Source organism: Hippopotamus amphibius, chromosome 6, assembly GCF_030028045.1.
Source record: "Hippopotamus amphibius kiboko isolate mHipAmp2 chromosome 6, mHipAmp2.hap2, whole genome shotgun sequence".
Classification (NCBI taxonomy): Eukaryota; Metazoa; Chordata; class Mammalia; order Artiodactyla; family Hippopotamidae; genus Hippopotamus; species Hippopotamus amphibius.
This window is the reverse complement of record NC_080191.1, coordinates 38,953,206-39,072,832: the sequence shown is the minus strand read 5'-3', so window position 1 is coordinate 39,072,832 and position 119,627 is coordinate 38,953,206. Positions and strand designations below refer to the sequence as shown.

At 37.3% G+C, this 119,627-nt stretch overlaps 1 protein-coding gene and 1 non-coding gene across 2 annotated transcripts; both read left to right on the top strand.

Moving 5' to 3' along the window:
- Positions 1 to 21,956: 21,956 nt before the first annotated feature.
- Positions 21,957 to 22,120, top strand: LOC130856212 (U1 spliceosomal RNA). Its single transcript, XR_009054504.1, has one exon. It is a non-coding gene; the product is annotated as a U1 spliceosomal RNA (small nuclear RNA).
- A 6,645-nt stretch (positions 22,121 to 28,765) lies between these two features.
- MOXD1 (monooxygenase DBH like 1) lies at positions 28,766 to 110,369 on the top strand. The gene is made up of 12 exons (XM_057737653.1): positions 28,766 to 29,079; positions 52,624 to 52,770; positions 54,406 to 54,573; positions 54,862 to 54,945; positions 88,678 to 88,857; positions 89,142 to 89,244; positions 91,105 to 91,271; positions 92,368 to 92,559; positions 94,066 to 94,125; positions 97,942 to 98,084; positions 108,207 to 108,375; positions 108,879 to 110,369. The coding sequence occupies exons 1-12, from the start codon at positions 28,816 to 28,818 to the stop codon at positions 109,044 to 109,046; spliced, it is 1,845 nt and encodes a 614-aa protein (XP_057593636.1). The 5' UTR covers positions 28,766 to 28,815; the 3' UTR covers positions 109,047 to 110,369.
- Positions 110,370 to 119,627: the final 9,258 nt, after the last annotated feature.

The window sequence follows — 119,627 nt, the reverse complement described above, 5'->3', positions numbered from 1 at the left end:
CCATGGCAGCGTGGCCAAAAAAAATAGATGGGAAATAAAGCAGTGAAACTGTCATTACTTGAAGATGACATGACCATTTACGTAGAAAGTTAGATGGAATCTACAAAAAAGCTACTAGAACTACTGAGTTTTGCAAAGTTGGAGGATACAGAATCAATAAACAAAATCAATTGTATATATATATATTAGCAATGAAGATTCTGCAAATAAAACTAAGAAAATAATTTCATTCACATTAGCATCAAAAAGAGTAAATACTTAGGAATAAATTTAACAAAAGATATACAGAAGATAGTTTTACTCTGAAAACTATAAAATATTGCTGAGAGAAGTGAAAGATATCCAAATAAATGGAGATATATTTTGTGTTTATTGATTGAAAGGTCAATATTGCAAGATGGCAATTATCTCCAAATGTATCTATAAATTCAATGCAATCTCTGTCAAAATAACAGTTGAAATTTTTGTAGAAATTGACAAGCTGATCCTAAAATTTATGTGAAAATGCAAAAGTCATGGAGTAGCCAAAACATTTTGAAAAAGAAAAATAACATTGGTGGACTTCTACCTGATTTCAAAGCTTACTATGAAGGCACAGTAATCAAGACAATGTGAATGTGATATTGGCACAAGAATGGACATATAGATCAGTGGAAGAGACTTGAGAGTCCTGATATAAATTATTACATTTTTGGTCAATTGACAATTAATTTAAACTTCATCAAAATTAAAAACATTTCTGTCTTCTGCATCTGTCCCCACAGGGTCAGCCCTTGCTAAGTCACAGTCTGAATGGGAACCAGACAACAACTTGTGTTGGACAGACTAGTGCAAGGTGGATGGGCCTTCTTTAGGAACAAGAACACAAAATTATGAATACAAAAATAAGCTATGAAAGTGAGTATTTAGAATGAGAAAACAAATCACAAAAAATTACTATTTTTTAAAAAGCAAATAGCACAAACATCACAAAATCTTTCAAAGTTAGGTGATGATGCTGGTGTTGATTATGACAATAATCTGCCTAACACTTCATTAACAATTTTTTTCCTACATTTTTGGGCTGCACACACTTTGATTATCTCTTCATATGAAATTTTTTTTTTTTACTTTTTCTAGAAAGACTAGAAATATAATTCAATCTTTCGTCTCTCATGATTGATGGGAACTGAGTGATCAGAAAGCTTTCTTGCAATTTCTGCATTCGCTACTGTTAATGCCACATCTGAGTTTCTGTCTCAGGCAGTGGTTGAAAAATTATAAGAAAACTCCAGCCTGTTGATATCACTGGGTATGGACCCTGATAACCCCTTGCCACAGCAGATGGTCCAATTTGGTTATGTTTTTGCTATTCCCTCTTCCCAGTGGACAATACCTGAGATGATGGACAGAAACTATTCCTGAATCCTGGGTCATAGTTGCCCATAAGCAGGGAGACATCTCCTTGGGGTCAGAGATAGGGTCCAGAGGCCTGAGGTTATATCTGGAGTCCCAGGATGACAGGGTAGTATTCCTGGCAGCCTGCTAGTACCACTGCAGTCCCAGTACTACCATCAGAGGGTACCACCACGTGGTTACCAGGCTGAGCAGTGCTTCCTGCTTCGTGTTCATGGCTAGGGCCACTCCTTCTTCTCTAGTCATCCAGAGAACACAGCAAGCCTTAGAACGGGTACAGTGAGAGGCCCTAAAGATTAAGATTTATGAACAATGTGGTAAATCTGTAAATCTACATCTGACCACAGCTGACATCTTTCTGGAGGGTATGTTTGTACATTGCCAAGCAGATCCTCAAAGCTTCTCTGTCACAGAATGTTAGGAGGCAATTAGCCACATGCTTTCATTAGCAGAACAGCCCTACCAAAGACTGTAAAATTAGTTCAGAGTTTGAGTTTAGTCAAGTGCAGATATACCAATGGACAGACAGAGTACAGTTAGAGCGATGGTGAGTGTGGAAGACAGATAGCAGGAAGGCACAAGAGGAGCCTTTGGGGGAAAATATCCAGTAGTAAACCGTCTGGCAGTTAGACTCAGTGACAGGGCTTGAGTGGTTTATTTTATGATGTGAGGCTACAGTAGGGATGAAAGAGAAGAACAGAATGAATTGCCAGTGGGGCTATTTCTCGACTGTGAGAACTTCTCTTTGAAAAAGCTCAACACAGGGAGAGGACAGTGCTTTCCAAATGGCAGAGAAAGCAGTCAACACTGGGTATAAGGAGGCATATTTCAGAAAGTGAAGGTCTCAGACAGGAGATGGCAGAAATGGGAGCTTGAAACCTGTCCCAGGTTAGCAGAAGCCAGGTCCCAATTTGTACAGCCGTGGGCATCCCTTAGCTGAGGCAGCCAGCACCATTGAAACTCCACAGACCAAGAGGCAGGAAGGAGGAGCTCTGGCATCTGGAGGGGAAAGTGGGCCCCCAAGAGATCACACTGGAGTCACCATCACCCCATGCATCTCCTAGCATGGTTGTGGGCGTGAGTTTAAGGGGTAGACGGCTTTCCTGAGCATTTGCTTGTGTAAAGCAACCAATGAGCTGGCTCTGATTGCACGCAACACGCTCTTTCTGTTTCCTGGAAAATTCCAGACAAACACAAAAAGAAAAAACTTGAGACTTTGTCACTTGGTAAATTGAGGCTCTTAATCCATTTATCAAATTTAAGGTTAAAAAGAACCATACATGAGATACCATTGGTGGTCTCAGGGCAACATTGGGTGACATATTCTGAATGCCTTCACATTGAGAATTCTCCAGGAAGAACCATCTTTACCAAGCATCACCTGATTCCCTCCAGACCAAGAAATGACCAGCAATATGGCCCTGACTCTGCAATTGACAGTCAGTAATGAAGAGGTGCTATTGTTCTGCTCCCCACCAGAGAGTCCTAGAACGTGTGGCAGGGATGATGGCTGCTTCATTGGTCCCGTTGGCCAGCAGGCAGAGGGAGAGAGAATGACAAAGTTTATACCTTCTAAACAACACCATCAGCTAAATTTTCACTATGTACTAATACATAAAATAATGATCATGAAAATATTTTTACTGCTTTTCATGTTTATAAAGATAGTTTATGCTTATTTTAAATGATGTAACAATATAGAAGATAAAAAACAAGGTTTCCAGTTATCCCTCTTCCCAATAAAAAGTGTTTAAACAGTTTGGTTTACATCCTTCCAGAATGTTTTCTAAATAAAATAGTTTGAGTCCCCATCCTAGGTAGTTTGGGGAATCTAACATTTTCTTCAGTTCTTTCAACAGTTCCCGAGGGAGATGCTAATATAGTGGCTGCTTATTCTTCTTGCTCTGGATCCTATTCTGCACGCAATTGCTTATTGCTTTGCGTTGCCTCCTCCTTACACCTGCTGACTGCTTCACCTTTTCTCTGATTTTCTTTTCTTGGCTCCAAAACTTCAAAACAGGAATTTCTTCTGTGGACCATGCTTTCCCCAGTGTGTTCAGCAGAGAAAGGGATTGCTTTCTCTTCTCATCTTCAATAAAGGATCTCTCAGGAATTAAACAGATGATTGTTCCAATGGAAAGCTTCAGTGAGTAGAATGATTCATCTTTCAGTCCAAAGACCTGCCTGATGATGTCAGTTCAACAGCCTATGTGTCATGATGGCCCACCTTCATTTTTTTTAATTAATTGACTTATTTTTATTTATTTATTTGTTTATTTATTTTGGCTGTGTTGGGTTTTCGTTGCTGCATTCGGGCTTTCTCTAGTTGTGGTGAGCAGAGGCTACTCTTTGTCACGGTGCCTGGACTTCTCATTGCAGTGGCTTCTCTTGTTGCAGAGCACGGGCTCTAGGTGTGCAGGCTTCAGTAGTTGTGGCATGTGGACTCAGTAGTTGTGGTGCACGGGCTTAGTTGCTCCGTGGCATATGGGATCTTCCTGGACCAGGGCTGGAACCCGTATCCTTGCATTGGCAGGCGGATTCTTAACCACTGCGCCACCAGAGAAGCCCCCGCCTTCATTTTAAATCCCTTTGAGCTATGCTTGTTGGCTCCTGTAGAAGTATGCGCCTATGGGTGCATTTGGCCATGCTTACAGAGATTCATTTAAATGTTAGCATTGGTAGATTAGCATTGGTTTATAATTTTGAGTATGTGTTGGTATTATTATTCTTAAATACATTGGTGTTTAAAATTCAAGCTTATGCAGGATAGAGTAAGCCTGACACAGAACTAATACATATTTTAGATTCAAATGTAATAACATGCTTTTTCTCCAAAGCAGAACCCAAAACATTAAATGACATGCTAATTTGTTTATTCCTAGAAAAAAGAACCTCAGACATAACTTTTTTTTAATTTTGTAGGCCACATTACTTGATATCTAATTTGATTCAGTTGATGATATGTAAAAGAAGAGATTTCATAGAAAAAATATGTTAAGAAATAATATATCTAAATATTGAAAAGCGTAATTTAAACCAATAAATGACAGAGTTGAGACATTTAACCTTTAAAGAAGAATAGAAATAATAAGACATTTTCTGTTTGCAGCCTTAGATTTTGTTTAAAATAATATTGCACAGTGTTGATTACTACACCATTTGGCTCCATTTGAAGAAAGAACATGATTGAATGAGCAACTTTTGACATTTGAAAATCAACATTGTTTACATTTGAGACAACTCACTATAGGTTGTTTTTAATTAATTTAAAGAGATTTACACTCATATAAACTTTATTCTATGTTCATATTACTTCCCTTCAATTATATTTTTCCTGAAGTTTAATAACTATAAACACTCTAAATGAAGCCATATGTCCAGAGCAGGCACTGATTAGAATTCTTTTATATTATACTTGAGTTCAAAACATTTCCCCAGTTACAAATGATTTAAAAGCTAACAAAAGGTGAGAACAAGTTATAGAGAAACTAACGATTGTGAATTTGTATCCAGAACATACAAAAAAGAAACCATATAAAAATATTTTACCCAGTTAATCTATTGGCTTTTTCATACAGAATATGGTATTAAATCCCGTACACAACAGAAAATATTATGGATATAGGTGTTTTACTAATCAACCTTGGAATTAAAAAATTCAAAACGGAATGTGTTTGTTCAGTAAGACATTGAGTTCCATGTTTGTATTTTTGCCCTTCACCCTTTACTCTTCACCCCCAAAACATCTGAGTGACCAGCATGCAGTCAGTTGATGCATATGTATCATTTTCAAATCGGAGATAGCAGCTGAGTGACTGTACTTAGTGAAGAAGTGTTTTCAAAAGGGACTTGTGTTCTAGGACTCCCAGTTTAAAAGGGGAAACAGACTTAGGAGTAAGATCTGTTGGACACAGATGTGAGTAGGAGTAAGGAGCTATACCACTTGGATCAGGAAATTAACTCCTTTCTCTTGTATTTCAAAATATACCCCAAGAAAAAACATCTTGCGCTTCTATCAGGCTTATGCTTGGTGGAGGCAGGAGCCCAGAGACCTAAACATTTGGATATCTCAATGAAAGGGTTTACAGCCCTTATGTGTCTCTGACCTTGTCTTATGACCTTTTCCCTTTTCAACTGCAATATTCCATTCCTTCAATAACCTTGCTATCTCTAATCGTGTATATATGTAAGTAGAGAGAACAACCCAAATTCATATTCCCCCTTCAAGTTTAGGGATTCTGTAAAGAAAAACACAACATTTTCTTCCTCAACTTCCACTGAGACCTGAGTCTCTTGTCTTCTCAATGGCTGTTGACCCTACTTGCCCCTAAAACATTGCTGACTGCTCTAATTTCTGTAGAAGTCTTGCATTGGCTCATATAAAATTAAGTTAGTTCATATTTTCTGGAAGACAGTAGCCTGAGAACCTGCTGGAGCGGCATCTGCCTGCACAGGTGCAGTGGGGAACTTTCCTCCAAGAAGATTACATACACTTAGGTTTCGTACCAACTCGGTGAAAGGTGTTACATGTGCTGAGAAGATACACGCGTGACAGCTTGATCTCAGGGCTGCAGGTAGACGGATGAATGAAGAGCGTGCTGATCTACTGTCCCTTCCTCCCTTCTCCCTCCATGTATGTTTACATACATGTTTCCATTTGCCCCTGTTTGCACCTGAAAAACCTCTCTAGTGAACTCAAAACAGTTTAAACTCATTTCAGAAGGGGTGAGTTGGTTTCAATAAAACAACATATGACTATCAGGGAGAGGAGAATTTTGGATATTTTATATGTAATTATGAATTGTATTATCTGTTCCACTGAAAGTGACAATAACAATAATAGTATCCTCATCATTAGAATACACTGTGGGCAATTTTCTTTTTAAATTTTTAAAAAGAATATTTTTAAAATATTTTCTTTTTAAATTTTCTATGTTATCATGGGAAAAAAAATGCTTGAGAACTAAAAATGTATTCTATTTTGGTAGGCATACTGTTGATTCCAAGTGATTTTTGATTCTCTATTGTACCTCTCCATCACACTGACAGCTGAATTAATCTAAAACCAGCAAGCATTTTCTAGTGTAATTGGCTTGGTTCATTTGCCATGTGGAGGTCTGACTTTAGTCAGCCAAAGAACAGTCTCATGACATATTTAAAACATCCATATGTTCCAGGGACAGAAATAATCTTTTTCTCGGTACTCTAGTCAAGTAAATATTTCCTGGTACCATTTCTCAAGGCAATATTGCTTAAGTGAAAAACCAACTGTTCCTTGTATTCTTTTTAATACAATCAAAGGGCATGCTTTGATTGGTTTTCTCTGGCACAACAAAAATCTATAAGATGAAATCAAGGAATAAGTCTAATTAGGTCTCATTCTTGCTTTTTGGAAATGAGCATTCTTCTCCACTTTAATACTTATAATAACAAACACACCTTTTTTTAAATGAAGAATAACCAAATAAACATAATTTTTTGTGGAACTTTAACATTAAAAGACCATTTTGGCTAAATATGCAAGGAGGGATAAAAATTTTTAAAGCCTTTGTATTCAGTTTTCTTTTTGGAGTTTTCTAATGTTTCTATGTGTAGGAGTCTGCTTTTTCAAATTTAACATTATAAGGAATAGGGTTTACAATGCCCATGTTTAAAAATTAAGTGAGGTGTTAGAGGAAATCTTGAGTCCAAATAAATGGGTGTAGTTGTGAAATTACACCCCTTTTCCGGGTTCAGAGACCTGAAAAGTGTTAGTTCCAACATGGAGGGTTTGTTATATCAAAATAAGATTTAAGAAGTAGATAAGAGATCAAACTTGGGCCAAAACAAACTATTTCTAGAAAAATTGGAAACTCAGGGAATTTCACTAGCCAAAGATGTCAGTGATTAAGAGCTAGATGAGCGCTGTAGACATTCAGGAGAACAGAAACAAACGGGAGGGAGAGCACGGCACACTCCACCTCCAAATCTGGAGAACGGGGACTTCATTCTATTGGGAATTATGAAAGCTCTGGGGAGACAGAGTATAACAGAGGAGGATTTTATCAAGATAATGTGGCTGACGCTCAGGCTAAAATTTCATCTACTCGGTTGCTAATCCTACAAATATTTATTGGAAATTAACTATTTGCCATGAACTGTCCTTGGGTCACAGGACACAACAGTGAAATAGTCAGAACAAAATCCTAACTCTTAATAGAATACATGTTCTAGTTGGAACATAGACAGTTTTTTAAATTGAAGTGTAATTGACCTACAACACTATGTTCGTTCTGAGTGTGCAACACAGTGATTCGATATGTATATAAATTACAAAATGATCACCGCAAGAAGTCTAGTTATTATCTGTCAATATACAAACTTACTACAATATTATTGACTACATTCCCCATGCTGTACATTTCATCTCTGTGATTCGTTTATTTTGTAACTGAAAGTTTGTACCTTTTAATCTCTCTCACCTATTTCACTCATTTCCCCCAAGCACTTCCCCTCTGGCAACCACCTGTTTGTTCTCTGTATCTAAGAGTTGTTTCTGTTTTGTTATGTTTGTTTATTTGTTTTACTTTTTAGATTCCATGTCTAAGTGAAATTATACAGTATTTGTCTTTCTATGTCTAACTTATTTTACTTAGCATAATACCCTCTATGTCCATCCATGTTCTTGCAAATGACAAGGTTTCATTCTTTTTTATGGCCAAGTAATATTCCACTGTACACACACACACACACACACACACACACACACACACACACACACCACTTCTTTATCTGTTCAACTATTGGTGGACATTTATGGTGTATATCTTTTTTTTAAATGAACCATCTTTCCATTTTTATTTTAAAAAATTTTTACAATAAATTTATTCATTTATTTCTTTAATGGCTGCGTTGGGTCTTCGTGCTGCTGCATGGGCTTTCTCTAGCTGTGAAGAGTGGGGGCTACTCTTCATTGTGGTGTGTGGGCTTCTCAGTACAGTGGCTTCTCTTGTTGCAGAGCATGGGCTCTAGGCACGAAGGCTTCAGTAGTTGTGGCACGTGGGCTCAATAGTTGTGGCTCACAGGCTCTAGAGCACAGGCTCAGTAGTATGGTGTATATCTTGACTATTCTAAACAATGATGCAGTGACATAGAGGATCATACATCTTTTCAAATTAGTGTTTTTGTTTTCTTTGGAAAAATATCCAGAAGTGGAATTGCTGGATTGTATGGTGGTTCTACTTTTAATTTCTTTTTTCTTTGAGGAACCTCCATACTGTTTTCCATAGTGGCTATAACAATTTACATTCCTGCCAATGGTGCACAATCCCTTTTCTCCACATCCTTGCCAACATGTCATTTTTTGTCTTTTTGGTAATAGCTATTCTGACAAGTGTGAGGTGATATCTCACTGTGGTTTTGATTTGCATTTCTCTGATGATTAGTGATATTAAGCATCTTTTCATGTGTGTGTTGGGCATCTATATGATCTCTTTGGAAAAATGTTTGTTCAAATTCTCTGCCCATTTTATAATTAGGTTGTTTGGTTTTTTGATGTTGAGTTGTATGAGTTTTTTTAATATTTTGGATATTAACCCCTTATCGGATATATCATTTTCACATATCTTCTCCCATTCAGTAGGTGGCCTTTTAATTTTGTTGATAGTTTTCTTCATTGTGCAATAGCTTTTTATTTTGATATAGTCCCACTTGTTTATTTTTTGTTTCCTTCACCTGAGGAGATATATCCAAAACAAAAAATACTGCTAAGACCAATGTCAGAAAGCATACTGCCCATGTTTTCTTCTAGGAGGTTTATGATTTCAGGTCTTACATTTAAGTCTTTAATACATTTTATTTTTGTATATGGTGTGAAAAAGTAGTCCAGTTTGATTCTTTAGTGTGTAACTACCCAGTTTTCCCAACACTTATTGGGAAAAAGTTATTAAAGAGGCTGTCTTTTCCCCATTGTATATTCTTGCCTCCTTTGTCATAGATTAATAGGTCATATAAGCATGGGTTTATTTCTGGGCTCTCTATTCTGACCTATGTGTCTGTTTTTGTGCTAGTATCATACTGTTTTAACTACTATAGCTTTGTAGTATAGTTTGAAATCAGGGCATATAAAACCTGCAGCTTTATTCTACTTTCTCAAAATTGTTTAGCTATTTGAGATCATTTGTGTTTCCACACGCATTTTATGTTTTTTTTTTTATACAAATTTTAGAATTATTTGTTCTAATTCCATGAAAAATGCCATTGGTATTTTGATAAAAATTGCATTGAATCTGTAGATTTCCTTAGGTAGTATGGTCATTTTAACAATATTAATTCTTCCTATCCATGACACCATATGTGTTTCCATTTGTTTGTGTTGTCTTCAGTTTCTTTCATCAATGTTGTATAGTTTTACAAATACAGGTCTTTTACCTCCTTGATTAAGTCCATTCCTAGACTTTTTATTCTTTTTGATACAGTTGTGAATAGGATTGTTTTCTTAATTTCCCTTTTCAATAATTCATCGTTAGCATATAGAAAAGCAACAGCTTTCTGTATGTTAATTTTGTATCCTGTCACTTTACTGAATTCATTGATGAATTCTAATAGGTTTTTGGTGGTGTCTTTAGTATTTTCTATGTATGGTATCTTGTCATCTACAAACAGTGACAGTTGTACTTCATCTTTTCCAATTTGGATTTATTTTCATTTTCTTGTCTGATTGATGTGGCTAGAATTCCCAATAGTATGTTGAATAAAAGCAGCAAGAGTGGGCATCCTTGTCTTGTTCCTGCTATTTTAAGAATGCTTTCAGCTTTTCACTGCTGAGGATGATGTTAGCTGTGGGCTTATCATATACCACCTTTATTATGTTGAGGTGAGTTCCCTCTATACCCACTATGTGGAGAGGTTTTTATCATAAAAGGATGTTGAATTTTGTCAAAAGCTTTTTCTGCATTTATTGAGATGACCATATGATTTTTATTCTTTAATTTGATAATGTGGTATATCACATTAATTGACTTCTAGATATTGAACCACCCCTGCATCCATAGGATAAATCCCACTTAATCATATCATATTATCCTTGTAATGTATTATTGAATTTGGCTTGCTAAATTTCTCTTGAGGATTTTTATCTATGTATTTTTATCTATGTTCATCAGTGATATTAGCCTGTAACTTTCTTTGTCTATGGTGTCCTTCTGGTTTTGGTATCAGGGTGATGCTGGCCTCATAGAATGAGTTTAAACACATTCCTTCCTCTTCAGTTTTTTGGAATAGTTTCAGAAGAGATGTGTTAAATCTTTTTAAAAAATATTTGGTATAATTCACCTATGAAGCTATCTGGTCCTGAATTTTGTTTGGTGGAGTTTTTTTTTTTTTTTTTAATTACTGATTAAATTTCATTACTGGTAATCAGTCTGTTCATATTTTCTATCACTTTCTGATTTAATCTCAGGAAATTGTATGTTTCTTGGAATTTATCCATTTATTCTAGGTTTTCCATTATATTGCGATATAATTATTCATAGTAATCTCCATCATTTTGGCTACACTGACTATAGACAATTTTTAAAAAAATAAATAAAATTAGTAGTGTGTTCAATAGTGATGCATGCTAAGGAAGGGGGAAAAAGCAGGGAAGGGGCATAGAAAGTACGCAGGAGTGAAATTTTAGATCAGATGACCGGGGAAGAGATGAGCAAGTGAAAAAGCCTTGAGACAAGAGAGTATCTTTGTGTTTATTTCATGGGCAGTACTCTGTTTCTGAGAATATGATGGAATAAAAATGTGAACACTCCCTTTATAAAGCATGTTTAAATGCTGGATATGATATAATACTAGATTTCTATAGCTGTATAACAGATTACTTACTGGCTTAAAACAACAGTAAACATTCATTATTTATCACAGTTTTTTTAGATCAAGAATTTGGGAGCAGCCTAGCTGGGATCTGCTTCCAAGGTGACTCCCTCACATAGTTGGAAAGTAGATGCTGGTTGTTGGTGGGAGGCCTCACCATAGGGGTGGGAGTTCATCCCCATAGGGGCCTTTCCACAGTGTGCTTGACTGTCCCTGCAACATGACGCTGGTTTCCCCTAGAGTAAGCAATCCATGAGAGAGGCCAAGATGGAAGCTGCAATGTTTTTATCACTTATTCTTAGAAGACACACATTGTCATTTCCACATTATCCTAATGGGCACAGGGTCAACCATGATTCAGTGTGGGAGGGAACTACACAAGGATGTGAATACCAGGAAGTAAAGATCATTGAAGGCCATCTTGGAAACTAGATACAACACCACTGCATATACACAGGTATATACTCAAGAAATAAGGAAAAGCAGATAGAAGAAACTAAAAACCTTCGTGCTAAGCAGGTTAATAGTTATCCCCAAGGGATTTGCCAGTCTCCATCTTCGCAGATCTCAGGCATAATCTTCTAAGCACAGCAGTTGTTTTTCTTTTTTTTTTTTTTTGCACAGCAGTTATTAATAACTAAGGCTTAGACCCAGGAAGAGGGGAACTGGGAATGAAAACCTGACAGTAGAGCTGATCCCTATAAGTGTTACATGCTTAGCAAAAGGGGGACTAGAAAAATCTGCTCACCAAGAAAGGAAAATGATGAGAGCCATCTTTATTGGCCTGAGTTCTGGTGGAAAAAAAAACTGTTTACTGAGAATTTGTAAACACCGTTGGATCCTTACATGGCTTCATGTTTGAATTTATACTTCTTGGAACCAAGAATCCCAAACTAAAAAAAATTCACAGAAAGTGGTCCTGAGTTGGTAGCCTTGAGATGTTTGGCGGAATTAATTACAAATCCTCTTTGAAGAAAGATATCTTCAAACCATGATTCTCATGTAATGTATGGTGAATAAATATGGGCATACATTACAAAATTATAAAGAACACAAGGAAACAAAGCATTATGAGTGATATTCAAAAGAAATAATAAGCTACAGAATTGAACACCCAGGAGTTTGGATTAAAAGATTTTGAAAATAAAAGTCTAATATATTTTAAAAGTACATTTTAAATACATTGAAATACATTAAAAAATATTTTTTGAGAACTTTTATTGAGATACAATTGACATACAATAAACTGCATATATTTAAAGTGTACAATTTGATTTTTTTTTCTTATTGGTAATGTATATATGGCAATCCCAATCTCCCAATTCAATACCCCCCCAACCCCCCCCACCTCCCCCCTGGCTTTCCCCACTTGGTGTCCATATGTTTGTTCTCTACATCTGTCTCTATTTCTGCCTTGCAAACTGGTTGATTTGTGCCATTTTTCTATATTCCGCATATATGTGCTAATATATGATATTTAAAACATTTTTAAAATAGTAAAATGAATAAAAAATAAAATAATAAAAATGATCAGTCAGATTTGGAAATAAGAAAAATAACAGCCACAAACTATGAATAAATAATATAATAATCAAAATTATAGTCTCACTGGGATCTCCTACTTGTAGCATGTCAGAATGAGGAGATAGATCCTCTCCCTAAAAGGTAACCATAAAGCTGGACAAAACACCACATGGTCATTTCAGCAGGTACAGAAAAAATATTTGGCAAAAGCAGTACCATTTATGATTAAAGTATCTCAACATATTAGAAATAGAAGGAAGCTTCCTCAACTTGACAAAGGGCATCTATGAAAAACCTATAGTTAACATCATACTTGATGATGAAAGACTGAATGTTTCTTCCCTATGATCAGGAACAAGGCAAGGATAACCACTCTTATTACTTCTATTCAACATTGCATTGGAGGGTGTAGCAAGAAATAAAAGGCACCCAGTTTGAAAAGAAAGAAGTAAGATTTTATTTATTAAGGTGACATGATCCTGTATTCAGAAATCCCAAGGATTCCATTAGAACTAATAAACATGTTCAGCAAGGTCAGATACAGAGCAATATAGGAAAGTCAATTTTATTTTTATATATTATCTGAAAATAACAATCTAAAAATAAAATTAAGAACACAACTTCAGTCACAATTTCATTAAAAAGAATTAAATACTTAGGAATAAACTTGAAGAGAAGAATAGGTAGAAGAAAAAATAAATTTGGCTGAGAAAATTTACAAAAGATCTAAATAAAGACATTTCATGTTTATGGACTGAATGGCTTAATATTATGATAGCAGTTCTCTCCCAATTCTCCCTAGCAGAAGATTTGCAAAAATTGACAGACCAATCCTAAAATACAAATGGAAATTCAAAAGACCAGGATAGCTAGAACAATTTTGGAAAAGAAGAAAAAAATTTGGAGAATTTAGAATTCTTGATTTCAAAAGGTAGTATCAGACTACAGTAATCAAGACCATGTAGTACTGGCATAAGAACAGGCCTATATATCAATGAAACAGAATTGAACGTCCTAAAATAAACCTTTGTATTTATGGTGAATTGATTTTCAACAAAGGTGCCTAGGCAATTCCTTGGGGAGAAAGGATAGGCCTTTCAAAAAATAACACTAGGACAATTGAATATCTACACGCAAAATGAGACACTGAGATCCTTATCTCACACCATACACAAAAAGGAATTCAAATCAATGACAGACTTGGCTGTGAAAGCTAAGATTCTGAATTTTTGCCCTATGTGCATTATTTGTTTCGTTTTCTATGTATGTGGCACCTACCTATCCTTAACTTTCCCAGAAGTCTAAATTTTCTCTCAAAACCTCAAACATAACAGGTACCCTATCAATGTCAGTGTTTTCGAAGTTCTGGAGCCTTCTGTTCTGCGCCCATGTGGACTGATTCCTTTCTATGACAGAGTCATCATCTCTGGATCTCTCTCCATCCAACGCTTGGTGGTGGTGGGCAGAGGGGGGAGCTCTCCCTTTGTCTCTCCCGTATCTGAGACCCTGATTCATGGCTCTTGCTTTATTTTCTCCAGAATATTTCTGAGAAGAGATGCATAGGAGATAAGTTCTTGAGATTTTGCAAGTCTGGAAGTTCATCCTTAACTGAGCATTTGGCTGGGTCTAAATGTGTAGGTTGGAAATAATTTTCCTTAAATTTGATGGCTTTGCTCTAATGATTTCAGGCTGCCAGTGAGCTATTGGGAAGTTTGACTCTATCCGATTCTTACTTTTTTACACAACTTTTTCCCCTTCTCTGGCAATTTTCAGATTGTTTTCATCCCAAGTTTTAGTGATTTCATGATGATATTCTTTGATATAATTTTATTTTCTTCCTAGGCCCAGTGGACTCATTTCTACAGTTCTGGGAGATTTTCTTGAATTATTTGATAACTCTCTCCTCCTTAGTCAAGTTACTCTGCCTTCTTCTGGAACTTCTGTTATTTGGATGGAAGCTTTTTTACTAATTTGGTGTTGTTAAAAATAGCTGCTGTATAACAAAGGGAGATCAACTCGATGATGGGTGATGCCTTAGAGGGCCAGGACAGGGAGAGTGGGAGGGAGTCGCGGGAGGGAGGGGATATGGGGAAATACATATAAATACAGCTGATTCACTTTGGTGTACCTCAAAAGCTGGTACAAGAGTGTAAAGCAATTATATTCCAATAAAGAGCTTAAAAAATAGCTATTTTGTATCTTATTTTTGTCTCTTTTTTTTTTTTTTGCATTATCCTCTATGCCTTCTTTTGAGCTTTTCATATGGTATTTTATTCTTAATCTCTCAGATTCCCTTTATCATCTGATTGTTTCTTATGGCATCCTGCCAGTATTTCACAGATGCTATATTATAGCTTTCTGAGAATATTAATGATAGATTTTTGTGGTATTTTGTTTTCTCAGAATAATTTGCAATTCCTCAAGTTGAATTTTTTTAATGATTTTTCTTTTCTTTTTTTTTTCTCCCTTTCTTTTATTTTAGAACAGTTCAAAATTTCCTCAAATATCTTGTGATCTTTTGCAGTTCATTCACACTGAAAGTTGGGGAGCCGAATGGGAAGTTCTAGATCTAGTGGGACATGTACACTGTGGGCTGATCTGACTTGGCACTTTTATTGGGAGGAACCCAACATCAACATCCTTAGGCTGAGTAGATTCTCCAGTGAATGATCTGTCTGGTGAGTTTAAGTCAGCTAGAAGCTAGTGGAGACAAAGCTGTAATCTGACATTCTATATTGTATGTATTTCCCATCTTCCCTTCCCAGGCTCTTGCCCTCAGTGCTGCCTGGTCCCCTCACTTCCTTCTCTAATGCGATTGGCTCTGTTACCCTTTCTAGAAAACAAACCTTCAGTTTAGGGCTGGAACAGATGAGGGTCATTGACCCAGCTGAGTGGAATAGAGGGGATTTGGTTACCTAACTACTTCTTACATTTTCAAAATCTTCCCATTTTCACTGTCTTTCCCACCCCATCACCTTCACCTACAGGAGTATATAGAATTCACAGTGCTTGATCACTTGGAGATGCTGGGATTTAAGTCACCTTTCTCCTGGACTTCCCCTATTGCCAAGTTAGGATTTTGTTTTCTCACATTTGCTTAATTGGTTACCATTGACCCATAAGCTTTATGGTTTCCAAAAGTTTGCTGCTCTTTTCTCCCCTAACATTCTCTTTTTCTTTGTGGGTTTAGGGCTTTGAAAAACCATGTTAGTGCATTTCAGGAGGGAGGGAGTCCAGGCAAATCAAGTGTTCAGTTACCCATCTTTACTTAGAAGTGTGTTATATTATTCTGTATGTCTTTTTTGCCGAAAGTTTTTGGTTTAAATTAGTTAATTAGAATGATTTTGTGCTCTGAAATAGGAACATTCAGAATAAAGCTGGCAGTTGATTATAGGTAAGGAGATTTATCCCAATAATGACAGGCACTGTATTGTCAGCATAACCCTGTAGAACCACTTTCTCTACCACAGAGAAATTACATTTCTCCTGACTGCAGAGGAAATTCCTATCCCTTTCTTGATCAATGTGAATACTTCTGAGCTTTTTTCTTGCTACACATTTTACTCCTTTCATTGTTGTTGTTTCTTGTTGTTGTTTGTGGGGTTTTTAGGTTTGCTTTTTAGCATAGATATTGAATAGTGATTTAGTAAACTGGGAATTAAGGAGCAATAAAAAAATAACCCCCTAAATTCACATTTTAAATTTCCAGAATCAATGACTAATTCAAAATGATTTCCTAGGACCACAGATTTGTATTTTAACTTTCCTACAGATGAATAGCTATCTCAGAACACTTTCAGGAACTGGATCTTTCCATTAGGTCAGAGGGCAACATGACGCAGCTCATAGAAAACGAGTGCTTGGCAAGTGATGTCAGAAGCCTCGGGGGGAGTCTGCAAGTCTGAGAGGGGCTTTATTCATTCCCGTCAAACTCAAGGGTCCTCAAGAGACAAGGGAATGAAAGGTCTGTCTCTAATTTCAGTGTGCTCCTTGATCTTCAGGAGTAACTGCCTGTAGCTCCACTTGCTGGCTCATCTGCCAGCTTAGGGTCAAAGCTGCTGGTTTGGTTAGTCAGCTGGAAAAGGGTGTTAAATCCAGCCCATCCTGGGAGGTTGGGTGGGGCCCCTTCTTACCAGCTCTTTCCCTTTGCCTTTGATGTGATTTGCCCTGGAGTGCTTCACCTCTGTATTTACGGTTAAGAGTAGACCACTTCTCTTGTAACCATGTTACTGGAGTCAGCTGAGGTCAACAGGACTCTTTGCATGCTTTTAATTATAGGTTTTTAAAAATGTTTTCTTCTGTGTTCGTATATTTCACTTTTTAGTCACTTCTGCTATACTTTTCTCTCCCCTCTGCTGCTCCAACATCATCTAATTTCAGAAGGAATCCTGCCCTATATTAATGACCAATGGAGTGAAAACAATAACTTCTGGCATTTTTATTTACAAATGTGAATTAAATGGACAAGAAGGAATCAATTTCCGTTTCTTGAAATAGAATATATTTGTTGGGCAAGGTTGCTGCAGTGTGGGAGGTAACCAAAAACTGGGTGGCTTAACTAACTTTCCATAGTTTTCTTCTCGAGAAATTATTTCTAAGTGAAGAACACTTTTGTCTTTAGGCTTATTTATTTTATTTAACATGTACTTAAATAGCACCTACTAGTGCCAGGCTTTAGGGAATTTATAAGTATAAGCTCATTAATTCTAACAATCCTATGAGATAACTATTAATTTTATCCACATTATATAAGGGATAAAAAAATGAGGCACAGAGAAGTTAACTAACTTCCTTAAGGTTGCACAGCTGGTAAGCGTCAGGGCTGAGATTCAGCTCCAGGTGGTCCTCTGCTCCAAAGTCCATGCTCCTCTTTTTCTAAAATATTGAACCCATACCTTGTTACATATAGGTGTGTTCTGCTTGTAGAAATTTAGAAAGGAAGGAAGAAGGGGGGGCGGTGGAGAGACAAAAGGTGTGGAGAGGAGGAGGGACGGAGTGAGGAAGAATCAGAAATGACAATGATTAGTCACTTTCATCACTATCCTCACAAGCTGGTTCTATTTAATTCAATACCAAAAATTTAAAGTATATGCCATTTGAAAATGCTTCCAATGTAATCTGCTATATGCTGTGAAGCCAAGTGTATCTGTACTTGAAAACACTGAAATAGTGCATTAAAATCTGAATCTGCTTTAAATCAAACAATTCAATTTGCTAAGTAGACTAGGATTGTGGGGGAATGAACAGATCATTTCATCATATTTTTCAGAGTATTTAGAAGATTCTCAATAACTGGCTAGGGAAAGTATGGGTATCAAAAGAAAGATTTCAATTTCTATTGTGTTCCTAAAAATTATATTCTGTTTGCAAATGTAGACTTGGTAACTGAGTTTTAACTTTTGCAAAAATGAATTAGATAGACATTAGAAAGATGTATGTTTTCTGGGCAAATACAGCTATACCACAACATATGGATGTTCTTAAATATGTGGTTAAGAAATATATGATGAAATTGGAGATGTATTTTAATCACGTTTGTGTGTGTGTGTGTGTGTGTGTGTGTGTGTTGCAGAGACAGTAGTCTAGAGCAGGGATCCCCAACCCCCAGGATCTAATGTCTGACTATCTGAGGTGGACCTGATGTAATAATAATAGAAATAAAGTGCACAATAAATGTAATGCACTTGAATCATCCCGAAACCACCCCCCACACCCCTGTCCTTGGAAAAATTGTCTTCCACAAAAATGGTCCCTGGTGCCAAAAGGTTGGGGACCGCTGGTCTGAGGGTGATGTTAGGACACAGAGAAAATAAGACTTCAGAAGTGAGGTGAAAAAGTGGGACCCAAAAAGTGATTGTGTGTCAAGCAATTTGAGTAAACATAAGACAGGAGGAGATAAAAATATTTACATTACACAGTTAATGATTCAAAATGTCATACCTAAACGTTCATTTGGTTGACTGAATTTGCTTCCTAATAAATTAATTTGATAAGTTTAAACAGCTCTGCTTTGGAGTGTCATATAACGAAATGCACTAGCGTTTCCTCCTTTCTCTACTCTAGTCCTGCTCAGAATAGCACACCTCCGTTTGTTTCTTTAGAGCCTGGGTGCATTATTTCTTTATGGTGGTTTAAACTTTGTGTCTTGGCTCCACTAAAAGTATCTTGATACAGTTCTCTCTTATATAAATATTCTTCCCCCAAATTTTTGCTTTGTTTTAGTTACTCTCCATGTTCCGATAATTCCTACCACATGGAGCCAAACATTTCAGCACTATTTATTCAGGAGAATGGAGGACCTTATTTTGTTGTTTCTTTTGAGGGAGCTCAAAATACGGAAGTGACAATATTTCAAAAACGGCTTTATATTAAAGAAAAATGTGTGCCGTATCCACCTCAAAAGAGGAAAAAAAACTTGTCAGGTTTTTGACTACCTATAATTTGATTCTTCTTCTAATGCTTCCTGAGTTACTTAAATCACTAAAATGCAAGCTTCATGAGGGGATGGATTTTTTTTATGGGTCTTTTTCAGCAACATCTCCAGCATCTAGAAGTATAGGCACATAATAGGTTCTCAAAAGTATAATGAATAAATGAATAACACCCCGAATGCAATCTAAATGAAAAATTCACTAATTTAAAATTAAAAAATATTTAAAGGGATTAATCGCAATGAATTAAGCAAGTATTCTTTTATAGGGTTGTATAACCATGATGATTTCTTAGCAAGGTTGTGCTTCCAAGTACATGTAGAAACTTTTTTATATTTGCTTGTTTGGAGGTTCTCATGAATATCAGCTGCTCTGGTAATTTTTAATCATTCGTAAAAATTCAGAAGCTTGTAAATTCTGGTGGCTATTGACAAAAGGCTGAGTAAAAACAAGAAAGAAAAAAATCAAGCTTCTGTATTAGAGAATGTATGCTGTGAACATTTCTTTCTATTAAATATTTGAGTAGCATTTCTTAATTTTAAAATGTTCCTTCTATAAGAATCACAATTTCCTTAAACTTTCTGATTTTAAAGTTCTGGTGCCCCCCAACCTATAGATGGAAGTCTTTCTTCTAACCAAACTTCATAGAAGGCTCCTCACAATTCTGACATCACATCTCATAAATTTTGTTTTAATCTTTAACCTTCCCTTTCAGACTAGATCTTTAGATAAGGTCTACTCCTACGATCATGTCTTTGCACCAATTCATCTTCCCTCTCATCAATATTTACATTAGGCAGAGCTGTCTTGGATCATCTATTTAAGTACCTGTTTTCTGTTGGAACATCCCAAGCTTCTGCTCTCCTGGTTTCAAAGCTCTGTTGTGAAATACCACCAACTTGCCAAGTCAGGGCAATGACTATCATTGATGGAGAGTTACCTTAAAATAAATGATCCAACAGCGGTGACAATAATGTGGGCTGAAGCCATGCGATTGATGTTGACAGGACTCTGGTATGTCCCTTGTCACCCTTGTTCTTTTTATTTTTACACATTTCCCAGTCTTCTGACTCATTCATTGGAATTTGACCTGTTGCTTTTTCTAATCTCTTTTTGCATTCTCGGCCACCAAAGAAACATACAGCATTCACCCTACCTTAGACAAATACTTTTCAGGTAATTCCTTCATACAAAAGGGGTCATTTGCTTCATTAGGTAATTCAGAGTTGACAATAAATATGCTTTAAGAAATGGCCACCGTATGGTTTACCAGTTGGCCTAACTTTGCCCTCCTCGAATAACATGCATTTCATCACATGGTGTTTGTTCTTGCTCACAGTGAATCAAAGAATTAAAATTAATGTTCTTTACTTGGGAGTACTTATTATTTCCTTGAGTGACTGTATTGATACAGGAATATTTGCAAGACTGAATTAAAACATCATTTTTAAAGAGGAAGGAAGAATAGGGCAGGAGAGGGTCTGTTCTGGCTGATGTTTGGCCTCTTTCTTTGTGGGAGGCAGATCAAATTGATCCCACTGATCGGGTCAAACATCTTTCCTGGAATATTTAGGCCTCCTAAAAATTCTTTACATGAATAAACCTACCTTACAAAGATAGACTTTAAAAAATATTTTCAAATCAAAGCATTGGTTATGCTAGTCAAAAAAGCTTTTTAACAATATTGGAGTTACAGAAATGATGCTTTGATTTCTCTGGTTTATATCCCAAATCAGGATTTTTTAAAAAGTTCCTTAGGTTTTTTTCCCTGACTTAACAGTCCTACAGTATAAGTAGCAATAATAAAACATTATTTGTCAGTTCTTCTTTAAAAAGAAAACAAATTTTATTTTTAAAATTAGGTTTTCAAACTACTTTGCACCCACTAACTTAATGCTTATATCATAGTCTAAATTACCTAAAAACCTTCACTCTCTAATGTCACTAGACATTACAAAATTAACCCACAGTTTGAAAAAAAATGTGATCATGGCAATTTTCTCTATAACTTTTTGTTGCTGTGAATTTTAAGCACTGATTATATACTTGAGGAAGAGAGTAGATTACTCGTTTTTTTCTAAGTTATTCCTTACAGGACACCAACTCTCATCTTATGTTGCATGAAGTTTAAATTTTCAACATGTTTAGTTTTCCTTTCCTAACATCTGAAAAGTAGAGGAAAAAGTGGATTGATAATTACAATTCTGCCTAACAAGAATAACTGAGTTACTTTAAGTTGTGTCTGAGTGTGTGTAGAGAGAAAGCAAAGAATATAAAAGAGAAATACAATTTTAAAAAGATGACTTATGTTCTTCAATTTCACTCAAACTTTCATCTCAATTTCACTTCCCCTCCTCACCCTCACCATGACCTTTTTTCAAAAATTTAAAAAAAATTTTTTTAAGAACTTTTGAGATACAGTTAACAGACAATAAACTGCATATATTTAGAGTGTACAATTTGGTATTTTTTCTTATTAGTAATGTATATATGGCAATCCCAATCTCCCAATTCATTCCCCCTCAACCCTCCCCATCACCATGACCATTTAACACTGAATTTTTACATGTTCCATTTGCCATGGAACCAGTTTTAGTGTACAGACACTCCTCAGGGAATTCAGTAACCACATATAGTTTAGAAATTTGTGTCAATAAAAGTTCCAAATATCTGCTACAAATTGGTTTTCTGTAGGTTTTTGTTTATTTATATAAAAACACTACCAATAAAGTTGTTTGATAAGAGATGTAAAAAAAAAAAAAACAAAAAACCTGACAGGGGAGATACCATGATCATGAAAGTAGTTTACCCAGGGGGAGGTTTATCCATTGTCCTCTGGATGTGCTGATGCCTGCGATTTCCCCAAGTGTGGGAAACTCAACTACACAATTTGTAGCAGTGGGGGATTGCATTCATGCTTTCCCCTGGGGGATAAAAAAAAAAGGTGTAAAAAAGTTTCTAAGACATGTAACAGATTATGGTTATGAATAAATATTTAATATTATAAGAAAGTTCTTCCTTTACAGTTGAGAGAAGATCCTGTTGTCTTTGCTTTTATATAAACTGAAAAATGTTTTACCCCTCAGTTTCCTTCAAATAGGGAGAAAAAAACACTGACTTCATAAAGTTACCCTGAAGACTAAATGTGACAATTCATGTAAGATGCCTGCATCACTTAATAAATGTATTGATGTTACTGTGATGACTGTTATCATTCTTATGATTTTACTTCTAAGGCTCATGATTCCTGGCTCTCTCCATATCCTCATTTCAACAGTTATTCTTTATTCTTTTGGTGTCTCAGGCTCACTGTTGGAGTTAGTTTTACCAAATATTAACTTCCATAAACACATGTGAAGGTGAAACACATAGAGATGAAGAGGCAAATTCTCCTCAAGCATAGGGCTCCCTAGAAATTACCCTCTGGTCATGTTCCTGTGTTCTCAGGACTAATTTTGTAATGGCCTGGGGTTTTGATAGACTCTGTTTGAGCAAACTCTGCTGTAAGTGAGGTGACAGCAATTACCTGGTCAATTGTAACAGTGACAGTCAACCTGATTATTTGTTTTAAAATTTACAGTCTTTTCGAAGCGAGAGAGTAGCACAGACATATATATACTACCAACTGTAAAATAGATAGTCAGTGGGAAGTTGTTGTATAACAAAGGGAGTCCAACTCGAGGATGGAAGATGCCTTAGAGGACTGGGGCAGGGAGGGTGGGGTGGACTCGAGGGGGGGGAGTCAAGGAAGGGAGGGAATACGGGGATATGTGTATAAAAACAGATGATTGAACTTGGTGTACCCCCCAAAAACTAAAAAAAATAAAAAAAATAAAAAATTTAGTCTTTTGTTTAATTACCTAAAGAAAAAAGATGCCTTTTGAAGACCAGATTGTGTTTATGTAAAGCTAAGTCAATTAATCTTTAATTTCTAAGTTAACTAATCTTTAATTTCTTTAACTTCTAATTTGGATATTTAAATGTTGAAATTTCCAAAGAACTGAGACTAAAGCTTAGATTTAGAAATGAGAAGAAATAAAATCTTGCAGCACAGGAAACTGACACACACATTTTTCCTTTTCTATTCAAGTATTGATTAGAGAGCTTCAAAACTTGTGTAACACTCATTCCCAGACTCCGCTTTATATTTGTCAGTTTCCACATGGATAAATAATTGCTAGTTATTCCAGTTTTGCATTTAAGGGAACCTCTTTTTATTATTTATTATGCTAAGTAATGCCTGTAATGACTTTCATTACATTTTTAATAATTTCATTTTTATATTTCTAGTCTTTATGTTTTTTCATTATAGCGTAGATTTCTTTAAATTTTTCCAAAACCCCATATGGAATTTTGGAATCAAGTAGTACTGAATCATCTCATCCATATTCAGTTTTGAATTGAAGGTGGTTGCTCATTTCAACTAAGTACTTAGACTTTTCTTGAAATCGATGGTTATAGAAGTGTAAGCCCATAGAAGCACAAGCATTTAAAATACCGAATCTACTGTATAATCAGAAGGGTAATATCTCAGGAGAATATTACGGTATTCACAATGCCTTCTTTCTCCCAACATGTTTACAGAAGTTAAAACTTGGTAAACCAATACGAATGGTGAACATGAGACACCCAAAAGAATGACTGTTAAGAGGAGGATGTGGGAAGAGCCAAACATTGTTAATTTTGTCAGGCAACCACGCTTCTTGCTTGTATCTATTAAAAAATTGTAACTCTGAACAATTCACTTCTCTCTAGGATTTACTAACTTCAACTGCAAGATGAGAGTATGGACTGCAGGGTCCCTGAGGTTCCTTCCAAGGCAAGTCCTAGGACATTCTGAGGATGCACTCAGCACATTTTATCACCCCTCATTTCTTCTCTCATAATCACTGACAGCTTCAGCTGCTTCATTGCCATAGAAACTAAATTTACCAATATGTGAGAACATGGTTATTTTTTTTAATGTAACGATCACTCTGATAAAGAGCACAATTCTGGGGTCTGTTGCTCTCATCAATGCCCAAAAAACTTTTTAAAAAGGCTTTACAATGCTATAGGCTGAGTGCCGGTGTAAATCAATCTCTTCCCTACCATGGTATTGATACACATCATAGTTACTTGTAAAGGGAAATTCTAACAGATGGTCATTAGTGATAAAAAAGAGTATTATTATTTTATCTTCTAAGAATATTTTATTACTTTTTTCCAGTTGAAACTGTTTGATTTCAGAGCATGTTTATAGATAATACCAAAGTGCAGGTTTTGCACAGAGAAAGTGTTTGCTTGTTGTTATCTTCATGTGGAGGGATTTTCAATGCCAACTGGCTCTTATTTTCAAAGTAACCTCAAGAACTCAGTCAAGCCCATTTCATTTTTTAATAATAAAAGTGAATGCACTATGGCCCCAACTTCTTCATCTACACTACCATCATCATTGGTATCATCCATTGTTAAAATAAGGAGTATAATATTGGGCTAATAGTGGATCATGCAATCTTGCTCATGTGAAAAATAGCAGCCTAACTGAAAGTTTCATGAAGATGACTGGTGGCTTTAAAAATTACTTTTTTTTAGTAGCTATGAGGTGAGAGCTAAGGAAAGTATGTAGTTTTTTTTTTTTTAAAAAAGAAAAAAAAAGAAAAAGAGAAAGAAACCAAAGTTGTATTTTTGGCTTTTCTGCCACTGACTCACAGTATTAACTTGAACTGGTGGCCAACTTTCGTCTATGAACTAAGCCTATCCACACAAGAAGCTTAGTTAATAGACGAAAATTAGAAAATGCTTCAGCTTCCCTATTTGAATGCTGGAGAATTGCTGAGGTCACTTATATAAATATTTTTCTTTGAGCTCCCTAGAAGACAGGAATTTATAAATAGTTCAGTTTTATTGTTGCACCTTAGGTACAAGACAGGAAAATTATGATACTCCCATGTTTAAGTAAGAAATAACCTATTTCAGACAATCCTGGTTCATACCAAGGACTTTGCATTGGCTTGTTAGGGTCTCTTGAGCTTTCTTTTTTCCATCCTCCTCCTCCCCCCTTGCGGTTGACAAATGTGGAAATATAAATAAACCTTCCACAGCAGCGAGGGTTTCAAGGTAAGGAAGCCCAGCATGGATGCAGTCATGCTGGCTGATGGCAAGCTGTGTATCAGAATGGGTGAGGATTCAAAATAAACATCACATTTAAAATTCGTGATTGAAAAGTGAGAAAATGATTCATTTTAAGAATGAATAATTTGGTTGAATGTTCTGAACTCAAAGACCCCACTGAATCTCTAGTTTTGTCTCTTTTCTTTTTATATGCATGTGTAGAGAAGAAATCTAAAAAATGTGATTGTAACTGGCATGTTTAGAGTCACTCTGTGTATTTGAAGTGGAGTTTTACAAAATTAATTCACCTGTTTCTTTGCAAATTCTTGTTCAACAGGCTCTTCCTTCAAGGTTTTAATGGCACTAGATTCTGGAATGATGTTCTTGGAATGCATACAAGAGATGGTGGAACTTTCAGGTGATTTAAAAAGTTTACTTTCTCATTCATATTTTTCTGCATTTCCTGATCTTTTGCTTTAAATAAGAAGCAAGAATCATTTTTACAAAAACAATAGTTAAAAAAATAAATTTGAAACCTCTTGACACTGAGGTTTCAAATCTACAAATTTACAAATTTGAAACCTCTTGACACTGACATTTATAAATTTGAAACCTTGATGCTTCTCCGCCGTGTACCGAGTTTTAAATGGACCTGTGCTTTCTTCCTGCTTTCTTTACAGATTTAAGACAGGCAGTTGTACAGTAATTAATTTCCCAGTTGGGATACTGAGACTTTATGCAGTTGAGCTGGGAGATGGTTTTGATCTAGGGAACTCAGGCAGCTTGTAAAGGGAACTTAGTTAAAATTGTCTCTTTTGTCTTCATTTACTGGGGTAATTCAAGCCAAGGCAAAATGGGTCTCTTGAGGATGAATTATGCTAATAATGTTCTGTTTGTTGACCTAATCTCAAAATGATTATATTAGTTTTAATAGTTCTTAAGCACTCAGGGTGTTTTAGATGCAATGCCAGTGACAGACAAGCAAAAGGCAGTAACTTCACTTTCAACATTGTTACTTAATGAAAGAATAAAAACCATTTAAGACTCTTTTTTGCGTATTCATTTGTGGTCTTCTTTTCTATTTTTGCCTCAATACCAGGGCAGAGCAGAACATTCAGTCATATCTGGGGGCCAAGCTTTCCCTCCACAACCCATCTTTGTTAAGAGGATGCTTCCAGGAGGATCTGAAAATGCATCTATTTATTCTTCCTGTAAGTATTTATTAAGCACTGTTGCATGCCGGTCCATATTCTAGGCAATGGGTTAGAACAAAGAACCAGAATGTGTTCCTGACCTAAAAGGCTACTGAAGGAAAACGAGCATACAGACACACACTGATATGTTAGGGGTGCCATCATGAGGTCTGGACAGAACATTCCATGAGCATTGGTATCACTGTGGAGGGGGTCAATGCAATCTGGCAGACATGTGGGAAGGAGGATCAGAAAATACTTCAAAGAATGGAGGGAAGAAAAGGGAAGAGTGGCAGAGTGTGAGCAATCTGAAAAGGCACAGTGATGGGAAACAGTGGGGCTCTCTTTTGAGGATTCTGGAGACAGTTTTTATGTGTGCAGTGGGAAATGGGTGAGTGACATGATAGTGATGGAAGGTAAAGCTAGAACAGTAAACAGGGGTCAGATTCTAGACGTGCATTTGAGATTTATATAACAAACCCCAGGAAGCAGATGTAACCACGGGTTCCAGGCTCCTCTATGCTAGGAATAAAAGTAGGGTCACAAAACAGGAAGTTTGCTTTTGATCACTCTGGAGTAATATAACTTCCCTGAAATCCCTGTGCCTCACATGGTACCAAGACCCACTCTTCGTGGCCTCCATGTCCACCGTTTTGTTCCCTTCTCTCCATATTCCCTTTCTCTTCCTGGCTAGAGCCACAGCAGTAGCCACGCCCGCTTGCTTGTGAAAACGCAGTTCGAAGGATGCAATTCTTAGTTTGCAGAAGGTGATGCTGCTGCCCCTGATGTCTGACCTGGGAGTCCTGTGGCTGCTGGTAGTTAATACTCTCGATGCCTGAGTTCTTTAAAGGCTTCACAGGCTCTTTTATTTCTTGCCTTACCCCAAGGTTTCAACTTCGCTCTACTCTGAAGCTGGTCTGTTGTCATTGGCTAAACCTGTAGACCTCGGTCCCCTCTCTCCTTGGGATGAGTCCTTTCTCAGGCCACTCCCTGAACTCCCTGGTAAGCAGATCCACTGGAAGGCTGCTTTCCAGGATTAGTCAAATATGCCTGAATCTTTGGGAGAGCACAGTTTTGATGCATGTTGGCAACTTTGGAAAAGTTATGGGGAACCGAATGGGAAGAGAAAACAGGAGTAAGAAAAAACAGGCTGAAACATGACTCGAAAAGAAAGAATAAATAGAGGCAGCTTGTGTGGAGCCTCCAAATCCAAGTAAATAGTACATATTTGTAGTATTTTTCTTACCCTTATTTTTTCATCTGATATCCTCTCATTTTTAGATTTTGTATTATTTGTATTTTATAAGCCACCTTAGAACTTTTGAAACATGGCAGAATATAAATAAATGAATAAATAAAGAAGGTAATTTGCAGTTGCCACACTGAATAATTACCATTCTGAAGACACGAGTGATGTGGTTAAAGGTAGAGGCAAAAACACTTTTTGATAAACATGACTATGGCCAGAACTTGAAATAGCAGGAAACGAGGATTTCAAATTAAAATCTAACTCCCAAATGATGCTTCAGCCCTGACCTACACTGCTGATGGCAGAGTAGTTTGGCAGAATTTGTCACCTCAAAACCAAACAAAATCAAACAAAAACCAGGCAGAAGGAGGCAAACCTCAGGGCGCTGACTCCTGCCTCCAGGAACCAGACCTCCCCAAACTCAATGAAAGGGTGAGAGAGCTGCGCTGGAGGAGGTGAACCGTGTTCCCAGTGGGGTAGGGGCATCGCTGGGTACAGTGGTTTCGGAAAATCGACAGCAACGAATACCGAGAGGTTGAAGCAGTTACCCTGGATGGGACTGTCTCTCACTTGCCCTCCAGCAAACCCAGGATTATCCCTTTGATTACTCAGGTCCTCCCCTCCTCGGCTAAGCTAAACTTGCCTCTCTGCAACTTCTTATTCTTTCCCCTGGGATCCCCCACCCTCTGTTCCCCAAGACGTGCCCACGCTCCCGCGGCACCAGCGCTCCCCGCCCCGCCTCCTCTTTCCTCTGCCCGCGACCCCCTTCCCTCGGCTTCCGCCTCCCCCTCTCTCCTTCCAGGACACCCGTCGCTCCGCTCCCCACTGAATTCAACCTCGGGGGCCAAATCGCGGGGCGCGGGGCGGCAGGTGGCTGGGCGGGAAGGGCGGGATGCGGCCAGAATCGGCGGAACCGGGGCCTACGGGCGGCCGGGGGCGGGGAGGGAGAGCGGGACGGTCCGGCCCCTCCCGGCGGGCGGGCCGGGGGGCGGTCCCTGGGCTCCCGCTCGCCGCCGCCGCTCCGCGTGCGCCCTCCGCGCGGCAGTCGGCGGGAGCCCAGGTGCCGGCGGGCAGGACGCGCCCGAGGATGTGCCGCTGGCCGCTGCTCCTGCTGTGGGGGCTGCTCCCCGGCGCGACGGCGGGGGGCTCGGGCCGGCCCTTCCCGCACCGCACCCTCCTCGACGCGGAGGGCAAGTACTGGCTGAGCTGGGGCCCGCGGGGCGGCCGGCTAGCCTTCCGCCTCGAGGTGCGCACCGCGGGCTACGTGGGCTTCGGCTTCTCGCCCACAGGGGCGATGGCCGCGGCCGACATCGTCGTGGGCGGGGTGGCCCACGGGCGGCCCTACCTCCAGGTAAGCGCGTCCCCTCCCGGAGCCGCCCCGCCGAGCCCCGGCCCGTCCCGACCCTGGGCAGGCGCGGCTGCGGGGCGCCCGCGGGCCACCCGGCTTCCCCTGCAGCCGAGGCTGGACGCCGTCGGCCCCCGCAGCCCCAGTGGGGCACCCGCTCTCCTTCGCCGTCCACTCCTGCACCTTCGGAGCCGAAGGTGCCCGCGGCTGGGCTCCCCAACTCCGCCGTTTGGCTCCGAGGTTTCGCCCGGGGAAGCTGAGAACGTTGAGCCCAGGCAGCTTTTCGTCTCTGAACACTTTCTTGTCCCCAGCGCCCCACTTAATACATCCCCCACGTGCACACCTGCCATGCACGGCTCTTCATCCCCGATGGGAAAGGAGAGGGACCCCGGCTTTGGGGACCTAACGGGACGGCTCTCAGGGTTGCAGGGACCAGAGAGTTTAGCATTTGCTGTCTTGCTGTCTTAGAACGTCCCACAACTCGGCTATTCTGGAGCCTCCCGGCTCGGGGGCTGGGTCAGCTACCTCATCCGAGAAATGAATGAAAGGTCCCCAAGAATCGTTAGGAACTTGCTATTCTGAGAGCTATTTAGGAAGCCGCAAAACCTAGAAAACCTGGAGTTCCCAGGCAAAAGCCCTTTTAAGTGGCAAAACTTTTTACTTACTTTAATAGCTAACAAAATTAATTTGACAGCTACAGTTTTCACTTTGAAATAGCCCCGAGTAGAGACGTTGCCTTTTCACAGATGTTTTTATGAATGGGGGGGGGGGGGGGGGCGGGGGGCGGCGAAGAATTGTCTGTTGACTAGAATGATGAGGTGGTTAGCTTTTCTGGACATCTTTGTCTGTTTGATCTTGACCAACATTTGGACGCTTCTCCACCATGACATGACATCGTGGTGAATATAGTGTTGCATATCAAAGTTCATACAAAAAAACCCTGCCTTTTGCTAAAAGTCTCTTGATCCAGATGAAAACTAATTGTTCTGGCATTGTGCTAAGGCTTTGAAGATATTAAAATCCATATACGCAATGGATTTCAAAGAGCATCTCTGAGTAATTTTATTTCTGACTTCTAAGTTTGATTTCCACAACTGTTCTGCCATTAATTTTTAACCCTAATTCTGGCATTGAGCTGTTAGCTCTGGCTAGAAATTTTAAAAATGACAGCAATAAGAACTTTAAAACCTTTCTGTTATCTATTTTTTCATAAATTAGTCCTTTCCTCCCCAAAATAAGACAACTCCAATAAAGTAAAGTTTTATGAGGATTACACTCTGTTGAAGTCATTGATGTATAAATTTTTTCCTCTTGCAGCATCTCAGAGATTAGATTTGTAAACCAAGAATTTGATCCCAAACACAGGCCTCACTAGCTGAATATCTTAGCTCTCTTCTGATACGAAGTAGACAATACCTTATTCAAACATCTGCTGAGCCACATCTTTTTGTTTATTTGTCTGTTTGGTTTTTTTAAGGTGGGGACAGTCAAATGCCCCTTAACTATCCTTGCATGTTTTGTTGAAGGGGGGGCATGGAAAGTGTTAGTATAGTGATATCATAAAACAGAGCATGTATATTTAAAAGATAACTTAATATTGGTTTTCCCCCAAAGAGTAGCATTTCTAGAAAGCCCATCCAATTTGATATCAAATGAAAAACTAAGGGTAGAATTCTGTTTCAAGATGCCATAATGGGCACGCCACAAACACAAGGTTTGTTAAACTACAGTGTTTTCACACTGCTGGTGGTTCTCCATAAAGATCGCATAAGAATTAATTAAGTGCCCTTTAGATGGGTTTTGAAACACAGAACTTTTCTTAAAGTAATTACTGAACACGTATCACTATGAGATAAGCCTTGGAAATGGGCCCTTTCCCAGTGTATTTAATGAGCAAGAAGTAAGACTTTCCCCTCTATTTTTATTCCTAAGGAAATGAAATTTTTATTTTCACATGTAAAGAATCATCATTTTCTTAGTTGACTGACATCCTTTACTATTCCATTTTCTCAAGCATCCCACTCATTTTAGGACATATAAGATACAACAAAAATTATGCTTATTAGTTACAGAGAAAGAAAATTTATTAAAAACCTCTTTAATAAAATGAAAGACCCCAGACACTAAAAATAAAAAGAAATGTATCAGTTCCAGCTGAATCAACCATGCTGGGTGATTCCATTTTCCACTCTTGAAATTGTATGTTCTCCCTAGAAACTATTAATTCGAGTTTCTTCATACAGTGATGTGATAGGGTATCCTCAGCAACTATACCACACGGTAAATAGGCGTCTTAAACATTGTGTATGTGATTCCATTAGTAAATTGAATTTTATGTCATTTTACTCTCAGTGAGAACAAATTTTGCGTGAAACAATGCAACAAAAAGTACTGGATTCTGGGGCACAATGTAGGATGGCATCAGACTGTATGATAACAACCTAAGTTGACATCCTAGTCACCTCCCCTTGTGGCTATTTTCCATATATTTTATTTCATTCTTTCTTATTTAATTAAAAAAAACTCGACCTTTAAATATTTTTTATTCTTTTATTATTATGACTTATTTTTCTGATGATCTTTAACTCTTCTTTTCAATAGAATGTTAACTCCTGGATAACTATATAAGAATAAATCCTATCCAGCCAGGCAGAGAATTGTTGGTGAGACAGATATCATAAACCCAGATTCACATAGAGGTCATGCAGCAAATGTAAAAGAATGACAAGTCTTGAGTGGAACAGGCAGGATTGTAATGCAGTAGAGGGGACAGAAGAAACCTGCATTTTTGCATGTGAATTACTGTTATGTGGGAGTGCAAATCAAGTATTGCCAGATCTTCTGTTTGTTTTATTTTTTTGAGAAAAGACAGATTTTTAGTTTGTGTGTGTAAGTGAAATCTTCTGGTTAGGAAAGAGCAGCCACAATGCCAGTTTGTACAAAGCACCCTGTAGTGCCTATATACAAACACAATTTCCGTTGAGATATATTCCATGGACAGCTTCATCTGGGACCAAGGGAAAAAAAAAACACTAAAGTTAATAATCCATGAAAGACAGAAAGGCAGGTCCCATCTGTCTTCAAGCCAGATTGATTCTGTGTCAACAAACGTCCATTGTCAGAGGGTACCTTGCCCCTTTGGTTATCAATCTTTGTGTAACAAATCACCCCCAAAACACAGTGGCTTATTTTGTTCATAAAGCTGCAATTTGAGTAGGGCTTAGTGGTGATAGGTCTTCTTTGCGCCGCTTGGTGGCAGCTCCAAGGTGAGTGCTTGTTCTGGAGGCTCTCTCACTGGTTTGTGTGACTGGCGGTTGTTGCTGGCTCTTGGCCGGACCTCCACAGGTACGGTGGTGGGAGCATGGCCTCTCCGTGCAGCTGCCCGGCTTCCTCCCCGCCGAGCGTCTGGGTCCCAAGAGTGAACATTCCGAGAGGCCCAGGCGGAAACTCTATGGCCCTTTATAATCTTGCCTTGGAGTCACGGACTGTGTCTTCTGCTGTAGTCACAGACTCACTGGATTCAAGAGAGAACGTAGACGCCACCTCAGCCTCACATCCTGAGGAGGTCACGTGGGCAGGGAAGATACCAGTGTGGCCGTCTTTGGAAAATCCATGCAACCACACCCATCCTCACCGATTTGCCAGCTCCCTTCTACCACACTTCTGAGTACCTGTCTCCATGTACCTACTATCTCTTGACACTGCTGAGATTGGGAGGCAAGTGCTTACGTGTTCACCTCTCCTTTTCTACTATCTCTCTCTCTCTCTCTGTTCACCTCTTTCCTTTTCCTCTCTCTCTCTCTCTCACTCACACACACACACACCACTCACAAGAAGTTAGTGAACGGTTAGTCCTCCTAGTCCACACTGTTTCCACCCGTCTCCCCAGAAAAAGAGTTCTAAACCTCTGCAACCCAGATTTTTCAGCGGTTGCCAATCACTAATTCAGGGCTGGACACAGTGAACCTACCTCCAGAGGGCAGTGCGACATCTGCTTGTAGACTTGTGGCGTGAAAAATCAGATTGGATTTCCTTGCCTCAAGGCAGTGTACTGCTTTAGAACTACACCCAGAGATGAGGAATTATGGAAATTTGCTCTGCCCGTTTTGTAATCCTCCGACCATGTCTGGAGATATTTCTTCAGATGGTATATAAGCAGGTACCATCCAAATAGGAAAGAAAAGAGAGAAATGTGGTCATGAAGTAAAGTAACCTATCAGGTAAGTTAGTTCTGAATCGGGTTACACTTGGGGACACGTTATCCCTGCGATGCTGCTGAGGTTAGTTTCAAGACACTGTGTTTCACAGAACTGCTGGAGATGGGATGGGAAGCAGTCTCTCCTTTTGCCTCGGCTTTGGAAAGCCTCACTATTTTGCCTCAATGAATTAACTCAGCTCTCACTTCCCTGATGGATTCGTGTCCTTTCCTTGTACTTTGCCCCTTTTTGACACAGAGCAATCCCACCCCCACCCAAGCCACTTGGCAACTGTGAGTCCCCATTTGGGGGACGTAATCTGGGTTGATGAATGCCTAGTTTGTGCGAGTTGAAGAGGGCAGCAGTGTCAGACGTGCCTGTTGAATTTGCACAAAAATGGATTCACTCTTCCTTCGGGGGTGTAAATCGCTGGGGAATGGAGGCTGAAACCTATGTCATCATTTGTTACAGCCTTGCTGGTTGGCTGTCGCTATGACTGAAACTTTTCTGTGATGAGAAGCAAATCTTCAGCAGTGGGGTAATTGCTGCAGGGCTGCCCACTGAGGAAGTGCTTGGAAATTGTGCTGTGATTTGAAATCACAGAAAACAGTGAGCATTCTTTGTGGTTAACGATGTGCTTCTTTTAAGTGCACCACAGCCAACGGCAACAAAGAAATGTTTGGAAAGCAAATTGAAAAGCTGTAAGGGAAAGGCGGGGAGAGTGTGCAACCCTGACACAGCTCAGCTGGGGCTTTGTTAAGAGATATTTATAAATCTTCAAATTATGTCCCCCCCCAACCCCCTGCCAATTTCCAGATGACGAAGGGACCTCTCCAAGCTTCATGCTTTGTGCATTAGTAATAAGTACACATGCACCAGTGTAAGCTAGAACACGAACACACGAGGATGCTCTTCAGCTGTGAGGTTCTCCCCGGCAGAGCAGATGATTTCATAAAGCCAGCCTGAGGAAACAGGCAGACTAAGAGCCAAAAGAACAATGCACGTGAACTGACCATCAGAGTTCCAAGACTCCAGGCCACCAGTGGCCTATTTCGGGATTCTTGGAAGGAGAGGCGAGAGTCCGTTTCAAAGAAAGTGAATGGTGGTTTACTGATTCGTCATTTGTAATTTAGCCCTATTCAAATAAAGTCGCTGGCAAAAGGAATGAATTCATTATATATCATCATGTTTCTGGAAATGTTTGATCCATATGTTAAAAAAAAAACAACTCTGCCTATGACTCGTCACAGTGCTGTTTATTGTAACTTTAAAAAAATAATTAGTACAGAACTTTTAAGCAGAGAACTATATCTCCAGGAAAACTCTTCCCAATCTATGTCTTTTTAACTTGTTAAATTTTAAAATAGACTGGGGGAAAAAGAAAGCTTCACATAAGGACAGCATAAAGCATGCACATAAGCAGAGAATTCTACAAAAATAAACATAACTTCAAGTGTATCACTTTTTGTTAACTGTAAAAATGGGGTTGTATATGAGTGCTATGCAAATCATGTACAGACCAAATTTAATTTACTACGGATGTCTTTCGTATTCATCTAATGTAGGCCAAAATTATGAGGAAATCTTTAAACAGTGTTAGCTTTTACAAGTTAAATGTTGCTGTTTTGGCATTTACTTGCTGCTCTTAAGAGCTCAGAGTTCAGTTGATTCCTCTCAAATTTCCTAAACCACCCCCACCCCAATTTTACAGTTAAGAAACTGGGCCTTAGGTACCTATTAAATGACTTGTTGGAGGCCATACAGATCAGTAGCCTGGATTCATTTCCTCTCAGTCCTGGTTTCGTGGTCTTTCTTCTCCTATAAGCACGGGTAGCATACGTAAAAACATATTCCAGTTTTCTTCCTCAATAGTGAAATAACATGTTAATAAAATGCATTTTTTAGAAGATTGATAAAATCATGGTGTCTTTCTTACACTTCTTTTGTTGTACTATAAATGTCCTAGATATACATTTCTGTGATGTGATTTTTCATTCATGGAGTTCTTAATATATGCCATACATTGTGATAAGTCTTTAAAGTGTGTTATCTCATGTAATTCTCACAATAGCCCTGTAAGGTCAATATCTTATTTCTCCCATTGTGTAGGTGTATAAACTTGAGGCTCCAGGCCACACAGTATGGGAATCATTTAGGACTTTCATAGGACTGTTTTAGTAAAGTACTCTCTGATAGGCAGAGAATGTTAGAATGTTCATTCATTCACTCAACCAATATTTATCGAAGGTTTATTGAACAGTTCTAGATGTTGAGGACATTAGCATTTAGTGAGAGGAAATCAGTGGTATCAGGGGGCTCACATTTTGATGGGAGATAAACAAATAAGTAAGCAAGAAAAATATCAGAAAGTGATAAGTGCTGTGCAGACAGAGTGATGTGGTAAGGAGGAATGGTGTGGCTATTTCAGATTGGGATGCTTATCATCAAAACACGAAGGAAAACAGGTGTCCCAAGTTTTAAAGGTTGTCTTTCAAGATTAACCATAGTGTTTACAATTAAAAATATTATATACTATGAAGAAGATTACCTGGCATGGGCATCAAAGGACTCAGTAGACCTTGAATATAGGAGACTGCCTACCTGGAGGAAATATAATTAAAGTGTCTGAACCACATGAGCTCTCTTTTCTATTTCTGCGACATTGTTACACAGATGTTTAGTAAGCTCAACTAGAGTCTTTCAAGCTTTGATCTAGAGACTGATTTTATAGGAGTTTCTTTCTTAATACTAGCTATGAATGTTTTTCTCTTATACTCTGTGTTCTCACTTTCAAGAATAGGAGAGAGCTAAAGGACTTTGAGAAGCTAGATCGACAAATCCACATGCGTCTGGGGAAGATTCCCATCTTTCAGGCAATTTTTAAACTAAAACTTGGAAGTCTCGTTTTCTTAGATACAACTAAATGGCTACCATTTTTCCCGCCTGCAAACCTCATGCACAGAAACCCACTCATACAGGGAAACTCTTGGTAGACGAAACCATATAGAAGCAAGGCCTCCTGGTACTTTGAACACTCAGATCCCTTCGGACAGGGTCAGGATGGATCCAGGCTATGGCAGATTGGAATCCATTGGTGAGCAGACAGGGCTAGTAGAGGACTGAGAACTGGAAAAGATACTTCCTACGTCAGAAATTCCCGAATTTGCGCATTAGAATCACCTGGGCATCTTTTAAAAATTTCAGTTTCCAGGCAAACCTCCTCCCTCCTTCATACCCATTAAATCACAGTCGCTGGGAGGTGGACACAGGCGTTAATATATTTTAAAGTTTCTTAATTGATTCTGTGCAGACAATTCTGAGATGTGCAGACAAGTTTGGGAACTACTGACCTTACGTGGTCAGGCTCTTTGATCAGAATCAGGTGACTCCTGTGTGGTTCACCTACAGAAGCTTGGATGATTCCAGGCACTGGACATGGAGATGCATAGCAGGATTGCGGACAAAGCAATTCAGAGTGACTATTTGATGTCTGAAGCAAGGGCTAGCATATGCTTAGACATTTAAGATTATTTTGTAAAGTATAAAAATAAAATGGTTTTTTTCTAGAATTGAAACACTTCTGAGATGAGCTTAACAAATTTGTTGATAATTCTAAGTATTTTCTCAAAGTTACATGCTGAAGCCAGAGCAGCAATGAAAGAACTGTGGGTAGTGGTGTATTTTAAATCATGCTGAGCGAGAAATCTCCCTCCTCCTCAGAGCTCTCTACCATTCCTACACTCCTTTTGTCAGCCGCTGTATTTCTAAGCAACAGGAATATCTACCCACACAGAGTCTAAAATTCGTAAGTTATATATGGCCACAAGGCATCAAAGGAATATTAATAAATGAAAGTCTTAGATAATTTCTCAGCCTGTTCAAGAGGTGTATTCTGCTCTAAAATCTTTTATTAGAATTAACAGTGACAGGATGGACTCCTTTTGTATTTGGAAAAATTCTCAAGTGTCTTTCTAGTTACATAAATAGATATTCTTTCTTTCCCTCCTTCATTTTCATTTTCCAAGGTTATTAATAAGCAGTGAAATGCCCTAAAGCTATAGTTGCAGCAGGGAGAAGAAGGAAAAGGAAGAGGAGTGGTGGATAATTAGTGTTTTATTAGAGTATGAGTGGAGTATGTCAGTGCTGCCACAGTATTCCTGAGGGACCAGGAAAGGGGCCATGTGCCTGGCGGGTCCTCAAGAAATACCTGCTGAATAACTGCTGAGCAGCTAAAAGCAGGAAATCTTGCTCTGAATCCCAGCACTGCTAGCTGCTTACTCCATGTGTGGCCCTTGGCAAGCTCCTTAACCTCTCTAAAGTGACAGTTCCCTTTCTGAAGAAGGGAATTATATCTAACACTTGGGGTTTTTACGAGGATTAAGTGAAATAGCCATGTAAAGCTCTTAGCAGAATATGTGGCACATTAAAAGTACTCAATTACACTTTATTTTTTAAGCTCTTTATTGGAATATAATTGCTTTACACTCTTGTACCAGTTTTTGAGGTACACCAAAGTCAATCAGCTGTATTTATACACATATCCCCGTATTCCCTCCCTCTTATGACTCCCCCCCACCCTTCCTGTCCCGGCACTCTAGGGCATCACCCATCATCGAGTTGATCTCCCTTTGTTATACGGCAACTTCCCACTGGCTGTGTATTTTACATTTGGTAGTATATATATGTCTATGCTACTCTCTCACCACATCCCAGCTTCCCCTTCACCCCCTGCCCCCCCAACCTCATGTCCTCCAGTCCATTCTCTGCATCTGCATCCTATTCTTGTCTTGTCACTGGGTTCATCAGTACCATTTTTTTTTTTTATATTCCGTATATATGAGTTAGCATACAATATTTGTTTTTCTCTTTCTGACTTACTTCACTCTGTATGACAGACTCTAGGTCTATCCACCTCATTACATATAGCTCCATTTCATTCCTTTTTATAGCTGAGTAATATTCCATTGTATATATATGCCACAACTTCTTTATCCATTCATTTGTTGATGGGCATTTTGGTTGCTTCCATGTCCTGGCTATTGTAAATAGTGCTGCAATAAACATTATGGTACATGTTTCTTTTTGGGTTATGGTTTTCTCTGGGCATATGCCCAGTAGTGGGATTACTGGATCCTATGGTAGTTCTATTTTTAGTTTTTTAAGGAACCGCCAAACTTTTTTCCATAGTGGCTGTACCAACTTACATTCCCACCAACTACACTTTAAATATATGCATTTTATTGTAAAAAATAAAATAAAATAAAATGAAAAAAAGTACTCAATAAATACAAGATATTGTTATATCAGTCACTTAGTGAAATATCAGAGTTGTCAGATGATTACATGGAGACAAATGTTCCAGATTTTCAACTTGGGGAAAAATATCTCCTGAAGGAATAGATGGGGAGATTGATAGTAATTTTTGAGAAAATTCAAGGACAAACTTTAAGCAACTGGTGTGTGAATGCTTTGCCCTAAACAATTGGTTTGTGACTAGAAGTCAGCATGGTTTCAATAAACACAAGTTATACTGACAAGACTGCATTTTCTTTTGCATTTGATTTGTTGAACCTGAAGTTTGGGTAATAAATAAATGGTGTGTCTGAATGATCCGAAGCTAATTGGCAGGTTTCTTGTGATGTTACTGTAGAGAATGGACTACTACAGTTGAATTAACTATCATAAATATTTAAACATCCATACCTAAAACATGTTGATAACGGACTGCCTACATTAATCTATAAAATAAGGACTCAGAAGATAGGGATATATTAAAATAATGGAAGGAAACTGAAAGTTAAAAATTCACTGAGAATACAAATAAAGTTTCAACATTGTTAATCGGCTATACTCCAATATAAAATAAAAAGTTAAAAAAAGAATACAGATAAAGTTAAACACCTGGTTTAAAGATTAGTTGTATATGTACAAAAAATGTGTAAAATTGGCCTTAATTGGAATTCATATGAAAATGTCTAAATATTAATTCATCTTAAGCTCAAAAGATGTGCTTGCTGAACACACGTATGCAATATTAACCTATAAACTCTATATTTACATCAAGGGAAGTAATACTGACATTGTACTCTGTACTAGGCTAACCATACCAGAAAGTACCTTCTATAATAACTTTTTTGAAGGTTGTGTGGGTGAACTGGATCATTCTAAAGGAGAATTACAAGGATAATTGAAATCTCTGGAAATTGGAGTCCCTGAGTAGTGGGAGACCACTGGCAATGGTTGCTTGGAAAATGAACGATTGGAAAAGACATGATCATTGCCTTTGAAATAGTGGACAGTCTTCCTTAAGGAATATGGATTAGATGCTACCTATTAGGTACCCAATACGTTAAAGGTAGATGATTTTAGGTTAGTATAAGAAATACATTTCTGACCATCAGAGGTGTTAAAATTGAATGAGTTGCCTTGTGAGGTTGTAAGCACATGAGCTTTGTCACTGGAGATACTGAATACTGTGTGATCCTCTCTTAAGAACTTTTTTGAGAGATCTTCTTTTGGTGGGAGCTAGGATTAGGTATCCTTTAGGCTATCTTCCAACTAAAGTGTGATGTGAAAAGAAATTTACTCTTGTTGTTAGGTTATTCTAGAAATTAACAGAAGGGAAGATATTAGCAACTGTGAAACTGTCTATGTTGTTTTTAACCTGCCTCAAGCAGTTCTCCTGACTCTGTGGATGGGTGTGCATTGCATCTTTACAATGATTGTGAGACTATTTAATTTCTTTCCCTACTACATATTTCAGTATATTTGAATTATATTAGTGAATATATGTTAATCATATATAGTGAATATATATTAGTTTTGAAACCTAAAAAAATGAAGAAAAAGAAGAAAAAGAATGTTTTATAACTTGTATATATTCAAAAGAAATTTGGAGGGCTTCAGGAGCCTTTATATTCAAGGCTGAACATAAAGTCAGTAAGTTTCTGAAACTTGGTTGATGCATTATTTTGGTCTAAGAATAGTCGACATTTTCTCTGCCTTCTGACCTTTCCACCTGAATGTCTAGGTAGCATCTCAAACCTGCTTCTTCCCCAGCCTTCCTCATCTCAGTCAATGGCATCTCCAGGTAGCTCCAGTCAAAAATTAGGAGTCATCCTGTTTCTTCTCCTTCCTGTCTCACCTATGAAACCCAGTCTTCAGGTTCTATTGACTCTTCCTCCAAACTAAATCTAAAACCTGCCCATGTCCCTTCAGTTTTACTATCACTACTCAGACTCGAACCCCTGGGACCACTGAGTGACTTCTGTCTTCTGACCGTGGCTCTTCTTCTTTCTTTTCTTCATTCTCTACATGGTAGCCACAGTAATACACACATGCATATATACACACATGCACACACACACGTGTGTGTGTATATATACTTTCATGTCAGTCAGAGTATGTCACTTCCTGCTTCAAGCTCAAATAACTTCTATATAAGCTCAGTATTACATCTGAACTCCCTATACTGACCCATAAGGTGTCACAACATCTGGGGCCTCATCTGATCCCTGTTGACCTCATTTTTCTGTTCTGGGCATCATGGGTCAGTCACACTGGCTTTTATTTGCTTCACCAAACTGGGTAAGCCGCCCTCTGCCCCGTTTTAGTTACTTTCCACTAGCTGCTCTCTCTTCCTGGGTCTACTTCCTCCACACTCTTCACGGCTGCATCCTACCTGTAGTTTATTTCTCAAAGTATTGTTGCCTCGGTGACTTTTCTGATCCCTCAACCTGAAGGCTTTCCAATCCCTCTCTAGCATCTCTGTTTTATTTTCCTGTAAGCACTTATTTTCTAAATAGATTTGGTTATATTATTATTCAAATTTAAAAAATTGCCAGCTTATCCTGCTACTACACTCTCAGTTTGATTATAATAAGGACTTTGTCTTATACTATCTATACTGTAGAATCGTGTGCCCTCAGCCCTGCAGAAGGGACAGAGGAATAGTAGCCATGCAATAAAATATGTGTTGGAAGAAAGGAGAGGAGGAAGGAAGGGAGGAGGAGCAGAGGAGGGAAGACAGGAAGGAAGGAGCCTCCTCTTCAAAATTTATTCCTTGTATAAACTGGTCATGGAGAGTTAAGAGAAGTCGTCTAAATTAAAAAAAAAAATTAGATGATAGAATAGGCAGAAGGTAAAATAACATCTTATGTCAGTGGAAAGATCTGAAATTGTTTTTTCCATTGATGTTTATTGCTGGAGATCGAGTCAAAGTCTTCATCTCGCACTTTATCTGATAATTCTATAATCATAGCAAAGTATTAAATTAATCTACGTGAAAACTAAAATGAGATGATTGGCCATGGGAGAAAATTCAGAATGTGTATTTCCAGAAGGTGGCACTTAAAGAATAAACAGGTTGCTCGGGTGGGCCCCTCACTGGAACACAAGCTAACAGGGCTCGTATTTGGGCATTCTGGCAGCTATTTAACAGATCCCTTCTCAGAGCTGGAGAGTTTCAGTTTTAGCTGAAGTGGTTTCTAGAAGGCAATCCCTTCTGTTTTCACATTCCTCTCAAATTTCTAAGCTTAGTGAAGAAATAACTTCTTATAATCAGCTTATACTGAAATCTGAAGATTGTGTTTATATAGTTTGTTTATACGGTTTTATGGTTTTTTGGGATCAAAGATTCTCTTGAACACAAAAATATCTATTAGTATACTATCAATATTATTAAACCGCCATAACACTTATTATAGAAATGGATATTACAAACAGAAATGTTTGAAGTAACAAGGCTTTTGTGATGGAGAAAAAGAAGAAAAACTACAAGCACCTGTTGAAGAAAATGATGACAGATGGTAACATTTTTCTCAAGGTTCCCCCTGCAGCTGTGCTTACATTCAGTTCCCCAGGCTGAACTGGGGTTTATTCATATCTTTTATTACACCCATAAGAGTTTTCACTTCATCCTGTTTTACATAGCACCAGTCAAAGCTCTTTTCTGTTACAGAGATTTTATTCAAGAGAGAAAAAAAGACTGACAATGAGTGAGAACCAATTTCACATCTGTGTAATCATGTTTTTTAACAAGAGGTCTTAGCAATCTTGTAGATTATTAAAGCTAGCATTTTTTGGTGTGTTATCTTAGTTTGAAGGTGGCAGTTAGTACTCTGGCTATCATGCGAAATGATAATACCAACTTTTGCTGATGCTGAGTTAACTGTACTGTTGCCACATGGCATTTGGAAACTTCAATAACACACTTCATCATTTTTTCAAAGCATAATGTATTCAAGAAGAAAAATATCCTGTAATTTTTTCTTCTGAGAATATGCTTCTGAAGTAATATTTTTATGATACAACTGCAGATTAATTTTATTGCCAGAGTCTAATTATCAACTCAGTTTTCAAGGGCAACGGGCAATATTTTATCTTTAAAAAGTATAAACAAGGTTAATACATGGTTAATATAATAATCCGCAATAGAAACAAAAAATAATACTGCAATGACAATTCATATTGACGCTGATCTTAATGCAAATACTTGAGTTAGAATATGATTGAAATCCACATAGAACCATTTATTGAGGGAAATGTTACTTTACATTTCACTTTATAGAATATTAAAAATGAATAAGTACAAAGAAGAATGACTTCTGCATACCAGCTTTTATATGTACATAATTAAAACATCTACATATATTTATTCTTAAATGCTTAAAAAATCCTCTATAGAATCATGATTTTGTGAATCCTCCTGAATCCTCTTGCCCTCAAAAAGTCAATTTTTAATAATAGTTAATTGGAGCCTACTGTTATTTATCAGTATTTTATGTTATATTTATAATTTATAAGTATACTTAATATGTATATCATAAATGAAATTTTTATAATGGCTATTATTTTTATAATCATACTGTAATGAGAGTGCACTGTGATCAGTATTCTTATTTTTATTTTAAAAGTCTTGGAATATCCAACACATAGCAAGGGGGCTGAAGAATGGCTCTCACCATGTACTGTGAAGCTGTATCTGGCCCCATTTGCTAAATGGGATGGGGAATGGGAGGGAGGGGTGCCCTTTGGTTCTAAAGGTGAAAATCAGATAGTAAAAATGATCTGGAAAATTTTCTTAAATATCTCATAAGTGCTAAACTGTACAGTTTTATGAATATAAATCTCTAGGTGATGTTATCAGTATTCACATTCTTAATTGGTCAATGTTTTCTTGTTAATGCTCCATTTTTTTTTCCTAGAAGACGATAGTAATGAAATAAGTATTCCATTTAATTATCACTTGAATAACATTTATCCCTTTGTCAAACTGTCAGGAAACCCTTAAACTCACTAAATATACTCCCCCCCCCCCCCCCCAGTTTAGCCAGTCTGCAGTATGGATTCTCAAGATTGTTCTCTGAGTGACCTGCTTTCTTTTCCTCCTTCCTTCTTCCTTTTTAACTCCTTCCCTTCTCTCCTTCCTCCCAGAAAGAATAATTGAATAAGAAATTTGAGACCCAGATTGTTTTTGCCTTTTTCTCTCCTCTTGCCTCATTTAATTGTGCTTTTAAGGTTTACCAATATACCATTTTTTACTGTATAATATTGATAACATCAAGCCTGTGTTTGATTATAGTTCATGTATTTTCTTAATATAGGCTGAAGGAAGCAGGAAGGTGCTACTGGGGAATATTTGGCTCCCACCAAGTTAAACTGTTCCTATACCACAAAGATGTAAATATTGGAGGATAGATCATGAGTTCTTATCTTTTAGTTTCAAAACTATCCCCTCATTTAGATTTAGCAAAAGGAGAGGCAGGATGCTTCTTTCAAAACTGCACATATTTAATGAGCCTCTGCAATATGCAAGTCAGTCCATGAGGCACTGAGGATGTAAATTAACATTAGAAAACATTCTAAAATAGGGTTTCTCTTTCTCAGATCTGGTGTTGTCTTTTTTTTTTTTTGTAAATTTCTTTAAAATAGGTAGGGAATACCATCCGAGTGTAAAAGGATTTCAAAGAGCTGTTCCATGCATAAACTCTTTTTTCTAAATGTTGATGTCAGTTTCATAAGATTCATGTCCATTTAGGGGCTAAAAGGTCGTAACAGCGTTCCCAGATTTCAGTGCCAGATGTGTCTGCACCACAGATGATGCAGACCCAAACTCATTCTAGCATCTGGTTAAATACATTCCACACCAGGTCTTAACCATATGTAATTATAATCGAGAGCAAGTGGGAAAATAATCTATTGTTCCCTTTTTTCGGTTCCATTTACAACGTAAACAACTTTTTGAAGGTATAAATGTATCACTGGATTAACAAGACTAGGTGTCTGTTTCTAACTGGTTGAGAGGATAATGCTGTGTCTAGAATATATTGCATACTACACGGGAATGGAAATAGAGAAATAAGAATTCAGAGAGGAAATGATCACTTCCAGTTGGAATGATTAAAGAAAGCTTTGTAGAGGAGATAGAATCATGAATCTTGGAGAGAAGGGAGCATTTCAGTGGAGTTGTTTCAATGGGTGGAGTTAGTGCAGTGGATATTTCCTGGGGTGAAGAGAGTAGAGGAGATAGGAAGGATGTGAACAAAAGCAAAGAGCTTGAAAAAGAGTATTTGAGGGGGAATAATAAATAGATAATAGAGATCATGTGGTGAGATTAATGACAAACACTGGAAAACCAGGTTAGGCTGAATTTTAGAGAAACTTGAATCAAAATTATAGAACTTTATACTGTTTTTTTAAATATTTATTTTATTTATTTATTTACTTTTTATTTTATTTTCTATTTATTTTTACTTTGGGGTGTGTCAGGTCTTCATTCCACCAAGTGGGATCTTTGTTGTGGCATGTGGGATCTTGCGTTGCAGTGTGCAGGTTCTTTGCTGTGGTGCATGAGCTTTTCCCTGTGGCGCATGGGCTTCTCTCTAGTTGTGGTGTGCGGGTTTTCTCTTCCCTAATTGTGGCTCGCAGGCTCCAGGGCACATGGGCTCTGTAGTTAGTGGCACTCGGTCTCTCTAGTTGAGGTGCTCGGGCTCAGCAGTTGTGGCATGTGGGCTTAGTTGCCCTGTGGCATGTGGGATCTTAGTTCCCCGACCAGGGATAGGACCTGCTCCCCCTGCATTGCAGGACAGATTCTTTACCCTGGATCACCAGGGAAGTCCCTGTCTTCTATACTGTTGAATAAAATGTAATAACACTTTGAGAGTGATTTTCGAGGAGGACCTTGACAAAAATGAGGTGATAGAATCTGAGCTGAGGTAGGAGAAGTTGAACAGAACAGAAGTAAAAGGTGCGTTATTCTTTAAAGAAAGAACTGATAGGAGCAGAGATTATCTGTGGATGCGTGAGTAATAAAGGAGGAAGTTAATAAGACTGGCTTTGAATTTTGGTGGCTGGGAGAATGGCAGTGTAAGGAAATAAAAATCCTTATAGATAAAGGGGGAATACAGTTTTGGATACATTGCATGTGAAAGGACAGTAAGACTTCCAAGTGAAGGTATCCAGTGGGCTTTTGGGTATGTGATACTGAATAAAGGTGATGATTGGAAACTCTTGGAGTAGATGAGATTCCCAAAGGATGAAAGATGAAGACGGAGTAGTAGAATGTCAAGGACAGAACTTTCATGACCGCAGTGATGGAGTGGGAATAACAGAGACAAACCATCAGAGGTAGACAACCAACAGTGGAACCTTCTGGAAGTGGGGAGTGTGGCCATCCTTGCCTTATTCTCAGGACTTACTTGTTCCCAAACTTGGTGGAGAAGAATTCAATTTTTCATCATTGTGATGTTAGCTGTAGGTTTTTATAGACTCCCCTTATAAGTTTAAGGAAGTACCTTCTATTGCTAGTTTACTGAGAGATTTTGCCATGAATAAATTTGTCAAATGTTTTTTCTGCATTATTGAGATGATTGCATGATTTTTTTCTTTTTTAGACTTTGGTATAATGAATTGCATTGAATGATTTTCTGATGTTAAACCAACTGTGCATGGTCATAATATTTTACCCCCCCCCCTTTTTTTTTAACATCACTGGGCTCTATTTGCTCATACATATTTTAAAGAAAATTTGCAGCTAGGCTCATGAGAGATATTAATCTTTCTTTGTAATGTCTTTGATTTTGCTATCAGGGTAATGCTAGCATCAAAAAATGAGTTAGGAAGCATTCTCTCCTCTTTTATCTTCTGGAAGAGTTTGTGAAGAATTGATATTACCTCTTCCTTAAATATTTGGTGAAATTCCAAGTGAAAACACTTTGGCTTAGAATTTTCTTTGCAGGAAGATTTTTTACCCGTAGGTAGACTATAGGGCTATTCAAAGTATCTGTTTTACTGAATAAGTTTTGCTGGTTTGTGTCCTTCAGGTATTTTGCCTGTTTCTCATCTGAATTATGCAAGCTTTTTACATCAAGGTATGCATAAAATTATTAACCTTTTAACATCTGTAGGATCTATTGTAATATTTCTCTTTCATTTCAATTGCATCTATTTGTTTTCTACTTGTCCCATTCATTCTTTGTTTTATATTTCTCTTTTCCTGCTTTATTTTAGATTGATTTTTTATTATTCCATTAAGGAATATTATTTAGACTAGAAAGAAGGAAAGATGTCAACTCTCGTGTACCATAACTGAAATTCTCTCATTGAAGGGAAAAGTATGATCATAGGCTGAGGGTGCAGAAATGTTGGCATCTTGTATAGATAAGGTTTAGAATATTTGTCTTGGGAGGTCTCCCAGAAAAAGCAAGAGAATGAACATGTGGATTTTCAAGCATTAGTAAGGGCCCAGCTAAGTAAACATGTAATTGACAAGACGATTTGGATAGCTAAGGTATACTGTGGTCAAGTCTGAAGACCTGTCTCTAAATAGACCCTAAAAATTGGAAAATGTGGAAAAAAATTGGATTACAGTGATGATTAGGCTATTTCACATTTAAATTTTAGTTTTATTCAAACTGTTCATGTTTTCCCTCAGTGAGGTTGAAGATATCAGCTTCTTTTAGGCAACCACATTTTTCCAGGAGTCCAGAACTTTGACATAGCTGGCAGCCGTCTTTTCTAAACATTGAACACTCTGGCTTACACAAGGCAGGTGAGCTCAGGGATTTTCATTGAGACCTGAATGAAGTTTCTCCTGCTTTCTCATAGCTAAGTAATCTGAAAAGCCAGAAAAAGGTAAAATAGCTGAAAGGAATTGGTTTTGGTGAGTGGAAATAAAACAAATGGAAAATTGGCAAGCCAGCTAGATATTTTGTGGGACTAAGGTTTTGGAAACATATCTGCAAGACTAGGATAATTATTCTGCTCTTTGAACTGACTACATTTTGTATTGTATTCCTTTTGTTTGCAAAAACTGTGACTGCTTGAATCACATAATGAAATGTGAGCTTGGTATAAAGGCACCGTTAGTTTATTTAAATCCCTTGGTGTCCACAGGCATTGTTATTTCATTTACATACTGAAAATCTATGTGACCAAAAATGGGAAAATCATAGTATCATAGGAATATTTCATTTGAATTGCTTTCACAATTACAACGGGTTCTCAGAAAAAAAAAAAAAAAAAAAAAAAAAGGACAAACCCTGACTTTAGCTGTAGAAAAAGTAACATTTTATGTGAAAAAAAAAGTGAGATAGATAATTTTGTAGACAGAAGGATACAAACTAACCCATCCTTTTCCAGCAGTGGCCACCATGATGTAGAACAGGGAAGAAGGATACAGGCTTGGATCTCACTGCCTGGATTTCAGTAGGGGCTTTACCACTTACCAGCTGTGTGACCCTGGGCAAGATGCTAATCTCTTTGTGCTTCAGTTAAAGAGGAAAATCATTTTATCTCATATCTTCTTGATAAGAAAATTAAATTAGTTAATATGTGTAACATTAAACTATAGAATGTACTCAGTAAGTTGTAGCTGTTACCAGGGTGAAAGAGGTTAGTTAGGCTCGGTGCATCACCAATAATGTGGGGTTTGAACAGTATCTAGATCTGGTACGCTGGAAATCAAATTTACACACACTTGATAACTAACTTAAAAAGGTGCTAGGAGGAAATTCTCTGGTGGTCTGGTGGTTAGGATTCTGCGCTTCCACGGCAGGGGGCATGGGTAAGATCCTTGGTTGGGGAACTAAGGTCCCACATGCTGCACGGCCAAAAAAAGATGCTAGGAATAGAAATGCCAAATGCCATCCGAGTATGACAATTATAGACAATTTAAAGTTTTTCTCTTGTACACTGTATTTTCTGTCAAGCATGCAATCATTTCTTCAAAAGTAATTTTAATCGTAATTATGTTTCAGCATGTATACTGTAAATCAATTTTGTGATTATCAAAAATAAAATATCATTATGTACTGAAAAACCAGTATAATTATGGCAAATTTTGTCTTCTGTAAGTGATAAAAATTAACAGCAAAGATTTTTATAACTCTCAACATAGAAAGCTAATGGTAAAAAGCATGGAGAATATTTTGGGGAAAAACCAAACTCTAATTGCAAAAGAGGGAAGGAGATTGGTATTGAATGTGCTCTAACCATGGTGGGTGGTTTTTTCCCTCATATATTATTTCATTTATTTATCTTTCAAAATCTGCAGAATAAGTATGTATTAATCTCAATTTTATTAATGTTAGAACAAAAGTTCAGAGTTTGACTTCAGGGATTCGTCAAGGCATTTAGGAGTAGAACTGGGGGTCAGATCCTAGTCGTTTGATCTCAAAGCTCATGCATGCACTTCCCATTGCATCTGTCTGTCTCCCAGAAGTGCTCTTACACCATTGAACAAGTTTAGGATGAAAATTACAGCTGAACCACCAAAACAAAACGTCCCTAGTTTTTCAGTATCTTATAATTTGATTAGTGTCATTTCTTTCCATATTTTCCCACTGCATTTCATTTTGATAAACATATGTCATTAAAGCTCCTGCTAAAACAACGTGTAACCTCAGGATGGGTCTCCTTACTTGTAGGAATGCAAAAGGGAAGCACTACAAGGTATCACAGTGGAAAGTGCTGACCCTGGGCTTGGTCCTAATTTTGCCATGACCTAGTTATTTCATTTGGAGCAAGCCATTTCACAGTGTTGAAGTTCTTTTCATTTGTAGAATGAGGAAAAAGTACTCATTGATCATGAATGTTCATTCATTCCATCTCTTTCAGTGCTCTATGACAACGGTCCCCAACCTTTTTGGCACCAGGGATCTGTTTTGTGGAAGACAGTTTTTCCACGGACCAGATCAGGGGGATGGTTTCGGGATGATTCTAGTGCATTACATTTATTGTGCACTTTATTTCTATTATTATTACATTGTAATATGTAATTAAATAATTATACAACTCACCATAATGTAGAATCAGTGGGAGCCCTGAGCTTGTTTTCCTACAATTAGATGGTCCCATCTGGGGGTGTTGGGAGACAGTGACACCCAAAGTGTGTTGCTTATGTCCAGTCTACTCTATAATCTCATTTTGGTTGCTGTCACTGCAGAAAACCCTGTTTCACAAAGATAGGATGTTAGAAATGGAAGCAGGCTTTTCAGTGCTTTTGTGGCAATCTCAGGATATGCCGCCTTTACTTTAATCCAGAACGTGTGGAGATTTGAAGTTGTCTCAAACATATTTTTAAGGCCACCATCATTTGCGATCTCAAGCAGTTGATCCTCATCTAGTGCAGACGAAGTTGATTCACCTGGCTTATTCACAAATGGGTCGCGGATCCATTGCTTCTCAGTGCGGGGTCTTTTGTGTTTGGGAAGTAATGCTCACACTCTTTTGAAAGCTGAGATAGGTAGGTGATCCTGCATCAGCTGGGAGAAAGGAGTCCCTGGCTCAGTCTCTTTCAAACTCTCTGCTGGTGTTTGAAACGTCAAAAATCCCAGTGTTCACTCGTTGCCCCCATTATTAGGTTTGGCCTCAAATGCAGCCATTTTATCTGCCAGTTTGAACACAGTTGTTGTTCTCCCCTGAAGTGACAGATTGAGGTCATTGAGCAGGTTGAATATGTCACACAAGTGAGCAAATTTTGCGACCCATTCTGTGTCACTGAAATGTGCTGCCAGCGACAACTGTTTTTCTAAAAGAAATCTCTGGAGCAGCTCTCGTAACTCAAAAACTCTGGCCGGTGATCTACCTTTAGAAAGCCATCTCACTTCTGTGTGTAAGAGAAGACGTGTGTGCTCTGTGTCCATCTCCTCACAGAGCTGAGAGAATAGACGTGAGTTAAGGGCGTGTACTTTAATGTGGTTGATAATTTTAATCACATCCTGCAAAACGTTGTTAAGTTCAGGGGACATTTTTCGGCTAGCCAGCATTGCTCTATGGATGACACAGTGCGTAGACTCACATTCAGAAGTGACCTCTCTGACCCGAATAGTGAAAACAGAAAGCTGTCCACTCATGGCAACCGCTCCGTCCGTGAATATACCAACACAAAATGACCAGTTCAGTTTTCCTGATAGGTAATCATTCAAAGACTTGAATAGTTCTGTAGCTGTGGTATTGGTGGGCAACAAAGGTGCACCTAACATATCCTCACACACATCCTCCTGAAAAATATATCACACAAAATCAAGCATTGTTGCCTTGTTGTCAACACTGGTAGACTCGTCAACCTGGATTGTGCTCTACGGGGACTCATTAATCCTCTCTGGCAATTGTGCCTCGATATCCTCTGCTGTTTCATCAATTCATCTAGTTATGGTGCTAGCCGAAAGAGGAACACATGCCACCTTTTGAATTGCACCCTCTCCTAAAAGTTCACAACAAATGTCCTTAACAGCAGGCAGGATCAACTCTTCACCAATCGTAAAGGGCTTCTTAGCTTTAGCAATGCAGTTGGCCACTAAGAATGATGCTCTCAGTGCAGACACATTTGATGAAGTGGTGGCCTTCAATGATTGCTTTTGTTCTTCGTGTTCATGTTTTTTTCTTTTGAAAAACTCCAAAGACTTGTGTTTTAATGCAGTGTGCTTGGTCTCCATGTGGTGAAGCAGTTTTGAAGGTTTCATGGCTTTGTTGGATAGCCAGTTGCCACATATTATGCAAAGCGGGCTTGGAGAGTGTGAATCACCTGTTGCAATGAATCCATAATTTAAGTAGAACTCTTGGTATTTTCTTTTAAATGCAACTTTCTTTTTGTTGGCAGTCTTAGAGTCTCCTGCTGTCTCGTCATTGTGTCTTTCCCCCTTTTCAAAGAAGCTCTCCAAGGACTTCCCTGGTGGCACAGTGGTTAAGAATCTGCCTGCCAATGCAGGGGACACGGGCTCGATCCCTGGTCAGGGAGGATCCCACGTGCAACGGAGCAACTAAGCTTGTGTACCACAATTACTGAGCCTGAGCTCTAGAGCCTGCGAGCCACAACTGTTGAGCCCACATGCCACAACTACTGAAACCCATGCACCTAGAGCCCATGCTCCTCAGTGAAGAGTAGCCCCCACTTGCTGCAACTAGAGAAAGCCTGAACACAGCAACAAAGACCCAACACAGCCAATAAATAAATAAATAAATTTATAAACAAAACAAAGCACTCCAGAGACATTTGTTGTTTACTCATTTTGGCTAGGGTTAGTTTGTGGGCTTACCAAAACTGTGACTGAGACAAGTGCACAGAGCAGGAGAGGCGCAGACAGGAATGGTAAATAAAATAATGAGTGGGCCAGCTGTGAACTAAAATAAGGGTTGGATTCTGACTTAAAGCCTGCCACCAGATGCAGCTTAATAGCCATTTGCCACTCACTGATAGGGTTTTGGTATGGGTCTGCAAGCAACTGATTTATGATGGTCTCTGTGCAGTCAGACCTCTCTGCTAATAATAATCTGTATCTGCAGCCGCTCCCCAGCACTAGCATCACTGGCTCAGCTCCACCTCAAGTCACTAGGCATTAGAGTCTCATAAGGAGGGCGCAACCTAGATCCCTCACATAAGCCGTTCACAGTAGGGTTTGCACTCCTATGAGAATCTAATGCCCCTGCTGATCTGACAGGAGGCAGAGCTCGGGAGGTAATGTGAGCAATGGGGAGCAGCTGTAAACGCAGATGAAGCTTCACTTGCCTGCCGCTCACCTCCTGCTGTGCAGCCCGGTTCCTAACAGGCCGCACCCTGGTACAGGTCGGAGATCCTTGCTCTCTGATACTATAAATCCATTACTGCCTTTGCCTGAAGGGCCAGAAGTTCAAATATGGACCAGTTTCCTAGGGAACTGTCCCTAGTCCCGGCTATAGAGTATCCCATACTCCAGCCCCCTAGGAATTTCCCAGGACTTACAAAATGACTATAAATACTTTGTAATAAGCAAAACCAGAATTACTTTTTTAAGGCGATATATGTATACTCTTAATCTAAATTATTTTCACTGTGAATTTAGGACATCCTAATTTTTCTTTTTCTTATTTTCCACAGGATTATTTTACAAATGCAAATAGAGAATTGAAAAAAGATGCTCAGCAAGATTACCACCTAGAATATGCCATGGAAAATAGTACGCACACAATAATTGAATTTACCAGAGAACTGCATACATGTGACATAAATGACAAGAGTATAACGGTAAGCGGTCTATCAGTGAATGCATGCATGGATAGATTGTATATTTACAGTTGGGAAACACTTTACAGAATAAAAAGGAACAAATATTTAAAAATAGCCTTTCACAACAAAGTCACATAGTCTTCTTTGGAATATTTTTGAATTTTCTTTAGAAGCCACAAAAAAATCTGAGTCTATAAATTTCAATAAAGGCAATTTTTGTGTGAATCTAAAATTTTGAAGGGCTGTTTAAAGTGTGTGTGATTTTACCTATAAAAGATTTTAGCTTCTTTATAAAGTTTAAAAATAGGCAATAGATAAAAGTTGGAAGAAATTGTATTATGCAAGAGAGAATCATGATACTGAATATTAGGCTGTAATTCATCTGAATTGCAATTGATTCATTTTTGTAAATTTCTAAAGTCAAGATGAATAGTAGACTGATGAAAATTGCCTGCAACATATTATACAAGATTTCTTATTGTCAGACATCATGTAAAAATTAACATCTTTGTGAATATGGAAGTTAAGTGTTTAGAGGATCTAAAATTCATGTGGTACTTCGAAGTTTTCCATAAATTTCTTGAATCAATTTCATTTTGTATAGACCAATAAAATTATCTTTTTTATTTGGTAAGTCAAAGCTTTAAAAATGGGAATGTAAAAGTCTGAAGTTCTGATTAACATTCAGCATAAAGAGTAAAAGAGGAAGAAAACAACACATGCAAGAAATGGACGACTTTTTTATGTAATATACAGTGCAGTTATACTTTAATTGGAATAATAATTATCGTCATTTGACTTATTAAGAAAGAATATAACTTTTAAAATAAATAGCTTTTGTTTTATTATTTATTTTCAAAGTTCTTATTACAAAGATCCGGCAAAGACATCTTTATCTGTGGGGGGACTGAACTATTTCTTTATATCCCAGCAAACCCTCCACACTGCCCCACTGCCCTTTGGGCAATCTCTCATTTACTAAATGGAAACCAATTTCACCTGACAGTACTTTCCTTGGTTGGGATACCTCAGTCCCTTGGAAATTCCCAGGATTCATAAAATGGCTATAGATAGATTCTAGGATAATAAACAAACCCAGAATCAGAAGTTCCTGCTGTATTTTCACTTTCTGTAAATTCATACATGTGACTGGGAGCTAGTGTCTGGGAAAAATCTATTGTGAAAATAAAAATCCTGACCGGAAAGTCATTTTAATTTTCATTGTATTTATTTGTGTTCCCTAAAATGTTCCATGGCATTAAAACTGGTTTTAATTTTCCCAAACCCCTGCTGCTTAACAAGAGTATTTGCTTGGTAACTACTAGTTTGCTAATTTGGAGGTTTAGCATGACAATGATTTACTATTGCTGTAAGCATGAAAGCATAACTACTAAGTCAGTTCATTCTGTTTTGGAACAGATAATCTTGCATGGGAGAGATGATTTCTTCCAAAAAGGAGCTCACCTATTTGGATTTTTAATGACTTACTCAAATTTACACAGTTTGTGTGAGAGACCATATTGAGAACTGCAAACGTCGTTATTCTTGTTGCTTAGCTTCTATATCCTGCGTTAAATAGAGTTCTTTAAACTCAACTCAGAGGTAAGGAAAGTGCTCTCATGAGACATAATCGTACCCGTGTCTAATCACCAGGAGAGCACCGTGAGGGTGATCTGGGCCTACCACCACGAAGATGTGGGAGAAGCGGGGCCCAAGTACCACAAAGCCAATCGTGGTACCAAGAGTCTGCGGTTACTGAATCCTGAGAAAACCAATGTGTTGTCTACAGCTGTACCATTCTTTGACCTGGTAAATCAGGACGTAAGTTTTTTTTTTTCAGGTTTTTATGGTTCTAGGGGTGGGTTTATTGAAAGTGCATAATAGTTTTTACTAGGGCTTCCTAGGTGGCGCAGTGGTTAAGAATCCGCCTGCCAATGCAGGGGACACAGGTTCATTCCCTGCTCCAGGAAGATCCCACATGCCACGGAGCAACTAAGCCCGTGTGCCAAAAAAAGCAAAACAAACAAATAATAGTTTTTACTTTAATTATTATTTTTAATAGAATGTCAAAAGAATGTGACTTTTGTCCCCTTCTTTTTTTTAAGACAGGTCCCCATCCCAAACAAAGGTACAACATATTGGTGCCAAATGTTTAAGATTCCTATGCTCCAGGAAAAGCATCATGTAATAAAGGTAGGTGACTCACTCACAGGCTAAACTTAATTTGTATGAACAGAGGAGAAATTGTTGTTCTTAAAATGAAAATAATATAAAATTTATAGAAATGACTTTCAGTTATTTAAAAGTTACCTGGAGAACAAGGAACTGGCATATCTGACCCACACACGGTCCTAAAAGTCACTGAATTTAGCGAGAAACTTGGATTGTAGCTAGTATTTTGTGTTTTGTCTCCTAATTTTATATATGTTTTAAAGGTTAAAACTTGGGGATACATTTGTACACCTCTGGTTATTTCTTTCTACAATTGGAATTGTTGGAATTGCAATTTAAAATAATGTATTTCTATATCAGTAAATTCTATCCGGGAAGTTTACATTCCCCACTAATATTGTTTGAGAATATCTGCTTCATTGAGAATGCTGGATATTGTCATAAAAATAATTGTTACAGTATTTTTTGAAAATAGGAAAACAAGAAAATTGTAGTGAATTTCTACAGAATTGAAAAACACGGAATTGAGAAATAAAGCCTAATTTGGCTGTAGCGTCTAATTTTCTCCCACCTTTTCCAGGGATAGGTCTCCCCAAACTCTTGCATCTAGTTAGTGAATGAACGAGTATTTAAAAAAAATTTACAGGTCCTTGGTTCTGTGCTAGGAATTGTTGGGCAATTCCACAGAGGCTGATTATATGATCCATGCTCTCAAAGAACCTACAGTGAGATTGAGGGAGATGTGATCAAGACACAAGAAAGAATAAGATAGAATTAAATAGTGTACCCAAAATACCGCAGACATTCAGAGGGCCAGACATTGCCAACTTTTTGTCATCCCTCAGACTATGCAGTGAAGCAGTGTGGGTATGCGAAAGGGGGAAACGTGTAGATTCTGGAATCTAAAGGGAAATATGCAGGTTTTAATAGCAAGTTGGCTCCTTATGTGGTCTCAGGTAAGTCGTTCTGGGGCAATGCTGCAGGCCCCAGTTTCCTCATCTGTAAAAGGGAGTCAGTCATCCCACTTTTCCTACCAACCTCAAAGCATTCTGGCAAAGATGGAAACAATGAGCACATGCTATACAGTGATCTAAATTTGTTAATTTCTAATATATTTCTCCAGTGGCGCAGGTCTCTGCCTTTTGTTTACAGAATGATTCATAACTACTTAGACAGGCAAAAGGGGTAGGTTGAGGGAATGTTTATTGAATTAATAAGTAGTCCTAAATATTTGTAGGATATTTTTACAATCAGAAGACTTACCAGCAGTGTGACTGTGGATGAGTCATTGACCTCCATGCAATGTTAGTTTCTATTTCTTGCATGTGAAAGGGGAATGAAAATTCTATTCTTACATAGTTAATACAGTGCCTGAGTCCTTCCCTTAAACCAACGAAAAGTCTTTTTCAGAAGAGAATGTTATATTTATATATACTGTGTGTGATATATTACTATGTGTCATTTGCTATAAACTTAACTGGAACCTGGTTTAAGGGTCAAATTTAAAACTATAGGTTAAGCAAATGTTTTACAAACCAGGTCCTTGATTCATTTTTCAGCAAATGTTAGTTGATAGGATGTGAAGTCCTTAACCACTTACATGAATGCATTTTTATTCTTGTTTTTATTAATGCTAATAATTAAGTTAAATGAAATAAAAACAGTTGTCTCCACTTAAGAGGTGGCAGTATATGTTCTGACCCTCTGTGTAGGGTATTTGCTCAGTACCTCGTGTAAGCAGTCTTAGTTAGCTTTCTCATTATTACAAGCATATCATAATAATACTCAGATACGTGTGCATCTATTACCTAAGGGTGTGCTTAGAATTAAGTACTTTTGGGTTCACATTGCTGTCTTCATAGAAATCAGGAGGGATCTCAGTGACTTGAAAGACTTTGGAGCAGTTTTTTTGTTTGTTTTTGGTTTTTTCAGTGTTTGGAAATCTATAAGATGACAAACATTCTTTACCCATGAACAAGAGGGGATTTTGAGGGAGGGGCAGCAGGTTGGAGAGCAGGGCTTATACAGACTTTTGTCATTGAGGGGCAGCGAGTTGGTGGCTAAAATTTAAACTCTGTTATTACCACTTATAGACTAGATTCCTGAGCTTGTTGGTAATCCCTAAAGTATTTTAAATCATTAAGTATTATGAAATATTTAACTCACAAATGAACTCCAATAGGATAATATACAAAAAACAAACACAAAGACAAGAGAAAGCTCTATTGGGAAGATAAACTTAAAATATTTAGGTTATATAAATTTTGAGATAGTCTTTCAAAAACAGTTTTAATTTGCAGCTTATGCCAGTTTATGATAAAATTTTAATAAATTTTTAAAGTAGAATTCATAGATGTCTAATTTACCTTAAGAAGTTATCTAATTTCCATTCTCTTTTCCTTAGCAGAGATGATTTTTAATAATTTAAGAAAAGTGTGTCTTCATAGAACCAAAGACTCATATATTTTGAAAATCCATCGGCTAAGTGCTTCTCCTTATTTCTTATATTATGTCCCACAAGTTGCTGCATCCAAAAGGCTCAATCCTTCTCTGATACAAACAAAAAGTGCTGTCTCAGAAAACAGAACATTACTTTTATATTGTATTATGTTGTGTGTCATTTGCAGTGAGTTTTAAGAACATATTGATTATAGTAATATTATGAGAAATCAATTTTGTTCTCTGGACTCTATTTCAAAGCAAAAATTTATAACTGAAATTTAAATATTGATAGTATTGCCTAATATACATTTAGTAGTTGTAATAACTATAAAACTAAGCAAGTAAATAAAATACATTGGTGATTTGATCAATGAATACATTTAACAGAACTGACTAAAATTCAAATATTAATTACAGTTTAAATTTTAATCATATAATGATAAAAATGATTTACTACTAAAAGTATGAAATAATTAGGTAATTCATTTCTAAAATTATAAAATAACAAAGATAAATAATTTTATTTGCAGGAAAGATGAGATTATGATACAAATCATTGGTGGTTCCAATTCACTTGTGATTCCAGTTTATTGATTTGTATTTTGATGCTTGCAAAAGATGTTTAAAATTACGACTTGAAAATGTTGGTGTTGTCAGATGACAGATATGGAGATTGTAAAAAAGAAAATTCTTGGTAAATTTATTAGACCTACACTTATATAAGATCATCTCTGTGAGTGCCTCTTGAATTCCAGCCTCTAGTCCATCTCTTTGTATTTAAACATGACCCTATTTGAGCTTTGCCAAATATGTGACATTACCCAAAATTTAAAATTTTTTTAGGGAAAGTGACTATTTCCACTGTCTTTAGCCAATATAATATCATTATCAGAACTTATAGTAATGATTGGATATAGTCTGCTAGAAGTTGGGACTATCAACTGGTTTAACACACTTTTTAATTTTTTTGAGGAGCTTTTAATGTCAGGGGGTTCTCCCCATAGATAAACTCCTAATTCATCTGTTTAAATCTGATGTGTGTTACTCAATTTAATAAACAGGTGTTCATGGCTTATTATGTTAAGCAAGAGAAAAAAGAAAAACAGCCAGATTGAGTCACCATCCTTAATCATCTCCCCTTAAAAGAGATGACTCCCTAATAGGGAAGCAGTAGGTGGGTTCTGCCCTTTGATGGGCCGGGTTTTTATCCCTTCTTTTCATTAGTCACTGAACCTCAGGAAAGTTATTAATCACGTACAACTCAGTTTTACCATGTAAATGGGAATGATACTTTTGTGATGGGATTGTTTAGACTGAAGATTAAATAGCAGGTTAAAAACATTTTTTATTAGCACTTAGTACAGTATCTGACACAGAAGACTCAGTAAATTTCAGCTACTATTATCAGTCCATTTATTTTCCGTTTTGCTCTCTGAGTGACTTTTCACCAAAAACTACTATTTTATGTGAAGGCCCAGAAAAGGAAGACTGTCATGCTAGAAGGTTGACTATTGCTGAGTTTTAAGAGAGGATTACTTTTGCTAGTTGTGTGATCATGGGCAAATTATTTACTTTCCCATACCTCAGTTTCCTCATCTGGAAAAATGGGCATACTAGTTCTCACCTAATAGGGTTGTTTTGACCATTAAGTGAATCAAAGAAGTTTAATATTTGTAGCTTATAACAGTGCCTAGCACATAGTGTTTGTTAAATAAAGTAACTAAATAAAATTATGTTGATCACTAGTGATACACAGCTGCTAATCTGTTGAACAAACTTGTTAGGTTTCTGGGTTCCTGAGGGAGGCCAAGCCAGCCAACCCTTTCTAGACAGTCAGAGTTCTAAATAAAACCTAGATTGTCACTCATTCCATTTGGGAAGGCCACCTTGAGAACTCTGGAGAAATGTGAAGCTGAGTGAACAAAACACTCTCATCATTCTCCTCTTCAGCTATAGACACAAGAAGGGAAATGTTATGCTTTACACTTGCTACTGGACAGAACATCTTTCTTGCCATGAAATTAGATGCTGCTGTTCTTTTCTGTAGGTGGCATTCATAAATCTGAGTGATTTCATTTGGAGAATGTTTCCTTGGATCAGAAAATCTAAGCACAATTGTCATTGAATAACCATGAAATGTCCTTGAAGCCAGAGTACTGTATAGCTATGAAATAGTCACTCAAAAATTGATTTTTCTATACATGAAACTTTGACTTTGTATACTATATTAAATGAACTCTGCTGTCCAGTTTCCCTATTACGTTCATTCCTTCTTCTTTTTTAAATAAAAGGACACCATCAAATGGAGAAATTTAGCATTAACACATTCTGAAATGTCAAGTGTGATAGCAGGTTTCTATTTCTGAAAATGTGTAAGACTTCAGAGTTAAATTCAGTAAAATGTGGGAATTCTCGGTGTTAAACCACATGATTTGACAACTATTAGAATGATCTCTGCTCAGTCAGTGTATCTTCTTCCTTTTTTCCTGAAGTGACATTTCACAACATTTTAATTGATGTGATTTCTTTCCCCCTGATAGAAATAGCATTTTGGTGTGTCATCAGGATGCATTTTCACAGACGCCATGCTTTAGTCCTCATTCTTTCATTGTGTGTTTCACTTTACTCTGTGGCAGATTAGTAGGTGTTTGTTACTGACTGTTGACTGAACAGTTGTTTGTATTTTCACCTGTTTTTCATTCCAACTCTGTAGTACTTTTTTGGGTTTCCTGATGTTTCCCTTTTATCTGTTATTAATTCAGCCATATTTCCTAAAGGCAAACTGGCTCCTCAGATAGGTCTATTTAGTGTGTTGAAAGGAATTAACTTCCAAAGTATGCTTCATGTAAAAATACTTTCCATTCCTTTTAAATACTTTGCAACACTATATTTGGTTATTAAATTCTTAATACCAATGCATGACCACTGGCACCTGTGGATTTTTATCACCGATTGACAAAATGGATGATTTTTTGACCTTCTACAAAAAAATCATGCTGTAAAATCATAAGAATCTTCTTCCTTGGGAATTTTTCATCCCAAATTTATAAATACCAAAATACCAAAATAATTTCACCCCTATATCCAAGGATATCTAAGTATATCTGAAATGTTGTATAGCTTTTATCTACCAGAGAAGAGATGAAATTACTTAGGCATTTACTGTGGCTGAAACTGTAACTCTGAACAGAAGAAAAGCTGGTAGGAGCACTGACCTGACAATAATGAGTTGCCTCAAATTAGCACATTTTAAAGATTGCCGACTTAGATTCTCGATGTTGCCAAGTTCTTTCTGGATCCTCTTGGGTTACATCAACTTCACAGAAACATTGGAAATTGTCTAGCTACATGGGTGTTCGTAATAGCTACTTGAGAGTGGAGGTAATTGAATTCATTTTGAAAGCATGTCTTTTCATGGAAGTGATGTATTGCTAACTCTGTCACTAATTAGCTTTCTGACCCTAGAGAAAGTACTTAACCTCGCCCTGATCCTCAAATTCCTTGTCTGTAAGATAAAGGGGCTGGACCAGATGATTTCAATTGGCTCTTTTTTAACTTCTAAATATCCATGACTTGCTGAAAATCAAAAGTGAAATCTTTGCTGGGGTTTGGATGCCCTGTGGTGTGACTTCCTAACGCTCTTGATTCTCATTATTCCTGGGTGTGCCGGGGTGAAAATGCTTGCAACCCACTGCCTCCCTTACAGTTAAAAGTCTCCTTCTTTAGTCTCTCCGTCATGGGCTGTCTTAGCATACATTCTGAGGCTTAGTTTTCGATCTGTAAATGGGGATAATAATAGTACTTGTCTCAAATGGTAACTGTCATTATCAGATGAGATAATATCTGTAGAGTTCTTATGTGTTTGGCATATATTAGATAGCTCAATAAGTACTAACCATATTCCCAATTTACACTGGTTTTCAGGTACTTCTAAATCTTGGAAATAATCCAAATAAAATAAATCTAAATAAACAACTAAATAAATTGAAATGTTAGGAATAGTGTCCTTTTAAAATAAGGGTAGAAATTAAGAGTTCCAGGATGAGGAAGGCTTATAGGTTGGCACAGTGCACAAGATGGACTCTGGAGACAGGTAGGGGTTGTGTTCTAACTGCTTTTCATTAGCTCAGTGATCCCGGGCAAACTAAACTCTCAGTGTGCGTCTTCACTTGTGAGATAGGAAAAATAATTTCCAGTGAAGATGAAATAGTTACAAGTGAAATCACGCTGTTGCATAATCAGCTCATACCTGCTTGTTTCCTTCTCTTGATGGGGATTATAGAGATGGATGACTATAAATTCATCTAGTATTTTCTCATACTTAAAGTCAGGACTACACTGAAACCATGGTAGGCAGTAAGTCTCTATTTTATTTTGACGAACAGATTCCCTGGGAATTAGATTTCATAGCTTGCTTCCATTATTCTAAGCCAAATGAAATTTAAGCTAATTTCCTCCTGTTCTTGTCTAAGTAAGGATAAAAACCAGCTGGTGACTAACTTCTGGGAAATATTCTTTCACATTCTTAGATCACCCATTAGCTCTCCACTCTATGGCCTTGAATAATTTTCAACAGATGTAAAAAGATAGTTCTTCTTCTTTGTTGTTCTTCTACCACCCAACCCTACCCCCAATCTAGTACATGTTTTTTTTTTTATAAGTAGTTCAAAAGGTTGGATGGCAAAATTGACAGGCATTATCACATTTATTTATAATTATTGACTATAAAAATGGTAAATAATTTAATTAATAGCACTTCTGTTGAAAGAGTACTAAGAGGAATTCCCTGGCAGTCTAGTGATTAAGACTCTGAGCTTTCACTGCAGGGGTCATGGGTTCAATCCCTGGTCAGGGAACTAACGTCCATCAGTGTGGCCAAAAAATAAATAAAATAAAGTAAGTAAATAAATTTTTTTTGAAAAAAGAAAGACTACTAAGATATTTAGGTTGGATTCTAGATGTTGATGGCACAATAGTATTAAAAAGTATGGTAATATTAAGATATAAATGACTTTTACTTACAGGGAAGTATCTAAGTAAAATACTAATTTTTTTTTTTTGCTACTTTAAATATATTATCTTGTTGGATTTTCACATCCTCAAGGTAAGTTGAATTACCACCGCTTTCCAGATGAACATAGTGAGGAATGGCAGGCTTAAGTAACTTGCTCAACATTACACAAATTCTGTGAAGCAGAGCCAAGATTGAATACAGAGCTTTGGAGCAAAACCAGTGGATCTTTCTCTCCACAATACTACTAGCCCAGGACTTATGATTTTTCTAGATGATATATGCCAATGAAGCATAATTTGAATAAACTCCTCAGGCTACTTTTGTGTTTTATAGAATCAGTTCATAGTCGGAGGGCTACCTGAGCCGATCCCACTGGAACCTTCCAGAAATGTGAGTTTAAAGATCCTGGGAACTGACTTAGATCCGGTTGGATGGCATTTGAGTACCCAGAGGCCTGCTGGATTTACTCTTGGGGATTGCAAATGCTCACAAGCAAGGGATGAAACCTATAAAGTTTCATTTGTGATTTAGGAAGTCATTTAAATAAGCCTTGAGTTAGGTTGGTTAGGTGAAAGATTATGCATATGGCTAAAAAAGGCACAGAATGTTAGATCTCAGAGAGGATGTTAGGGAGAAAGGAAATTGAATCAATTTCAGTGGAAAGAAGATAGCCTGCTAATCTTATTGGACACGGCTTGTAGCGTAAGGATCATTGGAAACAAGTCCATAGCCTTCTCTATAAGCTGAGTTACAATCCTCTTTGCAGTTAAGTGAAAATAATGGTAATGACCTATTTTATTCCCTTTCACTGTAACGGTCTATAAGAAGGGAGTCGTGAGAAAAAATACTGACCTTTCCATTTGGAAGTTAAATGTATAGCAAAATGCCTAGAGAAAAGTACCCTAAAAACAAGAAGAGCCATGTTGTTGGAGAGCAGTCTAGAAGTGGTGTTATCTCCGGGTGGCCTAAGAACCAGACTGTGTGGGTCCTCATCTTGCAATAACCATTGGTCAGCTCATCATTCATGTGGCTGTATCATGGGGCTTCTCAAGAGACTGAATTCATGTTAATCACACAATTCAAAGACCGTAAATCTGTATAACCAAGAGGTTGTGCTAAGTGATCTTTAACCCTTAAAATTCTATGGCTTTAGTTAAATATTGAAATTGATAAAACTGGAAATGTAATAAAATAAATGGATACATTCATGCAATTTGTAAAAGAAACTAATAAAAAGTTATACTCAAAATTATAAAAGGAATGAAGCTAATTTGTGTGTATGTGTTCCTGTGGGATATAACATGCCAATTTTATTTTGATGTTTATTTTCAGTGTAAAAATTTGAGTACTTATCAAAATAGGATAGCATCCATTATTTCCTTTTTAATGCAACACAAATTTTTTATAGTTTTTATGAATGGAGCTTTTAGTAATTAAGTAGAAAAAAATTGTATACGTGGTAGAAACTCAGTTTAAATAAATGAGTTATTTACTATTCAAGTTTATAAAACTCATAAAGTTTTATACAATCCTAATCAAGTTATAAAAGGCTGCCCAGTTGTGTTCCTTAAAATATCAAGCCTCGTAGTGCATTTTAAATGAATGTATTTCTACGTAAAAAATTAGGATTATACTAACAGTTTAAGAATATATCTATTTTATGAAGAATATTATACTCACATATCAACAAAGTTATGGTTGAGTCTCACTTCATTGAACAATTATATTTTTCTTGATTCATAACCTAGAGTACACATTAGAACCATCCAGATAGAATCTTTTGGGATGAAATCTAGGCCCTTATGTTAGTGGTGGTTGTTGAAAAGTTCCCCAAATGATTTTGATACCAACTCCATGGTTGAGAGTCACTGTTTTATATTTAGTAAAATTTCCCAGGAGACTATATTTAAATTATATTTTATAGCACCTAGTAAAATGCTTTTCATGTTACATATCATCAGTGCATATTTTTATAGTAATACACTGTTTTATTCAGCAAATACTGTAAAAAATTGAACACACATCAAACATCTACTATTTAAATGCACTGTTAGTTGTCTGCACATGAAGAAGTTTTAAGCAGTTTATGGTTTTGAGATAGTTTATTCCTGATGCATTGTGTATTTCTTCGTGGAAGTGGAGAGATGAAAACACCAGCTGTTTCCTGGAACCACAGCTGACTTTCATTATAAAATTTCAACATGAACTAGTTCAGATATAAGGGATACTTTCTTCTATGAAGGAAAAAAGATTTATGTTCTAATGAAATATATACCTCGAAGTTAACTCTATACATTAATGTTTATAATGTAATGGATCCATTTTAGAAACTGTATACGGAAGACCACCTTGCTGACTTTTGAATGCATTCCATTACCAACAAAGAGACATCTTTTCATCACTGAAATCCCCCTGAATTGCTCTGTGTGGAATCTTAAATATTAACTAAAGGCCAGACCATGTAAATAACTGTTAATAAGTACATAAATGCTAGAGCCTCTCAGCCTTTTAGCTTGGCGTGAGAGGTCCTGAGAATATAGGAGAGGCACTTCGTTTGTGATACGTTTCAGAAATCAGATGTGTACTTAATACACCATATGCTTAATCAGCTAGAAATATACCTTCGTACTATCCCCTAAATCGCAAAGAAGAATCAGAGTGTCTAGTGAGTGTCCACTTCAGACAATTCTATGTCTTTTGTCAGATACAAGGCAATATAAGACATAACCTTTCACCCCAACGACCTCCCAGTCTAGATGGGGAGAAGAGACGCACACATGCATAACAGGGAAACCCCAAAGCTGGCAAGCAAACATGGCGTCAAACTACATAACACAGGCACTCAAGGCAAAAAGAAAGGAGAGAGCAGTGACGTTTTGGGCACAGTCCCATACCATATGGAAAGGATCATGTGGGGAAAGTCCAGGATGGATCTTAGGTAGGGATCCAGGTGTGGTGAGGATGACTAGGAGGCAACCTCTCTGTTTATGTGCTGGAGCCCCAAAATAAAATGAGATGAAAGACAACATTTACTGAGAGCACTTTACATTCTGTGAGTCATCAATCCTCATAAAGAAACCTAGGAAGTAGGTAGTATTATTACCCTCATTTTAAAGATGAGGAAGCTGAAGCCCAGAGAAGTTAGGTAACTTAATCATTGCTGGTAATTTTCCTGTTTGTGTGCTTTTCCTTGAGGAAGAAAGTATTGATATATTTTAAAAATAAACACGGATGAGCACTTTTGCTGAGTTAGCCTCAAAACATGACTGTTTAGGCCCATGGCAGAAAGCACTCATGGACTGAAAAATAAGACTCCTGCTTCAGCAGTAAAGTTCTGAAGTTGGTCAGTGCGTAAGTTCCATCTGGTCCCACATGTGGCAAAGAATCCTTGATGCTCCAAGCAACATCTGCCTGTGCTAGAGCTGACCGGCAGCTGCTGGCTGAACTTTAAATCCATAGTCTAGTTATGTCAGATGAGAATGCAGAATCCTTGCAGTTACTTGTTGTCAGGGTAACTGCATTTTTTCATCAGAGAATGCCTTAGCCACACCACACCAAAGCCCCTAGTGTCAAATACTGAAAGGACTGTAGACTGTGGCCCTCACTACCTAAATGAGCTCACTGATTTTATCTTGAATGATACCATTGTGTAGCTCTACCCCAGTTGTGAACTTATAGTTTTACTTTATGTTAAAACTCTGGCAAGTTGCATCATACGCTCCAAAATAGAAGCCAAGTCTACCTCTTAATTGCACATACATACATGCAACCATTTAGTTCTTTAAAGGAAAGCTGCAAACAGTTCCTCAGAAGAGAGTGATGCCCTTTCAGTTCTTATGGAAGTGAGAGGTCTTCCCTAGAGCTCTAGTCACTGTAGGGTGACTTGATTATTTTGTTGGAGTCCGTTTCCATTGTCAATATCAGTTGCGTTTTCTCAATAGTTAAGTTCACAAGTATGTTTGTATCACTTAGCCGTTCATTTTGTTGAATAATGGACCTAGGAAAGATCTCAAGAGATAGTTTATTTATTTATTGCCTGAGCTTTGAACAAATATTGCTTTAAAACCACCCTCCAAAGATGAATGTTTCTCAAAATTATTAAAACATTCCATAGGCTTTCCAAATTTATCTTTATTAATGAAATTGGATATTTTCTCTATAACAGATGATTTTAACTTTATAACTTCAGGGCAGATTAGTCCTTTTGAATGGAAAGGGAACACAGTTTCATCACAACAATAAATACCATGGCCTGCTATTGAATATGCCCCTCTTACCTCTTATGATCTTGGAATCAGTACATACCCATATGCAAAATGGAAATAACAGTTCCTGTCTTCTCAAGATTACTCTGAAAGTGCTTTAAAAGTGTTGAATTTTAGAAAACAAATATTTGATTGTTCTTTATGTACCAGGCACTATTCTTTACTTACTACTTAATGTCATTTTGCAGATGAGGAAACTGAGGCTCAGAAAAATTAGATGTTTTTCCTAATGTCACAGGATACATTTAATATTATAAAACATATTCACTTAGTTTAGCTGTGGGAGCTTACACAATTTATTAAACTTATATGAACCTAAGTTTCGAGGACCCTGTTCTTTGTGGTCACTTAGAGTGGGTTTCAAATCCTGGTTCTCCTATTTACCACTTGTGTGACCTTGGGTGATTAAACAGAACTTCCCTGAATGTCACTTTCCTCATTGGCAAATTGGAGATCCTACCTGTTCACAGATTAATTTTTTGAAAATGTTTATAAAGCATCTGATATAAAGGCATGATATACTTATTATTTACTCTGGCACTCTAAACCTTCTGTTTGCTTTTGTCAACATTTATTTCATGATTGCAGAAAATGAAGTCTAGTGAAAAAAAAACTGCCCCTCTCATCCAGTTAATTAATGAAACTGGGATTCAAATTTAGGTTATAAATCCCAAATTACTATTACTTATCTATATCTTTCAACATGTGAAATACAAAACAATTTTAAGGTAAAAAATATGCCCAAGATTTATATCCCTTTCTACTCTGTCATCTTAATAATCTCTAATGAAAGAATTTTTAGAGCTTTTGGAAAAGTTCTAAATTACTTAAAGGTAATTATCCAGTAATTTTGAGCAGTTATGAAACTGACTTTGATTTCATTGACTTTTCTGAGACATTTTAAAAAGAGGGAAACATTGAAATATATTTGTTTATATCCAACTGAATTTCAAATGGTATATTAGTTCTTTATAATTTGCATTCACTATTTCTACTATCTTCGCTTTTTATTTCTATATTCACTTTTAAGATAAAGCTTGGTTCTTCTAAGAACAAGCCTGCCAAATGAATCTTATTTGTTACGTAAGGCAAGCTCTCATTGCATGAAGTTGTAAGATTCACAATTAAATTAAATTTACAAGGTTAGAGAACTAAAGTTCTCTTTTAAAATTATAAACAGGAAATGTCAGTACTCTGAGTAATATTTTCCACTCATATAGCAAATAAATTTTCTAACGGATTTTTGGGTTGGTCATTTTATTTCAAAGTATATTTGTTCCAAGTGCTAAAAGATATTTTATAGAATATTTTATTTCTTCTTCAGCTTGAATTGATAATCATATGAAATTTATATGTGATATGATGTCCTCCTGGACTGGCCTTTAACAATCTTGAAAAGGGATCACAACTGTTAAAATTTTATCCCTCTTGAGTTGAAAGATTAAGGAGTTTGTTCTGTGTACTGTTTCTCAAGAGAACACTAGTTTTTTCTCCTTTTTGGGGGATCTATTTTGTATAATTTCTGTGTCTACCTGTGCTGATTGGATATAAAATTTGAAAACTGCGTTTAATGAAGCAACTTGTTCTTATTTTTAATCTAAATGCTGGAAGTTTTTTTTTAAACGTGTACTCGTTCCGTTTTCAATGTAATAAAAACTTGTTACAATAAGAAAAAAAGTGAACTCTAAAAAAGAAACAATAGTGGTGTCCCCTTTCTTCCAAATTCCTGAGGTAACCCAATATTAACAGATTTATTTGTTAATTTCTATAACTTTATGCTCAAGGAAAAAAATTACAGAATTATATAGGATTTTATTGAGTTAAATATCCCTTCTATTTTGAAACAAAAGTAGGATCTCTCTATATATTACTTTAAATTTGCTTTTTCAAATATCCACCCTTATCATTGCAGGTAGGACTATAATACCACATACATTTTAATATTTATATAATTAAGTCCCCTATTATGTATAAACCACAGTTTTTGCAATGACCCACAACTGATGCACGTTCAAGGTGATTTAAATTTTTTGCTACTATGAACAGCAGTTCAGTAAATAGTCTTGTAAGTATAGCCTTATGTATTAGTGGTTTCATTTCTGTAGAGTAGATTCATAAATGCTTTGAGTAAAGGATATCTGTATTACAAATTTTAATATACTCATTAGATTACTTTCTAAAGTTTACACACTAGCAATGTGCCGTTATTTCCTCATTCACTCTCAGGTACTGCATATTTCAGTCTTTTAGTTTATTGCCTACTGATAGGTGAAAACTAGTATTTATGTGTGCTTTGACTTGCTTTTTTCAGTGAGAAACTGACGCTCTTTTTATTTATATTAACTCTTTGGTGAATTTGCTGTTCAATTCCTTACCAATTCCTTTTTTTAAAAAAAAAATCCATTTATTGAATTACATATATAAAAGTGTACAAACACTAGTATATGACTCATTGGATTTTCATAAGGTGAACTGGCTCATGGAATCAGAGTCAAAATCAAGAAATGAGAACATGACCGCTCCCCCGGAAGTGGCCCTTGAGACCCCTTCCAGGTACTGTTTCAAGACATAACCACTATTCTGACGTTAATCCCTATTTATTAACTTTACCGGTTTTGAACTTTATGCAGAGAGAATCTGACAGTAGTACTCTTTTGTGTCTGACTTCTTTCCCTCAACATGTTGTGTGAGTCAGCCATGCTTTTGTGTATAGAAAATCATGTGTTCATTTTCATCTCTGTGTGATATAGTGTTTAATTGTCTGTATATACCAGATTTTTTATTTGTTTGTCTCAGCTATTGCTGTGTCCGAAACCACCGGAAAATTCAAAGGCTTTAAATAAATACACATTTATTATAGTTACAGGTCGGCCGGCGGGTGTTCTTCTGTTTATTGCTTTGCTTACTCATAGGTCTGTAACCAGCTTGGGTTGTGTAGGTGGTTCTTTAATGATGGCTGGGATGTTTCATATAGTTGGGAGTCAGCTCTTTGTAGGCTGATCTAGGAGTCCTCAGCTGGGAAGTGGGCTCTCCTTTATAGTATCATGTTCTCCAGAAGTCTAGATTGAGCTTGTTCAAAGGTGGTGGCAAGGATCCAAACAAGAGAATAGAAACTGTAAGGCTATTTGATGCCTGCCCTTGGGATTGGCACAGTGTTACTCTTGCCCCAGGAAAACAGTTTCAACCCAGATACAAGACAGTTTTTCAAAGTGTGTAATGTTTCCAGTTGCTCTGAATCCTTGTAAATACTTGATATTACCACTGCTTTCCTTTTTTAGCCGTTCTGGATGGAGTATAGTGTTATGGCATGGTGTGATTTTTTTTTTTTAAGAACTTTTATTGAGATACAGTTAACAGACATATATTTAGAGTGTATAATTTGGTATCCCAATCTCCCAATTCATTCCTCCCCAACCCTCCCTGCTTTTCCCACTTGGTGTCCATATGTTTGTTCTCTACACCTGTGTCTCTATTTCTGCCTTGCATTTCCTCTTTCATAGTTGTTAGCATTTGCCTTATGTATTGAGGTCCTCCTATATTGGGTGCATATATATTTATAATTGTTATCGCCTCTTCTTGGATGGATCCCTTGATCTTTATGTAATGTCCTTTCTTGTCTCTTGTAACATTTTTTATTTTAAAGTCTATTTTATCTGATATGAGTATTGCTACTCCAGCTTTCTTTTGATTTTCATTTGCATGGAATATCTTTTTCCATCCCCTCACTTTCAGTCTGTATGTGTGCCTAGGTCTGAAGTGGGTCTCTAGTAGACAGCATATATATGGGTCTTGTTTTTGTATCCATTCAGCCACTCTGTGTCTTTTGGTTGGTGCATTTAGTCCATTTACATTCAAGGTAATTATCGATATGTATGTTCCTATTACCATTTTCTTAATTGTTTTGTTTTTGTTTTTGTAGGTCCTTTTCTTCTGTTTCCCACTTAGAGAAGTTCCTTTAGCATTTGTTTTAGGGCTGGTTTGCTGGTGGCTGAATTCTCTTAGCTGTTGCTTGTCTGTAAAGCTTTTGATGTCTCCATCAAATCTGAATGAGATCCTTGCTGGGTAGAGTGTTCTTGGTTGTAGGTTCTTCCCTTTCATCACTTGAAATATATCATGCCACTCCCTTCTGGCTTGCAGAGTTTCTGCTGAGAAATCAGCTGTTACCCTTATGGGGGTTCCCTTGTATGTTATTTGTCGTTTTTCCCTTGTTGCTTTTAATAACTTTTCTCTGTCTTTAATTTTTGTCAGTTTGACTACTGTATGTCTTGGCATGTTTCTCCTTGGGTTTATCCTGCCTGGGACTCTCCGTGCTTCCTGCACTTGGGGAGCTATTTCCTTTCCCATGTTAGGGAAGTTTTCAACTATAATCTCTTCCAATATTTTCTCAGGTCCTTTCTCTCTCTTGTCTTCTTCTGGGACCCCTATAATGTGAATGTTGGTGCGTTTAACATTGTCCCAGAGGTATCTTAGGCTGTCTTCAGTTCTTTTCATTCTTTTTTCTTTATTTTTTTCTGCCTCAGTGATTATCACCATTGTGTCTTCCAGGTCACTTATTCACCCTTCTGCCTCAGTTAATCTGCTATTGGTTCCTTCTAGTGTATTTTTCATTTCCGTTATTGTGTTGCATATCTCTGTTTGTTTGCTCTTTAATTCCTCTAGGTCTTTGGTAAACTTTTCGATCTTTGCATCCAGTCTTTTTTCAAAGTCCTGGATCATCTTCACTATCATTATTCTGAATTCTTTTTCTGTAAGGGTGCCTATCTCCTCTTCATTTAGTTGTTTTTCTGGGTTTTTATCCTGTCCCTTCATCTGGTACAAAGTCCTCTGCTTTTTCATTTTCTCTGTCTTTCTGTGGCTGTGGTTTTCAGTTCCACAAGACGAAATACTGCTGATACTGCTTGATACTGCTGTCTGTCCTCTTGTGGAAGAAGATATCTAGGAGGCTTGTGCGTGCTTCCTGATGGGAGGGACTGCCATGGTGTGATTTTTAACAGGTTTGCTGAGATATAATTGATGTCCAATGTCTTGAAACACTGCTGAACATCATTACTTCATTAAGGAAGTGCAAAGTAAAACCACACTGAAATTGCCTATCACATACAAAGCTGTTATGAACACTCTTTACAAGTCTTTGTATGGACATGTGTTTCTATTACTCTTGGATACATATCTGGTAGTGGAATAGCTAGACTACATGGTGTGTATGTTTAATTATTTAAGAAGCTGCTAATAGTTTTTCAAAGTAGTGGTACCATTTTATATTCCCATCAGCAGTGTATAAGAATTCCAGTTACTTCACATCTTGCCAACCCTTTAATTTTAGCTATTCATATAGAAGTGTGATAGAAAACTGGTAAGCAACAGAAATTTATTTCTTAGAGTTCTGGAGGCCAAAAAATCCAAGATCAAGGTGCCAGCAATGTAGTTTTCATTCTGAGGCCTCCTCTTTTGGCTTGTAGGCAGCTGCCATCTCACTGTGCGCCCATGACCTCTTCTTTGTGCAAGCACAGGAAGAAAGAGAGGGGGAAAGCAAACTCTCTATTATTTCTTCTTATGAAGCTTTAATTCCAACATGAGGGTCCTACCCTTGTGACTGTATTTAACCCTAATTACCTCCCAAAGGCCCCATCTTCAAACACCATCACGTTGGAGTTTAGGACTTCAACATATGAATTTGGGGAGGACATATTAACTCAGATTTGAGTTAGATTTAGATTTTTCTAGCCTACCATTTCACTGGAGTTGTATCAAATCGAGGGGTCCAGGTTCTATGTCTAAATGAGGGAGGGGGAAGAGGTATGTGTCACGTTCAGGCTCCCCTAATCATTCAATTAGCCTATCCCATCACCATTATTCCCAGAGACTCTAGGATCATATTATAGACATACATTCTCATAAGAGCCTTAGTTTCTGTTTTTGTTTATCATGTTGACTTCAAATATATATGTGTATATATATATTTGAAATATATATAAATTTGCCTTTGAGAAATTTCCCTTAATTTCTTACCAAGCTTATCAATGCATTTGAAGGTATATTTAAGTTTTGAGAATCCAGATGTTTTCCAAGTTAGGGGTGTTTAAAACAGCTAGCTATCCTACTGAAAGCTCAGGTTCTGCTGGATACATTTCAATTTTGCCAGATTCAGGATTGAGGAGGCTGGAATGCCATGACCACAGGCACAGAGCAAAGATATTCCTGGTAATGGTTGAGGGTCTTGTGATAGGATCGTATGGAGCAGGGGTAGGAGGTTGAAAAGTGAGTTTCTCTTGAGGCAAAGTGGAACTATTGGGTTGTCACTAGAGGAATGGCATGATTTATTGTTGAGATTTTAGGATACAGAAGATTAGAGACAGGACAGGAGTTTAGCCTGGACAAGTTAGGACAGTGTAAGTGAGAGGAAAAGACAGCCTCCACTGGGAATGTGGCTTGGAAATAAGGAGAGAATACACACAAGGGTTGTTATAGCGGTAGAAGTTGAAAAACTTGGCAGCTCACTTAATGTTAGAGGTTAAGAGTTTAATAAAAATCTGAAGGAAGAGATGGTTCATGGGGGAGAGAAGATGACGAGTTCTTTCTTGGAACCATTGTCATAACTTGATTTATCAAATCATTTTTAGGTTTCTTCTTTCAACTGCCAAGAAAGGAGATTGGCCACATTTCTGAAACTGCAACATTTCTCTTGCGATATGAATACCTATGAAAGTTGTGAATTATGAAGTTTAGATTGAGTGTGGCTTTTATCTGATTGAGAAGAATATGGAATAAATCACCCTGCTTTTTATGTTTTTCTCATAAGTAGATCCATTTTTAGTGTAATTACTATGACAGGAGACCTAAGAATATTTAAACTGATAAAAAGTATTGATTGCAAAAGTTACATGAGGTTTAATTTAAAGGAGATGGCAGCCATGTTTAGGAATATGAGATCAGACCTGTTAAGACCAATGACCCCTGAGTTTTCCCTTGAGACTCTGAATGCCTCAGTTTGTCATTCAGGTCACCGTTGAGTGTCTAGTGAGAACAGAGAAATGTGATGGATTTAGTGGGGGTGAAGATGAACAACAAAGTAAAAATGATAATATGTTAATTAATTCCAGGTGGTGGTTATTATAAATGAGCCCTGGGTACAAATTCAAGCCTGCTACTCAGCAGCTGTGTGAGTTTGTTCCGTTGACTAAACTGTGCCTCAATTTCCTTGTCTATAAAATGAGGCTGTAATACTTGTCTCTGGATGGTATGAAGATGAAATGAAATGTGATAGTATGTATAATGTGCTTGGTACATGTAAATGCAGATGATACCTATTACTGATGCTGTAGCAGCTATATATTTCCTATGGGACTCATCTTTTTACTTGACCTTAGAACTTAAGCCCCAGGACAGTTGTGCCATGCTAATCCTTAGACCTTCAGTTCTGGGCACAGTTCCTGACAGTGGAACTTAGTGAATGTTTGTTGGATGAATGACAAATCTAAATTCAAGTCAGTGATGGTGAATTAAACAATGTTCGGAAAAATCTCTTATCCCTGAAACAAATGAACTTTGAATGCGTGGCACTGTGGATTATGTATCTAATTTAAGGGCTGAGCTGGACATTTCTGCTGTGCTACTTGTAGACACTTCATAGAAAGGGCCAAAATTCAATGAAGTGAATTATGATTTGGAAACCTGCATTTATCACCAGCTCTAAAGTGACATTATTTTGTATCTTAGAGACAAATACTTAACATCAGTTTCTCTTACTTTCATTACAAGATAAAAATAGACTATGCCTTAAACTTAAATTTAATTTAAATTTAAAAAGCAGTGAATTCTAGACCTCTGGACAAAAGCCAACATAGAATTCTGTATGAGGCAGTCATTCATTTGTACTGCTTACAGTTACATCTAATCTTTAAACTATGCCTGAAGGAATAAAAAATGCCATGCCATGATTATTTTCCTACTCCTAGAGGAAAAAAAATAGATGGCCCATTTATTAAATTTCTCCAGGAAACACAATCCTTAAATTATGATGAATCAATGCTAAAATAATATACTCTAAATCTGCCAAAATTATTATGATAAATTATATATAAACACAGGTACTAGAAGTTTCAGGATGTGGAAACAAGTCTTGAAGAGTTAGTTTTAAAATATGCAGAATTAAATCAGTTATGTTTACATATAAGTTGTATTGGGCTAAATGAAAAACTAAATTTTTTCTTTCCCCTAATTTGGGGCTATGGTATTTTATCATGTGGATCATCTGTCAGTAATTGATTTCTGTCCTTTCATGGGTGGAATTATTATGCCTTTAAAAACCATTAAAAAAAAAGAAAACACAACCACACATACAACAACAACAACAAAAAGCAGACTAACAACTGTAACTTCAAAGGAGACCAAAAAACAAAAACAATCCAGGGAGAGAAAATATTTGATGCAGAACCGAGCAAAGGCCTCAGTGTCTTTGCTGGGACCCTCCCAGCAGGAGCTGTGTCTGTTCAGAGGTGAAGCCAACTCAGTGACATCTGCCCGTGGGCTGGAAAGTCTTGACAGCAGGTTTGAGAAAGAAAACTCTTTTATTATAAGGGCCTAAAAATTTGGACGCTATAATTGGGTTTTCAGAGGAACAGTATGTTGTTCCATCCTGGTCAATTATTACTCTAAATAACTAACTTTAAACTAAAAAATTGTGAGAGGAAACAGACTATTGTTGCACTGACTCAAGATTAGGGAAATAAATATTTTTGAAGTTTTGGGTGACTCCGTATTATATATTCAAGCATAATAGCATAACACAAATGCAGTATATATGTAATATTCAAGGAAGTATCATAGATAGATTATGGATGGGAAATATGAGTTTGATGAATGTTTGTATATACCATGCGCTGTGTAGGGGTTTCTAATATCTCATGTGATTCTCGCAGTCACCTTATGAAGTAGGAAAAGGAGACTCATCCAATTAGTTACCTTGTAAGGGGCCATTCAGCTAATAAGTGATGACAGATGACACCAGAATTTTAAAAATTTATCACAAAATTAATATTTCTTCACTGTAAACAACTCAAATACAGAAGGCCATAAAGTGAAAAGCAAAGAGCTCTAACTTCTACCATTCAAGTTCTGCTTCTCATAAGCCATCATTAATATTTTCTTGTATTTTTCTGAAATTTTCTAAACATATGCAATCATATACCTTTATGTCGATTTTTGTTTATATTTTAATTCCTCTCTCTTTATATATATATATTCTTGTTTCTATTTTTAGACTTCAAAGGAATTGGACTATATATTTTGACACTTGCTTTTTATGTTTAACAGTATCTCTTAGAAAATGTTTCACTTCAGTATATCCAGATCTATTTAATTCTTTTATGACTGTGTAGTATTTCATTGTCTGAATTTAATATAATTTAATTAACAACATTACATATTTTCAGTTTTCTGCTATTACATTGCTCAGGCTGCCGTAGCAAAATATCATAGACTGGGTAACTTAAGCAGCAGAGATTTATTTCCAACACTTCTGCAGGCTAGTAGGTCCAAGGTCAAGATGCTAGCAAGGTAGGTTTCATTCTGAGGCCTCTTCTCTTGGGTTGTAGATGGCTGCCTTCTCATTGTGTCCTCCCATGGCAGAAAGGGAAAGAGAAAGAGAGCACTTCTTACAAGGACACTGTTCCTTTTGGATTAGGGCCCTACACTTATGACCTCATTTAACCTTAATTACCTCCATAAAGGCTCTGTCTCCAAATATAGTTACTTTGGGGATTGGGACTTCAATGGATGAATTTTGGGGGGATATAGCATTCAGTCCACTCTCCTAAACATTGCCTTTTAACAAATTTCTAACATGTTGCCAATCTGATAGGTGAAAGAGTGTGTTGTTTCTCATTTTCATTTATTTAATTATAAATGACTTTTAACATCTTTTTCTCTGTTTGTAACCGCTTGTATCTCTGCTATGAACTTTTCATTCGTGTAACTTTGCCCATTTTTACTATTGTCTTTTTTGTTTGTTTATGAGAGCTTCTTTATAGTAAGGGAATTGGCTCTTTGCTTGACATAAATGTTGCAAATATTTTCCTCATTATTTTGGTAATTTAATGTCTACTTATCTTTGCTCAGCTGAGTGTTGCTTCCAATTCTTTCCTCTATTAAAGTATAGTCCATTTCTCCACAGTAGGAGGATGGGTCACTTTAGATAAAATTGGAGTCTGTATGCATTTTTTATTGCACTGCTCCGTCTCCTATGTCATTCTGTGATGTGGAGCTATATTCTTATCAGATATCCCCCATTTCTGCAGTTTTTACCCTTCATAAAACATGTTGGTCCATGTGTGTCTCTCTATCCTGCATAGGATTGGCAGAAATCCAGATATAGTCATACCTTTGATGTATGTATTGCTGCAATGAATAGCATGCACTGACTAATAGCACTGTTGGATAAGTTCCCCGAACCATTTTTTCTGCAGTATGAAACAGCAAATCATATCTATTTTATGTAAACAGTATGTACTTTTGATTCCATGAATTGCTAGAATCTGAAACGCAGGTTAACCTAAAAATTCAATTCATTGTTTAAAAATAGCTCACACTTATGAGTAAGCTAGAAATTGCATGTCAAAGAATAACTAGCCGTATATAGTCTTGATGTTCTATTTTCTTAATTACAATGCACAGAAATAAAAAAGTCTTTGAAGAAGACTGATCCATGTACTGAATTGTCAAGTGGTAAGACGATGAGTTGCTACTCCAAGTAGGGAGAAAAAAACCCATGCATGAAATTATTGCATCCAATAAAAAAAAATGATATATGTGCTAAGTTGTACAGAACTGAGTAGAATTTTCAACCTCTTACTATGCGCAAGACATATTTTCCTTTACTTTTTATAATGGATTAAAAGTTGGTTTGTATTTTCATTTTATAAATAAGAAGACTGAGTTTCAGTAAGGTTAAGTAATTTGCCTCAGGTAACACAGCTGGTAAGCGCCAGCCATTGGATTCTAAACCAAGTCTTTGGCTTCAAGCTACCACATCGTACTGCCTCTGAAAAGAAGTTTAGAGGATCAAGGCAAATATGAGCCAAAATAATCAGAGAAGCAATCCAGGGAAAACAAAACCTGGGCTTTCAAGAATGAGTAAGATTTTAATAAGCAAAGTTGAGTAAGGGGAATGTATTGGGTGGAGAAAACAGTGCTAATGAAATCAGGTAAGAATGAACGTGGTGCATGAAGAGAAGTGATTCTTCTGGATGGAAATTCATGACTATGTAAGTAACATGCAGCCAATGACGGAGGGCCCTGAATATCAGGAAAAGAAGTGTGGACTTGATCAGCTACCAGATAGGTGGTGTGGAGCCATCGAATGTTATTCAGATTAACAAGGAGAAGAGTGCAAATTTGTGAAGATGGTTTGGCTGGGATGTGGAGTGTGGTCCAGAAAGCAAGCTCCTAAACATTTAAGAAGATAAATAACGTGGCTATTGGTATAATTCAGGTAGGGTGTAGGAGGTGTGGACTAGGACGAATGCTGTGACTGGAAAGTAGCTTGACAGCTATTTTGAAGATGAGAAATATGAAACAGGATGAGCCATATTGTTATGGCATATTCTCAATATTCAGTGTTCTCATGAAAAACAAATATGTTATAGAACAAGAGACTCAGCTATTAGCTAATATTTGGAGGGCTCTGCCTTGTTTGTTTCTTTCAGAAGTCTTAATTAACAAAACTGCTAACTTCATCTCAGTTTGCATTGTTGGTCTAAAGAAAGGAAAGAAACAAATGAAGAGTGACGGAAGAAAATTTTTGTCATCAGTAATTCCTGTTAGCATCAAACCCATGTTTATTTTAACTGAGCATTACTTTGGTCTATTTCAGGCACGTCTGTGAGTCTGGAGGTTTGTGATGTTTCAAGAGCTGCAGCTTCATTTTGAGTTTGGCCCTTACCAAAGTGTTGTCTTCATCCTTAGGCTGTTTTCCCTCATGGTAGTGAAATGGCAGCCTCAACCCTTGACCTAACACTTTCTCTTTCACATCTTGGGCAAGGGAGAGGATAGCTCTTCCGTCCGCCACCATGGAAAAGTCCCTGTGATTTGACCAATTTAAGTTTATGTCAAGGATGGGATCACATAAAGGGGTTTAGGCTGCTCAAGGGAAGTAGGAATCATTCTTAGCCCAATGGTGTAGCTAAGCAATTCAGGATTCTGGTAGGAAAAACTTCTGGGGGAATCAATGCTGGAAGGCAACCAGAAATGATCCTTCTCTGGCCCTTGTTTTTCTACCATTCTAGAGTATAGACCATATGACTGTTAGATTCATGTGCGATGCTTCTTTGTTTCCTCCCTTGGCACTTAACAAAGAGCACACAGTAGAGTAGTTGTAGGTGTGTGTTTTTTGTTTGTTTTTTCTTTTGTTTTTTAGTTGACTAGTTGAGTGCATGAATGAATAAATGGAGGACACCTCTCTGAGAGAAAAGATTTTCAGAGCAAAATAATAAGGAAAGTTTGTACTCAAAACTATACATTAACTTACATAAGTGTCAATGTAGCCAAGTTTCTTTTGGAGAAAGGAGGGAGGTCGTAATTCAGAAAAATATCTCTATAGAGAAAATACATCTCAGTCTTATATATATAAATTTGAAACTCAAATCCTAAATAAATTGACAAGGCACATATAAATTTGTATTTCATATGATTACATATTTTGCAATAAAACATTTGACCATGGTGATATTTTTTGCCTGAGTATTTATAACATAAAGCCTTAAAATTTGATTTTGAAATACTGGAATTTGTGAAAAGATCATTTGCATAGTTTAGCTTGTTATCTATGTGGGCACAATGTGAAAAATGTATTTAAAAACCCAGAACCCAATTTATAATAATACGTCACTTTTTGAGCACCTGCAGGTGTGTCTGTTGCTTTGTATGTGGCAGCCATTTGATTCTCATCTTATAAGTAACTATCATTGTCACTAATTTTCTGATGAAGAAACTGAGATAGAGACTTTAAGCAACTAGGAAACAGAAATAGAAAGTCATGTAATTATCAGTTCTCTTTTTTTGTGGTAGCAATAATTAAGATCTAGTCTTTTGGCAAATTTGATGCAATTATATTACAGTATATCAGTGTATCAAATCAACATGTTATACACCTTAAATTTACACAATGTTGTACGTCAAATATATTTAAAGAAAAATAAATAAGGAAGTAATGGAGCAAGATTCAAATCCAAGAAAATGTGGTCCAAAAATGCTCTTCCATTATGCTACTTGTAGGTTGGGTTCCCAGATACAGTCCTTTGAGACAAAGTTTTATGTACAGGGATTGATTAAGGAAGTACCAGGAGAAAACAGTAGGGGGCAGAGAAAGGTTAGGGAAGGGGAAGAAGCTGAGCAAGGGTGTGACTGCTTTGTAGTTCCAGGTTTAATGTAATCCCATTGTCTTAGATCATTGTCTTGGTCTCCTCTAACAGAATACCATAGACCAGGTGGCTTCTAAACAACGGAAATTTATTTCTCACAGTTGTGGAGGCTGGGAAATCCAAGACCAAGGTGCTGGCAGCTTTGGTGTCTGGTGAGAACCTGTTCCTCCCAGATGGTTGTCTTTTCACTGTGACCTTCCAGGGGGAAGGGGCAAGGGAGCTCTCTGGGGTCTCTTCTAAGGGCACTAATCCCATTCATGAGGATCTGTCCTCATGACCTGATCACCTCCCAAAAGTCTCACCTGGGGGGTTAGGATTTTAATACATGAATTTGGGCGGTAGAGACACAAATATTCAGTCCATAGCACCCATGGAGCACATAAAGTATGTTTAGAGCTGTCCTATTTGACACAAGGTTACCAGACATTCATATTCTCTTACCTTTCATCCTCCCTAGAGGAATGCACGTTTTCTGGTTACTTCTTGCTGTTTGCAAAGTGAGTCCAAATCATGCCTCTGAGGAAAGTCTCAGATGCAAGTAATCAGAAATTTGGCACCAGAAGCTGGGTGATGCGTACACAGTAAAGGCTACAGGGACCTGAAGTGATCTTGGTGGAGTAGCCACTGCCCCATCTACTACCCCGCCGGTAAAGAGGCAAGTACCTCGGTGTGGTGGTTAAGAGCACTAACTCCTGGCCCAGGACACCAGAGGGCAAATCAGGGCTCTGACACTTGGGCAAGTTTCTTAACTTATATGTATTTTACTTTCCGTTTCTGTAAAACGTGCAAAAATTCTATTACCTAAGCTTATTAGGTTGTTTTGAGGATTAAATGAATGTAATATTTGTATTTATATGTCTAGTCTATATATAAACTAGAGCTTTAGAGCCTGATGGAAAGTAAGAACCAGTGTGATGTGACTTGCTCAAGGTCGTGTCACACAGCTAGTTAGTGGCACAGCCAGGAAGTGGACTTGGTCTCCAAACCTCCAGGTAATTCCACTCCTCCTTGCTAGCTGTATAGGTGTTAATTTAAATTTTCTTGGACTAGCTAGGTGATCTCTAGTTTATTAAATATCTCAGTTAACCAAAAATTAATATATACATATAGGGCCAGAAGCTACCTTAGAATCCATGAATAGTCTATTAAAAATTCAAAGAACAATGTATACACTATGTATTCTATGTTATAAAATTGCTTAAAGATAATTTTCTGTTTTGTTATGTTTTTTAATATTCTTGAAATGTTTGGCAAAAGTACCTAATTAATTCACATGCAGAAATTAATGGCTAAATCATAATGTTTTACTTTTCTCAAGGGTACTTGCATATTCACCAAGTAAAACAGCCTTAGTACTAAGTGCCTATGTGGAATTTCAGGAATCAACAAGCAAGGGAGAGAGACATTTATGTGTGTAAGAGGGGGTGATTTTTTTTCCCCATATTGCCTTTCAAGGGCATTTTATTGAAGTAATTTTGTTATTAACTTACCCAGATCCAATTAAGAATAATAATTAAAATAAAAGTAAAACAAAAGCAGAGTAGTTTTATGTGGCGAGTTTCTTAAGAGAAAAAAAAAGATGTTTTCAGATAGGACATACATAAATGCACACACATACTGACAAATTGATGGTATATAGTTAATTGTGTGATTATTCACCAGGACTCTCGGTGGCAAGTAACAGAAACCCAACTTGGACTAGCTTAGGAAATAGAAAGGAACGTACTGCCTCATGAAATAGGAGGAAAGGCTGAATAAATAAGCCACAGGATGACAGAGATGCAGCTGGTTTCAGGAACAGCTGAAGTTAGGTATTCAAACCCTACCGAGACGATCTTGTCTTTGGCACTTTTCTGAGCGCCAACTTTATTGTATCTCACTACATGCTGGCTTCTTCCACAATCTCCACCTTCTAGAGGGTAATGGGTTTGAAAATCCCCAGAAAGGATTGATGTGTTGGATGCCCGTCCCTGAACTGGTCAATTGTGGCTGGCCCGGCACGGTCATGTATGAAGATGGTAGTCCCTATGAGAATTCAGATTACAGTGGGGAGTGAATTATTTCCCAGAGGTCTCCTCTCCCTCAGTTTTTCCCTTTTCTTTGTTTGTTGTATTCATCTCCATCTGATTTGAACAGGATTTCCTGGACTTTAGCCGCCAAGTCCATTCAAGCTGTGGCCCCTTGATGCCACATCAACAAGTGGGGTTTTGCTTGGAACCCTGAACTTTTTCAGAGTGGATTACTTGTGGGACAGTGATAGCATTCTCTTGCTCAACTTGGTTGCCTCTTAGAAGTCAGATATATTGTCATGCTCAAAGAGTACTCCCTATCAGGGATGAAGATAAAGACGGAGAAAGGGAGAGAGGAAGGCAAATAGTCACATGACCTTACAATCATCTATCTACACTGCTAGTTTGGGCTGAGATGTTCTCATAGGCTGCATGACTTTACTAGCCAGGTGCCCTTTGGATAACCTTTGTCAGAGATGGTTTACCTGTGGTTACATGGACCACAACCTGTGCCTCGGGTAGGTAGGTAAAGCGGGATGCCAGGAACAAGAACGGGCAGGAAGAAAAGGGATGGGGATTTACAAAATTTCCAGCTCATTATGGATTCCACCCATCACCTCTTTCCTTTTGTTTTAATTTTTAATTTACTGAACTGCAAGTTGGTTTTGGAGAGCTATGTTCCACTCATGTTTCAACAAGTCACATCTTAAATGGGTAGACTTGGAAGAATAAGTATACGAAAATTGCTCATAAGAGCTCTGATAACCTCCTGTTTTTCTCACTGAGCGCAGTATACCTAGACCAGTCAAGAAGGGCATTTTTATCTCCCTTTTTTTACCCTCCAAAAATAAAAATGAAAGCAAGATACGCGTATATTTAGCTATAGATAATGCATCTTATTTTTTTTTTTACTTTTTACTCTTTTTATTTTGAAATAATATTGGACTTACAAAAAGAGTTGTAAAAATAGTAGAGTTCCCTAAATGCTAACATCTTACATTTCCTTAGTTTGACTATCAATACGAGGAAATTACCCTTGATACAATATTATTAACTAATCTACAGATCTATTCAAATAAGAGGAAACAATATATATTTGTGATAAGTTCATGTCACAAAGGCAGAGACAACCATGACCCAGGTACAGATGTACGAATCTGAAAATTGTTAGTTTTTTATTTTAAAAAATTGAAATGGGGGGCTGTATTAGATTCCTAGAGCTTCCATAATAAACGACCACAAGCTGGGTAACTTGAAACAGCAGACGTTTATTTGGACAACCAAAAGTCCAAAATGAAGGCGTTGACAGGGCCGTACTTTCTCAGAAGGCTCTAAGGGAGAATTCTTCCCTGGCCCTTTCAGCTTCTGATGCCTTCTGGGGTTCTTTGGCTTATGGCAACTTGACTCCAGTCTCTGTCTCTGCCTTCACATGGTCGTCTTCTCTGTGTGTGTGTGTCAGAGTCAGAATCTCCTCCTCTCTCTTCTATAAAGACACTAGTCATTGGATTGAGGACCCATCCTAAGCCAGTGTAAACTCATCATAATTGATTTCATCTGCAAAGACCCTATTTCCAAATAAGGTGACGTTCTGAGGTTCTAGGTGGACATGAATTTTGGAGGAACACTGCTCAACCCAGTAAAGGGGAATTAAGCAAAAAATAAGTTTCTTTCTGCAAGTGTTAATATTGAGGTAATTGGTATTTGAGAGCTGAGAAAACATGGTTACATTCAGGTTACTTTTAAAGGTAGTACTCACTGGACTTGTTGATTGACTGCATCTCTGGGAGATGCTGAGGGAAGTGGGATGCAGCACGGTCACTGGAGTTGAGACGATCAGCAAGTTAGGAGCCAGTGCATTTGATGACTCAGTCTCCTTAATGTTGGCTTCCTGGAAAAGGGAGTATGTAGTTATTAAGCCGTCTCTGTGTCGCAGGGACTTCGCTTTGACCTGGCTAAAGAGGGTAAGAGAAGATGGGGTCATGAGGAACAGTGTAAATATCTGGGGCTTTTCAATGTCCAGGTTGTTTTATGGTCAGTGTTAATGTTCACCTTGGTCTTGGCCGTGCTTAGCAGCTCTTGCTGCTGCTGCTGCTTCTTCCCCTTCTTCTTCTTCTTCTTCCTCTTCCTCCTCCTCCTCCCCCTCCCCCTCCTCCCCCTCCTCACAGCTGAGTCCTCTCAAGAGTATCCCAAAGTTCCAGTTTTTTGAACTAACTGAAGGGATTGTTTTACTTGCTGAAATCCTTCAGGTTGAAGACGTCCGTCTCTTTTTCATCTGTGTTTTGGTTCTCAGACTGTGTTTTAGTATGCACCCCGGCTAACAGATAACCCACAGCTGCCAGCCATCCTTGCCTGGCTTCTGTTGCATATGAAGGTGGGCGTGCAGGCCTACCATCTGTTCTAGGTCTGTAAATTCCACCTATGTACGAGAACACAGTGGTCAATAACACAGTTTAATATGTCATCAGGTGGGTGTCATTGCCACCCACTTCCATAGGCACTTTAAAAATATTTCTTTTGTGTACTTTATCTTGCCGTGACCTTCTTTGACAATTTCTATCATTGTAATATTTTTTTTTTGAATAGAGGCAACTTCTGGCATTCCCATTTTGATTGTGATAATAATATGACATCTATGAAGTCGTAACCAAAGTAGGAAATCCTTTTTAAGTGCTGCCTCTTATAGCTCTGATAGACAAATAAACATTATAGCTTTATTTGTCTCTGAAGCATTTAAATACAAAAGTATAGAACTCCACCCTTGTTTCAAACGAGGCCGTGATGCAAAAGGAAAATTCTTTCCTGTAGACTGTTACCAAGAGCACAAGAAAGAGTAGTGTTGGGCTTGCTTGGTGGCGCAGTGGTTAAGAATCTGCCTGCCAATGCAGGGGACAGAGGTTTGAGCCCTGGTCCGGGAGGATCCCATATGCCATGGCGCAGCTGAGCCCATGCGCCACATCTGCTGAGCCTGTACCCTAGAACCTGTGAGCCACAACTGCTGAGCCCATGCGCCACAACTACTGAAGCCTACGCACCTAGAGTCTGTGTTCTGCAATAAGAGAAGCCACCACAATGAGAAACCTGTGCACCGCAAGGAAGAGTAGCCCCCACTCACCACAACTAGAGAAAGCCCGTGCACAGCAACAAAGACCCAATGCAGCCAAAAATGAAGTAAATAAATAAATAAATAAAATAAATCTTAAAAAAAAGAAAAAAGAAAGAGCAGTGTTGAGTGTTTGCATTCAGCCAACAAGTGGTGTGAGTCTTGGAGCCCTTATGTGCCTCAGGCGCTGTCCTCAGATGGTCTTGCTGGTCTCTGCCTCAGCCTTACCTGGGGAAGAGAAGGATATCACAACTGGGGATAAAACACAAGTGCTTTGACTGCTTCAAATGTCTGTGAACTTGTCGTGGCAGCAGAAGATAACATGTAGCTGTCATCTGGTGACTGGTACCACGCACTGGCATTACTAGGCTCTGTAAGCATGACAGGAAGCTTTGTGGGAAATTCTCTCCTGTGTTGTGAGCCCAATGGCCCTGTCCCGCTCTCATCAAGGTGCTCACATTCCCTAGAACTTGGACCCTGCACTAAGCCATTTATGCCCACCCTTAGGGTTCTTCTTGGTGTTCCACTTAATTATCCCCCATGGTCAACTTAAAATTTTCTATCAAGAGAGTCTCCTATTTTCAGGAGTTTGATAACATATTTTTTCTCCCACATCTGTGTCCTTTTTGTTCAGTTTTATCCTTACATATCATTCTCAGGCACTTTTCTTTCTTCGTCTCCTTCATCTCACAATAGAAAAAAATTTCTTTTTCTCCCAAGGGCTTTGTTTATTCCAAGGCTGCTTATATTTTCTAATGATCAGTACCTAGGTTTGCATGCAGTGAGTTTCCTTCTTGTTTTACGAGTATATTTTTCTTAGGAAATCTTCATTTTCTAGGCTGTGCTATCAATTTGTAACCTGGGGGTTGAATTGCAATTTAATTCTCCTTGAAGCCTTCGCTGGGTTTCAAGGAGAGACCTTGTTACTTGCCCTCCTTAGGAGAGAGTACAGTTAAAGACACAGTCTGTCTCCTCTCCCTGAAAGCCAGGGCACTCAGACCGTGTGGTAAGAAGGGTAGGAGACTCCCCCAGATGTGAGGCTCCCTCCCAGTCTGGCACTGCTCCCTCAATGGCATTTTTTTTTTTAATTAATTAATTTGTTTTATTGGCTATGTTGGGTCTTTCTTTTTGCTGTGCGCAGGCTTTCTTTAGTTGCGGTGAGTGGGGGCTATTCTTCATTGTAGTGCATGGGCTCCTCATTGCCGTGTCTTCTCTTGTTGCGGAGCTCGGGCTCTAGGCGCATGAGCTTCAGTAGTTGTGGCTCGCGGGCTCTAGAGCACAGGCTCAGTAGCTGTGGTGCATGGGCTTAGTTGCTCCGTGGCATGTGGGATCTTCCTGCAGCAGGGATCGAACTTGTGTCCCCTGCATTGGCAGGTGGATTCTTAACCACTGCACCACCTAGGAAGGCCTCGATGGCATTGTTGTGTGGGGATTTTCAGTAGTGGCTCTGAAAGTACCTCCTAGTGTTGGCTCCGTGGTGTCATCACCCTCTTGCTGACGGCTGTCGGCAACTTGCCTTATGTGAAGCCTTTCATCCGCCCGCTCACTGGTAGCAACTTCCAAGATCATTGGTGCATCTCCAAAGTATCTTCTTGCAACAATGTATTTCATCAGAAGAGTACTGACCTTGTGGGTCAGACCAGCCTAGTTTCAAATCCCCATCTACCACTTCTTAGCCATGGTACTTTGGACTTACTGCCTAATCCTCTGAGTCTCAGTTTTCTCATCTGTAAGATGGAGACAATAACATTTACCTTATAGATTTGTTATAAATATTAGATGAAATATGTGAATGACAGTAGTGGCTGGTACATAGTGGGTGTTAAATAAAAGACAGATGTTACGATTATTGTTCCTAGAATGTATTGTTAGCTTGGCAACTTAGTGTTGGCTTCAGCACTTCCTTTATATTTTTATATATAAAAAAGATATATAGGCACAATTAATTAATTGGCTGCATTGGGTCTTCATTGCTGTGTGCGGGGCTTTCTCTAGTTGCAGTGTGCGGGGGCTACTCTTGGTTGTGGTGCACAGGCTTTGCGTTGCGGTGGCTTCTCTTGCTGTGGAGCACCGGCTCTAGGTGCATGGGCTCCAGTAGCTGTGGCTCGCAGGCTTAGTTGCTCCACGGCACGTGGGATCTTCCCGGACCAGGGATTAAACCCGTGTCCCCTGCATTAGCAGGCAGATTCTTAACCACTGTGCCACCAGAAAAGTCCCTATAGGCATTTATTCTTAAAGGTTCGGTTTTTTGTTTTTTAAAAGAGTTTATTTGGAATTCATTTTAGACCGGCACTAACCAGCCTCACATACTCTGCCCCCACCCTCTCTTACTGCCCTCTTGCTGTGCCTTTATGAAGGCCACTAGTTTCCGTAGCTGCCTTGGCAACAGCCAAATCTCTCATTTCGCCTAAGACTCCTATTCAGGACCTACCTCCTAGAGTTCAGTACAACCTACAGGTTCTGCCTGCGCTTAGAAGGCACATAGCAGAAATCTCACATATGCCTGAATATTTTACATGGATGTATTAGCAGTTTCCTGTCCCCCTTGGAGTACTGAGGCGCCCAAATAAGTAAAGTCTCACTAGATATGGAAACTACAATCTCGCAGAACTCCTGGGCTGCCCTTCTAAGTAATTGTTATATATTATGCAACCATGCTTGAACAATAACTGTCATTTTCAAGCAAAATGGAAAACAATTTCTGTCTTCAGGGCACATGATCCTCTAGAGATGAGACAAGTGCAAACACAACCATGTGCAATGTCATTTTCTGTGACTGTGATGTTAAAAATGTACGTGTGGGTTAGGTGTGGCAGGACTCACTATGCAACACAAAAGAAAAGCTGGATTTAAAAACTTAAACCTCTGGCTGCCCATTCAGATTTCTACCCACTGCCTACTGCTTCTCTCTTTGGCTGCTTAGATTTTCTATATATAAAAAGAAAAAACTATGTAGAAAATCAAAATGGAAAGGCTTAGGAGAAAATAGCTGAAAACACTTCATCTTTATCCCTATCTAAAGCAAGGGTTTTAAAATGAATTGTTTGCATTTGAGTAGTTAGCGGTAAAAGCACAAATGTGGATGAGCTCTAAGACAGCTAAACTCTTGGAAATTTAGGAACACACCAGGGCTTCTTTGGCAGATGAACAGAATGTTCAAAGACTCCTGTAACTAATGGCAACACCTGTAGCCCAGCTAAGCTAAGTACAGGTCTTGTCCACTTCCTTTGGCTGTAAGGCTCTTTGGGATGTTAGGATGTGCTTAGCTCATTCTGGGTTCCTGGACAATGTTCTGAAGGGAATTTACAGCAGGGACAATGGAAGGAGCATAGACACCTAAATCATGCTTTCAAGCCCAGCTTCACCACTTATTATATTTTCACCGGTTTCCAGTTTTCTTCTTTTAATTTGAGCAGTGTCACAGGAGCACATCACTACAGTGACTTTTTCTCTCCTAATTTCTAATGGTAAAATTCTTATTGGAATTTGATTTAAATCACTTGTTTAGGTTGAACCCGTGATACAGAGAGGCCACGAGAGTCTGGTCCATCACATCCTGCTCTATCAGTGCAGCAGCAACTTCAGCGACAGCGTCCTGGACCATGGCCACGAGTGCTACCACCCTAACATGCCCGATGCCTTCCTCACCTGCGAGACCGTCATTTTTGCCTGGGCCATTGGTGGAGAGGTGGGGCCAGTGATTACTGAGATGTAACGAAGTCAATTGACCGTCTTCCCCTCTGCGATTCTAACACTTTTAAGTAAAGCTCTATACACTATTTTTGATATGAGGGCAGTTTGTTTTTCTTTCCACAGGAAAGAATTCTTTCCTTAAATTGTTTTATTTGATCAACCATAGATTAATGGAGTTGCAGAGTATTGAGATGTCGTTGAGAATGGTTGGTTTTTGAGTGGAGTAGAGCTTGGAGGGACTTTGGCAGGACACTGTGTCATGGACTTTTGCTTGTTTAGGGTTTTTCCTACCCACCTCATGTTGGATTATCCCTTGGCACACCATTAGATCCTCACTATGTGCTCCTGGAAGTCCACTATGACAATCCAACATATAAGGAAGGTGAGTGTATTCTTTATACAATCTACTTGTGGCTTTAAAAAGTTTTGTAACTTTTTATTTTATTTTAACAGAGTTAAACAGACTCAGAATAGCATCCAGTGTTAGAAAGAATTACCCTATACATTTGTCATCCAAATTAGGATACTTTTTAGAATGAAAAAGGGCACTATTAATAATTACACTGGGACAACAGTCATTACCCAGTGATGAACCAGGCAAATGGGCACCTGTGGTCACTGATCTTAAAAAGCCATTTGCATACTACTTACCAGGAAGTAGAATAATAGACTTTTCCCTTTATGATTTAAATTAGTCCCAAATATATGGTGCTCATAAAACATTTTCTTTCTAAAAGTATGTGTGAAAAACTACCATTCATCACGCTAGAAAATATAAGTATTTTGTTGTGTGATAGGCAAACCATAAACATATTCAAAAATATTTATGCAGTGACACTGTGCAATATGATATTGAAATGAAGAGGAATAAGTGTTTACAGCTGAATTTACTATGTTATATTCCAAAGCCAAAAATCTGAAGGATTCAGTATGAGATTATCAACAGAAGAAATTCAAAGTTATTATTTTACACTGATTTGTGCAATTTTTCAGCAAATACTGAGCACCAACCATGTGCTGGATCTCTGCTTAGCGATATAGTGTCCCCAGCCTCATGGACATTATAGCCTAGTGGAAAAGAGAAGCAATAAAATAATCACAACAATTAATACAAAATTATATATATATATTTTTATTTGTTTTTTGTTTTTAAATATTTATCACAACAGTATTTTTTTTATTTATTTATTTATTTATTGGCTGCGTTGGGTCTTCGTTGCTGCGCATGGGCTTTCTCTAGTTGCGGTGAGCGGGGGATACTTTTCATTGTGGTGCGTGGGCTCCTCATTAAGGAGGCTTCTTTGTGGAGCATGGGCTCTAGGCATGCAGGCTTCAGCAGTTGTGGCACATGGGCTCAATAATTGTGGCTCACCAGCTCTAGAGCGCAGGCTCAATAGTTGTGGTGCATGGGCTTAGTTGCTCTGCAGCATGTCGAATCTTCCTGGAGCAGAGATTGAACCTGTGTCCCCTGTATTGGCAGGCAGGTTCTTAACCACTGCGCCACCTAGGAAGTCCTATATGTGTTAATTGATCCAAAGGTCAGCTTGGTTTGGTAGTCACAGGTAGGTAAGTCACCACTGCAGAGAAGAATCAATTTCATAGTGGAACAGATTTATGAAGTGTTTGGGGCCCATACTCTCCCTCCTTATGATAACTGTGTCACAGCAGAAGGTGTGTCTTATTCATCTTTCCTCCCTACTATGCCTACTGTAGTGCTGTTTGCATAATAGACTCAATAATTGTTTGTTGGTCAAATGAGTGATGAATTATTAAAAGAATGGTGATAGACTATAAAGAAAGTTAGTCATTAGTACTTTTCTCCATCAGCAGATGGTTTCTAGACCAAGGAGTTTTCACCTGTATGTAAATGTTTCTGAACTTCACCTCAAAACAATATCAAACTTTTGTTGAGTTATCCTATACTCTCATAAATAACTTTAGAATTGTCATTCTGTCTTCATGTTAGATAATTGTGGAATATATCAGCTAAACAACACAGACGTGTCTCCCGTGGTGTGCTGTGTACATCAAGAATTGTTGCAGACTGCATGGCGTCTCATCTTTTAATTCCTCTTTTTGAAGCTGGATATTGCTATCCGTTAATCTTTGCTTGTATTCCTTTCCCTCGTGAGATTTTTAAGAAAAATCGATGAACCCATTTCAACTGAATATGGAAAAATTTTTCTCTTTTAAGAACTAAGACTCAGTCTTTATTATTCTTGTTTAAATGCTCTTGTTTCAGGCTTAATAGATAATTCTGGATTGAGGTTATTTCATACGACAGATACAAGGAAATATGATGCTGGGGTGATTGAGGCTGGCCTCTGGGTAAGCCTCTTCCACACCATCCCTCCAGGCCTGCCTGACTTCCGGTCTGAGGGTCACTGCACCCTGGAATGCCTGGAAGAGGTATGCTGCATCTGAGTCTATGAGCTGCTGTTTCCAGATTAATCTCTGTGCTTGGAAACTATGTTTGTAAAATCCCAAGTTTGTTTATTATTAGTGTTTTTCTTGTTGTCATGTTATTAAAACAAGTATTTACAATTTTAGCAAGACCTCTTTTGCTTTTTAAATCTTGAATTCTACAGAAGTAGAATTCTGAAGACAGGAAAAACTTTCAAGGTGTTTTCCTTCCTTTCCCCTCCTTTGTTTGTTTCATAGTGGACACTTCATTTTCTTGTTTACAATTTCGACCTTTGTTTCTGTACTCCCCTTTTCCTTTCTAATCTTTGTCTTTTATCCATGTTTGTTTTTTCACATGATTCATTTTCATTTTTTTCTCATTTTCTCTGATTTAGAGTTGCCTTCCCTTCTTTAACCAAAGAGCAAGAATAACTAATATAGAAATATATATTGGATAAGAGAAAACCATATATAAGTATTTCATAATGGCTGCTTCCATTTATAATTCTTTTTTCTTGAATTAAAGTGTTTTGACATGGATTGTACTCTTTATGAATTACAGGATATTGTAGTTGTAGGCAGTATGGCAGCCTGGTGGAGTGGAAAGATTATGCTCTTCTGAGTTATTAAAGGCATTTAGACCATGAATTAAATTGCCATGGTATCATTCACTAGCTCTAGGAGCTTGAGCAATTCATTTAATTTCCCTCTCCAAGTTCAGTTTTCTTACCTGAAAAAGTGGGAGTAGATTCTCCTCTTAAGAGTTTCAATGTGCAGGCTACCAATGTGCAAGATTCCAGCACCAGAATGTTTTTGCCGGGAGTTTTGACGTACCTCCTAAAAGAAGAGAAAAGAAAGATAATATTTAGAAGTGGTCCAGTTGGTCCTCAGCAAGCATTAGTTCCTTTTCTTTTCTTCTGGCCAGTATTACTTCACAAAGATAACACTGCTAGGAATAAGTCAGGAAAAATCCAAATTCAAAACGTCTGGCAGCTCAAGCGTTCACTTAGATTCCCTTAGCTTTTCTTCTCAGTTGTCCCTCCAAGTCTGTTTTAAGGTGAACTGTCTACGCTTGTTTGGGCTAATCAGGTCTCCCCTGTAGGCTCTGGAAGCTGAAAAGCCAAGTGGCATCCACGTGTTTGCTGTTCTGCTCCACGCTCACCTGGCGGGCAGAGGCATCAGGCTGCGTCATTTTCGCAAAGGGGAGGAAATGAGATTACTCGCTTATGATGACGATTTCGACTTCAATTTCCAGGAGTTTCAGTACCTCAAGGAAGAACAAACCATCCTACCAGTATGAATGTTTTATTCTTTCTCGCTGAATGTCATCAAAGTCCTGAGACATATATCTGCTAAGAATTAGCCAAGTTTCTACTGGTGAAATAAATCACTCTTCCTATCCTTATCTTCAAAGCCACCCACCATGGCTGTTGCACAACCCACATGGAATGTGTTTGATCTGTTTTCCAAAATCGAAACTCATTTTTCTTACTATTCCCAGGGGCAACTCAAGTTGTTGATTTTAAAAGAATATAAAAACTTTTTTGTACTCTAAGCATCATTTTCTTTTTTTTAACTTGACTCCTCAGTTAACAATCCTTTGGCTCGCAGTTCTGTTATTGCTAAGATCAGAAGTTTGCTTTCACCATAGGACAGTTTTTGGAAGTTTCATTTCAGTAAAAATGAATATAAGGTAATTCTTTCATTTGACAAAGGTATTCGGACATAGCTAATTATACTGTTGTGTGCAATCCAGCTGTCAACAATACTTGGGGTTCTGGTGGAAGGACGCAGAAGAGAATCTGTTTTATGATGCTTCATTTTGTCAAACTTTTAAGGGCCATCAAGCTCAATAGTTATATAAATTTCTACCATTCTCTTCTTAAAAGTCAGATACTTATACTATTTATGAAATGAGAGTAATAGCAATTTCTCTTCTACATGCAGAAATTTCCTGATATACCCTGAGAGTAGAAAGGTGAAGTTTGAGAAACAGTGACCTCAAGATTCTTAAGGACTACACTCCATTTTGTGGTGTGGTCTTGTCTTGGGGCTCGCCAGCCAGTTTTATTGGGTTGTCTCAGAGCTCCTCAGCTGGAGTGCTATGATAGAACATACAGTTGAGATTCTGATCCTGGGCTCTCTGAATATGCAGGGGGGGAGGACAAACCTGAGGGCCATTACCCAGAGCTTGCTGCCTCTGGTCTAGGAGTAGTCTGTCCACTTACCTGACTGGGGAGTCATAAAAAATTATTTTCTTTGTGTGCAGAAGCGTTCAAAAGGTTGGAAAGTGCTGAAAAAATAAATTACTAGTACTTTGCCTTGCAAATCTGTTTTGAGAAAATAAACACCTGACTAAGGACCTTTAAAGAAACCCTGTAAATGAGGAGATAATCACAATCACTAGCATCTGTGGCTAACATTTATGAAGTGTTTAATCTGTACTAAGAACTAAATGTGTCTTCTGTCCTTTAGCATCCTCACAACAGCTGTGCAAGATAAGTGCTATTTTTATCATTATTTTTTAGATGAATAAATTGTACCCAGGTGATTCATTTCCCTACCTAAGGTCATGCAGCTAGAACATGGTGGAGTTTTGGCCTGAACAAAGAGAGCCTTATTTGTTTGTTCGCTGCTTGTTATACTAGCAAACCTAGAATTTAATAGATTAGAGGTCTCGTGAATCAAATTACTTGATGCATGCATTCATATAGCAAATTAAACTGTTGGTCTACAAATGTGTTAGGTAAATAAAACAGCATGAAATGCCAATCTGAAAGCTTCTACTTTTATGTTTTAGGGAGATAATCTAATTACTGAGTGTCGTTACAACACAAAAGATAGAGCCCGGATGACTTGGGTAAGAAGAATTTTATTATTATTAAAATTTATTTGTGGATGGGGGAATAAACTTTGATTTTAGAAGAGAAAAAACATTAAAAGCATTCCCATTTGGAAGCAAAATTCCTGAATGGCTTGAACATGAAACATCATAAAAGTGAAATCAGAGCTCTTTTAGCCTTTTATCAGATTAACTAATGATGCTACGGTAATATTTGCAGTAGAATTTACTGACTCACGAAAATCTATCCTTAGTCTTTTAGTTTTTCCTCACCAAATACTATTAATAAAGACCTGTGGTCACTAATGACCATGCACATGAGTCTGGACTTAGATGAATGAATCGAGACTTCAAAAGGACGAATGAATTCCATGACCTTAGGGTTTCTGACCCAAAGAGAAATCTGGTCCCAACAGATTTACTGGGGAGTTCTGCCAAACGTTCAAGAAATAAATCACTCATGCCTTCCTCAGTCTCTTCCAGGGAACACCAAAAAAGGCGGAACACCTCCTACCAATTCATTTTATGAAGTTAGCATAATCTTAACACTAAAACTTGATATGGGCAGTATGAGAAAAGTCCACAACATGCACCAGATGGAAGTAACTTTGACAAAGTATTGACAAACCAAATCCTGCATTATATAAAAATGTTACATTAGGATTGATTTGAGCTCAGCTAAGGAATGTAAAATTGGTTTAAATTACAAATACATTAATGCCATTATATCTTAAGAGACTGAAGGAAAAAGACTTCCTTCAATTTTGGTATTGATTACCTCAATCAGGGTAGAAAAAGCATTCATAAAATTTATCAGTCATGGGGGAAAAAAGGACATTTAGCAAACTATGAATAGGAGAGAAGATTAGCTGTGAAAAATCTATAGTAAATATCAAACTAAGTGAAATACTAGAAGTATTTCTTTAAAGTCAGAAAGGTGACAAGAATATTTATTATCACAGGTTTTATTCAATATTGTAGTAGAAAAGAAAAAAATGAGATATAAAGATTAGAAAGGAAGAAGCAAAGAAGCAAAACCCATTATTCAGAGATACTGTAATTTTTCACATTAAAAACCTCCCCCAAATTGATATATCTAAAATTAATTGCATCTTAGTATACAATAACTATCTCAAGAAAATGTAATTTAAGACTATAAATTCTACAGAAATAAAATAACATTAGATGTGTTTGATCTCTATGAAGAAAATTATTAATCTTTATTGCAAGCCACTTAAGATCACCAAAAGAAACTAAGAGATGCTGTATTCCTGGACAGAAAGGCTCAGAAAAACAAAGATAATGCTTTTTAAATTGGTTTATAAATTTGATATAATTCTACTAAAAAAAAGAGAGATCTTATGATTTGAGGTTTTGGTGTCTAACTAAGAAATCTTCCCCTAACCAAAGGTTTTCTCCTATTTTTAAAAAAAATTTTCTAAAAATTTTACAGTTTTAGCTTTTACATGGAGCAAGTTGATTATAAAATCTACATAAAAGAGCAAAGGGTTAAGAATTGGCAAGACAGTATTAAAAAGAACAGGATGGGAAACAAGCTACTAGATATGAAGACTTATTTTAAAGCTATGGTAACTAATTGTGTGGTTTGGGTCCAGAGTTAGAACAGTGGGATGGAATAGGGATCCTGGAAACAGACCTACAAACCCTCTGTATGGAAACTTGGGTAGGATAGACATGGCATTCAGATAAGTGGGAAAGGATGGCCTTCCATTAAAGAATTACTGGCACAATTACCAGATGACAAAAATAAAATTACATCTTTATCTCCCACAATATACAGAAAAAATCATTTCCAGGTAGATTAAATGTAAAAATGTGAAGAAAACATTTTAAAACCATTAGGAGAGACATATATAAATATAACTTTATGACTTTGGGGTAGGTAAGAACTTCTTAAACAAAACATAAAAAGCACAAACTATAAGTTAGAAGATTGATGAATTTGACTACCTTAACAATTTTGGTTACCAAAAAAAGTGAAAAGATAAGTTTTAAACTGAAAAAAAAATTTGCAATACATACAGTATTAGGATTCAGCACATAAAATAAATTCTATAAATCCATAACATAAGACAAACATACAATAGAAAAAGAGCAAAAGTGTGTCCCTCACTACACATTGCCATTGGTGTCAGGGAATGACCCACTTAAAGTTATACTCTCTTGTGGGCAGTCAGCAGCCAATGACTGCTTGATGTGAGAATACAAAAGCCCAATTGCCTTCCTACAATTTGCTATAACTCTGAATAGCCATCTCAGCTCAAGGAGAGATTAAACAATTCAGGAAGGTGTCAGTTGCAGCCTCATTTGTAGGTCACCTTCTCCTGTTGCCCATTCCTGCATCAAGTGTGAGGCATTCTGTTTTGCAATTTGTAGAATCACTGCATGTTAGCCACTATGTTAATGTGTAACTATGAACGATACTGCTGCGTTTTTCATCTTCACTTTTGAAGAATAGATGATTTGCTGGATACAGAATTCTCAGTTAATTCTTTTTCTCTGGAGCACTTGAATATGTGATTCCAATATCTTTTTCTTAGTTCCATCATTTACGATGATATGTCAGCTGTTCACTGTATTACTGTTCCCCTGTGTGCAAAGTATCATTTTGCTTTGCCACTTTCCAGATTTTCTCTTTGTCTTTCAGCAAGATGACTCTGATGTGTCTAGGTATGGCTCTCTTCATAGTTATCTTTGGCATTTGTTAAGCTTCTTGAGTCTGTAAGTTAATGTTTTTCACTAAATTTGAGAAGATTTCCACTATTTTTTTCAAATATTTTTTTTTCTACTCTTTTTACTCTCACCTCTCATTCTGGAACTTCAGTTACATACATGGAACATTTCATATTGTCCTACAGATCTCTGAGGTGTTTTCACTTTCTTTAGTCTTTTTTTTTTTTTTCCTCTGTTCTCTGGGTTGGGAAATTACTGCTGATCGATCTTCAAGTTCACTGCTTCCTTCCTCTGCCAGTGTCAACTTGCCATTGAGCTCATACTGTGAATTTTTAATTTATAGTATCTTTCAACTCTAGAATTTCTATTTGGTTCTTTTTTATGTTTTCCTTTCTCTGGTATCATTCCTTATTTGTTCACTCATTTTTTAACATACTTATCTTTAATTATTGGAACATCTTTCTTTAGCTCTTTTAATGTATTTGTATCTGTTGTTAAGTCTTTGCTAAATCCAGTCTGTGTCCTCTCACAATCAATTTCTACTAACTTTTTTTTTCCTGAATACAGATCACAATTTCCTGTTTCTTTTCATGGTTAATAACTTCTGGTTGAAATTGGACATTGTAGATAATATGTTGTAGCCACTCCAGATTCTGTTCTTCTAAGGATCTTTGATCTTTTTAAATTAGTACATAATATACTACTTAGATTCAAAATGTGAACTCTGTCTCCCCTGTGGTATGCAGCTGCTTATGTTTATATACATGACAACAAGATTATAGAAAATTCAGTGCAATCAGGCAAAGATTCCATCAAACTGACTGACTAGTATCATGTTATTAAACATCCTCTGAAATGTTCACTGTGGTGAGAAGTTTGTATGGTATAAAGAGAACTTTGAGGAGATTCTTAGGTTATTTAAGAAAGGCAACTTTTAAAGAGACAGAAATAACTTTATTAATTTTTAAATGTATCACTATCTTTTTGAAAACCAAATTGTCATTTAGGTGATTATTTTTCAGCTTTAAGATTTATTATAGTTCAATATTGGAAGAAACTATAACATTTGTGACTTGTGTGCTGTAAGTGTCAGAGTTGGTGGAACATATACTTTTCTAAATAAAATATCTCCATTTTCAGGGAGGATTAAGTACCAGGAATGAAATGTGTCTCTCATACCTTCTTTATTACCCAAGAATCAATCTTACTCGGTGTGCAAGTATCCCAGACATTATGGAACAACTTCAGTTCATTGGTGTTAAGGAGATCTACAGGCCAGTCACGTAAGTAGTAAATGGATTTCGTGGCAGGGGTAAGGATGGGCTTTATTTTCATACTAGATTCATCACCATGTTATGAGATTCCTTTATGTGCTGTTCTATTTGACTATTTTCAGTTGGGGAGTCCAAGTGAGCTTCTTGCGTGCTATGTCCAGGGTCTTCAAGGCTACTCTTAGATTTAGCATTTTTCTAGGAAGACCTAAAGGATTCATCATATAGTTGTACGCATGGCTAATATCTATTACAGTGAAAGAATATAAAGAAAAATGAACAAAAGGAAAAGCCTTATGAGGGAAAGTCCACAGGAAACCAGGTGCAAGCTTCCAAGGCAAGCTTCCAAGAGATCTCTCCCAGTGGAGTCACACAGAAAGTGCTTAACTCCACCAGCATCAAATTATGACAACGTATATGAAGTGTTGTCAACTGGAGAAGCTCATTAGAGACTCAGTGCTCAGAGTTTTTATTGGGGTCTGGTCACATAGATGCCCTCTGTTTAGCAAATACCAAAATTCCAGACTCTCAGAAGGAAAGCAAGTGTTCAACATAAACAGCATCATTTGTACAGACAGTGTAGGTACAGTAAATTACTCTTATCATTTAGAGAAAGTTTTATGTCAGTATAGGAAATTGTTTGCTATTTAAGCTCCCTGATATCAGCCAAAGGTCAATCTTCCAAGTGGGTGTTCTTAAGGATGGCAGTCTCAGGTATGCTGTGTTAACTTTTTCTGCACAGTTGCATATCATAGAAATGACTTAGGATAAAATAATAAACAAGAGAACTATTACTCCTATTCCCTTGAGGTTGTATTCTAGAGTGGGGAAGAGGTAATAAGCAAATAAGGTAATATAAAATTTCATGTATTAAAAGATGTCATGGAAATAATTGAGATGGTGAAGGAAGTATGTAGTTGTTCTCAGGGTGGGGAGAGTTTCTCTCAGGACATGACCTAGTCCATTCGGACTGCTATTACTGCCATAGACAGGGTAACTTATAAACAGCAGAAATTTCTCTCTCACTATTCTGGAGCCTGAGAAGTCCAAGGTCAAGTTTCTGGCAGATTCAGCATCTGGTGAGGACCCACTTGCTCACAGACAGCCATCTTTTCACAGTGACCTTACATGGCAGAGGGTCAAGGGAGCTTTCTCAAGCTGCTTCTATAATGGCACTAGTCCCATTTGTGAGGACAGAGCCTCCCAAAGGCCCCACCTCTTAATAACATCACTGTAGGCATTAAGATTTCAACATGTGAATTTGGTGGGGGGGGGGGCACAAATATTCATTCCATAGCAAGAGGTGATGTTTGAGCAGAGACCTAAGTGATGAGGAGCCAGCCACGGAAAGATATGCAAGTATACTCTGCAGAGAGAAAAGCCAGTACAGTGGATGGCGGGTATGCGGCTAGCATGTTCAAAGAATAGCAGGAAGGTGAGTTTGGCTGAAGCAGAGTGAAATATGGCAGAGAATAAGTGAGGAGGTCTAAGAGCAAGATGGGACCAGATTGTGTAGAACTTCATAGGCAACATAAGGACTTTGGGTTTTAAGTGCAAAGTGAAGCTATTATAGGGTATATGGTATTAAAAATGTCAATTTAGCTACTGTGTTAAGAAAGGATTCTAAGAGGGCAAGATTGGAAAGAGTAATATCAACCAGGAGACTTGTGATTGTCCAGTTGAGAGGTGAGGGTGCCTTGGACCAGGATGGTGCCAGTACAGTTGATGAGAAATGGTTCTATTGAAGGTAGCATTCACTGACCTTGTTGATTGACTGCCTCTCTGGGAAATGTGAGGGAAAGAGAAGAGTATAGGAAAAGTAATGATATGTGAATGGTGCAGGTAAACATGTTTGAAGAATAAATTGAGAATTGTTATTAACTAATTATTAATTATTATTATCAATATATTAAGGTTGATGTAGAAAAAAAAAGGATTTTATCTATTCTTACTAATACCACAAAGAAGAATGAGGGTGGCTGGTGGAAATTTTGAAGTGTAGATTTTATTTTAATGTAAGGAAGAATTTTCTAATGATTAGGATTTTTCAAAATGAAAAGGACTGATGTAATCAGGCAAAAGATACACACAGATTTTTGAGGGAGTGTATTTAAGGAGAGGCTAAGTAAATAAAGAGGATGTGGTAAAATGCGGATCTGAAGGAGAATATAATTATGGTCTACCTTTTGTTCCAAAATTTTATAGGGATTATCAATTAGGAACTAAGAACACTCTTCTTTTTAAATTAAACCTATTATTCATAGATATGTTCTACTGAGTTCCTATCCAGACAGCCCAATGACCACCAGATCAGAAGTCTGTATCTACTAAAATACAAATAACAAAATTCTGGTGTAAATTATGTTGTAGTTTATAAAGTATTTTTACATACATGATTTCGTTTGATTTATTTTCACACAATTCCTATAGGTAGAGCAGTATTTGCAACCCCAGTTTTATAGAGAAGGAAATGGAAACTAAGAGATTAAGAATCTGTTCAATCTCACAGAGTACACGATAAATGGGGGAGCTGGGGTTTGTATTGTGGTTGCTGAGATATGTCTTTTTCTTCACAATCAATAACTACATCACGAACAAATAAATAAAATATCAATTAAAATCAAATCAGTACATGAAATGTCATTCTAAAAATACTAGAATGTAGTCTTGTTTTTAAAACATCGAGATTATATTGTTTCTTACTAAGACTTATGTAGCTTTCTTTTTCCTTTTAGAATATTTTAAACGTATTGACTAAAAACTTTTCCTATTCAAGAGAATGTTGGAGAGAATTTTGAATGAACATTCAAAGCTGTGTATTTACAATATGAATGAAATGAGTCCTGTGGTCCAGTTAGTTTCTTTTCTGTTCAACTTGGGTTAAGCCTCTGAAAATGCTCAGCTCCTATCTCACAACAAGCTCTGTCAGTGTTCACACATTTGGTCTCTTCCAGGAAATATTGAATTTGGGGTTTTCATCACTCAGAAAGATAAGGAGAATCGTTTTATAGAACAAGGCCAGTTTTGAGATGTCATTGCCTACATAAAACACTTAACTACATGGTTAAATATATTTATTCTTAAAAAATACAAGTGAAAAAGAGCCTCTGTTATAAAATACATGTTTGGACTTTAAATCAGACTTTCAAGTCTAGTTCATCATTACACTGACGTGAATATTATTAAAGGCCAAACCAACAAGGTACTGGTGAAAAGATCAGAAAGAGAGAAATGGTTTGGGTGCTTTTTTTCTGTTTTGCTTATCAGAATATTGCTAATTTGGTTTTAGGATGCAATACTAAATAGGAGTATCATATAACATATAACGTAGAATCTCCTATTTTTGCTTTTAATATGATGACTATTTAGTTGTCCTGTTTTATTTTAAACATTCTGTAGCAATTCTAGGATTAGAGGATGCATTGGTGGAAAAATAGAGACAAGTACATCCTGTCTCAGGATTTGTCTGTTGTGGGGGATGCAGTTTTTCTCTGCCTCCTACAGTTCTGGCAAGGCTTAAGGAAAAACAAAAAATTCCCAAAGATCAGATAACAGAATAGACAATGAGTTTGGATAAATTTGTATTCTCTGCTGCACCGTACATCACCACTGTCTATGTTAGGTTTATGTGATGGAAAGTTCCTGCCTTACTTGTTCTGTTTCTTAAAAAAAAAATCAAGAGAAGTGTTTCTATTTTTCTTTGCAGGAAAAAAAATCACTTTATGTTGATGAAGTGTGAAAGTCACATAGGCATATTATAAAGAGTTCAGGTGATGCAGAAAAAGGTTTTTAAAAAAGAGGACAAAAGTAATCACCCCAAATCTGTTAGAAGTAAGCAACACTACCATTAATTGAATGTCATTACAGACATCTTTCTCTGTAGGTATTGATATAAAAATGAATAAAGTAGTGTTAGAAAGATTATAATTTATGCACTGCTTTAAACAAAAACATTAAATTTAATTTTTTTTCATTTATCCGAAGAAAAAGAAACTAAATCAAAATTGAATAATTGTTGAACAAATAAACATTGCTATTGTTTTTAACTACAAGAGATAATATTGTATAAAGGGGCTCTCAAATGTTGAGAAAATAGATCATAAAAGATATTAACACATTTTTTAAGCAATATGTTCCAAGTTTAGATCATAAAGATGAAGACATTCACACCTTCACATTTTCTCCCAATCTCCCTTTTTGTACCTGCAAATATTTATTATTTATATTAGGATTTTTGTATAGTCAAGATTTTTAATTTTCACATTTAATTCTGAAACATAATTTCCGTGATATTTAATGCAGCTTTTATAGATCCAATGTTAATCCTTAATCTTTATATGATTTCTGCATTTCTGAGCTCTTTAATTTGATTCCTTAGGATTTTGTCCTCAGTTGCTTAATCAAGAAGGGCTTCCACATGCTTTATCTGAGTTCTTTTATGTTTGAAAATTTCGGCATTTATATTTGGGCAGCATTTGACTGGATATAATATTTTGGGGTCATAGAGGTTTTTTCCCTCTTCAGAGATGTCTTTGGATGAACGGGCTCATTCTTCCTCTACCTGTAGAATTCATAAATTAAATTGAACATATTTCAGTGTTGAATGTATGAATCAGATTTTCCTGAAATACAAAGTGTTCTTTTACTACATATATTCATTCCTTTTTTTCATTTCAAGGAAAGTTTCTTATCTTATATCTACAAACTTTTTTCTCATCTACTTGGGATTTTTCTCTAGCATTTTCCCATTATGTTTCAGAAGTGCTCTTCTACTTCTCGCTTTTTTTTTTCTTTTTTTCTTTTTTTAACTTATTTGGTGCTAAATTTGTTTTGCCTTACATTTATTTCCTTTGGTCTGCTGTCTCTCTTTTCATCTCATTCTGTTGTTTTATCCTCTTTTATTTGAGCTCTTGTTTAATTGAATTCATGTTCTTATTAAATAAACTTCTGGCATGAAACACTTGTGGGAATTCTCTCCAGTAAAACTGGTTTATGTCTTCTCCTGGAATTGATTTTTTTCTGTCTCTTTACATGAAATATGATATAATTCCCTTTCACCCTAAGTTTGCATGGTTGTTTGTCATTTCTTGCTTATGCTGATCCAGTTCTGCTTAAAACTTCTCTTTTGCTTTGGTAAAATCCAGGTGAATTTTTTACTACCTTCTAAGCAAATCTGAGAGTAGCTTTCTTTCTCTCCACACCACAGTTTGAGGTTTGGGTGATGTATTTTATGTACTTACTGTTCTATATTTTGAGAGTAAAGAGCTGCGTGTGTAAGGGTGGCACTAGATATCACAATGTGAGGGTTATTCCTCGCTTAGATTTTATTAAAAATCTATTAGGGGATGTTTTCTAACTGGTTGGGGCTGAATGCCTTTCCATAGAGGAATGTCCCAGGCCTTATATCATGCTGTCAAATCTGTTGCAGCTCTCAAGCTTTTGCTTCTGTCAGGGAGATACAACTTTACTGGGTGCTTCGCAACATTCATTTGCCCAGGGAGTGTTGAGAGGATTAGGAGTTGTGCCTCATTGAGTCAGATTTCCTGGTTTCTGTCTTTAACAGTTTGATTGGTAAATTACATGTTGTGTCTTTTTTGTTGGCTCGTTGATACGTTTTTATATGTATGTATGTATGTATGTATGTATGTATGTATGTCAAATTGCTTGAGGTAGAATTTACATACAATAAAATGCCCCATGTTAAATATGCTGTTAGAAAGTTTTCACAGATGTGTACCCCTATTTAACCACATCACACATGAGCTATAGAGCGTTTTTGTCACCACCAAAACATCTCTCACAGCTCTGGAGACACCCACCTCCACACAAAGCCCCAGGAAACTGTGAATCTGCTTTGTCACTATCTATTGGTTTTGATCTTTTCTAGGTTTTATGAAAATAGGATCATATGGTATATATTCTTTTGTGCCTGGCTTCGTTAACTTAGAATGTTTCTGAGATTCGTCTGTACTGATGAGTATATACCGAGATTCTCACACTCACACACACACACACACACACACACACACACGTGTATCAGCAGTCCATTCCTTTGTGTTGCTGAGTAGTACTCCCCAGTGTGCACACACCCGAATTCATTTATCGATTCATCAGTTGAGAGATTTGAATGGTTTCTGGTTTGAGGCTATTGTGAAGAAAGTCGCTGTGGACATGGTTGTGTCCATCCTTGTGTGGACATATGTGTTCAGTTTCGGGGTTAATACCTGGGGTGGAATCCTGGGATTGTACGTCAAAGTTTATGTTTACCACGTAAGATTCTCAAAATGTTCTCCAGAACAGTGTACTTTTTACATTCTCACCAGTAATATATAAGATCTCCTACTGCTTAACAATCTTCCCAATGTTTTTTGTATTTTCCATATTTTAAGTTTTATCTAGCTTAACGTATATGCAGTGGTATCTCGTTATAGTTTTATTTTCCATTTCCCCTGTGATGAATGATATAGAGCCTCTTTTCACAGCTTATTGGTGATTTACGTATGTTGCTTTTTAATTGTTCAAATTCTTGCCCACGTAATTGGGTTACTTTTTTAATTATTGAGTTGTAAGAGTTCATAATTTTAAAGAGTTCTATATACTTTGGATATAAATCCTTTGTCCAGCATATGTTTGCAAATAATTTTTTCCATCTGTTGCTTGATTTTAATTTTTTAACTATTTTTTGAAGTCCGTTTTATCATTTTGGGTTTGTTTTGTGCTTTTGATATCCCATGTAAGAAATCGTTGCCTTCCCAAAGTTGTGAAGATTTTCTCCTGTTTTTTCTTCCTAAAAAGTTTACAGTTTTAGCTTTAGGTTGATGACCTAGTTTGAATAATTTCGTGTGTTGTGTGTGCTGAGGCTCATTGTATTTCATACAGATATCAAGTTGTATAAGAACTGTTTGATGGAAAAAACTACCCTTTTCCTACATAATTACTCTGGGATGTTTGTTGAGAATCATTTCACCACATATTGACAATTTCTGGACTCAGTTCTGTTTCACTGTGGTACATGTTTAGCTTTACTGTAATACCACACTCAATTATTATTATAGTTCATAGTAAATTTTGAAATAGAGTTAGTCCCAAACTTTGTCATTTTTTTCTTTTTCCAAAATTATTTTGGATAGTCTAAGTTCGTTCCATTTTTGTACATTTTTAAATTGACTAGTCAGTTAAATTAAGCTTACAGAGGAAAATTATTCTTCAACGTTAAATCCTTTATTTTTATCAACCACAGTGATATATAAATAATACCCTTCAATTTATATGTATATCTGGGTAGTCATTTGGACACTGCCCAGATGTGCAGGAATATCACTGTTTTAATTTCTAGAACATTCCTAATATTTCTAATAACTAAGTCCCAGTCCCAGTGAGAGAAGAACTTGCTACTTCAATCTTACCTCTTTCTGGTTTAGAGCGTAGTCTTTTAAGGAAAAACTTTCACGATACATATTTGCTTTTTCAGTCTTTCTCCTCATTCTGTCTTTTCCTTCTCTTTTCTCCAGTGGTAATCTGGAAGTGTGGTGTAGGACAGGCTGGAAAGTTTAGAAAATTTGTTGGGGTGACATTACAGGGTAGGAACCTGAACAAATTTAGTAGGAAGGGAAAGGAGACGATAAAAATGAGACAAGATGCCAGGTCAGGGAGATTGTGACACACTCTTCCACTCCTCTTCTCTCCGCCTGTCATGCTGGCTCCAACACAGGATTCATTGGGCTTGCCCTTTTCTACATGCTTTTCCACATATTTACAGTAAGTAAACAAATGTTTATACCTCTTCTGTCATTTTATACTGTGAAATCTCAGATACTAGTTTGCTAATTTGTTCTAGCAGTAAAAATTTTTAAATTTCATCTATGTATATAATACACTATTCACTCTTACCAGCAAGCCTCCAGAAAATTTCGGGGATTTAAGGCCACTTTAGCGCTTTAGCAGAGATTCCAGTGCCACCTTGTGGTGTTTTAGGTGATTACAGGTTGATGTTTCCATTCACCACTTCCAGGCCCCCTCACCCCACCCCCCTCTTTTCCCTGGTTATGAAGTTGATTTTCCTTTTCTCAAAACACATACTTCATCTCTTTGAAAAGTTATTTTATATGTAATGAAACCTAGCTATAGTTTTTAGTGTATTTAAAAGGTGTATTTAAAATGTAAATATAATGGGCGCCTTTCAAGTCAAATTTTTACTTTATACAAGTTTTTACATGTACAAGTTTTATTTTATACTAATTCTGGATTGTATCTCTATAAGTCTTTACAGCGTATTTAAAATTTACAGTGCTATAGATTTTAGGTCATTGCTAGATATGTTTAATGTAGTGTGATGGTGGTTGTTCTTTCTTTATGGTACTTTGTCTCTGTGCAAATTAGTGCATTTAAAACTCAACAAAGAGATATCAACTTTAATTAAAGGAAAAAGAAGGTTAGGAATAAAGAATATAAAGATGCTTGTATTATTCATCGCCTCACTTCTTAGAGTACAGAGGAAATGATTTTGTTTTAAACATTAAAAATTCACCTTCATACATACACTGCCAAATGTAAAATAGATAGCTAGTGGGAAGCTGCTGCGTAACACAGGGAGATCATCTTGACGATGGGTGATGACTTACAGGGCTGGGACAGGGAGGGTGAGAGGGAGTCGAGGGAGGGAGGGGATGTGGGGATATATGTATAAATACAGCTGATTCACTTTCTTTTACAGCAGAAACTGGCACAACAGTGTAAAGCAATTATATTCCAATAAAGAGCTTAAAAAAATTATCTTCATAACTCTAAAATATCGATATAAAGATGTTTAATTTAATTAAAAAGATAATTTTCAATGTGCCTGAGTAGGTTATGTGTGTGAGAGAGAGAGTCAGTAATGGCAGAATAAACTGAAGAAATTGTGAAGATCAAATATTAAAAATGTAATTCCCCGCTGGAGGTTAATTTGTTGCTCATTTCTGAAAAATCATTGGAACTTCCTCTTGGGGTATCAAGGGAGCCAGATACTTATTGGTTACCCATGATAATCTCCTGGAAGGCTCATGGAGTAGTTTATGTAAATTTTTGAGCTGTGTCGACACAATTTTCCTTTTTTCAAGAATCAATAATATAGGGACTTCCTTGGCGGTGCAGTGGTTAAGAATCTGCCTGCCAATGCAGGGGACACAGGTTTGGTTCTTGGGCTGGGAAGATCTCACATGCTGCAGAGCAGCTTAGCCCATGCACCACAGCTACTGAGCCTGCGCTCTAGAGCCCACGAGCCCCAACTACTGAAACCCATGCGCCTAGAGCCTGTGGCTCCTCAACAAGAGAAGTCACCACGTTGAGAAGCCCGCACACCTCAATGAAGAGTAGCCCCCAGCTCGCCCCAACTAGAGAAAGCCCGTGCATTGCAATGAAGACCCAATGCAGCCAATAATACATTAATTAGTTAAAAGAATCAATAATATAAAACTTAAATTTAATGAAAGACATCACCTGAGGAGTATCTCTTGAAGCAGGTCACGTCAGTCTTCTGTAAGCTCATGCTTCTTTCTCGGACATTTAACATATATATCTTTTTAGAGCAGCAAGTAGAAGCAGAGTGTATTGTCTGTAGAGTACTTTTTTCTCCGTGAAATTTTGAAAACACTGGTTCAGTTTCAGAATTTAAAATTTTTTTTGCCATTTAGACAAGCTAAAACAGGGCAGCCAGTAGGGGTCAGGCTTTTCAACAGTATGGAATTGAAATTTCCATCGTTGTTCAGTACCCTTTGACATTCTATACGTTTCTTCATTACACCATGAGCATTATACTCAGAACTGAATGCTTACCAATTATACTGTTAACTAGAGCCAAGACAAATACGTGAGGAACTGTGAGGCTCTGGGGAAGCTTTCTAAGCCAAAACTATTTGTCTAAAAGTAATACCCGCCTGTTACTAAACCTAGGAAATTTATTTTTTTTGAAAGACTCATTTTATATGTATTTCTTCTGGTAACTGCTTAAGGGTTCATCAGTGCTTTTCATTAGGTTGCCTATGTGTGTAAAAATGAACAAGTATGAAGTCTATTTTAGAATGTTGAAAAGTAATGGAAACGCCTAATGCTTTTGCTCTGAATATGACTAATGATGGTTATTTATTTTAAATTCAGGACCTGGCCTTTCATTATCAAAAGCCCCAAGCAGTATAAAAACCTTTCTTTCATGGATGCAATGAATAAGTTTAAATGGACTAAAAAGGAAGGTCTTGCCTTCAATAAGCTTGTCCTTAGCCTTCCAGTGAACGTGAGATGTTCCAAGACAGACAACGCAGAGTGGTCGGTAAGCCCCACTTTGTTTTAATCTTCAGGGAAACCAGATATTACATCTTACCTGAATCCACAACAGATAAAATCAAAGGAACAGACAAATATCCATAAATCCAGTGGTCCGGTTGTCTTGTGATATGTCTGAGAATTTATTTGTTCAGGGATTAAATTACAGAGATTGACCAAAAACTCCTGATTCCACTTCCTTTGAAGAAGGAAATTTATTCTAAAACTAAAGTTGGGGTGAAGAAGGAATAAGATGGAATGAGAGCTTCAAACAATGACAGAGCGTGTTTTGTATCTCTTCTTTCCCAAAGGCATGTCGGGCCCTCTGCTCCACTTCGGAGGGAATCCCTAAGGTTCTGACCCGCTGATGTCGGACAACTTCAGCATCTACCCGCCCCCTCCGCAACCCCACGCTTTTAACCCCTGCAGAAGCACAGGCTGAGCAAGCTTGACTGCAGTCCTGCTCTTAAATCACACACTCAGTGGCCTTTTCTGCTCTTTCATTTTCAGATTCAAGGGATGACGGCATTACCTCCAGATATAGGAAGACCATATAAAGCAGAGCCCTTGGTGTGTGAGGCTTCTTCCACTTCTGTGCACGGAAATGTCTCTCTCGAGCTGCTCCTGTGCTTCTTGGTCCTGGGAGGAACACTAAGCACCATGAGCTTGTGCCCATAATTCTGTTGTGCTCGGCGACCGTGGTTTTCCGTGATGTGAACCTGACATTTAACAGGTTAAAGACAGCTTGGGCGTGAAGGGTGAAGGTGAAGATCTTGGAGACTTTCTTTTCGCATATTCCCTTCCTCCCCTCCCCCTCCTTCGCAGGTTCCCTGAGAGATGTCTGTCGGGTTCACATCTTTTCTTCAGAAATGTCTGATAAAATGTATCGGCCCCCAAATAAAGCAAAACTGGCCTGACTTAATAGAACCTCTTAAAAAATTGGACAAAATCAGTTGGAAGTAAAAGAATTCTTTATCTCCTTCTGTATTTCATTTTATTGAAATACTTGTTATTTTACTTTTTAAAATGGTTGATTTGGTTTCTATATTCCTTTTTTTTTTTAATGTCTCCATCTTAAAGGTGTAAAAGGAAGTACTCTCCATTCCAGTTTCCTTCCTCTTTATCGCTCTTTGGTGTGACTTCCCAGGTGTAACAGTAGTCCTTCTTACCTTTCTACGTTATCGGTCCTGTCCTTTTCTGTGACCCGCAGGCCCCTGACCTCAGTGCTTTCTGACGGTGCCCATCCTACTCTCCTCACTTACTGAGTCTGAGTCCCAAACTACCCTGAACCCATCTCAGAGTACTTTGTTTTCCCCTTCCTTGCTCAGCACTGGCCAGGTGAGTTTTTTCCTTGAGCTCTGTCACTATCTAAAAAGAAAGAGGCAATGGGAAACAGAGAAATGGTACATACCTGATTGTAGGCTGAGGAGAAAATGTATCTGGCTGTAAACTCTGTGCTGTGAGGGGTCTTTTGTAGGGTGCAGGGCAGAGGCCAGAGAGTGTGAACCAGCTGAGGAGGGTGTGAGGTCCCTGTAGTACCTCCTGACCATGTTGGGTGTCACACGTGTTGCATACTGGCTCAATTTGAGTCACAGTTGCTATTGTAGATTTATTTTTATATTAGTTAATAAACTAGCTTTCCATAATAAAATTGTCACCAATTGAAAATCTTGTCACCTTTTTTGGTCCTCTTGGTATAAATCAGCCGAGTCTTGTTTTGTGTCTTTTGCTTATTTCTTAAGCTAAGTCTGTTTGGACCATATTAATAAACTAAAGAAAATTAAATTTTTGTGTGGTATCTTGTATACTCCTTGAGAGAAGCAAGCAGTTCACTATCGCTTGATTTGCCAGTCATATCAATTAAAAATGTTGCATTTTTTCCATTCTATTTTTAAGCCGTTTCTCCCCAGCAAACAATGTCTTCAACACAAACTGTACTGTCTTTTGAAGAAATATTGTGTTTTGGAGTTTTCCCTTCTTGATTCTCAGAATTTGTCCATCTAATGAAATGTTTGTAATGTTTATGAGGAGTATTTTATTGTTAACTTTAATTCTTTTTATTTTGTAAGTGCTATATCAGATTCTATGATTTTCCATCCAGATATATACATAAGAAATATGATCATCTCAAACATTCCCTATTTGAAATTTCATGTTTACTTTTACTTCAGAATTTCTGAATCTGAGATATCAAAGTAAAATAATTTCCTTTGAAAATTATGTAATATTATATCTGTTTTCATTGTTCTTAGTAAGGAAGGTAAACATACTGGCTAGAAAAGGATAAACAGCTTTTGGAAACCCAAATTTTTGGAGCTAGGGGAATCTATTTCTCCAGTCGATGTTGCTAAGAATAAAGCTGACATTCTTCTTGTGGGAATTCTCATGAATATGTATAATTCTGAGGCATTGACTCTTTCTCTGAAATTAGGACAGGTTATCTGCTGAATATTCGGTAGGATCCTGATTATACTCTAAGTTTTTTTTCTCTTACGTTGAGCACACCTTTCTGAACAGTCCAGGCTTTTTATTGCTGCCCTGGATCAAGTCACAGTACCTGTCTCCTAGGCAATCAGGGAGGAGTGCCTGAGACTCCAGGGAGAACAGAGTCTCCATGTACGATGGTCCCTGGTTTGAGCCTCTGTGTGGGGAGGGTCAGAGAGGCATCCATGATAAAACCAAAATTCATCAAGGCCATGTGAGGTTGAAGGTATCTTGGGTGATCATTTTCTCTGGAGTAGTCTCAGGCAGGGAGCCCTAGCAGTGGTCAGAATGATGCAGTCAACAGAGGCAGATGAATTAAGAGCTCTGAATTTTATCCTAATGGCTACCGATGCCAATGATGAGTAGCAAATAGGACATATGGAAGCAGGATGTAATTGCACTGTGCAATTTGCTCAAAACTCTTATTGTTGGACATTTAGAGGCCATTTCCAGTTTTTTAATATGATAAACATTGGTGTGATTAACATTCTTATAATTAAAACTTTCTCATTGCTGTGTCTTGCCTTATAAGTTGCTACAAGTGGAATTAAATAATTAATAATTGTTTATTTTTGAGAATTTTGAACAGATAATCATAAATTTTTGAGAATTTTGGTGAATATTGCCAGATGTCTTCAACTTATTGTTCAAATTATTCTCAAGTGGTTCAAAAAGAGTTCTATTATCTATCTGTCTGTCTGTCTATCTATCTATTATCAGTCCACAGAGAGAGAATAATAATTCGATATGGTAAAATGATAACAACTGAGGACTCTGGGTGAAAGATACAAAATTTTTTTTAATACTCTTCTTGTAACTTTTTAAAATTTGAAATTATTTCAGTGTAGAAAATTACAAATGCAAATGAAATAATGAAAGATCCACCTACAGTAAAGTGATCCAAGCAGGCTATCTTCCTTAGACAGTGGCAAAGAGAGAATTTGGATTGTGGTTACTCCTCAGATGCCCATGGGAGAGAGCAGGGATAACTGGCAATTTGCCAGTTCTGACTAAAGATGGAATATATACCCAGTTTAGAGACCCAGAACAAAGGGCTCGAGGGATTTAGAAAGGATCCCAAAAGTAAAAAGGGAAGAGGCCTTGGATCCTGGAACCATTAAAAAGTACATACCATTTGTTTTGTGTTTTTTCCCCTGATTATAAATCTAATGTGTAGTAATACCTGTTCACTGAAGACAATTTAGAAAATATGGTAACTTAAAAAAAAAAACAACACCACCCAAACCTGTTAATCCTATTACCTAGAGAATACCACTTTTAACCTTTTGGTGCAGATGCTTCTAGTGTATGTCTATGAAAGTATATATTTATGTGAATCCATCTTTGATCTTAGATAATACTAGCTTCTGAAACAAATTCAAAAATATCAATGGCTTAACACAATAAAGCTTATTTCATATTCATTTAATAGTTTAACGTGTGTGGTTCATTTGCTAACTGGCTTTTCTTGTGGTGATTCAGGGACCCAAGAACCTGAAGTTCCATCATCCCTAGAGCCTGAGGGTCCTCTGCGTTCAGCCAGCTAACTGAGAAAGACCTGAACTAGAGTGACATAAATCACTTCCACTGTCTCCCTGCTGATTAAAATTAGTCACACGTCTTCACTGGAATGCGAAAGGGGCTGGGAATGTGGTGTCTATTTGGGTAGCTGCCTCCCAATGACAACACTACAGAAGAGAAGCTGTTTCTGCTGCAATAGACATTTTTAGCAAAATTGACTTCCATCTAATTCAGCAATTAATTTGAGTTTTAGAAACAATTATCAGACCAGTATAGCATTGTCAACTGTATATATTCGTCAAGTAGAGCACTAAGCAGAGTAATCAGTATTTATTTAACAATTTTTTGGAACGCCTACTTGGAGCCAGGCTCTGTGCTAGAATGTTGGGTTTATAATTGTGAGTAAAAACATAAGGGAGATTTTAGTCCCATGGTAAAGCTCATGGCTGAGCCAGCTAAAATCTCCTATCTTTATTACTTTTTTTAAAAAAAATGGAAGGATTCAGAATAAATGTCAGTCCTTCAAACTGAATAAATTTAGCTTTATGAAAGGCTTATTCATCATCCTGAACCATCCCTTCTCCACAGGTTATTTGGACCACAAACATAGTTTATATACAGTTTTATATATTTTTGGTCATCTTAGCCTTTCAAGATCTTGATTGACAGTTGTATCCAAATCCAGCATAGTCAGACTGGTACTTTATGAGAAGAAAATTGTCAATTGAATAGACTTATGGTAGCATCGCTTAGCCGCCTGGTCAGAGGTGTGTTCCAGGTAAAATATGAGGAGCCATGGGAAATTGATACAAAGTTAAACAGGCTTACTGTTGCACTTCTCAGTCTTGACTATATGCGTGTGCATTTGAAAGTTCAAGTTATGTAGTATGAAACATTTCCCAAACTCATTGACCTCTCTACCATATTGTAGTGGAGCAAGGTTCCCCAAGGAACAAGCTTTGGGGCACACACTTTTCCCAGCAGAGCTTGTCCAGGTTTTTGTAACAGTTTTTCTGAAGATTCCAAGCTGTTCATGCCTAACTGCAAAGTATAGGCCAATAGACATGGGCCTTCCACCTGTGTTCACTGGTCTATTCCTTTTTTGCTGCTCTATCTTGCCAACAAACACTATTTTTTAAAAAATTAATCTAGAGTTAGTACAATTTACAGAGAACAAAGAAAAGGGAATTTACTTTTTTAAAAAATAAAAGAATACACTAAAATGAATTATGTGGCCTAAATAAGGTATTTGAGAAATGTTGACAAATAAGGCTATATATTTTTGGAAAGTTTCAGACCTATAGACACAGACTAATGGTGTAGAACTGATGTAATCCAAAAAAAAGAAAAAAAAAAAAGAAAATTGGGAGGAATAATCTACAAATGTAGAATGCAAGCCTGAATTGAACCAATTTCTCCTTTAATATTTGAAAATAAGCCCATTAAATCTTGACAACCAAAATAATTCTGTACATTTGTACAATGCTTTGGCACTTGCAAAATGCTTTCACAATATTTCTCACTTAGGACTTAAAACAGCTCTTACAAGTGGGTATTTGTATTCAGAAAGGTTAAGCAGATAGCATGTTGTACTGCAGTAATCATTGGAGACCTGTTTCAATCACTTTACAGACTACACTTGTATAAGTTATACCCAAATTACTTGGACTTACTAAGCTTCTGTTTTGCCACTGGTAAAGTAGGATAATAATATCTATCCTTATAAAGTTGCTTGTAGATTAAATGTGATAATGAAGGTATAGCACCTGGCACAATGAACTGTCAATATCAGTTTTCTTCCTCCCTTTGCAAGACATGTTTAAGGTGCACAGTACCTGATAACAAATGCAGATTTTCTCTCCTACCTTACAGACATAATCAACTGAAATCTGACTTTAACCAAACCACTTTTGCTGAGTGGATGATAATCACATGAATATTAGGTCTGAGTGAATCTGGCAATCACTTCCTCAAAAAAAAGAAAATCTTTAATGACTGGCTACTTGTTACGTTTTGTTTCTGAAGAGGAAAAATACTGTGCTTTACTCTTTTATTTCCTCTTGAAAATAATCTGTTCTCATTGAAACCAATGACATTTCAGAGTTCAAATGAACCATGTTTCTTGTCTTTTATATGATTAGTTTTTATATGAAGAGCTTTAAAATTCTGCTCTATTTTTTATTGCTTCATGAGACTTTTTCTTCTACGTCTGATTACAGTAACTTCATCTCACATTGAGAAATTATTTTGTAAGTAGTCTTCTCTTATTATGATATTTCTGGAAAAAATGGACTCTTCCAAATAATCCTACTTAATATAATGATATTCTGTTAACCAAAAATAAGGAAATAGAAGAGTGGGGTGGGAGAGGTATCCGTATTAAACAAGGAAAGTGTTTCTATTCGCCACTAGAGGGCACTTTGTGTATCCGCTTGTCTATCCTGTGAGCTCTGGAGCAGGATTTAAACAGCTGAATGCCTCCAACCTGCTCTGAGGCTTCACATCTTGGACTCCACCTACTTCCTTCCATATTAAGTTTATTTTTGGTAATTCTAAATTGAGCTATCTAAAGTTTAAGCTTTCTTCTTGAGGGTTTAGCTCTAAGGTCAATCTTAAGTTTCTTAACCTTTTACTGTGATGATTCTAAGCCTCTTTCTAAAATTTCCAAGCTGTCATTTTACTGTAGCTTGTGTTTTATACTTCACATTCTATTTGGGGATTATTTAGACCTTTAACTTTCTGTTCTCTTATCTCACTGTTTTGTCTTCATGTTTAAAGTTTAATAATTCTCAATTTCAATTCTGATCTAACCATTTCAATGGTTGCTTCCAAATCTCTTTATTATTAAGTCCATTAGTTCTCTATTTATATTTAATAACAGCTTGATCCCCTTAAGTGGGATTGTGAGCCGTAGGGAGAATGCGCTTTGTAAACAAGAAGTGGAGGAATTTTTGCCCCTGGGACCCTCTGCATCTACACCACTGGGTCCCTGTAAAGAATTTCCCAGGGCAGGTGAGCAGAAGTCTTCAGTGTTTGAAGTCACTTGTTAATCTTTCTAGAGTCATAAACCTCATCACTCAGATGGCATACTGGATTTGCAAGAATGGTTGTTGCTTTTCACAGATCACTTAGTGTTCGTATGAAGTACTCTGTTCTTTGAAACTCCATAGTCTCCAAATTATAAAGGCACTGGACTTGGAGTAACTGCGACACTTTCATTCCCCTGGACAGGAGCCGTACGCGGGCAGTGTACTTGGAGAAATGAGCAAATGTGGTAACTAAGCCGACTCCTGGGGTTGCCCGTTTTCTTCTGTCACTTTTGTGAGTGCTAATGAGATGGAGAAATTTTCTTTTTTCTTTGTTAAAATCTTCCATTTTTATGATTTTAAAAGAGATTTCCTGCAGTCTGTCCTTTGCGTAACTGAGATGCAGTTGTACACATGGGCTCTGCAGAAAGTCTTTAAACAATTTTAACTTTTCATCCATCATTTACCCTTGAGCCAGACATGCTACTACAGACTTGAAATACACTGGCAAACGAGAAAACTCAAGTTCAAGTCTCAGGAGAAAAACAGATTTGTAGATATGGCTTTGAACAGATCTTTTATTTTTAATTTTTCTTTGCTTAGCTAATATAGCATCAATTCTGATAGCCATAGGACATAGTTTTTTTAACATATAATTTACAACTTTACTTATTGTAATATTTGACCTGTATATTGCTTACAATTAAGGGTTGCATTTGCCCTCATGTTAGTGATATTTTTAGGACTATTAACTTATTTTCTATATTATCTACAGATGAGTTTATTTAAGCTTAACCATTTAAAAGGGCTTCCTTTCAGTAAGATATGCCTGCATCTCTAAGAATATTATTTTTCATGTGATTTGAATTAATTCAACTTTATAAGTTATCCTTGTGATCACTCTGCTTCCAAGAGTATGAAAGGTAGGATGAGTGGGCAGAGAGACCTCAGAGGAGGAGAGCTTGGGTTGTGTCCTGTGGCTAATTTTTCATATTTGCAGAAAAGCACTTATACTTGGAATTGTTGCACAATGCTTAGTCTCCGGATCATAGCAGCTTGTAGTACTCATTCTGATGTGAAGACTTGACATTAAATCTTTGCCTTTACTTCATTACAGTGAACATAATGATTGATTTAAAGTTGATCCGAGTACAATGAAGCTAGGATAAAATATTAAATTTTATGAAATCATCTTTAGTCATTTTAAAATTCATGTCCATTAGACTGTCTAATGTGATTTAACTGAAAAGTTTTCATCATTTTCCTTTGTAGCCCCGACAGAGTTTAGCACAGTGAACTGCCTATAGTAATTTCATTATAAGTATTGGTCAAAGAATTTTGAAATATGTAATTTTAGAGTATCTCTAATTATGCTTTTAAAGTTTTTTAAAAGTAGGTTGCTAATTCCCAATAGGCTAAATATGTTTAGTATTTAAAACTCCAAAATTTTGAATTTGTTTTATACCAAAAGTTACATAAAGCAAGTAATGTCAGACTAAGTAAATCAAACTTTTTCATATAAAGTTATTTTATTGGATATCGTATTGTTGGTAGAAAAACACAGTAACCAGAACTATGAAACTAGCTGAAGACCATGTCTTGTAGGCAGGGCTTGCTTTGTAAATTGGCAGAAGGATACCCATCATGGGATCCAGCTCCATGAATTCAGATACTTAGAGGATGAATAGAAAAACTCTGCCTAGCTGGCTGCTGCCTAAAATTTCAAAAGCAGAACATTATTATTTGGTCATTGGAAAGCTAATACATCAAATATCATTCCTTCCTAAGAGAGAAGGAATTTAATGGAATGTGGTGAAGGTAAGAGGGCTGGAGGGGATGAACTGGGTGGAGTATTCAGGTGAAAGAATGAACAAGATGACCTGCAAAAAAAGGTAATGCGCCCTAAACAGAGTCCAAGACAACCTTCTCTCCAGTTTCTGTAGTTAGCACCATATGGGTGCATGAGCCACACTCCCAGGATTTGTCAAGGTAATTTGCAATGAATGCATTCTCTCCTGTCATCCGTAAAAGGAGCAAGATATTTACTTCAGTGTAAAATAGGGGCCTGTGGTTTCACAAGAGGGAAAGTCTAACGCAAAACTTAAAATGGGCCCCCGTACACGACAGCTACATTTTCTTTCAGAGTTCTGTGAATAGAAATGGCTTTGATGAATCAAGAAAAAGGTTATGGGTGAAAGGTCAAAGGATAACAGGTGTTCCATCTTCCTTTTTTGTGGTAGGTGTGACTTTCCCAAAGAATAGAAGGAATAACACATCACTGAAGTCCCACATCCGGTTTTAAAGGACATGGGTGCCACTGTGAGGGCAGATGCCCAGGCAGCTCCAGAAATATTCTCATTCCTGGAGGGTCCGGCAGTCCGCTCTTGCACACAGAACAATAGCTTGGGGTTTGAGCAGGCATGGTGGCCCCACAGAAGGCGCACGTTTAAATTCTGCTCCAGAGCTGCCAGGATTGACAGCGGGTACATAAAGCGCCCGCTAGTGGCAAATAGAAACACCTTCCTTATTTAATACAGATACCTTTCCCACCCCACTCTTTTTTATTTCCCCCATCTTTCCTTATTTTTGGTTAACAGAATATTATATTTAATAGGATTATTTGGGAGAGTCCATTTTTTCCACAAATATCCTAATAAAAGAAGGCAACATAAAATAATTTCTCAAGGTAAGGTGAAGCTACTGTAATCAAATGTGGAAGAAAAAGTCTCATGAAGCAATAAAAAATAGGGCAGAATTTTAAAGCTATTCACATAAAAACTACCACATAAAAGACAAGAAACATGGTTCGTTTGAACTCTGAAATATCACTGGTTTCAATGAGAACAGATTATTTTCAAGAGGCAATCAAAGAGCGAAACACAGTATTTTTCTTCTTCAGAAAAATAAAACATAACAAGTAGCCTGTCATTAAAGAATCTTTCTTCTTCCTTTCGTGTTCTCTCCTCATCCTCCCTTCCACCTTCCATTTCTCCCTTCCTATCTTCGTTCTCTCTTGCAAACTCTCAGCTAGACAGCACACATTTCTTGAACACCAGACTTGGCGAGGTCATCAACAAGACAAATCTCCTAATTTTGTAGAACTGACAGCCTCAAGGGAAAGCAGCACCATGAACAACCATCACACCCATACCACTGTGCATATTCTATCTTAGAATGTCTAAAATCAAAAACACTGAAAGATGCCCATGAAGATCTGAAACAAAAATATACAAATTTCTTACACATTGCTGGTGGGCATGTAAAATGGTACAGCCACTTTGATCGAGGTTTGCAGTTTCTTATAAAGCAAGGCATTCATTCAGCCTACAGCTCATTCATTTAGCTCATATTCCTGGGTATTTACACTAGAGAAAGGAAACCTCATGTTCACATAAAGCCCTACATGAATATTGGTAGCAGCTTCATTTATGATAACTAAAAACTGGAAACAACTCAAATGTTCTTAAATGGGTGACTGGAAAAACAAACCGGGTATGTGCAGCTTATGAATTACCACTCAGCAGTAAAAAGGGATGAACTATTGATACAAGGACTTGGATACGTCTCGGTGTCATTATGCCGAGTGAAAAAGGCAATCTCAAAAGATTACGTAATGATTACATAAAGATTCCATTGATATAATGTTATCAAAATGACACAGTTATAGTGATGGAGGACAGACCAGTGGTTGCCGGAAATTAGGGCTGGGTTTAGGATTTGACTATAAAAGGGTAACACGAGGAAGTTTCTTTGTGGTGATGGAATAGTTCTATCAAATACACGCTGGTGATGAGATTTCATAGAACTATGTACCCCTCTCTTTAAAAAAAAAAAGTACATGCAAATACTGGTGAAATATAAATGTGGTCTATAGTTTAGTTAATTGTATTGTAACAATATTGACTTACCACTTTGGACAATGTAATCTGATTATATAAGATATTATCTTTGGGAGATTTATTACTCTATTTTCCCTATATATTTTTCTATGTCCTCTGGCCTGTGAATTTCATGAAGACAAGAATTATAACCATTGTTGTCTCACATGTTGCTAACATACTGCCAGGTACAGAGAAAAGGCTCAACAGACATTTGTTGAATAAATGCATTCTATCATAAATTATCAGATGAAAAGTCAGGTTGCGTCTGAGATCAATCTCATCTAATGTCTCTGTTGCATTTAACACAATGATCTCCTTCTGTCTTCTTCATGTCCCCCTCCCCACAC

Excerpts from the sequence above, each read along its gene's own strand:
- MOXD1 (XM_057737653.1), top strand. The coding sequence starts at position 28,816 with ATGTGCCGCTGGCCGCTGCTCCTGCTGTGGGGGCTGCTCCCCGGCGCG. Across the intron at positions 52,771-54,405 it reads TAAATGACAAGAGTATAACG|GAGAGCACCGTGAGGGTGAT; the intron begins GTAAGCGGTCTA and ends TCTAATCACCAG. Across the intron at positions 108,376-108,878 it reads CAGACAACGCAGAGTGGTCG|ATTCAAGGGATGACGGCATT; the intron begins GTAAGCCCCACT and ends TTTCATTTTCAG.